We start from the raw sequence: 144,179 nt of genomic DNA, 5'->3' as shown, positions 1-144,179 counted from the left end.
TCATGGGTGTAGTTAACCTCCTTGGTTTGGAGTTTTCCTTCTAGCTCCTTCTGTAGGGCTGGATTTTTAGATAGATATTTAAATTTGACTTTATCATGTAATATCTTATTTTCTCTTTCTATGGTGATTGAAAGTTTTGCTGGGTATAGTAGTCTGGGCTGACATCTGTGGTTACTTAGAGTCTGAAGTGACTTCTGTCCAGCCCTTCTGGATTCCATTGAGAAGTCATGTGTAGTTCTAATAGGTCTGCCTTTCTATGTTACTTGGTATTTCCTCCTTGAAGCTTTTAATATTCTTTTTCAGTTCTGTATGCTTAGTGTTTTGGTTATTATGTGGCTAGGGGACTTTCTTTTCTGGTCAATCTATTTGATGTTCTGTATTTTTCGTGCCATCTCCTTCTTTAGGTTAGAAAAATTTTCCTTTTTGATTTTGTTGAAAATATTTTCTGAGCATTTGAATTGGGATTCATCTCTTTCCTTTATTCCTATTATTCTTAGGTTTGGTCTTTGCATAGCGTCTCAGATTTCCTGGATGTTTTGTGTCAGGAATATTTTAGATTTAACATTTTATTTGTCTGATACATCCATTTCTTCTATCATATCTTCAATGCATGAGATTCTTCCTTCCATCTCTTTTATTCTGTTGGTGAAGTTTGCCTCTGTAGTTCCTGTTAGAATTCCTAAATTTTTCATAATCCCTCAGCTTATGTTTTCTTTATTCTTTTCCCATTTTCAGGTCTTAATCAGTTTTGTTTCCTGAAACTGTTTATTTTTTCTTTGCTTTCTTTAAGGGAATTATTCATTTCCTGCAATGGTTTGTTTCTGTTTTCCTAGCTTTGTTTGAGAGATTTATTAATTTCCTCCAATTATTTGTTTGTGTTTTCTTGGATTTCTTTAAGGACTTTATTCATTTCCTCTTTAAAGACCTCTATCATATTCATATAGTTGGTTTTAGGGTCTTTTTCTTATGCTTCAGCTATATTGGAATATTCAGGGCCTGTTGTGGTAAGGTAGCTTGACTCTGGTAGAGTCTTGTTGTTCTGGCTGTTATTGATTGTGGTCTTATACTAGCATCTAGGCATCTGGGTTTGGGGTGATTATAGGTCTAGGTATTGATTTCTGGGTTTGCCTTTGTTGGGTTGTATTTTGTTTCTTGGTTTCTGTTTCCCCTCTGAATTTTCAGGGAATGTGTTGGCTGTATGTTGCTTCTTTTACTGACCAGCTTGGCTGGTTTCTGGTGTTGAAGGCTCAGGGAATGGGAGGCTAGGGGGAGATGGCTCCCCTGCTGATTAGGTCTAGGGGAACAAAAAGAGTGGACAAGGTCTACATGCAGCCTGCCTGGTCATCTGGCAGGTGAGGCCTTTGGCTGAACAGGGGCTGTCTGCCTGAGTTAGTGAATGGGATACAGCAATGCGGGAACAGGGAGGGAGGCCAGGGAGGAATGGTCTGTGGGATCCACGGAAGGTGTGGATGGGGGGAAGGGAGGCTGCATCTGGTGTTTCACCATAGCACCAGGTGTGATCCTGAGGATTGCTGGTCTAATTTTTTTTTTTTGAGACAGGATCTCATTTTGTCACCCAGGCTAGTCCTCTACTCACCATGTAGTCCAGGTTGGCCTTGAACTCATAGCCTCCTGCCTCAGCCTCTCAAGTGCTGGGATTGAAGAAGTAAGCCATCACACCCTGCTGTGTATTAATTTTTAAAAATTTACTTTTTACCATTTATTTACTTATTTTGTATGTACGTGCTCCCATCATGGTGCATGTGTGCATTGTATAGGTCAGAGAGATGGAAGTAAGATCACGAGTCTTGTTAGCAAGCACTTTTACCCATTGACCTCCCTTGCTAGCTTCATTCTAATTTTTAAATATAATTCTAACATCTAAGAATTTCTTTTAAGGTGGCTTTAATCCCTTCTTTGGCCTTTCAGGACTGACTACCTATTATAGTTGATCCCAAGCAGGATTCCCTTGATGAGGAGGAAGTTGAGGTGTAGAAGTGCCAAGGATTGTGAATGACACACGGTAAACTGCCGGGAAGCAGGACCACAGGTAAGCCTAATGTCATGTTCTCAATGAATTCTCTTTATTCCAGAATGAGGGACCTTGAGGCTTTGGTCATTCCCTTGCCTGTCTACACGATCTAATTCTAGCTTAGCCTTCATGTCTTTTCTATATCTTAGTGATTCTATTGCTGTACCTCAGACCTACCCCTCTTCTCATTTACTGACTCTCTTCTCCCCTCTTCATCCCTGTTTCTTTTTCTTCTCCTCTTTATATTTTTCAACCTCTCTCCTATCTATCTATCTATCTATCTATCTATCTATCTATCTATCTATCTAATCTATATCTCCTGTTAATATCTCCCTCTATTTTCTAGAGATTAGTCTCCTGGGGTACCATGTCAGGGGCCTTGAAAGTCAAAAGAACCCAGACTCAGGGATCTTATCAGAGAGTACCACCCACCAGACTGATAAGAATTCAGGATCATGTGGTTTTGGGTTTTATTAATGTAGATGAATTTCTAAGCAGTCTTATTAAATAAAAAAACATGGAGCCAAATATAGGGGTGAAAGCCTTAAAGATCAGGGAAATAGGAATATCCCTCAGCCACCTTACCTCACCAGCTCTACAGCTTCCAAAATGCCATGACTTCCTGTCTACCCAGGCTTTTATTGCCTTGCTGTTCTGCCCTCTCATTGGCTCTTAGCCCAGCTAACCCACTTCCTTGTTACTTCCTGTCTGTATAGACCTCCAGGTCTCCATGGTTGGTACTGGGATTAAAGGAATGTGTCACCACTATTGGCTCTGTTCCCTAGTGTGACCTTGAAAATACAGAGACCCTGCTTGCCAAGTGATCAGATTAAGGGCATGTGCTACCACTGCCTGACTTTTGTGTTAACTTAAAATGGCTTGCTATTTCCTCTGATCTCCAGGCAAATTTTATTTATTAAAATACAAATAAAATACCACCACATTTAAGAACAAATAAAATATCATCACATATTAGCCCACTTGACTGAATGGAAAAGTAGTCTGATCAACTTCTGATGTTCCAGAGCTGTTTGAGTACTCTGGTAAAGAAACAGAGCACAGCTCTTGAGTAACTTCTGACTATTAGGCTGGCATGGGATTCCTGAGAATGTTTGTTTTGGAGCAATGGATGAGCAATGCTCCAAGCTAGTGAAAACCAATCCAGAAGTCCTAGTCTTTTCCATCTTCCTCTTGTGTGCGAATGCCATCTGGTGGGATGAAATGGGAAGATACCACAGAAAACTTACTCCCAGGATTGCATAGTAAAGAATTTAAGAAAGGAGTATGCAGACTATCATGTTAAACTGTTTCCTGTTCTGTGGAATGACTGGCCTTCATTTAGGATGGCCTTCTGAGGATTGCTGGACAAGGGAGTAGTTACGTCACAGGGAACCAGGGCACTGGATCACTTTCACTTCATTGGTTGCTGGCAAGATGTGGTTGTCACTTGCCCAAAATGGCTAGAGGCTTATCTCAAGTAAAACTACAAGACTATGACGATAATTTAATTTTCTTTTTTTAAAGAATAGATCAGAGCCTAACAAGCCCATTTTGTTCTGAAGAATTGGAGAAAATTCCCTCTTCATCTGTCCTGTTCCCCCATCTCTTCCTGCATCCTCTGAGGAATTAGAGAAAATTCCCCCTTCACCTGCCCCTTTCCCCCATCTCTACCTGCATCCTCCGAGGAATTGGAGAAAATTCCTCCTTCACCTGTCCCGTTCCCCCATCTCTACCTGCATCCTCTGAGGAATTAGAGAAAATTCCCCCTTCACCTGCCCCTTTCCCCCATCTCTACCTGCATCCTCTGAGGAATTGGAGAAATTCCCCCCTCATCTGCCCCTTTCCCCCATCTCTACCTGCATCCTCTGCGCTTTCAGCACCACCTGTGTTCCTTTTGGCCAGAACTCTGGCCTGCCGGTGCTAATATTAAACCTTCCTCAGCAGATGCTGAACCAGGACCCGGGTCTGACTGAAAGGTGCCTCAGGAGACTTTTATACTCCCTTCCGAGAAGTCATCTCTTCCACAGAATTATTTGTGACTTGAGAGACTCTCCTGGCTGGATCCTGAGTTGCCTGCAGGCATACACAAAACACTCTTTGCCCATCCCATGAGGAATCACAGAAGAACTTGTTTGGCAGCCTTCCCTGCCCCTTTCCACTCTTCCAGGCCCTGCAGGGTGCCTTAGGACTGTTGAGGAAAACCCAGGGACCCCTCTATTAGGACCAGGACAGGTGAATACAAGGAGACTAGCACATTTCTATCAGGCTTTCTCCACCACTGTTAGAATCACACACCATCATTTACAGAAAAACTACAAGCCCTGGTCATAGCTAATGTATTTTCACCTGAAAATGTGTTTTGACCTTTTTTTGACAGGATGTATAGCCCCATTGCTGAAGACAACACCCACACAACTCATTGAACATGGAGAGTTGAGCTGGTGCCTATGTATAACCTTTACCTCCATCTTCAAGTGTCTTTGGTATGGGAAGGTACTCTGTAGGCTACCAAAGGGAAATGTAAATACCAAGCCAGCCACAAAGTCTTTGATCTACAATTTTTCATGCCTTCCGAATATTCTAGAACAATGGAGGCATAAAATATGTGGCAGTAATCAACCGATGTCTGCTTTGGCTTAAGGCCTACATGATTGAACCAATACTCAAAACTGCTTGGGTAACCAAGGACCAGAGACCATATCACCCAGAAACCTATGCTAAAGCCAAGTACTACTGGTCTGAACAATGAAAAGTAGCAATAAAATACTCATATTCCTTATTCAGACATCATCAGAGAAGCTTCCTTCTGTAGCAGATGGGAACAGTTACAGAGACCCACAGCCAGACATCACACATGCATGGGAGAGAGAGAGGGTGAGGGGTGTCTTCATTAAATCTCCTCTCTAAGAGCGCAGGAAACCCTATGGAAAAGGAGGTGGATGGAGTGGAAGAGCCAGAGGGGATGGAGCACACCAGGATAATAAGACCCTCTAAATTGATGTGAGCAAAGCTCATATGAACTCACAGAGACTGAAGCAGCATGCACAAGGCTGACATGAGTCTGCACCAGCTCCTGTGCATATATAGTATGGCTTTCAGCTTCTTATGGGACTCCTGAATGTATGGACAAGTGTGTCTCTGTGTTCTAGTGCCTTCTCCCAGGGCCCTTTTCCTTCTGTTGGTTTGCATTGTCCAGTTTTGAGGTAATGATTTATGTTTTATCTTATTATATTTTATTTTGTTACCTGTTAAAAACTGGTTGTTTTCTAATGAGTTACAGAGAGGGAGTAGATCTAGAAGTGGGGAGAAACTGGGAGATGTAGAAGGAGGGGAAACTGTAATCAAGATATATGGTATGAGAAAATAAGCTCTTTTTAATAAAACAGGGGGAAAAAGAAACAAAATTTCCTAAAATACAAGTCCAATGAGATCACTTTCTTCTTTTAAATTTTTTATGTAAATAAAAAATTTTATGTGCATTGGTGTTTTGCCTGCATGTATATATGTGTGATGTTGTCATATCCCCTGGAACTAGAGTTATACAGAGGTGTGAGCTGCCATGTGGGTCCTTGGAATTGAACCCAGGTCCTCTGGAGGAGCAGCCAGTGCTATCTTTCCAGCCCCTGAGACCACCTTCAAAGGTAAAAAACAAAGATGTGACTTGTTACTTTAAAACATAAAAGCGTGACGGGTGGTGGTGGCACACGCCTTTAATCTCAGCATTTGGGAGGAAGAGCCAGGTGAGTTTGAGGCCAGCCTGGTCTACAGAGCGAGATCCAGGACAGGCACCAAAACTACACAGAGAAACCCTGTCTCAAAAAAAAAAAAAAAAAACCACCCCCCCCACCAAGCATAAAAGCATTGCATTAAAAAAACTTTCAGTACTTTGCTGATAAAAAAAATAGTACATTTTGGCAGTGATAGATTTCTTGATTAACTTGATGTTGCCATCTACACTTTACAAATATGCAACAACTTCAAATTGTATCTCATTGATGGATGCAATAATCATTTTTTCAATAAAAATGGTTGCTAAGGCTGAGCTTGGTGGCACATGCCTGTAATCCCAGCACTCTGGAGCAGGAAGACCAGGAGTTAAAGGTCTGTTTAAGATACACTGAGAGTTTGAAGTCATCCTGGGTTGTGTGAGACCCTGTCTCAAAAAACTCAAGCAACCAAGTAACCAAACTTTTTACCAAGAAAACTGTCAAAGGATAGACTGTCAGACTCCAGCCATGACTTTCTGGAACTTATGTTTTGGCAGAGTTCTTTATCTCTCATTAGAAACTGAACTCATAGGAGCTAGGAGTTCAGAGCAGAGTCCCCTGGGCGTCTTTACAGCATCACGATCTCACAGGCACAGGGGACTGCCACCCTCCTGGATAGAAGGGCAACAATGCTCCCTACAAGACAACCCAGACTCTACGCATTGCTCCTTTCAGTGTCAGGATTCTGCCTACAGACTCCCCCTTCACTGGCAGGTGGATGGCACTGCCTGGGTCATGATGTTCCCAGTGCCCCAAGTGGTGACTTCAGATGGCACAGGACAGAGGATCTGTGGAGTTTCCCAGAGGATGAAGTAAAGTAGCCTCACTGAAAAGTGCTCCTGGTTCCTTTGGAGGTAAACACATTTCAGTAAATACTTTGTGCTGTATGAAAGCAATGCTATTTAGGGAGCTAACCAGCCCCTCATCTACCAATCTATTAATTCTCTAAAGGGTCCTATGAATCAAGAAGAGCCCCTGGGTCTCTATAATGTATTCCTCAACTCTGGCTTATGAAGCTGGATTAAGGTATCTTTAGACCCATGACTCTCCATGTGATCTGGGTGATTATTTTCATGGGAACATCTTGAATTTCCCCAACATCATTTTTATTTGTTTATGCTTAGTGCCACTAATGTAAAGTGTTTCCTTTTATGTACTAATTCAATTGCAAGGCTAGAGGCTTAGTTTCGTAGTGTGGAGAGAGGGAGGCAACATGGAGGAAGAAAAGTAGCAGGGGGGAGATGGAGAAACAGTGAGCAGCAGAGGGAGGCAAAGGAGGAGAATGAAGAGGAGAGGGAGGGGAAGTGGAGGAGGGGGAGGAGAGCAGAGGCAATCAAAGGGATTAAGGGGAGAAGGTGATAGAAGACAAGATTATCTGAAGCTAGAGATGGAATTAGTTGGGAACGAAAGGAGATGTGGGAATGGATGAGAAGAAGGTGGAGAGAAATAAGAGATGGAGAAAGGAGAGAGAGGAGGGGAGGGAGGAGATGAGAAGCCAGACTGGCATTTACAGTAGAGAAGGATAAGGAAAAGTAGCAGACTGAGTCTAGTTGTTCAGAGAAGGAAGAGTGGGAAGAGGAGGGAGGAGGGGAGAGATGACAGAATAAGGAGGAGACAGAGGCTGTGACTGGATCCCAGGTCTTCAAGATCTTTAGAGTAAGCTAGGTTTATCAACCATTTTCTGACAGGAGGAACATGGTTCAGCCCGTGGGTATCCTATTGGTTTCCATCTGCCTGTTTTACAGACTGTTCAGTCTTCCAGACAAAGGTGAGGCATGGGAATGAGTGTGGCTGGGGGTGAGTTTTTGATGAGGTAGCCGAACATCAACACCACTTGTAACAAATTCTGAGATGTCCTGTAGGGGAGAGGCCACCCTGATTTTGTGTGTCGTAATAAAAGGGCAAGTTCTCTATCATCTAGTTTTTTTTTTAAGTGTAGAAAACATGATCTTCCAAAAAGGCTCAAAACTAGCAAGATTAAACTAACAAGGGGGAAAGTCAGAAGTCATGTGACAGAACAATTTTTTTCTTCATTTTGATATGTTTTAAGTGCCTATAGAATGAGAAAAATATAACTTACTTTTGTAAAGACTATTGTATTTCTTTATCAAAGTTGTAATGTGTTGAGTGATTCTGAAATGGCTATTTATGAAGGGACTTCATTCTGGTTCATGTCTTAGTATTGTGAGGATTATGTAGAGCTGGACATACTGCTTTTTATGGAGTTGCTGAGAGTACATACTCATTTAAGTACTCCTCAACATGTTTTAAAATAGTTAAAAAGCAGAATGGATAAGTGTTTAAAAATGAAAGAGGCCGGGCGGTGGTGGCGCACGCCTTTAATCCCAGCACTCGGGAGGCAGAGCCAGGCGGATCTCTGTGAGTTCGAGACCAGCCTGGGCTACCAAGTGAGTTCCAAGAAAGGCGCAAAGCTACACAGAGAAACCCTGTCTCAAAAAAACCAAAAAAAAAAAAAAAAAAAAAAAAAAAAAAAAAAAATGAAAGAGAAAAAAAGAGGAACAAGAGGTTCTTACTGTATGATCACTTTAGTGTCAACTGGGATTCCTATTTTACAATTATTGAAAGGTAACATTTTTCCCTAAGCTGTGTGTCTTTTTTAAAATTATAAATAATATTTATTTATTTGTGTATGTGCATGCACACTTGCATGTCATGGTATGCATGTGTAAGTCAAAGTACAACTTGCAGGAGTCTGTTTCCTCCCTCCACCATATGGATTCCAGGGATCAAACTCAGGTCATCAGGCTTTGGGCGCAAGCACTTTTTTCTCTGAGCCATCTCGTTAGCCCAGGTCTCTCTTTTACCATGTACACTTTACACAGTACATCTACTAGGACGTTGATAAGATGCTCCTAAGACCTCTCCACTTTCAATGTCTGGCCTCTGAAGGTACTGTTGTCTTATCACTCCATATATTACTATTACAATTTCTGGTATCTAGAGTGAGATCCCATGGATCCTGGGCATGTTAGCCTGTACTTAGAATGATGCAGTGCTGCTTTGGTTTCAGTCATCCAACTGCTGCTTTATTCATGATCCTCCTTTAGACAGCTCATGAACATTAGTTTACTAGAGTTATAAGGGGCCCCATCAATGCCTTTTTTAAAAAATGAGCATTTTGCCTCTGTGCATATAAATGTACCATGTGCATGCCTGGTGACTATAAAAGGTGGAAGAGATTCCCTGAAACTGGAATTACAGATGGTTATGAGTTGGCATGTGGCTCCTGAGAACCGAACCCAAGTTTTCTCTCTGCAAGATCCATAAATGCTCTTCACCACTGAGACATCTCTCCAGTTGTCACCTCAATTTTGTTTTATGCTTTTTTTTGGGTGTTTGGGGGTTATCATAGTTACTATGTGGTGGTCAGAGGACAGCTTGTGACAGCTGAGTCTCTCCTTCCACTCTGTGGGTGCCAGGGATCTAACTCAGGTCCTCAGACCTGTCTTGGTAGTAGGTTCCTTTACCTGCCAAGCGCCTATGGGGCTTTTGTCTGAAAGCTTGTGATACTGACTACAGTCAGTGTGGGCTGTAGTGATCATGTTGCCACCATAGTCAGTCTGAGGATGACAGAATGTGATCAAAAAGTTAGAGGCATTCTGTTTTCAGAGAAATCAGACAATGAAAATGACCAAATCTTAGCATTTTTGCAGTGATAGCATGGTAGGCTTTGGGGTGAAAAAACTAAGTGTCACAGATATCTTCAGTCAATGATTGAACAGGCACGTGGGAAGACAGAAGACACAGGCTTTGAGCGGTACTTGCTGAAACCATTTATGATCATGGCCTGGAGGAAGAGAAGTGATTGAGTTGGAAACGCTTCACAGAGGACTGGTTTGAGTGATCTTGTTCCAGGGTTGAAATTATTATTTTGGGAATAAAATATATAACCAAAAGCTGGCAAATGGTAACCTCTCTTGCTTTCTATTTCTTCTATTTTTGTTTAAAATTTTTCTTTATTCTTAAGAATTTTATATATACATACATACAATAAAATATAACTATATATACTTTTCTTTCCCCCTTCAATTTTCCTCAATATGTCCCATTCTCAACCTTTAAAAAAGTAACCCATTAAGTCTTGCACCCATGTGTGCATGGGTGTGAGCCATCTACTGAAGCATAGGAATCCTATCAGTAGCCACACCCTCAAAAAAGAATGATGCTCTCCTCCAGAAGTTTTTGAATGCTGATAGCTCCCCAGTAAGGCATGGGCCTGGAGAGATCATCTCTCCCCTCTATGCTGGAGCTTTGGCTCTATTGACCTTGTGCAAGATACTCACAGATGCTGTGAGTTTATGAGTATGACAGCCATGCCATGTCCAAAGGACAGAATTTTATCCCCCTTCTCCCCACACTTGGTCTCTTACACTTCTTCTGCTTCCTTTTCTGAAACATTCCCTAAGCCCAGTGAGAGGGGATTGATATGAATGTCCCATTTAGGGCTGAACACTCAGTATCCTATGTTATCTTGTTTCAGTCCTCTTACTGCTTATATTTGAATGTTGGTCATAGGGAAGAACCCCAAAATTACTCGTCCTGAAAGGCATTTCTCTTTTCAATTTCTGTAACTTTGGATTGCCTTATACTGGAGTTGGTTGGTAGGTAATGGGTCACAAGCAGAGGTTATGTTAATTTTTTTTTCTGTGTTGCTTTGTCATGTTTTACATGCTTGTTGAAGTGGGTTGGTTTTCACTTTCTCTTCTCCCAAGCCTGTTGGGATGTTCTGTTTTCTGTGACTCTTATTAGAGGACTATCCACAGTTCATCTAGGGGGCTGGTGAAACACAGTGTTGATTATCAAATGGATTACTATTTTTGGCTATGTGCCAATGGGACAAAAGGTGAGGCTGGGCACTCAGCACTAAGGTGACTAGGTGGAGTCAAAACTTCAGTTACACCTTGGGTTCTATGAATCTGCTGGAGTCAGAATACCATCTTCAGATCCAGTAAAGTCTGTCTACAACTGGTGGCTATAAAGTCACCAGCTCAGAAAAAACTCTGGGGCCTCAGCTGTATAGAGTCCAGATCCTGCAGCAATGATTGGAAGTTCAGGAGTGAGAAGACAACTCACACAATGACCTGAGAGACCAAAACTCCATTCTTTTTTAAAACATAATATTTTTATTTATTATTTGAAGATTTCACATAATGCACCCTGATCACATTTACTTCCTAGTCCTCCCAGGTCCACCCTCCTACCCTTGTGATCTCCCTCAAAATTAAAGAAGAAAAAGAAAAAAAGAAGAAAAAAATACCAAGTCCAACTTGTGTTGCCAATAAACTCATTGAAGCATGGTCAAAACAAACACCTAGTAGCCATCCGCTTAAAGAAAATTGAGTCCTTCCCCACCCCAACACCCACCAGAAGCCATCATTTGTGAAGAGTTACACTTCAGCATCCCTATCACATTTTTTTTTTTTTTTTTTTTTGGTTTTTCGAGACAGGGTTTCTCTGTGTAGCTTTGTGCCTTTCCTGGAACTCGCTTGGTAGCCCAGGCTGGCCTCGAACTCACAGAGATCCACCTGGCTCTGCCTCCCAAGTGCTGGGATTAAAGGCATGCACCACCACCGCCCGGCTTCTATCACAATTTTTCAGAGTTCTCTTTCTTGGCTTCCTGTCTAGATTGTTTCTTTTTGGGGTGGGTGGTGGGAGAGAGGGATTGTCACAATTGCCTTTGGTCTTTCATTTTCAACTGTGAGTCTCCAGTCATCAACACCACAGCAACAAAAAGCTTTCTTGCCCTTTATAGTCAGCTGCAGCCTGAATCATGGACTTTCACATGGTTTCTGGCTACAGCACAGACCATGGACATAACATAGATTTAGGGAACAACAAACACCATGGACATCGCCATGGCCTTCAATGGTCACATGGGCTGCAAACATCAACGTGGCCCCCGGCTACTGCAGGGTTATGGACTCCAACATGATCCCTGGTGGCAGAATGGACCATAGACAGCACCATGGTTTCAGGTCGCAGCCCAGGCCAGGGACATCAGCATAGTCTCCAGTAGCAGCACAGCCCGTGGACATTAACATGGCTTCAGGCAGCAGCATGAACCACAGACATCAACATGGCCTCAGGTGGCAGCACAGGCCAGACACCAACATGGATGGCTTCCAGCAGCAACATGGGCCATGGGCATCAGCACCCCTCAGTAACAGCACAGACCACTGACACCATCATGGCACTCAGAGGCAGCACAACTATGGATATCAGCAGAGTCTCTGGCACCAAAGCCCCATTCCCTTACGAGGCCCTGGGTACCGGAGCCAAAGCTCAGCTCTGCACCACTGAGACCACTGGACTAGAGTCCGAGGGTACTCTTTTGTCCTGTATAAACAATGATCTTCAAACTACATTTTTTCCCACAACAATTGAATTTGGTGAGATATTTTTGTTTCTTTTATTTTTTTTTGTTTGGTTTTTGGTTTTTCGAGACAGGGTTTCTCTGTGTAGCTTTGCGCCTTTCCTGGAACTCACTTGGTAGTCCAGGCTAGCCTCGAACTCACAGAGATCCGCCTGGTTCTGCCTCCCGAGTGCTGAGATTAAAGGTGTGCGCCACCACCGCCTGGATGTTTCTTTCATTTTAAGTGTTAAATTTAGTGAAATAAATACTTGTTCCCCATTGTGTCTTTCAGATTATTATCCACCAACCATGGGTAAGTTTGTTTTAGAAATGTTTATTAGAACTTGTAAAAAAACAGTTGTGACAAGTGGTGTCACTGGATCATCTATATTTTTAGAAGATGAAATACTACTTTAAGTATATATACAAGGCAGTGTCAGTTTCTTTAAAAATAGTTTAAGATTTTGTATGGCTTGAGCTGGCATGAGTCCTGTGCATGCTGTCACAGTTGCCATGAATTCAACCGGATCTAACAGTATTTCTGCTTCCTCATTCACAATGATCCCTGATTCTGAGGAGGACGGAGTGTGGTATAGACGTCCCATTTAAGGTTGAACATCCCACAGTGTCTTGTTCTCTGCATGTTGATCAGTTGTGGGTGTCTGTTAAGTACCACCTACTACAGAAAGAAGCTTCTCTGATGACGGCTGAGTGCTGCACTAATCTTTGGGTATAATGACAAGTTATTAGGAGTGGTGGGCAGGAAGTCCCACCCCTCACTGAGGAGCTATTTTCTAATTGATAGCTTCTGGGAGAAGAGTTAGTTCTCTTTAAAGGTGTGGACTCAGGTAAGGTTGACCACGTTCCAATGGATGGCCACACACCCAATAGCATATAGGGAAAAAACATTGGGTAGGTATGGAATGAGGTGTGAATCTGGAAGAACCTTTTATAGTGAGGGTAGATGATCAAAATGCAATGTATGAAATTAATAAAAATATTTAAAAAATTAAAAAGAATGATTTTCCATCAGTACTTTTAAGTGATTAAATGTGTCATTTATGAACATGTCTAACTGATATTTTCTTTTCTCAAAGGCTGAATACTTAAGAAAATAATGAAAGAGAACTTTTCTGTGTCTGTTCAAATGATCATTTTTGATAACAGCTGAATGTACTATAAAGCATATTTTTCTTTCGAATTCCCTTACTGATTGATATTTTAATTTACTATTTTTAAAAGGAGTTACTTTACTCTTAATTGTATATGTGTGTGTGTCTGCTGGTATACACAGAGGTCTTGGTCTGGTCTTACATGTTCTTTGGCTGTTACAATCTTTCTACCTCTCTTCAATGACGTCTCCTGAGCCTCAGGGGCAGGGTGTATGATACAGTGTTCCATTTGTGGCTGATCACTCCATAGTTGATTATTATCTGCACTTTGACCACATGTGATTTCCTGAAGTAACTGCTGTGAATGGCATTCTTAATTGGAGTGTTATTCCAACTAACCCAGGAAACACGGGACTATCTATTGTCAACAATACTAGTTAACTTGATTGGAGAGGGGACTTCTAATCTATTTGATATCATGAAAGAGAATTTGTGAAGCAAGAGCTACCTACCATTGGATAATTAATATTAAAGGCCGATCAATCATTGATAAGAGAGGAAGTACTCTCTTTTACACTGATGATGAAATGTACTTTGGAATTAAGTCATTAAGAAACACATAGAATTAGAAGAGAGTCTGCCTAGAATCCCCCAGTGAGGGGCTTCAGGTGTGGCTCAGTGGTAGAGCCCCTGCCTGCATGGGCAAGGCCCTGGGTTCAGTTCCTAGCAATGAAAAAATATGTAGGATTTCAATAAAGTAAATAATTTCAGGTGGATAAAACTAGATCTGAAAACAGATTGTGTGCGCTATCCTTGACATAAGCTCATGCCAATGTTGCTTTTCCTCAGACTAACATAGTTATTAATGTCATTTGCTAGAAGAGTCTGTTTTAAAGCCTAAGATTAAAATGAACTTTACTTAAATTTTCATTTCTCAGAGTCTATCATGATAATGCCAGAGATAGAAGGTAAGTTGATCAGAAAATTTTCATTATTAATGTATGTTTTTTATCTTAAAATTTTTAATCTTTATTTTTATTTTATGTGTATGGGTGTTTTGCCTGTCTGTATGTCTGTTCACCATATGCATGCCTAGTGCATGGGGAGGCCAGAAGGGGGTATCAAATCCCCTGGAACTGAAGTTACAAAAGATTGTGAGCAGCCATGTTTGTACTGGTAACTGAACCCAGGTCCTCTGGAAGAGCATCTAGTGCTCTTAACCACCGAGCCATCTCTCCAGGGCCTTTGTGTTCTCTTCTGATTCCATCAAAATGGGAACATTTGTGATTTTGCTTTTAGTAAATTTTTTCTTGCCCCCCTTTTTTTCATAAAACATTGCATATGACACAAAACACGAAATACACCACCATGAATTCATTTTTATTCATTTTTTGCATTTATTTTACATACTAGCCACAGTTTCCCCTCCCTCTTCTTCCGTTTCCTCCCGCACCTCCGTTCTATCCCACGCATGCGCTCCTCAGAAAGGGTAAGGCCTCCCATGGGAGTCAACAACGCATGGCATATCAAGCTGAGGCAGGACTAAGCTCCTCTCTGCATCAAGGCTGTGCTGACATCCCACCATAGGGGATAGACAGGTCCCAAATAGCCAACTTGTGCACCAGGGAAAGATCCTGGTTTCACTGCTAGGGGCCCCACAAACAGAACAAGCTACAGAGCTGTCACCCACATGTAGAGGGCCTCGCTTGGTCCCGTGCAGGCCCCCTACCTGTAGGTCCAGAGTCCGTGAGCTCCCACAACCTTGGGCCATCTGTCTCTGTGGTTTTCCCCGTCATGATTTTGACCTCCCCCCTCTTGCTTATATAATCCCTCCTCCTTCTCTTCAACTGGACGTCTGAGCTGGGCCCAGTGCTTGGCTGTGGATCTCTGCATCTGCTTACATCATTTACTGCCACCATGAATTCTTACCATCACTAAAAATTTAAATTTCTGCCTTTCTAATAGAGAATCCCAGATTTTAAAATTCACATAGGAAATCAACCAATAATAATTTGGGATATTGTGAACAAAACAGTACTGAGGTAGAAAAACACTTCATTTTATAACCAGCTGCCTAACCATAGTATAGATGTTTCAATATAAAAACATGGCATTGACCTAGGCAGAGTCAAATAAGTAATATTTTTTAAGCTTATGGAATCCAGGAATTGCCCATTTTTTCACAGTGGCATCCACAGTTCTAATAGTGGCTTTGATCTCAGAGGTCAGGGATGCTGAGGAAAAACTCATCTTTTTTTAAGAGTTACTTTTAGTTTTTGAGTATGTATGTGCCTGTGTCTGTATTTGGGCATGTTCATGTGAATTCAGGTGCCTGTGGAGGCCAGAGGTGTAGGGTCTCCCCTAGAGCCTGAGTTATAGGAATTATGAGTTGCCACACTGGGGTTCTGGGGACTGAACTGGATCCTCTTGTGTATGTGCTCTTAACCACTGAGCCATCTCTTCAGTCCTGGAAAAACTCACTTAAAAATTTAAAATAGAACAGTTTTTAAAAATATATAAATCTAATACATTTAAAGGAAGGGGGAATGTGATATAATTCTATTTTAATTAAAATGTGTTACATAGAATAGTTTATATTTTTTCTTCAACAATTTCACATATGTAAACAATGCAAGCCAGGTAGTGGTGACATACACCTTTAATCCCAGCACTTGGGAGGCAAAGGCAGGTGAATCTTTGTGAATTTGAGGCCAGCCTGGTTTACAGAGGGAGTTCCAGGACAGCCAGGGTTATGCAGAGAAACTCTGTCTCGAAAAAGAAAAAACAAAACAAAACAACAAAACAAAACAAAAAAACCCCAATGTATTTTGATCATATCCTTCTCTAACACCCTGTTCCGGTCCCCTAATGTTCTCTCACCCCCCTTCCTCCTTTTATGTCCTCTCCATTTTTTTTTTTTTTGGTCACTCACTGAGTCCACTTAGTGATGCATACTGGAATATTTAGTCATTTTGTTGATTTGATCTTGGGCAGGTCACCACAGCTGCAGTGGGGTCATGAGAGCAATGGCCATGCTATGTCTAGAAGACCGTATGCCACAACTCTCCCTCCCATCCTCCTGACCTTACATTCTTCCCATCCCCCTTCTGAGATGTTCCCTGAGCCTTGTGTGTATGTGTGTGTGTAGTATGTTGATACAGATGTCTCATTTAGGGCAGGAATTAATAAAAAAAAAACCACTACTAACAAACTCAGGGACAGATAAAGGATTTTTGTTTTCTTTTAGATGGTGACTGTGTCTTTCCATTCTGGTATAGAAATGAAATATTCTATGACTGTGTCAATTTCAATGCAAAACACAAGTGGTGTTCTTTGAACAAGACCTTTCAAGGTTACTGGAGGTACTGTTCTGTCTCAGGTAAGAGTCCTGACTCTAAATTCCACAGATGGGAGGGTATGCCTTGTCTTGGGGACCATTTGGTGTGACAGGCAAGAACTCAGAATCTAGAGCAAATTCTGAAGTGAAACCAAGAGATACACAATTTCTTTGTTGTTGTTGTGTGTGAGTGCATATGCTGTATGTGTGAGTATGTGTGGGTGTGTACCTGTGAGTGTGTGGAGGCCAGAGGTCAGTGTCGTGTGTCTCCTTCTATTACTCTCTACTTTATTATTATCATTTATTTATTTTTGAAACAGGGTCTCTCATTAAACCGGGAGCTTGTTAATTTGGTGAGACTGCCTGGTCAGAAAGCCCGAGGGAATCTGCCTTTCTCTACCTTCACAGTGTTGAGGTTAGACGCGTGTAATACTATGCCTGGCTTTTTACTTGGGTCCTAGGGATCTGAACTTGGATCATCATGCTTGCATAGTGAGGACTTTACATACTGAGCTGTCTTCCCAGTCTCTGAGATGCATAATTTCTGATAGCATCAAAATCACATATAATCAAAGATGTGTTAGAGGTGTTTCAACTCCATTGTCTTTATAAGAAAACTACTAGTAGAACATGAAAGGGGAAGTGGATTACAGGGTAGTACCAATCTAATTTTCATAAGCTATTGGTGAATTAAGGAAGACTGTGGAGAAGTGTGTGTGTGTGTGTGTGTGTGTGTGTGTGCGTGTGCTGCAAAAAAGAAAGTGTTCCTCTTCCTGATGACTCTTTCTTTTTACAGACTATGCTAAATGTGCCTTTCCCTTCTGGTTCAGACACATGATCTACTGGGAATGCACAGAGGATGGGGAAATGTTTGGAAAAAAGTGGTGTTCACTCACCCCAAATTTCAACAAAGACCGTATTTGGAAATATTGTACATAATGGTGAGATTTACTAGATGAACATGAGGAGGAAAATCAGGGGGAGGAGGATAGGAGGGAAAATATGGATTTTTCTTGGGGAGGACTTTTCATCCTTTCTTTTGGTCAGGAGAAGAAAAGGTGGACCCTTTATTAAAAGCTTTTGTTTAATTTTAACTTTTCTTTTTCTAGGATGCAAGTTGAAGATACTCTATCACTTGGGGTTTAGATGATGGATTATGGCATTTTATGGAGAGTTATTGTTTAGCTTCCACATTTTATTTGCTATGTGTGTAAAATGAAGCCCTTAAAAATACCATGTCAAGTGAAAGCATCTTGGCAATGTAGTTTCTATGGTGGTCACAGTCACACTACTCAAATGGGGGTGTTGATAAGAGAGGAGGTGATACATGTGCGAGAACAAAGGGAATATGAGAAATCTCCATCACTTCTGCTTGATTTTGCTTTGAAGATGAAAACGGTCTAATTACGTCAATTAGAAGTTCATTGCTGAAGAAAGACCAAATTCTGAGAACACCTGCTCCATGTCCACCTGCCCTGCTCCATGTCCACTTTGCTTTATACCTGAGCCAACTCATCTCATAGTCCACTCTTTCCTCTCCTAGCACCATTTGTATCTGAAAGCGAAGAATACTCAGCAAATGCCTCGTTTTTTTTCACTCAAAAGAGGGACAGCAGGCCGTACAACCTACCTTAACAGATGAGAAGAATTTTGCCAAAGAAACACCACAGCAACATGAAGCAGCTTTGGAATACTCTACTGAGAGGCAAAAGCTTCATAAACTGTCTAAAAAGGGAAGTCAACAGAACAGAATTCAAAGGATTTCAAATAGAAGATACCGAGGAATTATCAACATTAGACCAGTAGGAGCTGTATCTGGCACTGTGTAAATTGGTGGGTGTTGCACCTATCTCCTACTTCATCCAGAATACAAAAGAGCCAATGCAGACCTTAACCACCTAAAGCTTGGTGCTATAGCTACCAAGATGATGGGAATAGCTTCAGTGAGCTTGTCAGCAGGGTCACATGATCTCAACACATATCAGCACCCATTTAGTTCCTGAAAGGAGAAAAGCCAAGAATCTGAGCTTTAGAGAACTGTGTCTGTGTCCTTTCTTATACAGGTAGCAAAGTCAACAGTTTTTGGGCATTGGAAAGGTGTCTGGGTTAGAGCTGGATGTGGTGATATATTGTGTATCCTAATAAACTTGCCTGAGGATCAGAGGACAGAGCCAGCCACTAGATTAGACATAGAGGTCAAACAGTGGTGGCACACACTTTTAATCCTAGCACTTGAGATCTCATGCCTTTGCTTGAGAAACATACACATCTTTAATCCCAGGAAGTAATGTGGCAGGGCAGAGAAAGGTATATAAGGCGTGAGGACACAGGAACTCACTCTCTTTAGGCTGAGGATTTCCTAGAGGTAAGAAGTAGTGGCTGGCTGTTCTGCTTCTCTGATCTTTCAGCTTTCACCCTGATATCTGGCTCTGAGGTTTTTTTATTTTATTTTTTATTTTTTTTATTAAAAGACCATCTAAGATTCAAACAGCAGCTGTACATAAGAGTTAATGCAAGAACACAGTACAAAATTGAAGTCTGGATTACCATTACCAAGGTTTTTAGGCCTTAAGTAGGTTTACATGGAGCCACCCCACTATAAGTCTGCCTTTTGCAATGTTCATAACTTTTCAAAAAAAAAAAAAAGATGATGTCTTGGTATATAAGCAAGGTTTGCATTAGACTAGTGAGTTTCCTCCCATAGCCTTCCAGGTTCTGGGATTACAAGCCCTCACTATCATGCCTGCTGCAATCTTAGGGCATTTGAAGATCACACTCTTGGAAGGGGCTGATGAGATGGCTCAGTGGGTAAAAGCACTTGCTACCAAGCCTAGCCTGATGACCCAGGTTTGATCCCTAGAATCCACATGGTGGAAGGAGAGAACAGTCTCTTGTAAGTTGTCTCTTGATCCCTGCTTCCTCCTACACAATTAATAATCGTAAGTAATTAATAAATGTAATTAAATATTGCATATTCATAATGTAATTAAAAGTTAAAGATTACACTGTAATGGGAATCGTGCTTTCTAATAGTGATAATGAGTTTCTCGTGGCATGGCATGACCAAAGGAGAACTAGATCTTCAATTCATCATGACTTTATTTAAGTGTAATTGATTATGTACACATGTCAATCCATAACAAAAGACCCCAGAAAATCTGACTTTTAAAAAAATCAATACCATGCTATTCATCTGCTTTGTAAGGTGAAGAAAACTTTGATTTTTATAAAGGCTTGGCAAAGTGGAGATGTAGAACTTGCTGTAGAGGTAGGATTGACATATCAGTAGTAGTAGGTCTGTGCATGGAGCTCATTTGGTGGAGTGTTTGCCTAGCATGCACAAGCTGTTGGATTCCATCCCCAGCACCTCATAAACCAGGCGTGGCCTCACAATCCTATAATCCCAGAAGTTGGGAGGTGGAGTCAAGGGGATCAGAAGTTCAAGGTAATTCTTGAGGGTTTGAGGGCAGTTTGGGCTACAAGAGTCTCTGTCTCAAACAGATAATCACACAAACAAGAACCTCCCCCGCCTGCCCTAACCAAATGATTAGTAATACTCAAATTGCTCATGGAAGGAACAAACAAAAGGAAGGAGAACTGAAAGACCTTTTAAAACATGCTATTCCATGAGAAATTTAAGAGAAGGAAAAGAGTGAATTATGTGCAGAAGCAATGATCACTAGGAAGGAGATGCTATGTGAAGACATAAGAGACAAATGCCAGGGAGATAAAGTAGCCAGCTGTTGTGATGCAGAAGGCTAAGAGGATGATGCATGAGAGAGGCAATTCTACACTCTAATATTTACTTAATTATGAATCAAATGAGAATCTTAAAAAAGCCTTGTTCCTAGTCAGTAGAAGAGACAGAAAACTGTCAATGGGAGCCAGTGATGGGGCCCAGTGAAGGGATCTGACACATATATGTGGGTTCAGAGCCCATTGTGGATAATGTTACCAGACCAGGGAGCCTTGGACTTTTCTTCGCGTGGAAGTTCAAAATATCTTTATGAGAATCCCCTTGTTTCCTGGAGAAATGAAGTGAGCCAGTTAGGAGTGGTCTGCACAGTTTGGCTGCTTGAGGCTCTTCAGAGAGAAGCCTGATCATGAGCCCTCCACTAGGAAGCGTCTGCCTTTCAGAAGGTTTACCTGCATGCTTCTGGCTCCGTTCAGCACTCTCAGTCTTAGCTAATGTTCATATTCCATTTCAGACTTCTTCATGTATGAGTCTATGCTTCTGCTACTGGCATTCAATATGGGACCTCTTGGAAGCTGGATAAAGGCTCTACCACTGGGTTATCTCCTCAATGCAGCATTCCAGTCTCTTAGAATGGGAATAATCCTTCCTCTGGCTTGTAGGAGCCAGAGAAATCAAGAACATCACAAGAAAACACACTGAAACAACTAGCTTGTCTCACAGGTGCTCACAGAGTCTGAACCAACAACCAGGGGGCCTGCCTGGGACTGATCTATGGCCTCTACATATATGTGACAGTTGTGTAGCTGGGTCTACTTGTGGAACTCCTAACTATTGGAGCAGGGGCTGTCCCTAATACTTTGGCTGGCTCTTGAGATCCTATTCCTAATACTGGGTTGCCTTGACCAGCCTTAATACAAGGGGATGTGCTTACTGGAACTTGATATGCCATGCTTTGTTGATACCCGTGGGAAGCTTGTCCCTTTCTGAACAGACAGAGGGGTAGTGGATTGGGCGGGGGTGGGGATGGCAGAAGGAGGTGGAGGGAGGGGAAACTGCAGTTGGGATGCAAAATAAATAATTAAATGAAAAAGAAAGGGAATGCTTATTCCATGAGCAGGTCTGGCTTTGCCAGTCCTACTCAGTGGTAGAAACTAAGGGATGACATCTCATATCAAAGACAAGGGAAATTCCCAGCTCCTATTGCCTCCTGAAGTCTCTTGACATGTGACCAGGCCTTCCCCTGCCATCCCCAGTGAGTCTCATGTGCCACTTCATCTCTTGCACAGGTGTTCATCTTCAAAAGGGGAGATTGGGAGTTTCTGAACAGGGGTGGTTCTCTTATTTAACATTCCTGTCACGACAAGTGACATAATGGATTGAACTACACTCACTTGGAATGTTGTCCCTTGTGTTTGTGAAGTCGTCCCAGACACCTGCAACCAGTTCCTGGCCGTAGGACACAGCATACCTCTGATGTACTTGACATCTGAACCTCAAACAGTTGGTACATGTTTTCAGGGTGTGCCTACCAAGTGAGAGGACTGCCTGAACTTTTTATATGAATTATTTTGTCATCATTGTCATTCTGGACTCCAAGACAGTTATTAGAGGATCATTTTTTTTCTGAGACAGGGTTTCTCTATGTAGCTTTGCACCTTTCCTGGAACTCACTTGATAGCCCAGGCTGGCCTCAAACTCACAGAGATCCGCCTGCCTCTGCCTCCCAAGTGCTGGGATTAAAGGCCTGCGCCACCACCGCCCGGCTCATAGAGGATCATTTTAATACTTTGTGTTTTCCCTTGTTCTTGAGAAATAAAGTTCAGAGAGAAAGAGAGACAGACAGACAGACACACACAGAGACTGACACACAGAGAGATGGAGACAGAGATAGAGAGACAAAGACAGATAGAAAGAGAGGGAGACAAAGAGAAATAGAGAGATAGTCAGAGACAGAGAGACAGAGATATGATAGAGAGATGATAGATATAGACAGACAGACGGATAGATAGATAGATAGATAGATAGATAGATAGATAGATAGATAGATAGATAGATAGTCTAAGCATACAAGGAAGTAAGGGACTGATCATGAGGGTACTGAGTCACCAAAGGAGATAGAAAGAGACAGTCAGGAGAAGAAATATGTAAACTGTTGGTAGACACATAGAAACAGCAGCTGAATGTCCTGGGCATCAAAGTCACAGATTTTCACAGGTGTCTGAAGGCTGGAACAACCTGGGAGAGGTAGGTAATAGCTGCCCTCATCCTGACATTTCAACAGCACTGTTGCTTATTAACCTATTTTTTGAGTAGTGTTCATTCATGGAAGAATGATGGCAGTAACTGCTGGGGAGCCATGAAGTCCAGCACAACTGTGCCATCTGGGTCAGGCTCAAAACACGGGGAGGAGCTGCATACAGATAAATGGGTCTGATACACAGTGTTCAGCAAGCCTCATTAACCTGAAGAGATAGATACACAGGTGGATAATGGATAACTATGAGGATTCATGCCAAGAAAGGCTCTCTACTTCTTAATGACTCACCTATGCATAGGGAGCATGTTGGATGGAGCTCTTGTCAGTATGTGATAGGGAGGTTGATGCCAGTTTCTCCTAGGATGGACACTGTCCAAGCAGTTGTAAAAAAGCATGGGAGGTCCTCAATAAGATTTTGTACGAAAAAGAGGGATTCCCTGAGGCGTCTAAGAGTATATCTGCTTTCTCTCTACTTACCTGCTTCTTGCCTCCTTAAATTCCAGTCTTCTTCCCCAAGATTTCTATTAAAGTAATTTTGATAGTACAACTTGTATCTGTTATAACATTGGGAAAGTCTGTTTTCTTAGACAAGAAGCTGCAAGTACTACCCTATGATCCCAGGGAGTCAAGCAGCTCCGACCACACCACCAAGTTATGAGGTAAGGAATGAGAACCATTGGGATTGCTTCTACAATTAGTGCATAGAATGAGCTGAGTTGATACAATGGTGGCTGTATATACACCTTGGCTACCTCTTTTGTGATTAATCAATGAATCAAAGCCATTCTGTTTCTCCTGCTTGGCCACAAGATTCTGGCTATTGCAAGATCATTTAATCCTTGTTTGGGTCATATTCAGGAAATATTAAGGAAATAAATTTTGTGTCTCCTCAACTAGATTCTATTGAACATATATGACAGATAGTGTGATATGTGCTTTATGTACAGCATCTTTTAATCTTTATAACAATTTTGTGAAGCAAATATAAAAGCAAAGATTTATCATCTAACCTGCAAGTTCCACTCCTCATCTTACCGACAAATAAATTGAAAGCAGGGACAGGAAGTGGTATATTCATTGCAATTAATCATAAAATGTGAAATAAACTCAGATACTACTCATCAGAATTTGATTATCTATTCAATGGAATACTATCCATCACAAAGCTGTTAGGATGAAACATGTTACTACATAGATGAACTCTGAAACCAATTGAGTAAGATAAACCAGATATAAAAGGATAAATATTATGTATGTGGCTGTAGGTGCTAGTTACCTTTATTGTTGGTGTGGCAAGTAACTAGCCAAAACAACTTAGAGAGAGAATGATACCCTTCTCTCAAGGATCAGAGAATCTTGCAGAAGAACAGGCAGGAAGAACATAAGAGCTGGAGACTGGAGAGATATGCAGTGAAATCCTGTCTTCTGGACATGACTTGAATATGGCACACATGAACTCACAGCAGCTGTAGTTTTCTGAACAGAATCTGTCCAGGATCAAGCCAGTTAAAAATCTGAGCACAGTTGGGGAGGGATTAGGTCTCACTCCTAGCTGAGAAGCTATGGGCAGTTAATGGTTGCTGGAAGGAGAGTCATTTTTCTTTCAAGGGTATTGGTACCCAGTGGATGACCCACATCTCATTCACACAAATGTGGGCCATAGTAATAAAACCCAATGGACTAAAATATAAATAAATATAAGACAAAAAAGAGTCCAAGAAATAGGGAGGAAGATGTGTTGAGTTGTCCTGTGGGGAGTTGAATAGGGGCTAGTGGTGGATATGATCAAGATATGTTGCATACATATATAAAATTTCAAGGAGTAAATCAAAACATTATTTTAAAAGGCGGAGGGGTTTATTTGGGCCTATGGGGAAGTTGCTAACATAGCATCCAATGTCAGGAAACAGAGGAGAATACTGGTGGTCAGCTCACTTCCTCCACGTTCCCCTTTTTGTTGCCTAGGATCCAGGAGTCTATAAGACAATGTCATCTGCGTTTAGCACGGGGTCTTCCTTTCTCAGTTGAAGCTCTCTGGATATGCTCTCACAAACACGGCTAGAGGTTCATCTCCCAGGTTACTGTAGTGACTAGTTTGTGTGTCAACTTGACACAAGCTGGAGTCATCAGAAATGAAGGAGCTGTAAGGCCTTTTCTCAATTAGTGATCAATGGCCCAGCTCATGGTTGGTGGTGTCATTCCTGGGCTGGTTGTCCTGGGTTCTATAAAAAAGCAAGCTGAGCAAGCCATGGGAAGCAAGCCAGTAAGCAGCACCCCTCTGTGGATTCTGCATTAACTCCTGCGCCCAAAACCCCGAGTTTCTGTCCTGACTTTGTTCAGTAATGAACAACAATATAGAAATGTAAGCTAAATAAACCCTTTCCTCCTCAACTTGATTTTTAGTCATGGTGTTTTGTCACAGCAATAGCAACTCTAAGACAGTGATCCTTAATCCAATCAAGATGACCATGAGGATTAGCTATTACATTGCATTTATGTGAAGTGTCTCTACCAGGCAAAATTATAGTGACAGGAAATAAATCAGGAGTGGCCTATAGCTAAAAGAGAGAAAGGATAAAGGGTTACTGGTTGATAAGTATAAAATACACTGTTTGGGGTGATTTTTACAAGATTTGAAATAGTAGTTACAGTCATTAAAATATGAAATAATGATAGTGACTGTCTTAGTTTGAGTTTCTATTGCTGTGAAGAGATACCATGACCACAACTTTTTTTTTCAAGACAGGGTATCTATATGTTGTCCTGGAACTCACTCTGTAGCCCAGGCTGGCCTCGAACTCACAGAGATTCTCCTGCCTCTGCCTCCCAAGTGCTGGGATTAAAGACATGCACCACCACCTACTGGATCAACCATAGAAAGTCTTATAAAAGAAAGCAGTTAATTGGAGCTAGCTTACAGTTTTAGAGGTTTAGTCTATTATCACCATGGCAGGAAGAATGGAACTTGGTAGGCTGGTTGACATGATTCTGGGGAAAGAGCTGAGAGTTCTACATCTGGATCTGAAGGCAGCAGGAAGAGACTGAGTATTTGAGACCACAAAGCCAGCCCCCTAGTGACACACCTCCCCCAACAAAGCAACACTTACTCCAACAAGGTCACATCTCCTAATAGTTCCACTTCCTAGGGCCTATGGGGGCCTTTTTTATTCAAACCACCACACTGACATATGTACTAAATTTTCAAAATGGCAGACTACATGTTTTACATATGCATATACATAATTTTTGAATATTTTAAAAAGTCCATAAGAGGTAGGAAGATTGAATATCAACTGGAAGAAAATGCATTCATTGGGAAATTACCTCTAGCAGGCATCAATAGACATATTTATTAATCATCCTCCACCAGAATAAAACTATCATTAGATTTTTAAAACTGTAATACCCTCACCATATAGATGTGAAGGAAAAATTAATTTATATACAAAAGTTGTTCAATTCATGCTCCACATTAAAATCTAGATTTCACTCTCTTTTGTGCTAGTTTCTATTTCAGATGACCAAGAGAGGGGGTGTTGAAAAATGAATCAAAGTATGATCTTGGATCTCTACTCTAACACTTCCTACCTTAAAGAAATGGTATATAGTAGACCCAGTGAGATGGCTTTGTGGCAGACACCTGTTGCTAAATGTGATGACTTGAGTTCTATCCCCATAACCCACTGGGTGGAAGGAGAGAACTGATTCCTGCAATTTCATGGAGAGAGAGAGAGAGAGAGAGAGAGAGAGAGAGAGAGAGAGAGAGAGAGAGAGAGTAGATAGACAGAGGCAGGCAGAGAAAGACAGAGAGACAGAGACAGGAGAGAGACAGAAACAGAGAGACAGAGAGAACAGACAGAGACAGCAGATAGACAGAGGCAGGCAGAGAAGGACAGAGAGAGAGAGAGAGAGAGAGAGAGAGAGAGAGAGAGAGAGAGAGAGAGAGAGAGAGAGAGAGAGATCAGGATTGTTTCTAGGAAGTGGCACTATTAGGAGATGTGACCTTGTTCTATGGGTTGTGGTCTGATTGTTCTTTATTTTATTTCTAGAATCCACTTATGAGTGAGTACATACCATGGCTGTCTTTCTGGGTTTGGGTTACCTCACTCAGGATGATTTTTTCTAGTTCCAAACATTTGCCTGCAAATTTCATGCTTTCATTGCTTTTCTCTGCTGAGTAGTACTCCACTGTGTATATGTACCACTTTTTTTCATCCATTCTTCCATTGACAGGCATCTAGGTTGTTTCCAGGTTCTGGCTATTACAAATAGTGGTGCTATGAACATAGTTGAGCATGTATCTTTATGGTATGAATCAGCATTCCTTGGGTATATGCCCAAGAGTGGGATGGCTGGGTCTTGATGTAGTTCGATTCCTAATTTTCTGAGAAACCGACATACTGATTTCCACAGTGGTTGTACAAGTTTACATTCCCACCAACAGTGGAGGAGTGTTCCCTTTGCTCTACATCCTCTCCAACATTGACTGTCATTGGTGTTTTTGATCGTAGCCATTCTGACAGGGAGTACATCTCTTAACAGAAGTCTTTTTACATTGTTACATTGTTACAGGGGAGGTTGAGTAATGATTGAGTCAGGTGGCCCTTGGAAGTATTTTTTTTTTTTAGTTTCTTATTTCCTAGGGCTTGGGGGTGTAAGCCTGAAGGGTTAGGGTCTTTCAGAAAATACTTTTGCAAACCTTTGTTCTGAGATAATGTATCTCTTTATGTTGTGGTGTGTTTCTTGTATGCAGCAGAAGGATGGGTCTTGTTTTTACATTCAATCTGTTAGTCTGTGTCTTCTTATTGGGAATTGAGCCCATTGACATTGAGAGACATCAATTAACAATGATTTTAACTTCTTTTATTTGGTTGTAGTTGTTGATGGCTAGTGTGTGTGTGTGTGTGTGTGTGTTTCTTTCTTGGGTTGTGGTATTTCAAGCTAATTTATTCCTTGTGTTTCAATAGATATAAATATCCTCAGGTTGGAGCTTTTTGTTTCATACCTGCTGTAGGGCTGGATTTGTGGATAGATGCTGATTAAATTTGACATTATCATGGGATATTTTGTTTTCTGCATCGGTGGTGATTGAAAACTTTGTTGGGCATTGCAGTCTAGGCTGGCATTTCTGGTCTACAGCACATCTGTCCAGGCCCCTCTGGCTTTGAGATTCTCCATTGAGAAGCCATGTGTAATTCTAGTAGATCTGCCTCTATATGTTATTTGGCCTTTTTCTTTACAGCTTTTGATATTCTTTCTTTGTTCTGCATGTTTAGTGTTTTGATGATTATGTGGAGAGGAGTTTTACTTTTTCTGATCCAATCTATTTTGTGTTCTCTAAGCTTCTTGTGCATTTATAAGCATGTCCTTCTTTAGGTTAGGAAAATGTTCTTCTATGATTTTGTAAAAAAATATTTCTGGCCTTTTAGCTTGGAATATTCTTCTTCTCTTCCTATGATTCTTAAGTTTTATCTTTTCATATTTTTTTTATTTAATGGATGTTTTGTGTCAAGAAGTTTTTAGATTTAACATTTTGTTTGATGTATATATTTCTTCTGTCATGTCTCCAATGCCTGAGATTCTGTCTTCTATATTTTTTATTCTGTTGGTGATGCTTGCATCTATAATTCCTGTTCACTTATCTGTTCACTTTCCCATTTCAAGAATTCTGTCAGTTTGTGTTTTCTTTATTGCTTCTATTTCCATTTTAAGGTCTTGAAAAGTTTAATTCATTTCCATCAACTGTTTTTTTTGACATTCTTTATAAGAGATTTATTATTTTTCTCCAATTTTTTGGTTGTTTTTTTCTAGATTTCTTTAAGGTATCTATTCATCTCTTTTTAAGGACCTCTATCACCATCACAAGTTGGGTATAAGGTCATTTTTTCCTATGCTTCAGCTGTGTTAGAGTATTTAGGGCTTGCTGTGGTGGGATGGCTAGGCTGTGGTGGTGGCATATTGCTCTGGTTATTGTTTTTCAGGTTATTGAACTTGTGTTCAGGCATCTGGATTTGGAGTTATTTTAGGTCTAAGTGCCAATTGCAGAATTTGTCACTGTTTGATGGGTATGTTCTTCCTTGGTTTCTGTTTCCTCTCTGATTTTCTCACTACAGTGGCATGTGGTTGGGTAAAGGGTCTCCACCTGCATTGGAGGCTGAATTTCTGATGGCCTAGTTGGCCTGTTGTCTATCAGGGGCTGCTGCTCCACTTTGGAGCTAGAGTTCTGCCTATGAGATTGGGATGTGATCTGGCAGGAGTTCCTCTGGTGTTCAGGATCCTAGTCTGGCTTCTGGTGGAGTAGAAAGCCTCTCCTTGGTTTTCAGAGTGTTGGTCTTGTCTTGTAGGTTCTGGATGCTGTTCTGGCCTCTGATGGGGTAAAAAGCTTCTGCTAGAGATCTACGCTGGAATTTAGTGATGAGGAGTGGAAGAGCAGTTGTAGATATGGTGGGGTGGAGTCAGTCTTACTTATAGGAGGTTCCAGGGTGTGGTGAACAACAAATAGGAAGATGAAGTCAACAATCCTAAGTGTGAAGTTATCTAAATCTGGAAGTTATGGCACACACAGAATCTGCACATATTACAACAGAATGAATATTATGCCATCTTGAAATTTTCTCCAATGTGGGAAGCAGTCCATTAGCTTTTAATTCAGCCTCAGATGAATTGCTAGGAAAAGAACAGAAAGCAGCCATATTCTTTACCAAAATATCGTAAGATTGGTCTCCAGCCAAGTTGCTAAGATCATTCCCCTGAATATCTGGAGCCTGAACTCAGCACTCCACACTGCCTCAGCACTACTGCTCTAACATTCTCGTTAGGAGAGTCAGTTAAACCCAGTTTACAGTGCTTATCCATCTTCCTGCTCTAAAGTCTTTCACGTTCCTCAAAAGCCAGCCTGGTCAGGACAGTGCAAGCAATAGCTCACTTTCTGAGGCTAGCTTCTCTCATTGCTACTTTTTATTGCTGTTTTAAAGCATGACAAGAGCAACTGACAATGAGAAGCATTTCATTGGGTTTGTGGTTTCATAAGGTTAGTGTCCATGATAGCATAGGTCAGGGAAACTTGAGAAGTCACATCTTGATTCACAACTACAAGATGGAGAAAAAGGATACTGGCAATGAGTGGAAAAAAAAAACAATCACAGTGATATGCCTCCTCCAACAAGGCCTTACATCATAATTCTTCTCAAACAGTTCAACTAAGTGGGGACTAAGTATTGAAATATTTCATTTGGGAGTTATTATCATTTAAACGACTATAATTACCATGAATATTGCTGCAACACATATGGCAGTGTTGGTGTTTCATGGAGTGCTGAATTAGAGGCTTCTGTCAACTCCCAGGTGTGGTGTGGCTGGGTTACAGACAGCTCTCTTTTCAGTATTTGGAGGAACATCCGTACTTTTCTACAGTGTTTTCCCCGACTTGCCTTCTAACCCACAAAGTGCATGTGTCTGATGGTGTGTACTCACTCATAAGTGGATACTAGATGTAAAGCAAAGGGTAAGCAGATTACAGCCCACAGATCCAGAGAAGTTAGGTAACAAGGAGGACCCTAAGAGAGACACATGGATTGCCCTGAGAAGGGAAGATAGATGAGATCTCCTAGATAACCTGGTAGAAGGAAGGGGATGAGGGATGAGACCATGAGGGAATTGGATGATCAAGCTGGGGGAAAGCAATGAAAGAGATATCTTGATAGAGGGAGCCATTATGGGCTTAGGGAGAACCCTGGTGCTAGGGAAATTCCTAGGCATCCACAAGGATGACCCCAGGTTAGACTACTAGGAATAGTGGAAGTGGTACCTAAACTGGCCTTCCCCTATCATCAGATTGGTGAATACCCTAACTGTCATCATAGAGCCTTCATCTAGTAACCAATGGAAGCAGATGCAAAGATCTGCAGTTGAAGAGAGGGAGGAGGTATTATATGAGCAAGGGGGGAGGTCAGAATCATGATGGGGAAATCTACAGAGGCAACTGAACCAAGCTTGTGAGAACTCAGGAACTCTAGACAGACAGCTGTGGAGCCCATATGAAACAAAATAAGGCCCTCTGTATGTGGGAAACAAGTGTGTAGCTTTGTCTGAGGGTCCCTGGCAATGTGATCAGGATCTATTCCTGGTGCATGAGCTGGCTTTTTGGAGCCCACTCCCTATGATGTGATGCCTTGCTCAGCCTTGGTGCAGGGTGTGGGGCTTGGTACTGCCTCAACTGAATGTACCAGGCTTTGTTGATCCCCCATGGGAGGCCTTAACCTTTTGGAGGAGTGGATTGGGGGTGGGTAAGGGGCAGTTGTGGAAGGAGCAGGAGGAGGGATGGGAGAGCAACTGTGGTTGGTATGTAAAATGAATTTTTAAAAATAAATAAGAGAGAAAAAAACAAATGTAAGCACAAAAATAGTGCATGATGCTTGTTTTCTCTGACAACTTCTCCAGTATCTGTTATTTCCTTTCTTGAGCATGGTCCTATGACAAGCTTAAGACATAATCTCAGTGTAGTTGTAAATTGTGTTTTCCTCATGGCTGAAGAAAAGACCTCATGGTCTTGACCATTTCTTTCATGTATGTATCATCAAAAGTATTTGTTTTGGGAACTAATTAAATTAGATATTTGTTGAATTGGTTATTTGATCTCTCAGCATTGACCTTTTTTGAGTTTTGTCTTAGTTGGGGTTTTTACTATTGTCATGAAGCACCATGACCATAAGCAACTTGGTCAGGACAAGAGCTCATTCAGAGGCAATGGCAGAGTGCTATTAATGGTTTATTCTACAGGACTTGCTAAGCCTGTTTTCTTTTCTTTTCCATTTCCTTAGAATATGTAGTATGCCTTTATTTGTTTTAAAGTAAGTATGATGTATAAACATGTATCCTCTATTCATGGGCCAGATAATAAGTGTTTTGCCTTTATGTTTAAGGAATATCTTGGCAGAAAAAGTAGGGAATCATTTTTGTAGAAAATAGATTTGTCTTTTAAAATTTTTCTTCTTCAATTCTTTTATTATGTACTTGTTTACTTTTCAAAACAACATATTATAAGGTTAAAAAATGAATTTTAAATGGAACAGAACCTGAAAGTGTTTGCTTTTGGATGAATGATCAGATTGTGGCTTGAATGCAATAAACTGAATCTATCTAGAAATGAAAGGAAGATTACAGGAGTTCTCACTTCCCTGAAGGATTTATTATGGTTAATGGTAAGCAAGGACAAGACTTGTCAGGGTAGGTGTACCTTAGCCTTCATATGGGGAGAGCTGACAACATTATGGACCTCATAAATTACATTTACAACACATTGATTTGTTACATGATATCTGCTTGAACCCTAGCCTCACTTCTTGTGACATCTTGGTGTTGGGTGTCTCTCAGTCCTTATGTTACATTCTTCAGCTAATGGGGTCTAAGCCTGCACTCTTATAGCACCCAGGAGAAGCAGACCATGGAAAATATCACAGGGAGCTGGGCCCTCTCACATCAATTGTATGAAGCCAAATGAGAAAAGTGAAATGATACAAATAGGACTGAGAAAATAAAAAATTAACCAGAATTAATCTCTACATAGTTTTAATAGTAAATTTGAATGTCCTAAATTTCCAGTTTAAAACTATGGTTTTGAAAAATGGACTGAATTATCAAATTGCATCTCTTTTTGTAAAGACATGCCTTGGTGCCAAAAAGTGATCTGATCTTGGTAAATAATGGGACTTGTCACCAAATCTTGTCACTGGGGCACTCTATCCCTAGGACCTATATACACCCACATTGTAAAAGGATAAAACAGTTTCTTGTGAGTTTTCCTCTGACCTCCACAATGACTAGTATTAACAGCAAAATAGGCTCTTACTATCACAAAATATCTCAAAAAGAAAGAGACATACATATCTTTATTATCTATGCAAAGAAAGGCTGAGAATATCTTATAAGAAATACACTGTGGAAAAAAATCATTCACAGCTCTTCTTCTCTTTAAGTAAGTTGAACAAGACTAAAAGAAGGTATCTCTAAGTAAACTTATTTCAGTGGACTTGTTTACTTACTCTAAAATATTAATGCCACAATGCTGGACACTGGAAAATAATAATATAGGTTTAAATAGTTGATAGTGAGAGTGTGGAAGTAAGCAAGAATATTAAATTCAAAGGCAGACAATGTGGTGATGGGGAGAAGTATGAAGGGAAGAGGTAGACCGGAAGGAGAATTTAATAGAGATAAGAAAGGCAATATTATTCTTGGCTCGTTTGGTCCACTTGTCCCCTCTCTCTTGCCTCTTCTCCCTTGCCCCACTCTCCATCCCCTCCTTCTCTCATGATCCAGTCTCTTCTGCTGGCCATATTCAGTCTACTATTTATTTTCTGTCTCTGTTCGTCAGGATAGAATCAACCATGTGACTGGTAGCCATCTTTACTAAGGTTAAAAAGAGTATATGGCATGTAACTTTGCCATCATCTTTATTAAAGTGACCCCGTGGTATAAAACAACTAAAGCAATAGCTACAAAATATTTTATTCACACTGAGCCCTCTGCTAATTATTGTATATCGTTTTTAGATTAAGAAAGCAACAGCAGGTCTTCAAAATATTTTGGATTAGGATAAATTTTTTTAAGATGATAAATTCCCAAGGTTGTAAAGTTATGTTCAGGTTAACAGAAACTGATTTAGAGATTTTTGTCTAACTACTTAGGCCTTTGCTGACTTTTCAACACTGAGCTTCTAGAAAATTTTAGATAAGAAACAAAATGTTTGATAACAGGGCAGTATTTGTTAAACCTAAATTTATGAAGTTCTACTCAGATTAACAAAACTCTATTTAGAGATTTATGTCTAACCAGTAACATCTTTGTTCTGTTGAATGCTAGGCTTTAAGAATATGTTAAATGGTAAAACATCTCTAGTGAACTTCTGCCCTCCAGTGTTTTCCCATTGTGCTCTAAGCCTGTATTCAAGACCTCCTCCCTCCTTCAATAAACAGCATTCGGTATTAAAAAATAAAGAATATGTTAAATGATGAGAAGCATGTTTTTGTTTGGTAAATAAAAGATGTTTGATGTGTAAGGTTAATAAATTCTTAACATCTACTCAGGCTAGTGGAAATGATCTTTAAATTACTTATCTAGCCTGTTTTCCTTTGCAGCTTGATGTGGGTGCTGGGAACTGAGTTCAGGTCCTCTGCAAGAGCAGTATGTGCTCTTAATCTCTTACCTACTACTCCAACCCATATGTATTTATTTCCTTATTTGTGGAGGTACAGTTGAGCACATGTGGCGATCAGAGGACAACTTGTTGGAGTTGCTTGTGGGTGCTGTGTGCCCCCATTCATTGAGCCATGTTGGCAGCCCAACACTCAACATTTCATAATGTGTGAATATAGTAATTCTTTTTTTCAAAATACAATAATAATTTAATGGCATTCAAAAGTCTGTACGGATATCAATTTTCCTTTTTGAAAAGATTTTTTTTTTTGGCACCACACGCATGCAGTTCCTGTGGTGGCCAGAAGAGGGCAGGGATCCCTGGAGATGAACTTAACAGCCAGTTGTCAGTGGCTGTATAGGTGCTGGGAACTGTACCCAGGTCCTCTGCAAGAGCAGCGAGTGCTCTTAACTTAGTGAACATTTCTAATGTACCACTCACTGATACATGCATGTCCCACTCTCAGAGAAGACCCTTGCCCTCAGAAAGCCTGGTGCCAGAAATCACAGAAAAATATCAATCTGTGGTATTGATCACATGCCAGCTGCCTGCTAACTATCCCCATGAATGACCAGAGAAACACTTTCTACTAATTGCATTTGGCTTAGGACATTGATCCATATACATTAATGTATCTAAAACAATGAGATATGTATGATTTAACCCTGGACAGCTTGACACCCTGATTTGTTATCCATAGATTTGAACTTATATAACTCCAAAATTCATTTTACTCTGTCTTGTTGCCTGAATCAAATCTTGCTTTGACTAAGCATAGAATTATAAACATGTATATCAAACTGAAATTTTTTAAATAGAATGACTTATAAATGACTTACTGGAGCTATGAAAGTTTTAGACTGAACAGCAACATTCTGAGCTCTAACTCATGAAATTGTGTACAAATGAAGTACTTCTGGATTTTGTCCCGGGGAGGTACCATGCCCTTTGCAAATTTGGAAAGCAATACCCAGAATTCATGCTTTATAGTAGCTGTTACTCAGAGGTGAGTTTCCAGTTTGGTCATAATGCTTTTACAGTTGACATATCAAATATAGTATAACCCTGGATACAGCAAAATAATCAACTGAGTGTCTAGGGTTTGAGCCCCATACTGGGCACCAAGATGAGACTGGCTAGCTGGTGAGTTATTTTTCTGTGTGATTAAAGAATGTAAGGGAGAAAAGAGTTTCAGGGAAAGTGAAAACAAGGTTTATTGGCATTGTAAAATATTTTTTGGTAGAGAAGGGATCCAATATATGGAGACAGTTGACTCTAGAGGGATCCCAGGTTTAGCACAGATATTTGAGTTGGCCATGAGTCAGTCAACTCTCCCATACATGCTCACAAGCACGGAAAGAGCTGCATACAGTGGAGGTCTCTATCTAGAGGTGTGGGTGTAGAAAGAACTGGTTGATTGGTTGGTTGGGCTAGGGTGGGGCCTAACCATTCTTCATTTGTAGTGTAACAGGAAGAAAAACCTATATCAGATGAAGGGAAAAGGAAACTTACTGCAGGGGAAGGGGTGGGTGGCTCTCCTCCTTTTTTTCTTTCCTCAGGACCAGACGTGTATTTAAGAAAAAAAAAAAAAAAAAAAAAAAAAAAAAAAAAAAAAAAAAAAAAAAACAACTGTGATTTATTCTCAGGAGGATCCTATTCCTAACTGCCTTGTATTCTGATTTCATCCAACTCAGATAAATGAAGTCCATACAAAGAGATTATGAAGACTACATTTCAATACATATGATCCAATGAGACCTTCATTCAAATGGATGATGAAAACTACCAAAAAAGTGTAGAAGAGCAGTACAAGACATTGCAAGAAGTATTTGTCAGGTGGATCCAGTCACTGCAGTTGTACTAGGTTGTAAAGGAAAAGGAAAAACTACTTTCTTAAGAAAAGCAATGTTGGACTGGGCATCAGGAAACTTATGGCAGAATAGATTTCTTCATCTCTCTCATCGCACTTAACAATATCAGAGAGTTGAGCTTAGCTGAGCTGATGTTAACTAAGTTGTCTGAGTCTTCAGAGACACTGGAAGATATCTTATCTGATCCAAAGAGAATCTTGTTTATCCTGGAGGGACTTGAATTCCTGAAATTTGACTTGGAACTCAGGACAAACTTGTGCAATGACTGAGGGAAGATGCTGCCGACACAAGTTGTCTTCAGCAGTTTGCTACAGGAAGTAATGCTCCCAGAATCCTCTCTGCTTCTTGAATTGGGAAACCCAAGTGTACCAAAAAATCTATCCCTTGCTGCGGTATCCAAGGGAGAAAACTATTCATGGATTCACTGACGAGACCACAAAGTTCTATTGTATGTGCTTCTTTGCCAGTAACTAGAAAGTCTTACAAGTCTTTGATTATTTAAAAACAAGTCAACAATTACTTACTTTATGCAGAAATCCTTATATATGCTGGGTGTCCTGTAGTATTTTAAAGTGGCAATGAGACAGGGGAGAGGAAATAAGCTTAGTTGATGTAATAGATTTGATTATCTACACAAGCTTTATAGTGAGCTCATTCAGATCAGTGTATGCCAACTGTCCACCTAATCAGAACAGAGCACCATTAAAGACCCTGTATACCTTGGCTGTAGAGGCATGTGGAAAAGGGTATTTGTGTTCAAGTGTGAGAATCTCAGGAAAAATGAAATATTGGAATCTGAGGAGGCAGTGTGGCTGGGAATGAATTTTCTCTGTACTCAAGGTGACAACTTCATGCTTTCCCATCCTATACTACAGTCGTATTTTGCTGCCCTGTTCTATTTCCTCAGACAAGAGAGAGGCACAGCTCACTCTGTCATTGGAGCCTACCCCAACTTCTAAGAGAAGTTTATGCTCATGGCCAAACCATATGGCTCCTGACTGGGCTATTTGTGTTTGGAATTGCCACTGAAAAAGTCACTGACGTACTGAAACCACACTTTGGTTTTATACCATCCAAAGAGATAAAACAGGAAATCCTCAAATGCTTTAGTAGTTTGAGTCAAGCAGAGTGTAGTGAGAAACTGATGAATGCCCAGAGTTTGTTTGAGAGCCTACTTGACAACCAGGAAGAAAGCTTTGAAACAGATGTGATGGATCTATTTGAAAAAATGACTGTTGATATTAGTAATGTTGATGCATTGGCAGAGGCTACATATGGTCTGCTGAAATCTCAAAAATTAAAGAAACTTCATCTGCATATACAACACCGTATTTTCAGAAATCTATAACCCAGAAGATGATAACTTAGAAGACTTTGAATACAACAAAAGGTAAGCACAACTCTGAAGCTTGTCTTCAGTTCTTCCAGTTTTACCTTAGTGTCCATGCATAATTTTATACATGTGTTTGTGTGCATGCTGTATCCATATGAATTTGTGAACAAGTCAGAGGAAGATGTGGGGTGACTTTCTTTGTTGTCCTCTACCTTCACCCTTTGAGAGAGTCTCTCACCACCCTTGAAGCTCACCATCTTGACTAGGCTGACTGGTCAGCAGAATACCAGGGTCTACCTGTTTCCCTCTTCTAATGTTGGGGCAACAGCCTCAAGCCACCATGCTCAGCTTTTTAGGTCAGTGCTGTGGATCTGAACTCAGGTCCTCACACTTGCACAGCCTACACTCCCACCCACTGATCCCTCTCTCCAGCATGGCATTTCCTAAGTTCTTACACATCTATGCTTGAGTGTTTAGATGGCATAGTCAGGAAGCCTATCTGTTGAGTCTTGGCACTGCCGTTTGGAGCTATGTGGCCCTGGATAGTTGTGTCTTGAGTTCCTCCATTTATACAAAGAACAAACTTGTGACAAGGCCAGTTGTGAGGTGGAAATGTGAGCAGCTTTGTTGCAGTGTCTGGCTCTTTTCCTTCATCCATAGAGTGTTTAGTGTCCTGGTGACTACACTGGAGAAGATTCTGGGAACTCGTGTCTGGTTTGAGGCTGTGCTCATTCTACATTGCTCTAGTTGCCTTGCTTTGCATTGGCTTTAGGCTGCTAGCTCATACTTGATCTTTCAAATGTGTAGCATCTTTGATGATATCATTGGGCGTAGTTTGCTATTCATTCAGGAGTCCCAAATATCTACCCGAATTCTCATAGAAATCATGTTTTCTCACTGCAAGAGGAGACCCTAGATAACAGAGAAGGCTGGGTGTCTTCAACAGTGATATGTACCTATTAACAATGAGTCTCCCAAAGACTCAATCTATTTCACCTCATCTCAAGCCATGCTTCTTTATTATAATTTTTCTTCAATGTATTCATTCACAATTTCATACCTATAGGTAATGCATTCTGGTTACTCTCACCTTCTACTCCGTTCTGTTCCCCTTCCACCCCATCACACTAACTTGTTCTTTATGAGCTCCTTTCTCACATTCACGTCTTTTTGTTGTGTCAGCTGTTGAGTTTAACGAGGGCTATCAGTGTGTGTATGGGTTTGGAACTGTGCATTAGACCCTGGTGGACTGACTTGTGGGTACAAAACTGGAGATGGCTGCTCCTCCCTGAGAATCCACCAGTAGTCATGATGTTAGCAGGGAGGGGTAGAGCTGTGTGAGGCTCTCCCCAGCTTCTGATTGACTGGTCACAGGCCCGGTCTCGTGAAGGCAGTGGAGGTATCCATAGCTCTTATGGGATTAAGACCACAATGGATAAACCATGCCCAGAAGATGGCATTTTGTAACCCACAGGGCCCTCTCTCTCCTCTCTATCTCTGTCTCTTGGTGCTCCTTTTCCTTTTTTTTTAAAAAAAGATTTATTTATTTCTATTTAATGCATATAAGTGTTTTGCCTGCATGTATGTCTATGTACCACGTGTGCCTCGTTGATGGGGTTGGGAGTGATCTGCCTATCTTAGGAATGTTTTGAATTGAATTTAGGCACCAGAGAATAATGATGTGTTATCTCATTGCAGAAAGGCAATAATATATTAGAGTATGTTATGCAAAATTTTCCAGGACTTGCAGGTGTTGGATCTGGACAGCTGTAATTTCAATGAAACTGCCATTAAGCATCTCTGTGACTTGATGTATCCATTTTCTAAGAATCCTCTGACTGTGTTTAAGCTTTAAAGCTTGTCATAAGTTTCATAGGCATCCATCCTTTAAGTAGATAGAAGATATTCTATCTCTTCCTTGAGGAGAGTAATGCATAAATAAACGCAGAACTAAATCCAAAGTAGCAAAAGTAATAGCTAAGAGCCACATCTGAAGTTCTTCTTTTTTCTTTCTTTTCTTTTTCTTTCTTTCTTTCTTTCTTTCTTTCTTTCTTTCTTTCTTTCTTTCTTTCTTTCTTTCTTTCTTTCTTTCTTCCTTCCTTCCTTCCTTCCTTCCTTTCTTTCTTTCTTTCTTTCTTTCTTTCTTTCTTTCTTTCTTTTTTTTTTTAACAAAACTGAAGTTTATTGAGACTAATGTCCATGCATGTATAAATTCACTGCTTTCAAGGCTGGTACAATGTTTGCTTGTTTCCTGCAGCACTTAATATTTCTCTACCAAACTTGGAAAATGAGCCACAGACATGGTCTAATAAGGTGGATGAAACAACTGGAGAAGGTCTTAGTTGTAAGGGAGAGACACTAAATGCTAAGCAGCACACTGTCTTCAAAAGCGGCATACCATTTTTACTTTGTAGTAATTTGGCTTTCTTTGTAGGTAAGCATTGACACAGGCATGGAGAAAGGCTTGACTGATACAGAAAAAAATCCTGATAAGGTTATTTCAATAAGAATTCCCTCCCTGCACATCATTAAGTTCCTTGCAATATTGAACATTATCAAAAGTACAATAGGGGTACAGCTCTGTGGTAGAACATGTACTTATTAGCACACAATCCCTGGCTTGATCCCCAGCACCAAAACAAAACACACACACACACACACACACACACACACACACACACACACTCACAAAACCTCCAAAACTAACAGCAAAAATTACAGTAGCAACTTAGGTGAAATGTAGCAAGAGAGATTCAATTGGTCTTTCAGACTAGGAAATGGAGCTGTCAGTGCTTTGGATGTGAAATCTACCATGTGTCTGGAAAGTCATTTCTGTAATTTAGGAGCAAGTACATAGGATATAAAGACTTTGTCACTCCAAGTTCTGGCTGAACTCATGGGCTGTACCACCTTTGTTCCATTTACTGACAAATTTCCATTTTGTGAAGCAAAGAAACCTTATAGCACATTTTGGATATAAAGACAGGGCAGTGTAACTTAAAAACAACTCTGGAGACTGTCGCATTTATATTTGGGTTTAACAGCTATTTTATATCTGAGCAGTTGCACTGGTTACTGATTTTGTAAAATGTTGAGTGGTCATGTGCTCAATGTGAACTATTAGTGTATTTAAAGTGATGAGTTCTGTAACAACTGCAATGTGCAGTAAACAAATCTCTAAAGGGATGGTTTAACATTTTTCTCATGAGGTAAAGAAGTCCATGAAAAAAATTCCTGACTGGCAATTCTTAAATCGGAAAACTCAATTTGTATAAGATAAAAAATGAGTGAGACAATTCCCAAAGAGCTGTAAATCCAGATTCACTAAACTTGCTTACCTAAGGCTGTCTTTCTAAACAGTGTTCCAATGAATAGACAGATTTATTTCCTGAAGGTGTTCTGTTAAAAATGTCACAAAGTTGGGCATGGACCATATGAAATGAGAAATCTGCCATGTGTCTTTAGGAACAGTACTGGTCCCACTTCTGCACCACTTGTGAGGCCCAGGTGCCCCCTCTAGTGGTGCCATCAAGGATGGCACAATTTGTGGCCTACTTCTTAGGACCTTAGTCCACAAGCATGGTAAGAGGCCAGATAGCAAATATTTTAACTTTGCAGGCAATACATTCCAGTCTGTCACAACTACTTGATTTCCTTTCATAGCATGAGGCAGCCACAGGTAGGTCATAATGAAGATGTGGCTGTATTCTGATAAAACTTGGACTTCATAAGATTTGCATGCCACAACTGTCATTCTTTGGGCCATTTCCCCCAACCATTCAAAACATTAACGACCACTGTCAGCTTGTGAGCTGTACAGAACAGCTAACAGGTGAGACTCGACCTAAAAGTAACATTTGGTGAGTCCTTTCTAGCTGGGAAGTGTTCTGGAGTGGAGCAGAGGCACCGGAGTAAAGACAGGAAGAAGTATCTACTTAGTGGCATCTGACTCAAAGGCCAGTCTATACAATGACCTTATTTAGTATTTTATTTTTCCCTTGGATAGTGGCAGCATGCACATATATATATATACACTGTGAAGCTTGTTTTTCAAATTCTAGGTAAAAACAACATCAGTAACAAAATTATGACTACGTATTTACAAGTAACATTTTCCATTAGCATGACAATTTTCATGATAAATTAAAGTCAGCATAAAGGGACATGTGCAATTGTGCATAATAAAAACATTCAGACCATCTGTGTGCTGACAGCACTTCTACACTCCTCCGGGCATTAAATCTGACTTTAGAGCTTTTACTTCCTTTCCCTCACACATCCTTGTCATTGTTGAGAAATGAGACTGCAGGCAGCCGCAAGGTCTGGTCAGTCAGGTGTGTACTCTTTAGTGAGCATGCTGAACATTTGCCCCAACTTTGCTTTTGAAACAATCCACTAACCTGCTGGAGATCAAAGGACAAACCTGCATATTTACTGACTTGGCTGCTCTGCTTATGGGATAGACCTGTGTGTTTGCTGATAATAAATGTGTAAGCCACTGGTACATTTTCATATTCCTCCATACATAATTATCTACCACATGTCAATTCTATAAACATTCCCAGTAGCATGTAAGGTGATACACATAGGGATCCTTGTTCTGTTATACGAGTATATCACCACTTAACAAACAGGAAAGCAGCAGTGACTCTCCTAACAGCAAAGGTTTTCTTAACATGATGACACCGCTTCTGTTTGGTTCATAGAGAAGCAGTCCCACTTCTAGAGTGGAAGGACAACATCCTCTCTTTACCATGAGAGCTCTGTGGACACCTTCATCCCTCCCACACATCAGTCAACAGCAGAGTTTGGCTTCAACATCCTAACTAGAAATGTGTACTATTGGCCATCTGTTCTGATTGTTAGCAACGACTTCAATCTCACTCAACTTGTGCTTTTATTCTTCTTTGGAATGACAGTTCCAGGACTCACTAAATAGAGTATTAACAAATGAGAATGTCAGCCTTCTAGAAGTAACATATCCATCTACTGTAGAACAAGTCCAGTTGTACAAATAATACTGTAAGTTCCTGTCTCCTATACCAAACTTGAGTTTTTCCAAGAAGGTTTTATTTCCCATCAAGTCTAGTGCATTGAGTATATCAAATCCTTTCAACTTGGCTATAATGAGCGTATCATTCGTGAGGTCCAGCAGGGGTGTCTCTGTGTGAATGTTGTAGAAGGAATAGGCAGCCTTGAGGCTTTTGTGAGCTGGCTGGTGCATAACCGTGGAGGGGAGTGTGTAGAAGCTCAGGAAATCAGTCAGCTTCCCACTGGGACCAGGAGGCTAAGAAGAAAATAGGAGGCAGCCCTGCAACTGCAGGGCAATGTGGAAACGGCGTGAGAATGAGTTGAAGTCGACAGGGTACTGATGCTCTTAAGCTACATGATTGATAGCTCAGAGTAAGTTTATCACCATTGGTGCTGTGGTATGGTGGCTCATGCTGAGAAACTTGCATTGCAGTCTTTTCCTCTGGCTGTGTACAGGAATTATAAACCTTTGTCATTTCGTGAGAGCTTGGTGATGGTGGCAGAATCACTTCTTCTGATATTTGGACTGTTGCGTTGATTCCTGACACATAGATTCCCACCTCTTGGCGTTCTCCAGGTGATAGGATCAACTTGTATTCTAGTGAATGGTCTTTGGTGGGCAACTGCATAGTGACCAGTCCCCAGAAGAACCAAGCTGGAACCATGTTCTGTAACTGTCATTCTCGTCCCCCATCCTCAGTGAGAATGTTAGTTTGGAGTTAACTTATCATGTTTACATGATAAAGACTCCATTAAAAAAATCCCAAAAAGTATGGAATATTTTCATCCTGCTTTGTATTAACTGTCACCTTGACTCAAAGAACAATATCTTGATTCAGTGATTGTCTTTATCAGATTGGGCATGTCTATGAGGGGTTATCCTGATGGTTAATTAATATAAGAGGGTACAGTCTGCTATGAAGAGGCATGGTTCCCTGGGTGGGTGGTTCTGGTCTTTATAGGAAGTCTAGCTAACTAAGCAAGAAGCAGCTCCTTCATGATTCTTGCATCCGGGTTCCTGCTCTGACTTCCCCAATGATGGACTGTGAGCTGGAAGTGTAAGCCAAACCATTTCCTAATTGCTAATTCTAAATTGCTTTGGTCAGGGTGTTTTATCAGTGATGGGATGAAAGGAGAACCAGGGCTCTTCTAGTTTGGCAAATATATCCATATGGAGCACTCTACATCCATAAGGTAATTTTCACGTACTTGGGATCCTTCCAGATCTTATTTCATGCTTGTGATCTGTTTCTATTATCCTCCATCAGATCTTTTGAATATACTAAACTGACAAGGGAGATAGCAAAACCCATAAGCTTTATGATCTCCTCTGTAAGTTAAGCACAAGGAGCAGGTTTTAGTAATGTCAGAAGCACAGGTCTAACACAATGGGCTTTCTAACTATTAACTGAAATCTGAAGGGGAGAATCACTGTGATGGACTCAAGAAGTGTGTGTGTGTGTGTGTGTGTGTGTGTGTGTGTGTGTGTGTGTGTGTGTGTTACAGTGATATTGGTAATCAGACAAACTGGGTTACAGACCATATTTTAGTGATAGGGTCTATCTCTGCAATAAAGGGCAGGACTTCTACCCACTACATTCCAGTAACACCCTATCTCTCTGTTAGTTCTTGTGGCAACCCATAACCTCACCAGCATTTCCAAATTGATCCCAGAGAGTAAAAGTCACCCATATCTGAAAACCACTGGCTTGGGCTTATTCCCAATCAGTAGAACTCTGTAATTCACAATGATAGTCACAGAATTATACTTACGAATTAAATAAGCCTATGATGTAGGTGTGAACTGGTATGTACAGTATTAGAATCTGGGTCATTTGTTTGAACAATAGGTAGTCTTTCATAGATCACCTGAAGATGTTATTCCTAACCTGTGATGTGTACCTCACATATAGGTTGGGGAAATGTGACATCTCAAGTGAGGCTTGTGGCATGATGGCTACTTCTCTAATCTACTGCAGGGTGAAACATCTCTCGTTGGTTGAAAACCCCTTGAAGAACAAATGAGTGATGTTACTGTGTGAATCCTGAAGCATCCAAGCTGTGTCCTGGAGACACTGATGTGAGTTGGTCTGGGAGAGCACGCCCTGGAGATATTGCAGAACCCTGCACATGGATGCAGCCATCATAAAAGTGGTCAAATACCCACTAAGGAATGCATGAGGACAAGGGAGATGTCACAAGACTCAGTCACTTGTCCATGCCTCAGTTGCCAAATCAGTAAGTGGAGCAAATGCAAACAGATACACCATGAGACCAACTTTAGACAAGGCAATACTAGTTCTGAAACTCCTTATATATAATTTTTAGCTTAATAAATATGAATATTATGGGGGTAAATGATTCCCCTGGAAAGAGATTGGATATCAGGCAAGAGGAGAATATAAATAAGAAAAAAATTCCTTTTCAAGGCAGAGCTTCCTCCATCTTACCTAAGTCACTGTAAACTATCTCCTGCCCTGAGGTTGAGGTTGGTTGGTTGTTCATGGTAGCAGAATACCAGACTAATGTTGGGATCTAATTGCTAGCAATCCACAGTTTATTTAATGATCAAGGAATTTATTTGGGGGTTAACTCACAACCATAGGGGATTTATCGTAGGGTCTAGGAGAGCTGAGCTATGTCCCGTGCTGAATGGCTTGGTCCAAGATCTCAACATCCAAACCACGAGGCAACCAAGAGACAGATGCATATATGCATCCTAGGTCTTATGAGTCCCGGTGGCGATGCCCCAGGGTCATGTTCCTCAAGGTCATAGGCAGGTATAACAGCTACAGCTGCCTTACTAGTGTCAATGCTTCAGGGCATGGCTCAAACAGCTACCCACCACAGACTATTGTCCCAGGGAAGCCATAGTAAATAACTTTATTGTTCCATCAATCAAAGGCCTTGGGATGGGGAATTACTCAAAGATACCTGGGTTCGAGGGAGAGAAAGATTATACAAACACAAAATTAGTTGTGTCCTCTCTGAACATGTATTCATGCAGTAGTATGTACCCATGCAGCTTACAGACATGAACATGAATATAAAATGTAAGAACAGTGAATATTGACCATTATGGAGACATCTATTTATGGAAGAAAACTAGTGCAGATTAAGTAGCTCTTTCATGAACTGCTTATAACTAGATCAGAAATGTTCCATGTCCGTTTAAATTTCCTTTGGAATATTTGCATACCATGAGTCTTGGTAATGGTCCCTAATTCCAAACATGAAATTTATTTGCATGATATATAAAATATGTGCACATGCCTTGGAGATAATTTTATATAATACTTTCAGTGCCATTGTGTTTCGATCTGGGCTGGATACATGAGAGCACTTGTGGAATTTTCAAACTGTGTACCATGTGAATGCATGAGTAGCAGAAGCCAGAAGAGGTCAATAACCCCCTAGAACTATGGTTACAGGAGTCTTGTGAGTACCATGTAGGTGTTATGTGGGTGCTTAGAACTGAACCCCGTGTCCTCTGCAAGATCAGCAAGTGATCTTAAATGCTGCACCATATCTCCAGTCCTGATGTAAAACTTGTAAAAGAAAAGGAGAAAGATGCACTACAAAAAGTTGAAAGATATTTCAGGAGAGGTATGAAAAAAATAACATTTGAAGACAAAAATATTTAGTTATTTAATTAATAGTTATTATAGAGTAGCTTGAATTAAATTACACATGGTGACTAGTAATTATAAAGAACTGCATTAAGCATGAGTTATTTCAAATACTATCTAGTCTTTAAAACACTAGCCTTTAACCCACACAAATAACAGGATGAGGAAAAATATTTAAAAGAAAATTGCAGGACTAGGCTGGGTAGTAGCTAAGTTGGTAAAACCCTTGCCACTCTAGCCTGATGCCCTGAGTTTGATCCCCAGAGCCTATGTGAAAAATCCAGGCATGGTGACACACTGCAGAAGTGGAGACAGCAGGACCCTGAGGGCTCACTGGCCAACCAGCCATGTCTAATAAATAAGTTCCAGAAAGTGAGAGACCCTGTCTCAAAGGAGGTGGGTTGTGTTCCAGAGTGTGACACCTGAGCTTGCCCTCTGATCTCTACATCCACATACACCTGCACAGAGACATATACACACTCATGGACAACAAAAAGAAATTAAAAATGTAATGGAAGATATTTTACGAGGGCAGGACTCTGCAACATGGTGAATTTCTGATATTGGTGGAAGAATTAGTTGATTGTTTTGCAAGTAAATTGACAAATCAGTCAATTGTGGAAACATTTATGGTGATCTACAATCTCAGGTTTTCAAAACTTTTGTTTGAAAATGTTTCCATCATGTGTGTATACCCACACACATATGGAGGACAGAAGACAACTTGTGGGGGTTGGTTATTTCCTAATCCAATAAAAAAAATGATTGGCTAGTCCTATAACTGCCAGGCCTGTGTTATACCACTGGGCACAACTTGGTTGGGCATTTTCAAGTCTTCTGGAGACGCAATAACCCAGCTGAGGTGATTACAAACACTGCCTCACACATACATTACCCATAAATGTTCACTCCCAGTCTAGAGTCAAAAATATTTCTGAAATTGCTGTATGGAATTATAAATCCAGGTTATGTTTCTTAACATTTCATTTTCATTTGAGAACTTATTCCATATGTGCAGGTTGATTATGTGAGGGCCTGTGAAGATGTTTTGAACATTCGGTGAGAAAAATGGTTCATGCCTCTGCCATGTTGACTTAGGTCCTTTACTGGGGTTATAAAGAGTAATGTGCAGGCAAGGATGAGATGTTGAGAAGGGTTGGGTGTGGACACAGGGGTAAATCGTGGTGAGAAGGCTGTGGTTGGGGCAGTATTGACTGAAGGGGAGGTTGGACAGGCAGGGGCCGAAATGGGCAGCAGATCTAAAAGAGCCTGGCAGAGCTCTGTATTAACTCTTTTTTTATTTTAAATATTTTGTTTTATAATTATTTTAATTTTACATGTCAGCCACAGATACCCCTGTCCTCCCTTCTCCCATCCCACAGCCTTCTCCCCAATCCACCCCCCCCCCAATTCCCACCTCCTCCAAGGCAAGGTCTACCAGCCCAGCCTGGTAGGATCAGTTGAGGCAGGTCAAGTCTACTCCTCCCTAAACCAAGACTGAGCAAAGTGTCTCAGCATAGGCCCTAGGTTCCAAAAAGCCAGCTCATGCACCTAGGACAGGTCCCAGTTCCATGCCTGGGAGCCTCCTAAACAGTTTAAGCTAATCAACTGTTTCACTAATCCAGAGGGCCTGGTCCAGTTCCATGGGGCCTCCTCAGCTATTGGTTCACAGGTCATGTGTTTCTGCTAGTTTGGCTATTTGTCCCTGTGCTTTTTCCAGTCATGGTCTTCTTATCTCTTGCTCATATAATCCCTGCTCTCTCATGCTGAGGGGACTCCTGGAGCTCTACCTGGAGCTTGGCTGTGAATCTCTGCATTTACTGGATGAGAGTTCTATCATGACAGTTAGGGTGTTCGGCCATCTGATCACCAGAGTAGGTCAGCTCAGGCACTCTCTTGACCATTGCCAGTAGTCTATAGTGGAAGTATCTTTGTGGATTTCTGGGGGCCTCTCTAGCACTATGCTTCTTCCTATTCCCCTGGGGTCTTCATTTATCATGGTATCTCTTTCCCTGTTCTCCCACTCTGTTCCTGATCCAGCTGGGACCTCCCGCTCCCCTAAGCTCTCTTTCCCCCAACCCTTGCCCTCCATTACCTCCCCACCCCCTGTTTGCCAGAAGCTGTAAACAACCTAGATGCCCTTCAATTGAAGAATGGTTAAATGAAATGTGGTACTATACACAATGGAGTACTACTCAGCAGAGAAAAACAATGACAACATGAGGTTTGCAGGCAAATGGATGGAACTAGAAAATACCATCCTGAGTGAGGTAACCCAGACTCAGAAAGACAAACATGGTATGTGCTCACTCATAAGTGGATACTAGATGTAAAGCAAAGGATAACCAGATTGTATTAACTCTTTATAGTTAAATGTGACATGACTTATGATTATGGACATCAGGCAAGAAAAAAGCAGGCAGAGAAGGTGGAGAAAATTGAGGCAGCCAGATGTACCCTATCAGAGACCTGTGTTCTTATCTCAATTTGTGAAATTCAAGGGGAACTAATGCCCAAAAATCTAAGGGAAATTTTTCAAGAAGAAAATTAACCACGTAGTGTGTTGACTGCTTAAGACATTATTTTTTAAAGGGAGGCGTGGTCCCTTACCTCCAAGGTCCAGGGAACACTGAGGAAGAAGGGGTAGAAACATGGTAAGAGTTTGGCAGAACTGCTGCACACCAGCCTCTTCTAGACTTGAGAAGGCAGGTACACTCATGAACCGACAGGAGCAGTGGCTGTCTGCACAAGACCTGCACAAGCTCAAGCTGGTCAACCCTCCAGCACAGACAGGAGGGGCTCATGACCCCACCCCAGCTGAGGAGCTAGGGACATTTGTGGCTTCTAGGGGAAGGAGGGTCAGTTTTCTTCAGGGATGTGGGCCCTGTAGGTTGCATAGTCTCCAGAGCATGCACCTACATCCACACACTTGTGGGCATCACGACTTAGACTCAGTGAGCTATTGGAGAAGAAAAGGACTTGAAGTTTGGAAAGGAATGTGGAGGAGAATGGGGAAAGGATATGATCAAAATACATTGTATATATATGAAATTATCAAAGAATAAACAAATAGATTTTTAAATATAAGTGTAAAGATAATGAGTGTTTGGTAATTTTTATTTTTTAGGTAATCTTAGTGATAATGGCATGGGTGGAACAGGCAGTGAGAACAGATGAGCATCAGATATGTTCATGGGTAAGCTAAGATGTAGGACAAGCTTTAAGTATCTCATAGAAAGTGAGTAGAGACACAAAAGGGAGAGGCTTAAGATTATGAGATTGGTGACAATGACATTATACTAGTATTCACAAGTTTGAGAAAAGCCAACACTGTATTAAGTTATAATGTATGAATAAGGAATAATAAACATCATGGTTAGGCATTTAAACAATGAATGGCTGAAAACAGTCATTTTTACTTCAATGTTTTTTAAGTTTAATCTTAACATCTTGATAGATTCTTTATATAGACATCTACATTATACATCTATATATATGAGAGGGTCCCTACTCTCTGGGAGAGAATCACCCCTTCTCTTGACACTTGGTACAATTATTCATTCCTAGAGAAGGGTGACAGAGAAGTCAGCATAGAGGTAAAGAGAGGCAAGTGATTGTCAACAAAACTTGGGATGCTGATATGGCTCAGTGGGTCAAGGCACTTGCTGTCCAGCCTGACAAACCGGGACCACATAATAGAAGGGGGAGGATGGACTCCCATGAATTGACCTCTGATCTTCCATGTGCACTGTAGCATGTGCCCGTATAAACACACAAATTAGTAAATGTAATAAAAATAAACAGCACTGTCTTTTTCACTCCAGACTGGACAAATCTGCAATGACTGAGGAGTCACAGATGCTACTGCAAGCTGTGGAAATGAAGGGAAAACTGGATATCTTACATTGTCCCTGGGTCAAAGAGGAAAGCGAGAGGAGAGGTGTCCGTCTGGTATGGAACAGCACGAACTGATCTTGAAACAATGGCTTTTCCTTCGTCATATTTCTCCTGCGTACCCTGTCCCAAGTTGCACACCTGGTACTGGTAGCTGATTCCAGGGTTGTTCTTTCACAGTGTCCTGCCCCCATCCGTCTTTATACTTCCCCTCACCACTTTGCAATATTTAGATAACAAATACATTCAATAAACTCTGAGCATGTTTGAAAACATGAATGAGTCCTTAATGGCTGTCTTAGAGTGTTGGGGTTTGAACATGAAGAGACCCTGATTCTCTTATAGTTCTGGTTGGGAGTCATGTTTGTAACATGTCTACTGGTGTCCTTCTCAGTGCAGTGAACATCCACCTGAACTGTAGTTCATGCCGGGATCCTAAAAGACACCAGCGTCACAAATGCAGAAATGGGAAGCACAAAGATCATATCTAGAATCCCCAAAGTTAAAATCAGGAATCCATACTTTTGGAAAAGTGATCTCAAAAATTCTTTTTCCAAGTTCCAGGGATCGGGCCTAAGGTTCACCCTTTATTCCTTCAAAGAGGGGCTGGAAAGATAACACAGTGGTTTAAAGTGCTCCCCGCTCCTCAGAGGGCCAGAGTTCAAACCCCAGCACATACATTGTGTGGCTCAAAACTGCCTGTAACTCCAGCTCTAGGGTATCTGATGTGCTTTCCAGGCTTCCACAGACACCTACATGCAAGCACACAGATTCACATATATACACACAAATAATAAACCTCTAAAACTTAAGATTTTACATGTTAACTGTTAGTCACTATTACGTTGGCTGTAAATTACCATAAAGAACTCAGTCCTATTTAAACAATATTTTAAATTTTAATCATATAAATCAGTATTTCTCAACTTGTGGGTCGCAACTTCAAAGGGGATTGCTTAGCATGTATCCTGCTTATCAGATATTTACATTATGATTCATAACAGTAATGAAATTACGGTTATGAAGTAGCAATGAAATAATTTTATTGTTGGGGGGGTCACCACAACATGAACTGTATTAAAGAGTTGAGGCATTAGAAAAGTTGAGAACCTCTGAATAGTTAGATTATTTTTCTTTTAAGAAAATATTTATTATATGGATGTGTGTGTACCAGGTGTGTGTGTGTACCATGTGTGCACTGAAGCCTTTGGAGGTCAAGAGGCCATCAGATCCCCTGTAAGTGTAGTTATATGTGATTATGAGCTGACATGTGGGCGGTAGGAATGGACTGTGTCCTCTGAAAGAGCAATGAACACTCTTCATCTCTGAGCCATCTCTCAAGTTTGTAAATTATTCTTTCAAAAACTAGAAAAAGTATTCTTACTAATTCAGTTGAGCTTTCCTAATAGAAATAACTGGGTTTTTCTACACTAATAATTCAGCTTCAGTTTGACTCTGGTACGCTTAATGCAATGTAGATTTCTTTCCTTAACCTAGTGGGATTCCTAGTCTTTAATTTTAAATTATTTGTGTGTGCACATGAGGGAAGTTGCCTGTGGGGCCACCAGAGGGCACTAGATCCCCTGGATCTGGATTTAAAGGCAGCTGTGAGGGTCTGGTGTGGATGTGGGCAAACTCCCTTCTTCTGCGAGAGCCATGGTGCTCTCAACTGCTGAGCTGCCACTCTAGCCTGACCTGTTTTGAGTTCTGACTAGCAAAGTGTTGACCCTTTGTTCCTTATAACTGGAGATTTAAAGCTCAGGCAGGCATACACTCTCTCTGCTGACCCCCTTCAATACCAATAAATTCGTCACCACAGTTGTTTGAAAGCAACAATAAATTGACATTTTATTATGAATACCTTACTTGCAATTCAGTTTTGGAAACCAGGTGCAGATATGTCTGCTCTAGACTCAAGTTTTTTAAAAATTATTTTGCTCTGAGTTTTGTGATATGAACCACCTGGCAACTCAAAAGGATAGTATTCCAATCTTCATTCCATTCCTGTGATAAAGCACTGACCAAAAGCAACATGGGGAGGGAAGGGCTTATTTGGCTTACAGGTCCATCATAATGGGAAACTGAGGCAAGAACTAAGTAGAGATGGTGGGGGAATGATGCTTATTGGCTTGTTCCCTGTGACTTGCTCAGATTGTTTTTTCTCTTTCATACAACCCAGAGCCACTTCCCCAAGGATGGCACCACCTTGAGTGGGCCGGGCTCTCATACAGACCAATCTGATGGAGGCATTTTCTCCATCAGATTTCCTGGTCCCAGATGACTAACTTGCATCCAGATGACAAAAAAAAAAAAAAAAAAAAAGGCACAGATAGATTTTTTTTTAAGTTTAGTAAGTAACACTCAGAGTCCTTAAAATGTTTAGAGTCTTTTAACCAGACAGCCAGACATTGGTGGTGCATACCTTTAATCCCAGCACTCAGGAGGCAGAGGCAGGCAGATCTCTGAGTTCGAGGTCAGCCTGTCTACAGAGCTAGGTCCAGCACAGCAGGACTACACTAAGAAACCCTATCCGGGATGAGGGTGTGCAGAGTGGCGAGGGGTTAGGTGGATGGGGGCATTGATCAACATCGTGTCGACCAGGGGAAGAGACCAGGATCCAGCATCGACATCTTCTCCTGATAGACTCTGTCAAAGGCTTCACTTTGAGCCACAGTGAAGAGATTCTTCCAGTCACCACAGATGCCTGTCAATCAAAAACAGAAGGAAAAGCACCAGGAAAATGAGTCCAAATCCCACTTGCACAGCCAAGCCTGTCACACTCCCACCTCAACTATCCAGTTAGTATTTTCTCTCAAGACCAAAATGAGTCATCCTACAATTTTCTGCTTTGGACCAACTGCCAACTGTCAAAACTATATTAGCACAAAAGGGACAGGGCTTGTGATGATTTGAGGTTGGTGCCTGTGAGCGTCCAGAATGTCAGGTGGAAAAATCCTAGTCTTGAAACTTTGAAGGAAAAACTGAGTTTTCATCCTGCACCTCAGTCCTGCCCTCCATGTGGAAAAAAATAACAACTATGTGACAGAGATACAGGTTACAAAATGGACACTGAAAGTTTGTGTCCTTCAACATTTTTTACAACAACATTTGTATTATAGACAAGGGAATATGGTTAAGTTACACAATGCTGTGATCAGAAAAATCTCATCTAGGGAAATGAATGTGGTCTACATCACTTTTCTCCTTGTGGAATTATTTTGTAATCCATTTCCACTGAAATACATAAATAGTCCAGTGTCACAAACATCTCCCAATACTACTACTTTTTTAGTCATACATGAATCATCAAGTCCCACCACCCTGGTTCCCTGAACATCAGCAACATATTCTCTGCCTCTACAATTATTTTCTATTTTATGAATGTTACATAAATATATTGTGTGTAGATTTGTTGTTACTCTTGTTGCTCAGCATAAGGCCACTGGAATCCATCCAAGTTGCTGCATGTGTCAGTAAACTCTGCTACTGACGAATGGCATTGTATCTGTCATGTAGACACATGGATGTTTGCATGTGTTATCTGTTGTAAACCCTCTGAATTGGAAAGTCCTGTTCCTGTGACTACACCTCTGATTCCTTACAGACATCACTGAGACTGACTGGTCTAAGTGTATAGACAGGACTTGTCCATCGCACAGGCAGAGCCAGGAGGACATAGGCACCTCTCACTCCTTCTCTGCTTACCGTGGTTCTAAGGATTCTCAGTAACGGATCTGTGGGCAGCGACTCTTCTGAAAGGATGTGATGGAATATGACACTAGCTTCCAAGCACGTCTGTTTTCATGACTCATGCTTCATGCAAACATCAAAAACCTACCCATGTCTACAACACAACCTTGACACTCTATCTTTTCTTACCCTTTCTCAGCAATGGTATATTGGAGACAGTGCCATCTTTGGGATTTCTTAGCATTAGGCTGTTGGACATGCTATTCTCTTTCATGACTGAAAAGGACAAGTTTCGGGCAGCAGAATCAAGCTGTTCTGGAGTCAGATGTTTGCCCAGAAATTGACACAATTTTTGCGTGCTGCCTCTGAGGTCCTGTGGGTGGAAAAGGCGTTATCAGGAGAGAGTGGATACAAGCACTGATGGTGACATAGCCCTTGAGTTCTCAAGAAGGTGAATACTTCCTTATTATGTGACCTAAACTTTTGTTTCCAACATCCTACATAATATACATATTCATATATAATATATACTGATATACATAACTATGTTATATATATTTATAAGTTCATAATATATTTTATATTGTGTTTATGAGTTGTATATGATGTATACACTATATAATGTTATACAGTATAATATGAAAATATAAGTTTATAATAATATATGATATGCATAAATATATAATGTATGATATAAATATATATGAAGCATGTGTATACAGTGAGCACTGAGGCTGGAAAATGACAATGGATCCCTCTGAGTTGGAATTAGAGGAGACTGGGAGCCACCATGTGGGTACTGAGGATCGAACCCAGGTCGTCTGTAAAGGCAGCATGTACTCTTAGCCACTCAGCCATCGCTCCAGCCCTAATTTCACCAGTTTTCATACTCTGTCTTACATTGTGAAGGGATAAAGGAGTCATGAAAAGAAAACCCATTCCTTCGTCAAGTCTGCCTGCCAGCCACCAGCTCAGAAAAAAAGTGTGTGTGTGTGTGTGTGTGTGTGTGTCTGTGCATGTGTGTATGTGCGTGTATGTGTATGTCTGTGTGTGTGTCTGTGCATGTGCGTGTGCGTGTGCGTGTGTGTGTGTGTGTGTGTGTGTGTGTGTGTGTGTGTGTGTGTGTGTTTGTAGATGTTCATGGAGGCCAGAAGAGAGTATCAGATTCTTCTGGAGCTATTGTTACAGGCAGTTATGAGCTAACTGGCATGTGTTTGGTCCCTAAACTCAGGTCCTCTGGAAGAGCAGCAAATGCTCTGAACAGCTAAGCCAACCTCAAGCCCCTGACTTTTCCTTATGAAAAACAAATCACTTTTAAGTGTATAAAATGTAGGATTTCATTATGTCACTTTTTATAAATGTGTATCATTGTACTGAACTCATGTTCACCTCATCACCCATCATGCTTTGCTGTCTACCTTACCCCTCCTACTTAACCTTTCCCTCGCCTGAACAGTCCATCTCCTGCTTCTCCCTGTGTGGCCCCTCACACGGCTAATCTAGATATCATATAAAATACATGAAATATTTTTTCTTCTTCTCCCTATTACACTCATCATTACCCTTGGTTACCAACTTTTCATTGTCAAATTTTGTTGGAAAAAAAACAAGACTCATGAATCCAACTGGATGCAAATTGGATTGGAAAGTGGAGGCAGAAAATGAACAGGCACTTTCTACAAAAATACTGTATACCACAGAAAGAAACGGGAATTTCAATGGTCACTGGATTAAATCAGCCAATAGAAGGGTATTTGAAAGAGAGAAAGAGTTGTATGAAAAACCACTACTCTTTGGAGTATTGGAATTGCTGTATATAATACATAGTTTACTATGGTGAGATTCCTGTTGACCAGTTCTTAGTTCTGACTTAGGACTCGAGCCTGGACCATTCCCTGAAAGTCTATATGAAAGGTCCTTGCCTAAGTTTTAAGTTTGATACTCCGTCTGATCGTCCCTGGGCCCCAATATGAAGCTATTGAGGTGCCTGCATCAAATGTGTTGATGTGGTCAGGTTGCCGGGGTGGGAGCCACTGTGACAACTTCCGTGTACTAATGTTGTTGAGCTTGAACGCAGAGCATTGCCAGGCTAGCGTTCTGAACAAAAGCCATCAGATTCTTACTCTGAAACTGAAGGAACGTTTAGACGAAGCACGTGTCTTTAATAAGACATGGCTAAGACTTATCAACCACACATGTAGCATGACATTCACTATTCTAGATAGTTGTCACTTTTATTGTGTTAGTTGAATACTACTGTTTTTGCAGTTTCAGGAGAACAGTGAGTCACAGGATGAGTTAGAACGTGCTGAGGTTATGCAGGCAATGAAAGGCTGGGTTTTACACACCTTCCCTCTTTGGGTTTGATTTTTCTGTTACCATGATAAAATACTGACCAATAACAACCTGGGGGAGGAGGGGCTTATCCAGCTTCTGGGTTTTGAGCATCATGGATGGAAGCCAGGCAGGAACTTGAGGCAGGAACTGAAGCAGAGCCCACAGAGGAATGCTGTTCACTGACTTGCTCCCTCTGGCTTACTCAGCTACCTTTCTTATACATCCCAAGCCCATCCGCCTATGGATATAGCACCAAGAGTGACAAGGCTCCCCTACATTAATCATTAATTGAGAAAATCCCCCCACAGACATCTAGTAGAGGCATTTTCTCACAGGTGTGTCAAGTTGACAACGATGCTAACTATGACAGTCTCCCACTCACTTACTTGATTGTTTACCCCTAGAGAAATACAAAGGAAAGGAACAAAGGCAGATATGGGCAATGTAGGAAACACAGTAAAAGAGAATTACCCTCTGTAGCTCCTCATAGGACATTAGTAGAAAGTTCTCTGTGTCTCTCCTGGTTAACCATCCAAGTGTGTGATCAAACCAGGATCCAAAAATCACTACAGAGATAGGGGAGGAAAAGGAAATTATTACTGAACGTTGCACCTCTTGAATATTTGTTCTTATTCCTGATTGGAGGATGGCATTTACTTTGAGGAAGGTAAGGGATGTCAAATTTCTACCTCTAGAGGTCTGTAACACAATTATGACATTGAGAAAGCTCACTTTTTTTTTTTTTTTTTTTTTTTTTTTTTTTTTTTTTGGTTTTTCGAGACAGGGTTTCTCTGTGTAGCTTTGCGCCTTTCCTGCTGGAACTCACTTGGTAGCCCAGGCTGGCCTCGAACTCACAGAGATCCGCCTGCCTCTGCCTCCCGAGTGCTGGGATTAAAGGCGTGCGCCACCACCGCCCGGCGAGGAAGCTCACTTTTTTTAGAGGAAAAAATTATGCATGCTTACTACCTACATATTTAAAAGGAGTTTTAAACCTTATTTAATGTGTATGAATGTTTGCTGATATGTATGTATGTATGTGCATCACATGCGTGCATTGTTCGCAGAGACCAGAAGAGGGCATAATATCTCTTGGAAGCAGAATTACAGATGGTTTTAAGTCATCATATGGGTGCAGAACTGAATCTGGGTCCTCTGAAAAAGCAGAAAGAGTACATAACCACTGAACCACATCTCCAGCCCTGCCTCTTTGAACCTCTAACTAGAAAAGTGTATAAAAAGAGCAGGATAAAATTCAAATACTTGCAAGAACTATTTTATGAAGCAATCATAGATTTAATAAATAATACTTCATTGTGAGTAAAATAGCAAGAACTAATGAAATGACTTAGTGGATAAAGGCACTTGACCCAAAGCCTGATGATATGAGCCTTATCCCTGAAATCCACATGGCTGAAGGAAAGAACTGACTCCCACAAGTTGTCCTCAGTCATCCACACATGCACAATGGCATTTGTGAAACCGTACACACACACACACACACACACACACACACACACACACACACACACACTAAATTAATGAATATAATATCTGAAAACATGCAATTGAAAAATATAAAAATAAAGGATAGATGTTCATTCATAGCTATATAATATATCATACAAGAATTGATTTTTCTAAGTGAAAAAATACATTAAATGAAAATCAGATTGCATCTGGTTGTCCATAAAATTCTTGACATCACACTGAGTAAAATTTTAAATCATTGGTTTTTAATATTTTAAGTTTCATTCATATGTATATCTGTGTGTGGGTATTGCATACATGAATGCAGTGTCTAGGGATGCCAGAAGAGAGCACTAGACTCCTGGATGTGGAGTTATAAGACCTTGAGGGAAACCTGGCATGATTGTTGGGAACCAAACCTGGACATCTGCAAGAGCAGTACACAACTAAACCATCCTTCTTGTCCCACACTGAGTAAATTTTAAACAACTGTGACCCACAGATTTAGCTTTTAAACATGCAACACAGATCTCTGGTCTTGCCTTGATTTCAAAATATGAAATTGGTGGTCCAGATTCTACTCACCATCACCTTGGATAAATGCACGAAGATATTCATCAAAAGTCTGTTGATTCTTCAAAAGGTGAAAATGTTTTCTTAAATGATAGCGAGATGTAGCAACATCTCTTGGATTCCTGATGACATAGATAACCTAAAAGAGAAAGTTTATTAGAAATGTGTGTCTTCACCTCAGCACTGCATATTTCCACACATCCTGAACCAAACTCTTAAGTCTTTACACAAAGCCACAACACACATGTGGAGGTCAAAGGATGAGCTGCACCTTTTCCTTACATCCGTGACTCTCTCAATGTAAGGTTGCCTTCTCTTCCATCATTTCCTTAACTCTGAGATAAAGGATGCCAAGTTGATCTTCCATCTGAGAAAGTTTACATAGCTGTCACTGACATGCATGGTTCACTGTTGGAAGAACAGTTGAGGGGCTGCAAAAATGCCTCCGTGGTTAAAGCAGGGTTTCTCAACCTGGGGTCCCCCAAGACCATCAGAGAACACAGATATTTATAGTGTGATTCACAACAGTAGCAAAATTATAGTTATGACGTAACAGTGAAGCTAATCTAGTGGGTGGGGATCACCACAACATAGGAACTGTATTAAAAGGCCTGAGCATTGGGAAAATTGAGAACCACTGCTTCAAATGTTTGCTGCATAAAAAAAAAATGAAGATTGGAGTTTGGATCCTCAGAAAACCACATGTGATGGTTGTCCTTGTTTGTCAACTTGACTATACCTGGAATGAAATACAATCCAGAAACAGAGGTCACACCTGTGATCTGGATCTTGAGGCAGGAAGACAACCTGCCTTTGATCCAGATTTTGAGGTGGGAAGGCACATACTGCTGCCATGAGGACCAGCCTCCAGCAGCTAGAGCTTGAAGGGAATCCATGGAGTCTTCATACTAAGGCTTTTTTTAACTGAGGGAGTAAGGAAAAGACAACACACTCTCTTGATAGTTTTCTTCTGACTCTTTCTTTATTCTTCTGTATTCTTCCTCTACATCTTTCCTGGTGTTTTCCTTCTCTCATTCTTGATGTTTTTCTTCTAACTTACTTTGTTTTGTTTTTTTTTTTTTAAATCTTACAGCTTATATACTCCACCAAAATCTTTCAAGCAATATGAAAATCACAATGTGGCTACATTGTATTTTTTAAGTGGATGATTATAATGAATATAGGCTTTTAAAAAATGTTTTCATTTCCCCTACATGGTTAAACAGTTTACTTATTACAGGTGAAAATCAAGTTGTTCCAAGAACCCACATATAATATCCAAGCAACTTGTTATAGATTAAGAGAGTGCAAGCAAAAGTATTTTTCAAGCCAGTTCTTCTACTAGCAGACTGCTTACTGTAGTTACAAAGAAAGGGCAAACCATTTTACTATGTATCTCAAAAGATAATGTTAGAAGAATCACGAATCTAAACTTTTATATATAAAAAAGAACCAGTCAGCTCTATTTTAAATCCTCAGGGTGCACACATATTCATCCACAGTTCTTTATATCAGGAAACAGAGGGCAGAAATGGGGACAAGGATTTAAACACTGCCTTTGGTCACCAAACCGTCCAAGCAAGAAAGGCACACCAGCTAACAATAATCGGGCTGCTTTGTTCTTGTTCCCTGACCTTAAAGAGTTCCTCACTCAACTATGTGCCTTTCTAAAACTTCAGATTTGTCTTTTTGGGTTTTTCATCTTAAAGCTATTAACAAAAACATCTCAGTCTAACTTTAAATTATTTTCAAAGCTTTGTTTCAGCTATGATGCACTGGAAAACCTGTGAACACATCTCCCAATTTAAGATTAAAGGAATTTAAACTAGCTGGGCTACTGGGACTCAGTTGTTTTTCTTAATCATTAACCTAAGCCACAGTCTATATGGCTCCTGAATAGAAACTCATGTGTTCTAGCTGTGTGACACTTTCTTGTTTTATTGTTTTATCCTCTGCATCCTACAGAGGCAATATTTTATTCTACCATTACCTATGTTAATTTTTCCACTAAAATAACCTCTGTCATAATGCCTTACTATATTTATTACAAATCCTCAATCATCAAAATCCTGTTTAAACTAACTTTATTATTGTATAAAATCATTGCTTCAGTTAAAAAGTACAGCTTAGGAGGAAGGCATCTTCATAATAATCCACAGGTAAAAATGCCCAATAAAACAGGACATTTCCAAGAGATGATCCTACTACATCAAGGGCAGTGGGGATCTCTCCACACCCATTCACACCATACCAGATACCAGAGAAAAATGGCAGTGACAGACATGCAAAGACACAGCAGTAGCAAGAAATATTCTAGGGCTGAAGCTCTTGGGGCCTTGCCTATCTAAGATTCATCCATCAGTGCCTTGCATGCTGGTGGGCCGATCCCCTGAAGTCAATTGCCATCTGCTACTCCTCTGACATGGCCACCTATAGATACACCTTTAATCTGGGCCACACCTTCTGCCATAAGCCTATATAAGGACAATGGAAGAAGGAAAGCTTGCCTGCCTGCCCTCGCCTTGCCAGCAAATCCATTCCTTCACTGACATTGGAGTCTACTTCTCCAGGATTCCAGCATATACAGAAGACCAGCTGTGACACACAGCCTCAGGGGACTGAGCAGCTACTAGATTCTTGGACTTTCCATTCACCACTAGCCATTGTTAGATTAGCAAGACTACAGCCTGGAAGTCATTCCAATAAATTCCCTTTATATATATGGAGAGAGATTCATTCCAAAAGTTCTATGACTATAGAGAACCCTGACTAATATACCACAGAAATGCCAGGCAAGTGAGAAGCCTGCCTGTAATTACACCCTCAGAAGGTGGAGACTGGAGATCTCCAGAGCATACTGGTTCCCAAGATAAGCCGTGCCAGTGAACTGTGTTTGATTGAGAGACCCTGCCTCAAGAAGAATAGGTGGGAACTGGTGAGGTTGTTCACTGGGCAGGGCCACTTGCCACCAAGCCTGATGAGCTAGGCTAACTTTCTGGGACCCACACAGTGGAAAGAGAGCCATGCAAACTCACCCACTCCACCCCCCACACCCACGCCCACAGAGAGATAGAGAACAAATATTTCAAAAGAATAAGGCAAGCCAGCGATGCTGGCACATGCCTTTAATCCCAGCACTCGGAAGACAGAGGCGGGTGGATCCCTGTGAGTTCGAGGCCAGCCTGGGTGACAGAGTGAGTTCCAGGAAAGGCACAAAGCTGCAAAGCTACACAGAGAAACCCTGTCTTGAAAAACAAAACAAAACAAACAAAAAAAGAATAAGGCAGAGGAGTGATTGAAAATGGTTCTAGACATCAACCTTGGACCTCCATACACACCCATCCACAAGTGCCTGTACACCCTACACTCCCATGCCCAAACACATGGACACCACTTATACACACATGGAAAAGGAAAAGGAAAAATGCAAAGTTGAAAGCTGACTTCTGAGTTAACAAGTATTCATAACATTAATCATTCATTAACCAGTTAATAAGCACTGTGAGTTCAGCTGTTTCCATACATGTGAGTATTAGGGAGACTGGCAAGGCCATAAATTTGGACACACCCTTGAGTGTGCCAGTTTAAGAAAGAGAGTCCTCCTAAGATATCATCACAGATAGAAGCAGATGCAGAGATCCATAGCCAAACAACAGGCCAAACTTAAGGAATCCAGTCGAAGAGAGAGAAGAGGGATTCGATGAGCAAGGTCATCAAGATCATGATGGGGAAACACGCAGAGACAACCAAACCAAACTAGTGGAAACTCATGAAATTTAGATCAACAGCTGTGGAGCCTGCATGGGACTGAGCTAGGCCCTCTGCATAGTGAGACTGTTGTGTAGCTTGACCCGCTTAGGGGGCCCCCTGGCAGTAGGATCAGAATCCATCCCTGGTGCATGAGCAGGCTTTGTGAAACCCACTACCTATGATGGGACACCTCGCACAGCCTTGAGGCAGGGGGAGGGGATTAGACCTGCCTCAGCTGAATGTATCCTCCCATGGGAGGCCTTTCCTTCTTGTAGGAGGGAATGGGGGGTGGGTTGGAAGGGGGAGGCTAGAGGGGCAGGAGGAGGGAAGAGGGGGAATCTTTGATTGGTATGTAAAATGAATTAAAATTTTTCTTAATAAAAAATAATAAAAAAAATATAAAAAAATTTCATCACAGAGACCAGCATCCACTCACCTTAGCACTGGATGTGAAGTAAGACTTGGGAAACAGTTGTATGGGAAGATGTGTACTCATGAGACGTGGTCCAGCCTGGTCTAGCAATAGTTTCTGCTCATCTTTAGACTCAAGCCCTGGAGACCTGGCAAAATTTTTGACAGTTTGGACCCAAGTAGGGTCCCCTTTGGAGATAATCAGACTGACCATTTCAATCATCCAGTGTGTTCCTGGTTGTGGGAAAATGAGAACAATCAAATTACATTACATTATCATAGTAAAGAAAATGTTTCATATGTTGAATGATGAAGGTATTTTTATTTGGTTTTATTCTTAGGTTTCACTTTTGTGTTTTCTGCTTGGATACAAGCCAGCTGACTTCCATATGGTTTCATCGTACTTTTTAATCCTGGTTAATCCTTCCTTCGTTCCTGAGCTCCCATCTCCCCTTATATCTCTAATTCTCATATCATCCCTGTTTAAAACTTTTCACCCACAGTAATACCCCTCTCTACTTTCCTTTTGCCTGTGTTCTATTATGCCCTCCACCTTTAACCGACCACCACCACTGCTGGTTATTTATATGTTTGTTTGTTTCTTTGTTTGTTTGTGTCAATGTGACATAAGCTCGAGTCATCTGGGAAAAGGAAAACTCAATTGAGAAAACGCCACCATCAAATTGGCCTGTAGGGAGCCTGTGGAGCACAGTCTTGATTAATGATTGATTTGGAGGAACCAGACCACTGTGGGCAGTAGTACCACCCTGGGCCAATGGTCCTAGAATATAAGAAAGGAAAGCAGGCTGAGTAGACCAGGAGGAGAAAGCCAGTGAGCAGCACCCCTTGATGGTCTCTGCTTCAGTTCCTGCCTCCTGGTTCCTACCCTGTTTGAGTTCCTGCCTTGGCTCCCAAAGTCAAGGACTTGCATTGGCGTTACAGATGGTTGTGAGCCACCATATGTAGATGCTGAGCCCAGGTCTCTGCAAGAGCCGAAAGTGCTCTTAACAGTGTAGCCATCTCTCCAGTCCTGCCCCTCATTAGCTCATATTTTCTCCACTCACATTAAATTTAACAGAAATATTAAAGGATGTATAAATACTGTGACAGAATGTAATATCAATATTGCATAATTTTATATCATTTTAAACAAATCTACCTCTTCAACTGGATATCATATCTACAATGTTGACTCTTGTGAACATCACTTTTTCTAGTTTCTTTGAAACAATAATCTATAGTTACACTACTGTGAGTGGTGTACCACATCATCTCATTTATCAAATTATAGCTTTATATAGATTTGTTAAACTTTCTTCTACTTACCTATTCTCCCCAGGTCTATGTATCTGTCTAATCAGATCTGAACAGCATAACAAAAATTCATGAGATATGCTTGGTTTATTGGTAATGAAGGCACAAGAAGTCTGATTGCTCTCCTACCATCCCACCTCATACAGGGTTATATGGAGTACCATAGACTTACCAGGGCTTCATGAAGACATTAGCAGAATAAAAAATGATGAGAAACCTTGTATCTAAGGTGACTGCATGAAAAAAGGTTTAGTCATCCCTCCTGACCCACCCTCTGTTTCTGCCTTGTGATAGCATAAACCACATTAATTTCGTTTTAACTTCTGTATTAATTTATGTATCTATTTGCAACAGCTTGATTGAATACTGTGATCCTTACAACTTTCAACTTGACAGAAACTAGAAGTACTTGGGAAAGTCTTTGTTTTTTGTTTGTTTTTGTTTTTTAGTTGGAAAAACACTAGTTCCTTTTGAGACATTCACCTCTACCAATTCTCACATCTGAATATAAGTACACCAGGAAAGAAAGAAAGTATATCACTTGAAAATGGTCCTTTGTGTTAGTAGTAAGGCATGCACTTCTGGCAAATGAAAAGATGCTCATAATACTGAATGTCAGAAATAAGCTATTGATGTTACTTCTTGCTTTATGGGGAAAAAAGAGCAAGCTGTCTAGAATGTCTAGTTAAAGTATTTTACTCAATGGTTTTGAAACCAAAAATACCTGGTTTTACTCCAAGCCCTTTCATTTGTTATCTTCAAGAGGCCAAGCAAGATACTTATCTTCTCCAAAGCCCATTTTCTTCAAAATGAATCATAATGCTTGCTAAAATTTTCATCCCTGTTTCTCTTACCCATCTCGCAAACTTTTCTTTTTCTTTTTCTTCTTTTTTTAAGTCTGGAATCCTTTCATGTAGATGAAATTGAGATGAAAGAGGTGAAAATATCATTTTACAGGACAGGATTGACAAGGTCATGAGCTTTGCTTTAAACCTACTGACTATAAGATGCTCTGAGAGTTATCCCAGTTGGGAGAGGGGTCTAGAGCTTTGCTTAAAGCCCCAGCATTTACCCCAACACCCTGTCCTGTCAGCCTGTCTTCTTGAAACTGTTCTTGATGCTTTCTAGTTTCATGAACTCACTTCAAGTTTTCTCATCCCTCCAGGGAGAAAGTCTAAATGAGAAATCATCTAGATCAGGTTGGTCTGAGGGGCATTGTCTTGGTTGTTAATTAACATAGGAAGACCCAGCCCACTGTGGGCAGCACCGTTTCCTAGACAGGAGTTCCTGAGCTATATGAGATCAGAGAAGGCAGGCAGAAAGTCGCAGTCATTTCTACATGGACCATGGATATAGTGTGACTAGCTTGCTTGCTTTTCAACCTTGAATTCCTCTCAATGATGGATTGAAACCTGCAACTGTAAACGTTAATAAACTGTTTTCTCCCCAAAGTTGTGTCTTATCAGGGTATTTCTAATGAAGACACTAACTCTTGAAGTACAAATAATTATTGTCTGAAAATAAGGTGACATGAATGAGAAAGTGTGCTCACATTCACACACCTGGAAATGGCAGAGCCAACTGGAAATCAAGCAGTGTTCAAGTCTTGTCCACCTCAGTGTCTGACAATTAGTGAGAGTGAGCCCTGAGTCAACCTCATCTCCATCCCATTCTCAACATTTCCCATCCCCAGGATGAGAGAGAAGCTCTGTGTTTCTTGAGAGCACCCTGAGATTTAGAAGCTGACAAGAGCAAATGGAAACCTGCAAGAGGTACCTTTCCCTGGGAGACACAGTCATAAAATATGATGAGCTGAGCTAATTATTAATGACAGACTAGTGATGTGCGGGTGCCTTTTCAGTTACACAGTTACTTGATGTAGGGATCTGTGCCTCAGGACCATTCTAAGACCATGTTAGATAGGTAAGTAAGCATATAGGGTGGTAGATGACAGATATACAGATAGATAGATAAATAGATAGATGATAGATAGTACATAGATTATATATATATATATATGATAGAGTCTATCTCCAAGTTTCCTAGCATACAACTTCTAATATCATGTAATCTCTGAATTAGTAGAGGTTTTCTGTGCGTAAAAAAAGTGGCCATGCCCCATAAATAGGCCAAGGATATAAGCTGGTCACCTGAATCCATGCAACAGAATTAGAGGGTTAGAATTTTTCAGCCCCACTCCCTAACCTGTACACAGGGGAGGCAGGTCAAGGGTTAATTTGATCATAAATAGTCAGTATTTGTTTTAAGCTATATGTTTTTCTTTTTTTCTTTTATAATTTCAAACAAATAATTTACTTTGACCAATATTTTAATCAGTCATCCCTATTTGTGGCTTCTAAGATCCCCAAAGGACAGGATTTTAGGGAACTGATGTATTAAAAATTTCATAAGCATTTTTGGTGGAAATATAAAATGGTGTAACTGACATGGGAAAAAGCATACAGATTTTGGTGATTTGGATGGGAATGGTCCCCATGGGCTCATGTGTTTGAATGCTTGATCTCTAGTTAGTGGAGCTTGTGGTGGTATTGTGTTCCCCAAAATATTGTGTACCTTATTAAATTTATCTGGGGTCAGAGAACAGAAAAGCCACTAGTTAGGCAGTGATAGCACACACCTTTAATCCTAGCATTCTAGAGGCAGAAATCCATCTGGGATCTCTGCGAGTTCAAGGCCACATTGGAAACAGCCAGGCATGGTGACTCACGCCTTTAATCCCAGGAAGCAAGCCTTTAATCCTAGGGAGTGATGGTAGAAAGCAGAAAGGTATATAAGGCTTGAGGACCAGAAACTAGAAGCATTTGGCCTGGTTAAGCATTTGGCTGGTTAAGCATTCAAGCTTTTAAGCAGCAGTTCAGCTGAGAGCCATTGGGATGAGGACACAGTAGCTTCCAGTCTGAGGAAACAGGGCCAGCTGAGAAATTGGCAAGGTGAGATAGCTGTGGCTTGTTCTGTCTCTCTGACCTTCCAGTATTCACCCCAATAACTGGCCTCAGGTTTGATTTTATTAATAAGAACTTTTAAGATTCCTGCTACATCTGGCGCCCAATGTTCGTGTTATGAATTCATGAGAAAGCTTGTGGCCTTGTGAGCCCCAGCTCAGGCCCAAGCTACACTCAGCCAGTTGTGGTGGCACATGCTGGTAGGATTTGCTGAAGGAGACAGAGGCAGGAGGATCCTGAGTTTGAGCCTGGCCTAGGAGGCTCGGGAGAAGCTTTGGCCTGGACTGAGCCACAAACAGCAGTGGGACCATGGAAGCAGTGGCTACTGCTCCACGTTGCCAGCTCCTTCTCATCGTGTTGGTGACTGTGGTGATGCTGCTACTTGGGACAAAGAGTTTACTGCTACTGGTTCAGAGAAGAATTGCCAGGACCATTGTGTTACAAGAAAGCATCAGCAAAGGTCAGTTTGGAAAAGTTTGGCAAGACAAATGGTGGGGAGAAATTGTTGTGAAGATTTTCTGTTCTAGGGAAGAATGTTCATGGTTCCGAGAGACAGACATTTATCAGACTGTGATTGCTCCAAACCACAGAGGAGGCACAAAATAAAAAAAAGAAAAGTCTGCTTGGAACCATGACCACACCTAACAGCAACTTTGAAATCTTCAAAAGGACTATGGTAAAGCCATTAAGCTGATTAACATCACGGAAAGATCTGCTTTAGACTACAAACTGCTTAGGACAATTTTGAGATGGCTAGCTGAGATGATCCAGCCTGACAGACTACTTGAACAAGGACTTGAAATAAGCCCTGAACTTTCCTTTTATGCAGAGACTGGACAAATGATACAGGACTTGACAATTAACCCAAAAATTTTCTTTTCAAGATTCCCTAAAGATATCTTCACCCCTAGAAAGCAAAAAGAAAAAGAGAATAAGATATGAGATATATCATTGAATCTACTCTGAGAAAAAAGATAAAGAAATAATAGGATAAACAGGTAGATCATTGAATCTACACTGAAGAAAAAGGGGAAGATATAAAAATGACAAAAGATAGACTACTGAATATATTATGAAAAGAAAAAAGAGAGAATATGGATATAATAAGATAAAAAGGGAGATTATGGAATCTACTTTTAAAAAGGAACTATTTGTTTTAAATAAGATAAGTAATGAAAATTTTTTTGGTCTGAGTTTATCATATTACTGGACTGGACATTGTTAATATATATAATGGAGTTTTTCTCTGACTCTGTCAAATGTTAATGGACTAGACATCATTAATGTAATTTTTGGCTGTATATATTGTATATACTTATTGGATAGTTTTTCTTGTATTAGTTATAAGCTTTCTTTAATTTTAGACAAAAAGAAAGGAAATGTGGGTGGTATTGTGTTCCCCAAAATATTGTGTACTTTAATAAACTTATCTGAGGTCAGAGAACAGAAAAACCACTAGTTAGGCAGTGATAGCACACACCTTTAATCCTAGCATTCCAGGGGCAGAAATCCATCTGGGATCTCTGCGAGTTCAAGGCCACATTGGAAACAGCCAGGCATGGTGACTCACGCCTTTAATCCCAGGAAGCAAGCCTTTAATCCTAGGGAGTGATGGTAGAAAGCAGAAAGGTATATAAGGCATGAGGACCAGAAACTAGAAGCATTTGGCCTGGTTAAGCATTTGGCTGGTTAAGCATTCAAGCTTTTAAGCAGCAGTTCAGCTGAGAGCCAATGGGATGAGGACACAGTAGCTTCCAGTCTGAGGAAACAGGGTCAGCTGAGGAATTGGCAAGGTGAGATAGCTGTGGCTTGTTCTGTCTCTCTGACCTTCCAGTATTCACCCCAATAACTGGCCTCAGGTTTGATTTTATTAATAAGAACTACAGGAGCTGTTAGGGAAGAATTAGGAAGCGTGCTCTTGTTGGAGGAGATGTGAGCCTTGTTGGAGGAAGTGTCACTGAGACTGGGCTTTGAGATTTCAAAAGCCCACCCAAGGCCAGTCTCTCTCTCTCTCTCTCTCTCTCTCTCTCTCTCTCTCTCTCTCTCTCTCTCTCTCTCTCTCTCTCTCTCAAATTTGTAAATCAGATGTGAGCTGTCAGCTACTGCTACAGTGCCATGTCTTCTGGTCTGCCACCATGCCCCCTACCATGATGATTATGTACTAACCCTCTGAAACTGTAAGTAAGCCCCCAAATAAGTATCTTCCTTTATAGTTGCCTTAGCCATGGTGTTTATTCACAGCAATAGAACAGTAACTGAGACATAAGTTAACCCCCCCAAGTTACACACACACACACACACACACACACACATTTTCTTACCTGATCTAGGGTAGCTCACTATGATGACATCATCATCTTTCACCAAAAAGTTCTGAGCAAAAGACAGAGACTCCACACTAAGGAAGTCAGACACCATCCGGATCCCCTCAAACAAGAAGATATTGTCAGTCATCTTGACACAGTTGTGGGCTTCAGTGAGGCTGCCCAAGTGGCCTGGCTCGCTCAATTGTTGAATGGAAGTGGCTCGTAAATGCTCCCGAGGAGGTTGCTAAGAGCCCACCTGTCAAAGCAGATCAATGCACAGTCCTCTAGAGTTACCAGAAGAACAGAACTTATACAGGTGTGAGAACTAAGATGGGTGGGATTTGCAGAGTGACATAATTAAATGTGACAAACCTTTCAGAGTTTTCAAGCAGTGTTGCAGTGATCTTTCTGGAATAAGCAAGCACCCCAACAGCAATGAGAGTGGAACAGAAGAGTGTCACTGCTGGACTGAAGCTGAGATAATTCCTGAAAGGTTTTGGTCCCAAGTCCAGTTTGCATTTCCACTTTATACTCTAAAATGACAAGTTTGGGCAGTCAAGCAAGCAAGATTTTACAGAAGCTATGTAAAATACAGAAGAAGTCAGCAGGTCATTAAGGGCAATGACCTTTTTTTTTTTTTTCAGTTACGTTTTGGGATCATTTTGTTCCACTTGAAGTTATCCTTTGGCAAATAGGCCATACAAGTAGAGCTTTAAGTAACTGAGAAAATAACCCACTAGATCAACATTTAATAATGGTCTTTACTACCTCATTCTACTTCATTCCCTCCTCCTTACCTTCATAACACCCTATGAATCTTTCTGAAGAAGTCGGCTGATACCACCTGCTTTGTCACCTGCAGCTTGACTGTTTTTACTCTAGTTCTGATGATCCTGGACAGGGTGTCTAAGATGCACAGTACTAACAGAAGTCCTGCTATGGTCATCCTAAGAGGCCCCATTAGCAGAGCCAGCCAGGGTCTGCACGAAGTCCCTATTGCTCTTCATGGCCTCTCAACTCTACCTCTAGCTTTCTCTTCTCTATAACTGTTTTGTATTTTCTCATACTATTTCTGATTGAGCAGCAAAAAGATCGTATTCTTCATTTAAAACCATGGGTATGCCTCCCTTTTCAGCAGTAATCAAGTCCTCTGTGGTTTGGGAGGAACATTGCTGCCAATGAATCAATCTGATTCTGAAGAGTGACTATGCTTTCTTGAACAATATGTTCCCCCCAAATTGTTCTCTTGTCCTCTGGTCACTTGTCCATAGTCTGTCACTGGCTGGGACCATTTCCAAAAGGAATTATAGTCTGTTTTATTGGTGCAGGCAGTTCCATCACAGAATGATGAGGTCTGAGGGATGATATGTGACTGGCATATTCCCAAGTAGCACTACCAGAAGGAGATACAACAGAGCCCCTCTCTAGGGGGCGCTAAGTTATACCGATGGCTGTCCAGGAATTGGAGCTGCCTTGGGACAAGTCTTTTCTCCAGACTAATTTACGTGACAGGGTCAGAGACGCTGGGTGGGAACTGTATAGGTGCACATCCACAGAATCAGAAGGACATCGGGAGGCAGAGTGGGAGCTGAGCCGTTGCCCCCATTCTGAGGTCGTTTTGAGATGGCCAGTTTCACAGAGGCTTGGTTGGGTGGACTCTCATGGTCCACTCCTAGTTGGGGTCTACAGCAACCTTGACTTGCTCGTGCGGTGTAGCCACAGCTTGATACCTGCAGCTTTAAGAGCTAAGAGAGTGCTGAGGATTTGGCAATTTTTGTGTCCAGTGTCAGCCAAGTTTTTCAAGAACTGCTAAAGGTGGGTGTGTCCGTACCCGCAGAGGTCCCCTGAGGCTTTTGGGAGCAGCAGAGGTGGATGGCCAGACAGGATCTCAAAAGGAGACTAACTACATTTACAGGGCATGCGTTACGCCCTGAACAGTAAAAGTGGCTGAATTTCTGCCCAAGGGAGGTCTCATTCTTGGTAATGTTTGATCAGTGTCACTTCAAAGTTCCTCTTACTCTCTCAACCCATCCTAATGATTGGGGGCGGTAGCATGAGCACAAGTTCCAGGTTAATCCTCTGCGCAGGTAGGAAAGGCTTCTTTTGTACTCAGCCTGCAAAAGTGCATGCCACAACCAGCAAGTATCCGTCCCCTCTGCTGGGTGGAATGTCATTGAGGACCAGTTATGGATGTTTAAATGGGTAGGAAGGACCCGCGTTTTTGTATCAGCTTGTAGGTCTGCTTGGGATTGTTCCAAGCACACTGCAGACAGGCTTTGCCAACTTGTTTGGTCAGTGTTGGTAATCTCCAGGTCACCAAATATCTTTGCAACAATTCTCAAAGGGCAGATATTCCAGATGGGTTGTTCCATGAGTTTGCCTGACTGGGCTAGGAGAGGTCATCTCAGGAATTACTATTTTCCTCTCTGAGGTAACCAGCCAGCCCTCCAGGTATTCAGCAGCCCTTTTTTCGGTTATTCTTTTTATTCCTTCTGGCTTCCATGAGGGGAGCTCTGGGAGCTCCAAGGGTGTAAACATACTCTCTGGGTTTAATGGAAGGGACCATGGTGCTGTGTCTCCACGGACTCCACCTTAGCTCTTTGTGCGAGCCTAACAGTGCACCAGTGCCAGACCAGGGGCTGGGGGGTGGGGGCCGGCAGACAGCCTCAAGGAGCTGTAGGATTTTGTGTCTGTTTTAAATGTCTTTGTCCTCTGAGGAAAGAAGTCATTTTTCCCAATATATTGCAGCTTTGATTCTTTTGTAGGCATTGGGTCCCATTAATAAAAACTGCCATTCTGAAATGGGGGGCAGTGTGTCCCTCATGTCCAACCACGACCAGAAAATCTTTTCTGCACAGCCGTGTACATCTACATAGTCATGAAGGAGCTCTCATCCTCTCAGGCAAGCATATAGCTGGATAACATTACTGTCATCTGATATGCAGACACTAAGAGACCATGAATGCCAACCCAGACTATTATACCCAGCAAAATTCTTAATAAACATACAGGGAGTAAACAAAATATTCCATGATAAAACCAGATTTAAACAATATCTTTCCACAAATCCAGCCCTACAGAAAGCCCTAGAAGGAAAAATCCAACCTAAGGAAGTTAGATACACCCATGAAAACACAGGCAATAAATAGTTACACACCAATAAATACCAAAGAAGGGAAACACACAACACAACTTTTAGACCCCAAAAATCTAGGGTCTCAAGTGGGCACCCCAAGAACCCAGACTCCAGTTCAGTTGATGCAACAGCAAGAGGTGTTTATTAATGCACTGGCTGTACAGTCAGGCAAACTCTGCTCCAAAGAGCAAGAGTCGCCTTGTACTGTAGTCACATGGGGGCTTTTAAAGGAAAAACCCAGAGAAGCCATAACATTACAATTCCCATACAATTTCGTTTCTAAGATCATGGTCTGATCACAGAGTGGTTACAGTCACATCCACATGTACATTCTTCCTGAAACCTCAAGGGCGCTATCAGGGCGGGAGTGGAGTTTATACAAAGGTCACAGTGGTCCTTCCTGGAATACTTACAACTATCCCAGTCACAGTTGAGCACATCTCTTAACAGAAATCTTTTTACTTTGTTACATTGTTACAGGGATGGTTGAATAATGATTGAGTCAGCTTGCCCTTGGAACTAGATTTTTAGTTTCTCATTTCCTGGGCCTTGGGTGTATAAGCCTGAAGGGTTAGGGTCTTTCAACAACCACCACAAAATAACAGGAATTAACAATGACTGGTCAATAATATCCATTAATATCAGTGGTCTCGATTCACCTATAAAAAAACCACAGGCTAACAGAATGGATTCTAACACAAAATCCATCATTCTGCTGCATACAAGAAACACACCTCAACTTCAAAGACAGACACCACCTCAAAATAAAAAGCTGGGAAAAGACTTTCCAATCAAATGGATTTAAGAAGCAAGTTGGTGTAGCTATCCTAAATTCCAATAAAATAGACTTCAAACTAAAATCAATCAAAAGAGATCAGAAAGGACATGACATATTTATCACAGGAAAAATTCATCAAGATGAAGTCTCAATTCTGAATATTTATGCCCCAAATACAAGGGCACACACATTTGTAAAAGAAACATTACTAAAGCTTAAATCATACAAACCCCACACACTAGTAGTAGGAGACTTCAACACCCGACTCTCACCAATGGAAAGGTCTGCCAGACAGAAACAACAGAGAAATAAGGGAACTTACAGAAGTTATGACTCAAATGGCTTAATAGATACCCACAGAATATTCTACGCTAACACAAAAGGCTATACCTTCTTCTCAGCACTCCACGGAACCTTCTGTAAAATCGACCACATGCTTGGTCACAAAGCAAATCTCAACAGATACAAAAAAATTGGAATGACCTCCTGTATTTTATCAGACCACCATGGATTAAAGTTAGATTTCAACAACAATAAAAATTACAGAAAGCCTACAATCTCATGGAAACTGTATAATGCCCAATTGAATCACCAATGGGTCCAGGAAGGAATAAAGAAAGAAATTAAAGATTTCTAGAACTCAATGAAAATGAATGTACAACATACACAGATTTATGGGACACTATGAAAGCAGTGTTAAGAGAAAAATTCATAGCACTCAATGCCCACATAAAGAAGATAGAGAAATCTCACACTAGTAACTTAACAGCACACCTGGAACCTCTAGAACAAGAAGAAGCAAACTCATCTAGGAGAAACAGACACCAGGAAATAATCAAATTGAGGGCTGAAATCAATAAAATAAAACAAAGAGAACAATACAAAGAATCAATGAAACAAAGAGTTGGCTCTTTGAGAAAACAAACAAGATAGACAAACCCATATCCAAACTAACCAAAAAGCAGAGAAATAGCATCCAAATTAACAAAATCAGAAATGAAAAGGGAGATATAACAACAGACAAAGAGGAAATCCAGAGAATCATCAGGTCATACTTCCAAAATCTATACTCTACAAAATTTTAAAATCTAAAAGAAATGGATGATTTTCTGGATAGGTACCATACACCAAAGTTAAATCAAGACCAAATAAACTATCTAAATAGACCAATAACCACTAAGGAATATAAACAATCATTAAAATTCTCCCCTCTCCCCAAAAAAAGCCAAGGACCAGATGGTTTCAACACAGATATCTACCAGATTTTCAGAGAAAATCAGAAAATTAGAAGAGCTAATACCAATGCTCTACAAATTGTTCTACACAATAGAAACAGAAGAACATTACCAAACTCCTTCTACGGTGCTACAATTACCCTGACACCCAAACCACACAAAGATGCAACAAAGAAAGAGAACTACAGACCAATCTTGCCCATGAACATTGATGCAAAAATACTCAAGAAAATATTGGCTAACCAAATCCAGGGATACATCGAAAAAATTATCCACTATTACCAAGTAGGCTTCATCCCAGGGATGGAAAAATGGTTTAACATATGAAAATCTGTCATTGTAATACACCATATAAACAAACTGAAAGAAAAAAACACATGATCATTTCATTAGATGCTGAAAAGACCTTTGACAAAATCCAACAAGATCCAACCCCTTCATGATAAAGATTCTGGAGAGATCAGAAATATAAGTAACATACCTAAACACAATAAAGGCAATTTACAGCAAGCCAACAGCCAACAACAAATTAAATGGAGAGAAACTCAAAGCGATTCCAATAAAATCAGGAACAAGACAAAGCTGTCCACTCTCCCCATACTTATTCAATACAGTACTTGAAGTTCTAGCCAGAGCAACAAAACAAAAGGAGATCAAGGGGATACAAATTGGAAAGGAAGAAAAATTGCCCTATTTGCTGATGATATGATAGCATACATAAGTGACCCAAAAACTTCGATCAGGGAACCAGCTGATAAACTCCTTCATTAAGGTTGCAAGATTCTGTTGTAATTATTGTTACATCTCCCCTATGTATACAAAACCTTCATTTACAATGTCTTTTATTCATATTTTTAGCTTTAGTCTTTGATCATTTATTGAAGTTTGCCAAAATATTTGCTTTATGGTTTCTCCTGAAAGTTTATTTATTTATCCTCTAAGGCTGTTCTGTCATCCAGAACAGTATGATTTTTTACAATAGGTATTAGGTCCTTTAATTGTTCTGGGGAGGAATTTCCCCCATGATTACACGGAGTGACTGAACCACATTTGACATGGGGGCCTGAAAGAGGTCCCCCAAGACAAATCCCAATGGCAAAGTGTTACCTTGTCTGTCTCTTGTTATTCTGCATTCATTGGTCCAATGCCAGCCTTTGTTGCACCTTCTGCATACTCCAGAAGTCAGTGGCCTTCTGTTGAGATTATTCAAAGAAACGACATTGTATCCAGGAATGTCCTGTCTACATTCCCTTTTTAGGTGACCTTGTTTGTTACAATTGAAACATTAGACATTTTGATTTTTCTTCAAGCCTCTGAAAATCACCTCTCCTATCCAAGCATCACCATGGTTATACAATTTAATATTGACTGTATCTCAGATACATTCTTCTGTGGTGCTGATACTGCCTTTAAAGGCCTAATATTCCTTTTGAATTGTGAATTAGCATTTTCAAAAGCCAAATTTCATTTATTATTTATCTAGCTTCTGAATTTGGGATAATTCTATTTACAGTTGTATTCAATCTTTGTAAAAAATCAGTGAAGGTTTCTTTTGGGCCCTGTATAACTTTAGTAAATGACTCAATTCTCTTTCTGACTTCTTCAGTTCTGTTCCAAGCATCCAAAGCTGCTTCACAGCATAGAGCCAGGGTGTGGCCATCATATAGAGATGGTCTTTGTCCATCAGCATAATCTCTGTCTTCAAGAAGTTGGTCTTGAGGAATTTCAATAACTCTAGCCCTACTTCATTGTTCAATGGTCCTAGCCTCATCTTTCCTCTGTAATGGAGGACCAGCTTCCAATACTGCTGTAACCAAGTCTTACTAGTTTGGTGGGACAATTCTTTTACTAGTTGACCATGAATTTAACTTCTGCCTCACAAAAGGTGAATCTATATCATATGAGACTATTGCTTCCTTAAATCTCCTCAAATTTAACATTGCCACTGGAATCCATTCAGCTCTTACATAGCATTGGGATACCTGTCATCTCACAGTTGTTCCCATAAGGAGATTGGATGAATGAAGGTTGGTTGTTTGATAACTTTGGGCTGTTCCTCTAATTTTATACTGTAATGGTGAGGTTGGTTCTCCTTTAAATTCCTCTGTCAGTGTCTGAATATCTCTATTATCTTTTTTAATAAGTTTTTCTAAGACTTATAACTTATCAGTCAAAACTGTGGTGATACTTGATTTGTGCTGAAATGTGATGACATTTTATTTGTGCTTTAATAAATATAGCTTGTCTGGAAATCAGGGAAGAAGTCAGCTATTATAAGTAAACACAAAAGTCATGCAATGTTTAGCACATGCCTTTAATCCTACTACTTGGCAGGGAGAGATCTTTCCTGTGATGAGTGTCCTTCTTGATATCTTTTGAGATGGATCCAACTCTGGATCTCCATGAGTTGAAGGCCACATTGGAAACAGAGCCAGGTGTGTTGGAACATGCCTTAAAATCAACACTAGTTAACCATGGAGGTCTGGAGGTCTGTATAGACAGACAGGAAGTGACAGAGCTGGGCGAAAAGAGGAAGTGATATAGTTGGACACAGAGAACAAATCAGATGGCAGAACAGCAAGGCATATAGTCATGGGTAGACAGGTTGTATCTTGAACTTGGAAGCTGCGAGTTGGTGAGGTAAGATTAGATATGGCTGTTCCTATTCCTCTGATCTCTCTCATGCTTTAATCCAGTTTTAGGAACCATATTTTTTATTTAATAGGATCATTTAGAATTTCATCTACAAAAAACTGAATTATTTTCTTTAGTAATTAGTTGTAGGGCTTGCATATTATCAATAGTAACTTTTCAAGTCCTGCATCATGGCACTCATATCAACAAAGTTTTTTAAGGAATAAAACAAGTATTATCAAACCAATAATGTTTATAGTTGACATTACATATATCCCATTTAAGTTAATTTTCTTCTTATTTAATTGTTCCATTTTTAAACTATCCATTTTGTAATCATACAGTGACCTAACTCCCTCCATCGTAATAGTGTTTTCAATTTTTTAACTTAGGAAAAACTCTCTCTCTCTCTCTTTTTAATTCCCCCCTCTAAGAATTCCCAATTGTCTCACCAAATCTGATGATGATGATTGTGAAGTGTGAGGCTGACTTCTGCTGTGCAGCACATCTGAGCAGAGAACACAGGCAATGTACAGCCTGCCTGAGGACAGCTGCCTCTGATTGCATGTCAGCAGCCTGAGGTGGGGGCCTAGGGAAAGCCACAATCGATGGGGTGGGGAAAGGAGCCAAATTGCCAGCCATCTTCATGTGCAAAAGCAGCATTTGTGATTGGTGGGAAGTGAAAGCACAGAGCTGCCTGAAGGCAGAGGTACCCAGTGGGAGGTTTTGGAATTCAAGCACCTGTGTAATTTTCTGTAGAGACTACAACAAAATGATCCAATACTTGCTCAGAAGGCTTGGGGAAGTAAAGGGAAAGCCAGTCAGTGGTGAGGTGATTCCACTGTGTGCTTTTCTGACATGCAGGGAAAAGTCTTTCCAATCAAATGGTCTTAAGAAGCAAGTAGGTGTAGCCATCCTAATATCCAAAAAAAAAAAAAAGACTTCAAATTAAAATCAATCAAAAGAGATCAAGAAGGGCATTACACACTCATCACAGGAAAGATCCACCAAGATGAAGTTTCAATTCTGAACATTTATGCCCTAAACACAAGGGCACGCACATATGTAAAAGAAATATTACTAAAGCTTAAATCACACATAAAGCCCCACACATTAATATTGGGAGACTTCAAAACCCCACTATCACCACTGGACAGATCTGCAAAATCCAAACTTAACACAGAAATAAGGGAATTAACTGATGTTATGACTCAAATGGACTTAATTAATATCTATGGAACATTCCATCCTATATAAAAGAATATACCTTCTTCTCAGCATCCCATGGAACCTTCTGTAAAATCAACCACATGCTTGGTCACAAAGCAAATCTCAACAGATACAAAAAAATTGGAATAACCACCTGTGTTCCATCAGACCACGAGGGTTTAAAACTAGATTTCAACAACAAAAATTACAGAAAGCCTACAATCTCATGGAAACTGAATAATGCTCAACTGAATCACCAATGGGTCAAGGAAAGAAAGAAAGAAAGAAATTAAAGACTTCCTAGAGATCAATAAAAATGAATATACCACATACCCAAACTTATGAGACACTATGTAAACAGTGCTGAGAGGGAAATTCATAGCACTAAATGCCCACATAAAGAAGTTGGAGAAATCTCACACTAGTGACTTAACAGCACATCTGAAAGCCCTAGAACAAGAAGAAGCAAAGTCACCCAGGAGGAATAGACACCAGGAAATAATCAAATTGAGAGCTGAAATCAATAAAAAAAAATAAAGAAACAAAGAGAACAATACAAAGAATCAATGAAACAAAGAGTTGGTTCTTTGAGAAAATCAACAAGATAGACAAACCCATATCCAAACTAGCCAAAAGGCAGAGAGAGAGCTACCAAACTAGCAAAATCAGAAATGAAAAGGGAAACATAACAACTAACATTGAGGAAATCCAGAGAACCATCAGGTCATACTTTAAAAACCTGTACTCCACAAAATTGGAAAATCTAAAAGAAATGGATACTTTTCTGTATAGGTACTACATACCTAAGTTAAATCAAGACCAGATAAACTATTTAAATAGACCAATAACCCCTAAGGAAATAGAAACAGTCATTAAAAGTTTCCCAACCAAAAACAAAACAAAACAAAACAAAACAAAACAAAACAAAACAAAACAAAACAAAAAAACAACCCAGGCCCAGATGGTCTAGGTGCAGAATTTTACCAGATCTTCAAAGAAGAAATAATACCAATACTCTTTCAATTGTTCCACACAATAGAAACAGAAGGAACATTACCAAACTTCTTCTATGAGGTTACAATTACCCTGATTCCCAAGCCAAACAAAGATGCAACAAAGAATGAGAATTACAGACCAATCTCCCTCATGAACTTTGATAGAAAAATACTCAAGAAAATATTGGCAAACAGACTCCAAGAACATATCAAAACAATTATCCACCATGATCAAGTAGGCTTCATCCCAGAGATGCAAGGGTGGTTCAACATGTCTGTCAATGTAATACACCATGTAAACAAACTGAAAGGAAAAAACACATGATCATCTAACTAGATGCTGAAAGGCATTTGACAAAATCCAACACCCCTTCATGATAAAGGCCTTGGAGCGATCAGGAATACAGGGAATATACTTAAACATAATAAAAGCAATTTACAGGAAGCCAACAGCCATCGTCAAAGTAAATGGAGAGAAACTCAAAGCGATTCCACTAAAATCAAGAACAAGACAAGGCTGTCCGCTCTGCCCATACTTATTCAATATAGTACTTGAAGTTCTAGTCAGAGAAATAAGACAACAAAAGGAGATCAAGGTGATACAAATCGGAAAGGAAGAAGTCAAACTTTTACTATTTGCAGATGACATGATAGTATACATAAGTGACCCCAAAAATTCGACCAAGGAATTCATACAGCTTATAAACACCTTCAGTAATGTAGCAGGATACAAGATTAACTCAAAAAAAAAAATAGTAGCCCTCATATATATAAATGACAAATGGGCTTAGAAAGAAATCAGAGAAACATTACTGCTGTGGGATGGTTTGTATGTCAAATTGCTCTGACTGGTCAATAAATAAAACACTGATTGGCCAGTGTCCAGGCAGGAAGTAGGTGGGACAAGGAGAGAGGAGAATTCTGGGAAGTGGAAGGCTGAGGTAGACAGACACTGCCAGCTGCTGCCATGACCAGCAGCATGTGAAGATGCTGGTAAGCCACCAGCCATGTGGCAAGGTATAGATTTATGGAAATGGATTAATTTTAGCTATAAGAACAGTTAGCAAGAAGCCTGACACGGCCATACAGTTTGTAAGCAATATAAGTCTCTGTGTTTACTTGGTTGGGTCTGAGTGGCTTGGGACTGGCAGGTGACAGAGATTTGTCCTGACTGTGGGCAAGGCAAAATAACTCTAGCTACACATTACCCTTTACAATAGCCACAAATGATATAAAATACCTTGGGGTAACTAAACAAGTGAAGGACATGTGTGACAAGAACTTTAAGTCCCTGAAGAAAGAAATTGAAGAAGATGTCAGAAAATGGAAAGATCTTCCATGCTCATGGATAGATAGGATTAACATAGTAAAAATGGCAATCTTACCAAAAGTAATCTACAGATTCAAGCATTTCCCATCAAAATAACAACACAATTCTTCACAGGTCTGGAAAAAAATTATACTTAACTTCATATGGAATCACAAAAAACTCAGGATAGCCAAAAGAATCCTGTACAATAAAACAACCTCTGGAGGCATCACAATCACTGACTTCAAGCTCTACTATAGAGCTACAGTAATAAAAAACAGCTTGGTACTGGAATTAAAACCTACATGTGGACCAATGGAACTGAACTGAAGACCCTGACAGTAATCTGCACACCTCTGAACATATGATTTTTGACAAAGAAGCCAAAAATATACAATGAAAAAAAGAAAGCATCTTCAACAAATGGTGCTGGCATAACTGGATATCAACATGTAGAAGGCTGCAAATAGATCTATATCTGTCACCGTTCACAAAACTTAAGTCCTAGTGGATTAAAGACCTCAACATAAATCCAGTTACTCTGAAATTGACAGAAGAGAAACTAGGAAGTAGTCTTGAACATATTGGCACTGGGGATCACTTCCTAAATATAACACCAGTTGCACAGACACTGAGAGCAACAATTAATAAATGGGACCTCTTGAAATTGAGAAATTTTGGTAGGGCAAAGAACACAGTAAATAAGACAAAACAACAGCCTACAGAATGGGAAAAGATCTTCACCAACTCCACATCTGACAGAGGGCTGATATTCAGAACATATAAAGAACTCAAGAAATTAGACATCAAAATAACCAACAGTCCAATTTAAAAAATGGGCTATAGAGCTAAAGAGATTTCTCAACAGAAGAATCTCAAATGGCTGAAAGGCATTTAAGGAATTGCTCAACATCCTTAGTCATCAGGGAAATGCAAATCAAAGCAACTCTGAGATACCATTTTATACTTGTCAGAATGGCTAAGATCAAAATACTGAAGACAGCTTATGTTGGAGAGGATGTGGAGCAAGGGGAACACTCCTCCACTGTTGGTGGGAATGCAAACTTGTACAGCCACTCTGGAAATCAGTATGGAGGTTTCTCAAAAAATTGGGAATCAGTCTTCCTCAAGACCCAGCTATACCACCCTTGCACATATACCCAAGGAATGCTCAATCATACCACAAGGGCACATTCTCAACTATGTCATAGCAGCATTATTTGTAATAGCCAGAATGTGGAAACGACCTAGATGCCCTTCAACTGAAGAATGGATAAATAAAATATGGTACATATATACAATGGATTACCACACAGCAGAAAAAAACAATGCATCATGAGGTTTGCAGGCAAATGAATGGAACTAGAAAAAAAAATCATCCTGAGTGAGGTAACCCAGACTCAGAAAGACAAACATGGTATGTACTCACTCATAAGTGGATACTAGATGTAAAGCAAAGATAACCAGACTGCAACTCACAACTCCAGGGAGGCTACCTAATAAAGAGGACCCTAAGAAAGACACAGGGATCACCCAATGACAGAGAAATAGATGAGATCTACATGAGCAAACTGGGAGTTGCAGGAGTTAATGGAGGAGAAGGGTCAGGGGAAAGAGAGGTTAGGGGAGATGGAGGTCCCAGCTGGATCATCAGCATTGGGGAAGAATGGAGAGGGAGATACCATGATGAATTAAGACCCTAGGGGAATAGGAAGAAGCAGAGTGCTAGAGAGGTTCCCAGAAATCTACAAAGATATCTCCACTATAGACTACTGGCAATGGTCAAGAGAGTCCCTGAGCTGATCTGCTCTGGTGATCAGATGGCTGAACACCCTGGCTGTCATGATAGAACTCTCATCCAGTGTCTGATGGAAGCAGATGCAGAGATCCATGGCTGAGCCCCAGGTGGAGCTCCAGGACTCCAATAGGCGAGAGAGCAGAAGGATTGTCTGAGCAAGAGATATTGAGACCACAATTGGAAAAAGCACAGGGACAAATAGCCAAACCAGTGGAAATGTATGAACTGTGAACCAATGGCTGAGGAGCCCCCATGGAACTGGACCAGGCCCTCTGAATAAGTGAAACAGTTGAATAGCTTGATCTGTTTGGGAGGTCCCCAGGCAGTGGAGCCAGGACCTGTCCTTGGTGCACGAGGTGGCTTTTTAGAGCCTGGGGCCTATGCTGGGACACTTTGTTCAGCCTTGGTGTAGGGAGGAGGGGACTGGACCTGCCTTGACTGAGTCTACCAGGCTGGGCTGACTCCCCAGGGGAGACCTTGCCTTGAAGGAGGTGGGAATGGGGGGTGGAATTGGGAGGAAGGCTGGGGGGTGGGAGGAGGTATGATGGGGGAATCCGTGGTTGATATGTGAAATTAAGTAAATTATAAAATAAAAATATTTTTTTAAAAAAACACTCAAATTATGCTTCTAGTAAGGTAACTCATTCCTTCCCTCCCAATCCATCAATAGAAGTACCACACACAACCATTGGGGCCCCTTAGTATCTTTACTCCTGAGGTTTGCTCTTCCCTTGTAATATATTTTCATCTTTTTTTATTGCCTTCTTTTAATAAAGCTTCCATGTTCCTTTTTACTTCTGGGAAAAAAAACAGATTTAAACAATACCTATGCACAAATCCAGCCCTACAGAAAGCACTAGAAGGAAAAATCCAACCTAAGGAAGTTAGATATACCCATGAAAACATAGGCACTAGATAATCCCACACCAACCAATACCAAACAAAGAAGGGAAACACACAACACTATCAACAAAAAAATAATAGTAATTAACAATCACTGGTCATTAATATCCATTAATATCAATTGTCTCAATTCACCTATAAAAGACACAGGCTGACAGAATGATATGAAAACAGGTTCCATCCTTCTGCTGCATACAAGAAACACACCTCAAATTTAAAGACAGACACTACCTCTGCGTAAAAGGCTGGGAAAAGACTTCCAATCAAAGTGACTTAAGAAGGAAGCTGGTGTAGCTATCCTAAATTCTAATAAAATGGACTTCAAACTAAAGTCAATCAAAAGAGATCAGGAAGGACATTATATACTCATCACAGGGAAAATCCACTAAGATGAAGTCTCAATTCTGAACATTTATGCCCCAAATACAAGGGCATCCACATTTGTAAAAGTAACATTACTAAAGCTTAAATCTCACATCAAACCCTACACACTAGTAGTGGGAGACTTCAATACCCAACTCTTACCACTGGATAGATCTGCCAGGATGTAACTTAACAGAGAAATAATGAAACTAACAGAAGTTATGACTCAAATGGACTTAATAGATACCTACAGAACTTTCTACCCTAACACAAAAGAATATACCTTCTTCTTAGCACCCCATGGAACCTTCTCCAAAATTGACCACATGTTTGGTCACAAAGCAAATCTCAACACATTCACACACACACACACACACACACACACACACACACACACACACAAACACTGGAATAACCTCCTGTATTTTATCAGACCACCATGGATTAAAGTTAGATTTCAACAAAAACAAAAATTACAGAAAGCCTATAATCTCATGGAAACTGAATAATGACCTACTAAATCACCAATGGGTCAAGGAAGAAATAAAGAAAGTAATTTCTTTCCTAGAATTCAATGAAAATGGAAGTACAACATATCCAAACTTATGGGACACTATGAAAGCAGGTTTTTTTTTTTTTTTTTTTTTTTTTTTTGGTTATTCGAGACAGGGTTTCTCTGTGTAGCTTTGCGCCTTTCCTGGAACTCTCTTTGGAGACCAGGCTGGCCTCGAACTCACAGAGATCCGTCTGCCTCTGCCTCCTGAGTGCTGGGATTAAAGGCGTGAGCCACCACCGCCCGGCTAAAGCAGTTTTAAGATGAAAATTCATAGCACTAAATGCCCACATCTAGAAGTTGGAGAAATCACCCTCTAGTGACTTAACAGCACATCTGAAATCTCTAGAACAAAAAGAAACAAAGTCACCGAGGAGGAATAGATGCCAGGAAATAATCAAATTGAGAGCTGAAATCAATAAAAATAGAAACAAAGAGAATACAAAGAATCAAAGAAACAAAGAGTCGGTTCTTTGAGAAAATCAACAAATAGACAAACCCATATTCAAACTAACCAAAAAGCAGAGAAAGAACATCCAAATTAACAAAATCAGAAATGAAAAGGGAGAGCAATAAGACAACAAATGGAGATCAAAGGGATACAAATTGGAAAGGAAGAAGTCAAACTTTCACTATTTGCAAATGATATGATAGTGTACATACATGATCCCAAAAATTCTTCCAGGAAACTCCTACACCTGATAAACTCCTTCAGTAAGGTGGTAGGATACAAGATTAACTCAAAAAAATCGGTAGTCCTCCTCTATATAAATGATAAAAAGGGCTGAGAAAGAAATGAGAGAAACATCATATCACCCTTTACTATAGCCACAAATAATATAAAATGTCTTGGGGAAACTCTAACTAAGCAAGTGAATGACCTGTATGATAAGAACTTTAAGTCTCTGAAGGAAAAAAATTGAAGAAAATATCAGAAAATGAAAGGATCTCCCATGCTCATGGATAAGTAGGATTAACATAGTAAAAATGGCAGTCTTACCAAAAGCAATCTACAGATTCAGAATCCATCCCTGGTGCATGAGCAGGCTTTTTGGAGACCACTACCTAAGATGCAGCCTTGAGGCAGGGGAAAGGCTTTAGACTTGCTCTACTGGCTGTGCCTCCCCATAAGAGGCCTTGCTTTCTTGTGAGGGAGGTAGTGGGGGTGGTTTGTGAGTGAAAGGCTGAGGGGATGGGAGGAGTGAAGAGGAGGATCTTCGATTGGTGTGCAAATGAATGGAAAAAATTTAATAAAAAAATTTTTAAATTCATGAATATCTTTTAAATTATCCAATTTTTTGGAATCTGTTTGTAAGGTAAACTCTAATAATTTTCTTAATTTCACTGTTGCCTCTCATTATAACTCCTTTTTCATGTCTTGCTGTATTAGTTTTTATATTTCCTCTTTCTTTTGGTTAGGTTAACTAAATTTTGTCAATATTGTTTATATTTTGAAGGAACCAACTCTGTGTCATTGACTCTCTACATTGATTTTATTGTTGCTGTTGTTTTCATTTCACTGATTTCTACATTGATGTCAATCATTTTACTGGTTTTGTTGTTTGACATGTTCTTTTTCCAAAGTCCAAAGTTGAATCATTAACTAATTTAAAAGAAATCTCTTCTGATATAGGTACTTTGAACCTTAAATGCCCCTCTTATGACTGTTTTTATTATATCCCAAAGGCTAAAGGATGTTGTGTTTTCCTGTTGGTTTGATGGTAGGAGTTGCTCCACTTGCTAAAAGTGTAAATTTGGAAATTTGGAGCCCTTGGTTAAGGGAAAGTATCTCAGTCCTGCAAGAGGTTGATTCTCCCTGCAGCTGGAAAGGGTAAAGCCATCCTTAAAGTGTGCTGTATCTTCTTCCTACATACCTGAGTGAACCCACACCTGTTCAACAATACTTGTGAGACTTGAAAAAGAACAGAGGATCCAGATACTTTGAAGGACTAGAGGAAATTTTGCTCTCAGGGTAACAGGATTGGCAGGGTCATGGGCAACATTCCATCTCGTGAGCAATGGTATATGCAGTTATTAAAATGCCTGTTAATGGAAATGGAGTGAAAGTAAAGGGAAAAACAACTTACAAAGATTTTGATATTAATTGAATGGCATTACCTTTGGTTTCAGGCAATTCCTCATGTTCAATTAAAATTGACAGCATGGAGGCAAATGTTGAGAGCTTTGAGGAAAGCTCATCAGAAAAGAAAGCCCATACTGTTAAAAACAGTCTTTGCGTAATTTAATTTCAAATACTCTGGAGCCATTGAAGAGTGAGTAGTCACTTAAAGCTATATCTGAAGTAGAACAGCAAATGAACAGGGGAGACATTCAGGCTAGAATATGTCAATCAGCAGAAGAGAATATTCCTTTACAGGATGATAGGAATGCTGTTTCAGAGGACAGTGAAAGTGAGGGAAATCAGGACACTGGAGATGACTCTTCTCCTTCTTCATCAGATGAAACAGATTAAGAAGTAGGAAGGGCTGAAAGTTAACTGCACACAAGAGCTCCCAAGACAGAAAAAAGGAAACTTCCCAGAAGGAAAAAGGCAAAGAAAGGAGAAAAAAAGGAAATCATCCCAGTAGTAAGAAGAGAAGGAGAAAGATTTAAAAGGAAAATTTTCCCTATAGAAAATGGGGGAAGAAAATGAATTTTCCCAGTAGAAAAATGGAAAATACTTAATTATGGCCCAACAGCACCACCTATAATGGAATTGAGGAATGGTTGCCTAAGATCATAAGAACACCTCAGCAGGTGTTCCCAGCTACTATGCAACAGATGCCTACAAATAATCAATATCCCCAAGGTTATGTTCAATTTAATTGGAGACCTATGGACATGGAAGATCTGAAAAGAGTAAAAGAAGCAGTGATGTCTTATGGGATACATTCACCTCATGTAAAATGGGTTTTAAATAATTGGGCTATTCAGAATAGTTATTCCAAAAGAGCCTCATGGCAGCCATACTAGAAGCTAATCCTCAATTACAATGGTTTACTTGGTGTAGAGAGGAAGCAGCAGCCATGGAACAGCATAATCAGACTAGAGGAGTAGATATAATAATGGACCAATTGTGAGGAGAGGTTCAGTATATTGATTTACAAAGACAAATACAATTTGATGATACTACGACAGTGCAATGTCTCCTAGTGGCTTTAAGGGTCTGGGATAAGGTCACAGAGCCAGAGAAAAGATTTGTCTCCTTCACAAAATCACACAAAGTGCAGGAGAAGTCTACACTGAATTTTGCAGTTAAACTTCAGCAGTGCATAGAGCAGTGGCTGATCCAGATGTCAGAAAAGTTTTAATTGAGTCTTTAGTTTTTAAAAATGCTAATACTGATTGCCAAAAAGCCATAAGGCCTTTGAAGGCTCAGGGAGCCCCTTTAGAGGAGTGGATTAAAGCTATTGCTGATATTGGATCCACAAAATATAATGCTAATATAACTGGACAAGCTTTAGCTAAAGGCCTTAAATCTCAGAATACCAGATGCTTTAACTGTGGGAAATTGGGACATTTAAGGAAAGATTGTTATTGTTCTGTGACTAAAAAAGGTAACTCTTTGGAGGATAATCAGAATGGAAAGCCTCAAACCTCAGGAATTTGTAAGACATTTGGTAAAGGTAAACATTGGGCTAACAAATACAGATCAAAGAGAGAGATGCATGATAACCCTTGCCTGTCAAGAAATTAGATGCAAGGCCTAGCTTGGGGCCCAAGAACGAACAATAGGAGCTACTAATTACCTGTCAGCAAGGATCATCAGCAGAGCCACCAGGGAAACATAAACTCATCATTAGAGATTTAATGTGTGCTCCTTCAGGGATCACTGCTTTAGAACTAGCAGTGTGCAAACATCTTACATTATCTCACAAATTCCTTGTTATAAGATAGCCACTTGAGAGTATTGTCCTATTCCCCCAGGGATAGTAGGAATAATTATGGGAAGAAATAGCTTAGCATCTCAAGGATTTATACTATACCCAGGAATTATAGATGAAGATCACCAGGGAGAAATTAAAATGATGGCATTTGTAGAAAGGACTATGGAAATAAAACCTGGGAATAGAATGGCTCAATTATTATTGCTTCTATATCTTAAAGACAAAGCAGCATGCATATGTAGAACTGGAAGCTTTGGGAGTACAGAGGAAAATTATTTTGGCCAACAGTTTTCAGTGACGACTGGCCTAAATTAAAAGTCAAACTAAGTGGGATTGAGATTGAAGGGTTATTGGATTCTGGTGCTGATATATCTATAATTTCACAAGAATTCTGGGATCCTAATTGGCCTTTACAAGAAGTCTCCATTCAATTTATAGGCATTAGCACCTTATCTCAATTAAAACAGAGTGTAGAGTGGGTTAGATATATAGGGACTGAAGGACAGAAAGTGATAGTAAAGCCTATGTGGTTGAGAGAGTCGTGAATTTATGGGAAAGAGATTTTTTACAACAATGGGGAGCTTAAGTTAACATTCCTATGATTTCAGAGATAGCTCATAAATTGAGGTTAAAAGTGGGGCCATGTGCCTGGGAAAGGTATTGGAAATAATTATAGAGAAAGTTACAGGCTACACAGATTGTACAAAAGCTAGATCAGATAGGAATTGGCTATCCAAAAAATACAAAGAGATTTTCTTAGTTGTTTAGGTTAAAAATTAAGTAAACAGAGAAGTCAGTGGCAAAATCTAAAGATTAGGAGAGATCAGTTGTTCTTAATGAGTTTCAAAAATTATTGGGTGATATTAGTTGGTTGCATCATAGCATTGGACTGTCTACTCAAGAATTAAGTAATTTGTTTCACATTTTCAAGGTGACTCAGATTTAAGCAGTCCAAGACAATTAACAGCTGAGGCTGAAAGGTAATTAGCTCAAGTAGAACAAAAACTACAAAATGCTTATGTAGATTGACTAGATCTCACAAATAAGTGTATTGTGGTAATTTTGCCTTCTACCCATTCCCCTACTAGACTTATTGTGCAAATGGAAGACAATATTTTAGAATAGATATTTTTAGCTCACAAACAGAATAAAAAGATAAAGACCTATATAGAAAAGGTTTCTGAATTAGTCATAAAGGGAAGAATAAGACTTCGTCAATTGTCGGGAATGAATCCAGCTGAGACTGTAGCACCCTATACTGATACTGAAATTGTGCAGTTGTAGGTGATTAATGATGACTGGCAGGGAGCTTGTAGTAATTTCTTAGGAGAAATTAACAACAATTACTCAAAAAAAATAAGTGGCTACAAGTTATAAAAAGAACTGAGTGGATTCTTCCCCACATAGTGAAGAGAGCACCTATTCCTGGGGCTCTTGCATTCTATACTGATGCAAATAAATTAGGAATGGCTGGTTACAAACCAGAGAACATCAATAAGGTTGTTCAAAGCCTATATGATTCGATTAAAAAATCAGAGTTGTATGCCCTTTCTGATGGTTTTATTAGACTTTAATGGGTCTCTTAATATAATTACTGATTCTCAATAAGAGAAAGGATTGCATTGCATATAGAAACTACTAACGTATTCCTGATAATTCAGAATTAACTTTATTATTTACATAACTACAACAGGCAATACAAGAAAGCAATTGCCCACTTTATATTACCCACATCCTATCTCATACTGGGTTGTCTGAACTTTTAGCAAAAGGAAATGAGGAGATTGATCAGTTATTGACCGGAAATGTGTGGGAAGCTTCAGAATTTCATAAGAAACATCATGTTAAAGTAAAAGTTTCAAGAAAAAAATTACCATATCTTGGCAACTGACTAAGGAAATTATAAAAAATCAAGTTCCTTTACCTGTAGGAACTAATCGTAAAAGTACACAAAGGAATGAAATTTGGCAAATGGATGTGTTTCATTTAGCAGAATTTGGAAAATTAAAATATGTTCATGATAACATTGATACATATTCAAGGTTTCAATGGGTATCTGCCTTGAGGTCTGAAAATGCTGATTCTGTAATTACACATTTATTAGAAACAATGGCTGTAATGCACCTACTGATACAAATTAAAACTGATAATGCCCAGCTTGTGTTTCCAGTAAAATGAAAAAAAATTTTTTACATTGCAACATAAAACATGTTACAGGAATACTATACTACAAGGCAAGCAACTATTGAAAGATCTAATCATACTCTAAAGGAGATGCTTGCTAAACAGAAGGGAGATATGAGGAAGCCAGTGATAGACTGCATAACGCCTTACTAACCTTACATTTTCTAAATGTTAATGAAACAGAGACAACAACTACTGAAAGGCGTTGGACCATAGGAAAAAATGATGATTTTAATCAGCCTGTGCACTACAAGGGTGCCATGACATCTGTATGGGAAAAAAGGGAGATGTTATTATGGGGTCATAACATATATGCTTATGTTTCCACAGGAGATACTAAATTGTGGATCCCATCAAAATTGATAAAAATCTGAGCAAGAGAAATCTCTCAGATGCTGCAGCTGCAGAGATGCCTCTGTGACAGACAAGACACAGGAGGCCTCTGGAGCAAACAACTAATTCTCCCACCTGGGGACAGCTTAAGAATTTGTGTGACAAAGGGGAGGCCATACTTCACATGACTCACAAACCTCTTAATGCCACAAACTTATTTCCTGCCCTGCTTTCAGTGGTGATGGTGCAGGTAAAAGGGATGGATCATAATTATTGAGCCTTTATTCCTAATCCCCCAATTAATTTAGCAGTAAGTTGGGGAGATACAAATATTCCTGTAATTGTCAATGAATCTTCTTGGATACCTGATCCTTATGACAACCGAAGTCCTGCTCAGCCAATAGAGGAAGGTAGAGTGATTAATAATTACATCGTGGAAGTACAAGGAATTTCTATTTGTATGGGAAATGAAATTCAATGTTGAAATATAACCTTTCGAGTATAGCTATCCATAGTCAACACTACCCAAGATTATCACAATAAATTTTATATGCTCCATGTGTATGGTTTCAAAAGACAGTAGATTAATGCTACTATTTCCATAAATCTACCATTCTGTGAGATGAGGGTTACCAACAAGGAATCTGACTGGGTGCATTGTCGACAATGTAATAGTGAGAAACCTCAAGTGCTAATTAATATCTCCCAAGAAAACATCATAGAGTGGAGCCCCTATGGCTTCCCTCAAGGAAAATAGTGTCACTCAGAGTTAAGGTGGAAGTAGTATAGTTTGAATGGAACTGTAGAAATCAGTGCTTCTCTTAATGAACCTATCCAACTGCATGGAGTTGGAATGTCAAGTCCTTTCCTGCAATCTGGCAATTCAATTCAGACTAACTTGTGGAAATTGGCAAGTTCCTTCCACCCTCTAAAGCATGGGAAGGAAAACCAAACATTTAGGATGATAAGTATACTTTGTCATTTAAACTAAGTCAAAGCCATCCTTTTATGGCATGCATACCATTACCTTACTTGTTACTAAATGGGCCTGTACAATGGCACCCAAATAATTACAGCATCACTTGTGAATGTTGTACCCTTCATACCTGTGTTAATTCTAATATACCTTTAAACTTAACCTCTGAAAGTTTGTACATTCAGAGAGCAAGGCTAGCAATCTGGATACCAGTGAGGTTACCAAAGCTATGGCAAGACTCTCCTGAGATGATCCTGGTATAGAAACTCACTGAACAAATATTAAAAAGGACACATCAAATGGTTGCACTGACTATTGCAGTTATTATCAGAATTATTGCATTAATGGCTGCTGCTGAATAGATGGAGTGACGTATCATAAAGAAATTCAAACTGCTGAGTTTGTCAGAAACTGGCACAAACACTCTTATGAACTTTGTACTGAACAAAGTAGGGTAAATAGTGAGATAGTGAGTTAGTTGATTTAAGACAAACTGTTATTGTTCATTAGTAACAAACTTATTTCATTACTGAGAGATCAGTTAGAAATATTAAAGGAGCAGATAAAATTAAAATGAGATTAGAACATTACATCTTATTATATTACACCTTTAAAGCTTAATGAAAGTAAGTATGATTGGGAAAAGGTTAATATGCATTTGATGGGTCACCCTAATTCTTCTCAAATGATTTCTGATTTATAGCAAGAAATTAAGGAAACTTTTATAAAAAGTTACCTGATATGACAAGAATGGATATTATAGAAGGCCTTACAAATACTATATCCTCATTTCCCCCTATGGATCACTTTCATACTTTAATAGATTTATTGTTTTAGCATGTCTTACTTTTGTGCTAGCAATAGTAACCCTAGTGCTTTTACAATATGTTTTGGCTTACTTACATAATACTGTAAAACAGAAAGATAGGGGGAAAGCTATGTTGTGAGGCTGCATAACCCCCAAAATAATTAATTATTGTATGAAAGAAAGGGGGATCTGATGGGAGAATTCCCACTGAATTATACCTGGTCTGGAGCCAGCCTTAATCTGGACTAGCCTTAATCCACCTTTTGTTTCTCAGTTACCTTTTGTTTCCCTTGTTGTTCTCCATGTGAATCTTGCCTGAGAGTTTCCCAAAGGTACAAAACATATGCAAAACTTGGTTGGGAAAAATCTAACACACCGTGATATTCCTTAATTGAGAATTTGTATTTGGTACAGTCTCTTTGGAGCTTCATAAAGGGATGCTTTGAGGAGATGGAAATCAACTTACTAAAAGTGTAAGTTTGTAAAACAATAAAGATGCCCTTGGCTAAGGGAAGTGTCTTAGTAGTGAGAGGCTGATTCCCTAGCAGCTGGAAAGACTAAAGACATCCTTAAAGCGTGTTGTGTCTTCTTCCCATGGACCTGTGTGAACCCACACCCATTCAGCAACAACCCTCATCTAACTATTTCCTCTCTTATACATTTATGGACTCTCCTCTCCCCCCAAGATGGGAATGGTGCTGCCCACAATATGCTTTGTCCTTCTACATTATCAATTAACCATCAGGAGACTTTCAGTGGTATGCTTATGGGTCAATGTTATCTAGATGATTCCTCATTAAGACTCTCTTCCAAGGTAGTTACAGGTTTTAGTTAGTTAACAGTAAAAAAAAAAAAAAAAAGCAACCAAAACATCTTTTTTCCTAACTATGATTAATGACTTTTAAAATGTTTCCTATGCCTGTGAACCTTGTATTTATTCTTTTTATAGAGTCATGGATAGCTTGGAATTACCATTCTTCTCTTTACATTATGTATCTTTGTTCTTGATGGATTCTACTAAGTCTGCTACCTTGCCATCATGCTGTATTCTTTCTTTTTCCCTTTAAAAAATATTTATGGTATATGTGTGTGCATAAGTGTCAGTGCTGGTAAACATATGTCACAGAACATCTGTGAGAACCTTAGAGCAACTCAATTGTCTTCAAGTTTATGTGGATGACTGAGACTGAGATCTGATCATAAGGCTTATATAATAAACACTTCTACACATTGAGCCATAACATAACCCCACCATTCCTTTTATATCTCTATTTATTTTTTCCAATTTTTTGTAGATTATTTTTGCTAATTTCTACTTTCAATTGTGCAATAAAGATGCTTTTATAACATTCTCTTTAAAATGATGTCATTAGGGGCTGGAGAGATGGCCCAGTGGTCAATAACACTTGTTGATTTTTCAAAGATGAAATTTGTTTCCCAGCACCCACACTGAGTGGTTTACAGTGTTCTATTATTCCAGCTTCAGGGGAACTGACCCTCTGCTCTCTCCTGTGTAAGTACACACCCAGGCACATATGTGTTCTCACATAAAAACACACAAACATATAAAAAACAAAATATATCTTTGTAAATAATTTTATTAGCTACAACTTTCCAGGGCCTTGCATTTCATCTGGATCTCCAGATATACAATGGCAAAACAAGGCATTCTCTTAATTGATCTTCAGTGCATCTTTCCTTTGTTTGAAGGGCTAATGTTCTTTAGTGTTCACAATATCTCTATGATCTGTTTCTGCATGAAGTGTCTTTATATCTTTAACTTCAATAATTTCATAAATTGTTTTTATCATAATTCATTCCCCTCTTCCATTTCCCCCATATCCTCCTCTCATTCTAGAAGCACCCAGTTTTGTTTATTCATTTTTAAAGATTTATTTTTACTTTATACATAGATGCCTTTTACCTGCATTTATGTATATGAACCACAATACATGCATTATCCAGACTATGGCATCAGATACTCTTGAGCTGAGATAATGAGCCATCATGTGGATACTGGGAATATAACCCAAATCATTTGCAAGAGCACCAAATGTCTTAACTGATCAGCCATCTTTCAATTTGTAAAGTCATCCAATCCAATTGATGATGCCTACATACTCTTGAGTGTGTGAATATCCAGTAGAGTTTGGTCAATCATTAGAGACCACATCCTTGAAGAAAACTGACTCTTTTCAGGAAGCTGTCAATACTTTACCAGAGGTCGGAGATCATGGCTAAACTCCACCTCCATGCAGGAATTTTGTCTAGTCTAAGTTTATACAGATCTTGTACATGAGTCACAACTGTTGTACATTCGCGTGTGCAATTGCCATGAGGTATACAGAAAACACTGTTTTGGTGTAGTCATCTACCACCTCTGCCTCTATAATACATTCCTTCTGCATCAAAAAGTGACTACTGAGCCTTGGGAGGAAAACCTGTTCTATAGAAGTCCCATTTAGTGCTCATCACTCCAAAGTCTTTTAATGTGTGCATCTTTTACAGTTGTTAGTCTCTGTGTTCATCACCATTCATTCCATGGATAAACATTTCTGATGATGGTAGGCAGATGCACTAAACTATAGGTATAATGAAAAGACATTACAAGTTGGTTTCTGAAGAATTTTTTAAAAACTCATTCTTGGAGTAAATAGGTCTTGGATATGAGAACTGGTATCCTTCAGGTGTAATGGTAATTACTCAAATATAATATCCTGAAATATTGGTTCATTATTCCTGAAATATCTGCTTTTAGAGCTTCAACTAGACAATCATTGGCTCTTCCAGTGTCATTTTCTGTCCTTGATCTAGTTTTCAAGCTTTTGCTTGTTTTACATGATATTTTTATTCCTTGGAGATTTCAAAAATATAATGTATCTTGATCTACTACACTTGCCAATACCTCCTCCAACACACCATAGGTGCCCTAACACAGCTACATCACAACTTCAAGCCTTTTTAAAAAACAAAACCTACTCAGGATAATTTGTGGTACTCATTTCGGCATGAGTGTTGTTCCATCCACAAAGGCATGGGAAACCTAACCATGGACATAAACCAAATTAATAAAAACCCTGACTCATCCAGATGTCATCCATTGCCAATAGCTCCTCAGCCTAGATGGGATCTCAGGACATGCCCTATCCATGCTGAAATATTAATGGGCTTGAACTCATGTAGTTTTTCTATAGGCAATCACTGATGATATGAGTTCATTTGCACAACAACCAAGTCAAACGCAGAGGGCAAGATTCACAGAGGACAATTTCACAGCACTCCTCCAGATCCTCTAGCTTTGACATTCTTTCTATTCCCTGTTCTGTTCTGTTTCCTGAACTTTGGGTAGTGGGGTGATATGGAAATTGCATCAATTATTGAGCGCTCACAGTCAATTATTTTCCATTTTGATCAGTTAAGAGTCTCAACATTAGTCTTTTGTGGGGGTATTTTGTGGATTTCTGTGGGCCTCTTTAGCACTTTGTTTCTTCCTTTTCTCGTGTGGTCTTCATTTACCATCGTCTCCTATTTCTTGTTCTCCCTCTCTGTTCTTGATCCAGCTGGGATCTCCCGCTCTCTTTCCCTTGACCCTCACCCTTCATTGCTCCCACTCATGTCCAGGTTGCTATGTAGATCTCAGCCATTTCTCCATCATTGGGCAATCCTCGTGTCTTTCTTGGGGTCCTGTTTTCCAGGTAGCCTCACTGGTGATGTGAGTAGCCATCCAGTCATCCTTGTTCCATATCTAGTATCCTCCTATGAGTGAGTCATACCATATTTGTCTTTCTGAGTCTGGGTTACCTCACTGAGAATGATTTTTTCTAGATCCATCCATTTGCATGCAAACCTCATGATGTCATTGTTTTTCTCTGCTGAGTAGTATTCCATTGTGTATATGTGCCACAATTTATTTATCCATTCTTCAGTTGAAGGGCATCTAGGTTGTTTCCAAGTTTTTTGACTGAGAGACAGCCGGGAATGACCTACTCTGGTGATGGGATGGCCAAACACCCTAATAGTTGTGCCAGAAACCCCATCCAAGGATTGAGGAATCTGGATGCAGACATCCACGGCTAGGCCCCGGGTGGAGGGCCGGGAGTCTAATTAGCGAGAAAGAGGAGGGTTTATATGAGCGAGAATTGTTGAAACCATGGTTGGATAAAGCACAGGGACAAATAACCAAACGAATGGAAACACATGAACTATGAACCAAAGGCTGAGGGGCCCCCAACTGGATCAGGCCCTCTGAATAGGTGAGACAGCTGATTGGCTTGATCTGTTTGGGAGGCATCTAGGCAGTGGTACCAGGTCCTGTGCTCATTGCATGAGTTAGTTGTTTGAAACCTGGGACTTATGCAGGGACGCTTGGCTCAATCAAGGAGGGGACTGGACCTGCCTGGACTGAGTCTATCAGGTTGATCTCAGTCCTCAGGGGAGGCCTTGCTCTGGAGGGGGTGGGAATGGGGGTTTGGCTGGGGGGAAGGGGAGGGGGCAGGAAGGGGGAGAACAAGGGAATCTGTGGCTGTTGTGTAGAACTGAATAGTATTGTAAAATAAAATAATAATAATAATAATAATAATAATAATAATAATAATAATAAAGAGTCTCAACATTAACTAATGCCCAATGAAAAAAGATGAAGGTGAAGAATAGCACAAAATCATGGGTAGAAGTATGAACATTTAGAAAGCAATTTGACAACATGACCACTTAGTAAAACATTAGTAGGAGCCCCACTTAGGACCTATGACCACTCCAGCCATGGGGTTATGATTTGGTTTATGGTACCATGTAGCTAGAGTTTTCCGGCCTTGCTCACAGTCAGGACAAATCTTTGTCACCCGCCAGTCCCACAGCCACTCAGACCCAACCAAGTAAACACAGAGATTTATATTGCTTACAAACTGTATGGCCGTGGCAGGCTTCTTGCTAACTGTTCTTATAGCTTAAATTAATCCATTTTCATAAATCTATACCTTGCCATGTGGCTGGTGGCTTACCGGCGTCTTCCCATGCTGCTGGTCATGGTGGCAGCTGGCAGTGTCTCTCCTCAGCCTTCTGCTTCCCAGAATTCTCCTCTCTCTTTGTCCCACCTACTTCCTGCCTGGCCACTGGCCAACCAGTGTTTTATTTATTGACCAATCAGAGCAATTTGACATATAGACCGTCCCACAGCAGTACCAGGCATGTGTTCCCTCTTGAGGATCACCTTCACATTGAAGCAGACATCACTTAGTTACCCCGTAACAGGTGCATCATTATTGCACTGCTGGCCACATCTGGCTTGGCAGGTCTGTATTGTAGCATATAGAAACAATGCAGGAAAAGAGTGTCATGTGCAAAATCAGACACTGAAAAATGAAAAGTATAGCTGTAAGAAATTGCAGACATAGGTGAACTGAGAAGAGAGGTAAAGTTCAGATTCTTCTGGGCGTTGTCTGCCCTACCCCACTTGACAGGGCCCTTTCTACTTTTCCTAAAGAGCAGATCTTCCTCAACACAAATACTCAGCTGATTCTAAAAGATCACAAGCATTCCCTCTCCCTCTCTTACTGTCTCTCTGCCTCTCTGCATCTCTTTGTCTCTCTATCTCTCTATTTTTATCACTCTGTCTCTGTGTCTCTGACTCTGTATCTCTGTCTCTCACACACACACACACACATACACACACACACAAAAAAACAGGTACCTATGTCACGTACTTCATTGGTGTGATTATTAATGATGTCATACAACCTTGATTCATACCTTCAGTTGATTTCAGCCAATAAATTGTTGTATTGATGGGAATCTTTCTTTCCAACACCAAATAATATACCATTACTTCCATGTGTCTTTATCATCATATCTTTCTGTTTTCTTAGTACACATCACCATGAGGAAGGTACTGACTTGTATGCTTGTTGAAAATGACTCCCCATTAACACACAGATTTTGTGGTTATTTGTTGTTGGAGCCAGGCATTAGATCTTGTCACTGGAGTGTAACAATTAGACTGTAACAAATAACAAATATCCAGGCTCAGTAGGAAGGTTCAAGCCTTTAGTTCCAGAACTCTTGCAGTGGAGAGAAGTGGATCAATAATTCAAGGCCATCCTTGTCTATGTAGCAAGAGTGAGGCCAGGCTTGTTGACACACCTTTTGTAATCATTGCCCAAAATAAATATCTTTTTACTTGTTTCATGACAAAACCACTGTTAATTATCATCTAGACATGTCATAAGCTTATTACTTATCTTCACTGACATGCTTTTGCATCTGTTGTTTGTTTTGAGACAGAGTCTAGGTGAGTTTAGGCTGGGTACACATTCACTGATTGTCTGAAAAAGACATTGGACTCCAGAACTTGTCTTGTCTTTACCTCCTGAGTGTTGGTATTACAGATCTGTGCCACCACATGTGGCTTGCATTTGGCTTTTCTTATGATGTACATATGTATATGAGTTTATGATGACATGAATGCCTATGTGTCAATGTGGGCATTCTTGTGCTAAGGTTTGAGGTTTGAGTGTTGAAGTCAGAAGACAACATCAGATGTTGCTATCTACCTTGTTTGAAACAAGGTCTCTTATTTCTTGTTCATCTTGTGTGTGCCAGATTAGATGTTTCCAACCTTCAGGGAAATCTTCTGTCTCCACTCCTATCTCAGGGTAGGAACATCAGTGTGACAAACAGAAGCTGTACCACCATCTTTACATGGTTTCTGAGGATTCAAACTCAGGTCCTCACACATGCTTGATAAATGCTTTCCACTGAGCCATCTCCTGAGTCCAACTTTCAGCCTCCTTAAGTGACCTAACTGTCATGCATTGCCTAATTCACATTCTCTGTACAAATTCTCTGTAGATCATTTACCCTCACCCTCCAGTCCAGTCTTAGACTCTTTGAATTCATGTTTCCTACTAGCCTGACCCTATCTGAACTCTTGCCTTCTCTCCTGACTTGATTCAGTTAGCCCCTCAGGTAACAGGGAGCAGTGCAAGTGTGCAATGGAAACTGATACGTAAAGAGTGATCACACCCAGAACAGGAACAGTAAAGACACTGGGACTTTGGAAAACACATCAGACTAGCACTGTGAATGGACATAAAACTTTGGCATAAAGTCAGAAGGCTATTCTTAGAATGTCTCCAATGATCCACATTTTGGAGGCTTGGGTATCTTAAAAAATATAGTAACCTCAGATATTGATGCCTTTGGGTGGGGGCTTTCCCTCAGAAGGGGTTAAGATAGATCTCTAGACAGGATAGTAACCAAAAAGTCCAAGCCTGGCCATGCCCTAGACCCTCTGTCTTTGTGTATGAGTGTGACTGATTTTCCCAGCACATGTTCCTGTCCTTGCAACCTGCCAGTAGGATGTCTCCAGTGGTAAATGTATAAGGTGATGAGTTTGTTAATGAACTTGATTTTATCAGTTCACTATTTGTGTGTGTGTATGTGTACATCAAACATCATGTTGAATGCTGTAAATGCAGACTGGTTTAATTTTTCTTAGTCAAGCAGAAAAGTGAAGAAAATCAAGCTGTCCCATTCTCATGTTTTCTGATTGACACTTTCTTCCTCTCTACACAAGCATAAATGGATCATGGTTTGAGCACACCCATGGCTGGCTGTCCGCAAAAGAATGGGACAACTTCCTGGTACTGAGTCATGAAGACCTGAAGAAGGTCAGCCTCGTTCTTAAAGGCACCACACAACTGAAGACGAGAGAAAGCGGTCCTTCAGCCACTGTTTACTTTATAGAAGTGAAGTCTGGTGATGAGGACGTTACTGATAGTTGTGATTTCTTGTTTGTTTGTTTTTGGTTGGGAGATTTTCTTTTTATTATATTTTTATTATTAAAATGATTTTTTATCATTTTATTATTTTTTACTTTTAAAAATGATTTTTAATTATGAATATATTTTGAACATATCATCCCCTCCCCAAGGCCTTCCAAATCCTCCATAGTCCTTACCCATCCAACTTTAATTTTTTTCAAAAAGGAAAAACACAGTACAACAACAAACCTCCACAAATCAAGAAAAGAAAATATAACAAAATACAATATAAAATGATGTGCCTGAAGGATTTCTGTCAACTTGTCATGGACTAGAGTCATGTAAGTGGAGGGGACCTCAATTAAGAAAATGCCCCCATAAGATTGGGCTCTAGGCAACCTTGTAAGGCACTTTTTTCTTTTCTTTTTTTCTTTATTATTATTATTATTATTATTAAGAAATTTTCTATTCACTTTACATACCAACCACAGATTCCCCTGTCCTCCCTCCACCTGCCCCTCAGCCTTCCCCCAACTCACTCCCTATTCCCACCTCCTCCAAGGCAAGAACTCCCATGGGGAGTCAGAAGAGCCTGGTACAATCAGTTGAGGCAGGTCCAAGAGCCCCCTCCCTGCACCAAGGCTACACAAAGTGTCTTGCCATAGGCACTAGATACCAAATACTTGCTTATGCACTAGGGACGGGTTCCTATCCCACTGCCTCGGGGGCTCCCTAAACAGGTTAAGCTAAACAACTGTTTTGCCTGTCCAGAGGGCCTAGTCCAGTACAATGGGGGCTCCTCAGCTATTGGTCCACAGTACATGTGTTTCTACTAGTTTGGCTAGTTGTCTCTGTACTTTTTCCCTTTATAGTCTTGACCCTTGCTCATAGAATCCTCCTCTCTCTCATTGATTGGATTCCTGGAACTCAGCCTGGCACCTGGCTGTGGATATCTGCATCTGCTTCTCTGAGTCACTGGATGAGTGCTCGCTCTATGATGACAGTTAGGGTATTTAACAATCTGACCACCAGAGGGGACAGTTCAGGCACCCTCTCCACTATTGCCAGTAGTCTGTGGTGGAGTCATCCTTGTGGATTCATTTTTCCATAGTGTGTGTGTTTCTGTGTGTGAATATATGATGAAAATATGTCTTCTAACTAGAAATATAGACTTTGAGTTGTGTTGCTGATTCTTACCCAAGTAAAATGACACAATTCAAAACACTCAGATTCCTTCAGGCATCCCAACAAAAGACAACTGCTCAAAAAAACCTCCCTTCTAACTTATTTGAGTGACACATTATTCATTATTTTAAATTATAGCCACCCAGTGTGCCATGGAACACCAGAATTTATTTCTTCTATCTAATTATAACATTATATTCACCATCCAAACTTTCTATGACCCCTCCATTGGCCTTCCCTGGTCTATGCCGAGTATTAGTCAAGATCAATGTTTTTAGATTCCACATGGGTTAAATGATGTGATATTTGTACTTCTATTACTGTCTTATATCACTTAACATAGTGTCATTCAGGTCTCTCTATGTTACTGTCCATGGCAGGACTTTATGACTTTTTTTTTAGTGAATTACTGGTATTTCATTGTGTAAATATATCACAAATTCTTTATTCATTCATTACTTATTGGTCATTTAGCTGCAATATAGCTATCATTTTGGCTTTCCATGGCTCAAGAACAAATAATAGAGAAAACACAACATTTTTAGTCACATATTTAAAATATGGGCACTAACAATTTTATATCCAGCCAAGCTGTTCATCCAGCATGATGGTTTCAGACAGTGTTCATGTATGAACCCTGAAGAAATAGTGATTGTTTCCACATGTTCATAAGGAACCCACTAGGGGGAAGCCTTAAGTCAATCTTGATTCACTCTTCCATACAAAACAACCCAGAAAGCAATGTACAATGAAGTAGTGTATTTTGATGATTCAAAATACAGTGGAGTCAGGTAACAAGGAGTGTGAAACTCTAGCCCAGATTTTAACAGTCATAAGACTGGGACTTAACTTTTTAGCACCTTAACCTCTCCATCTGTCAATTCATTCACACCACTGTTTTTCTTACAGAGTGTGGTGGTTTGAATGAGAATGGCCCCATAGGCTCATATATTTGAATGCTTAGTCACCAAGGAGTGGAACGGTTTGAGAAAGAGTAGGGGTGTGGCATTGTTAGAGTAGGTATGGCCGTGTTGGAGGAAGTGTGTAAATGGGGGTGTGCTTTAAGGTTTCAAAAGCCCATGCCAGGCCTAGCTTCTCTCTCTCTCTCTCTCTCTCTCTCTCTCTCTCTCTCTCTGACAGACGTCTGGGGATCAGGATGTAAAGCTCTCTGCTACTGCTCCAGTACCATGTTTGTCTGCTTCTAGCCATGATGATGAAGAACTAACCTGTTAAAACTGTAAGCAAGTTCCCAATTAAATGCTTTGTTTTATAAGAGTTACCATGGTCTTCACAGCAATACAATAGTACCTAAGACACAGAGTTTGGTAGCATCACTGTTTTAAAATAATAGTTACTGTTAGCTGCACTGATAATAGCAGGAGCAATAGGTGAATGCTTCTATAGCGTGTTTTATGCCAGGGATTGTATTCCGTGATAACACACACACACACACACACACACACACACACACACACACACGAGAGAGAGAGAGAGAGAGAGAGAGAGAGAGAGAGAGAGAGAGAGAGAGAGAGAGAGACTCATAAAAATCCCTGCAATTTGATGACCATGGTTTTATTGTCACCTCTATTTTACCACATCAGGAAAGTTAAGCACAAAGAACCAGACATACTAACTGAAAATAACAGCTTGTGAAAACACAGAGTTACTAAGGTCAGCATCAGAAAATATTTTGAAAATCATACCTGTCCATGGACACGTGAACTATCTCATGATGCATACAAGCTCGTCAAGGTCTTTGGACCAACAGCCATCCTTTATTTCTACTTATTTGTTTTAACAATTCTGGTTCCTTTTGAAAATTTTGGACATCTCCATCTCCCCTCCTTCAGTTTTTCCCATTGCCACCCTCTCCACCACCTTCTCACCCAACCTTGGGCAGATACACACACAAACTCACAGTGATTGTGAAAGCATGCAAAAGATCTGTAAAAAGCTCCATGCAGACAATATTCCAGCCCAGAAGTAGGAAGGGGGCCACAAAAACCACACAAAAAAATCCAACAGCTAGTCTGTATAATCACTCAGCACTTGCCATGTGTCCTAGTTGCTTTACTTATCTATGCTATGGCACAAAACCCTTATTCCCAAATCTGTGGGGAAAGCATGGGGTATTCATTCAAAACCACAGGGGCTGAGCATGTCATTCGCTAGTCCATTTGGGGATAAAGTGTTAAAAAAATCTCCGTCTTCATTGAACTTGCAGTGCAATAAAGGGAATTGATAATGAACATGCACATCCGTAAGTGCAAATGTGAATTTACTGATACAAATATAGAGTAGACATCAGGCAAAAGCAATGGAAATTGAGTAAGTGACATGATGCCTTTTTTTTTTTTAAAATTATTTATTTATTTTACATTCTGGCCACAGTTTCCCCTACCTCCTCTCTTCCCTCCCTGTAAAACTCTGTTTCCACTCCCCAATCTGCTCCTCCTCCATTTCTGTTTAGGAAAGGACAGGTCTCCCATGAGTATCAACAGAATATGGCATATCAAGTTGTAGTAAGACTAAACATATACCCCATTTATTAAGGCTGGGCGAGGTGACCCAGTATGAGGAGGAGGGTCCCAAAAGCCTATAAAAGAGTTCCAACTGTTAGGAGTCCCACAAGAGGACCAAGCTAAACAACTGTAACATATATGCAGAGAGCCTAGGTCAGTCCCATGCAGGCTCCCTGGTTGTCAGTTCAGTCTCTGTGAACCCCTGTGAGCCCAGGTTAGTTGATCTTGTGTGTTTTCTTGTGGCATTCTTGACTCCTCTAGCTCCTACAGTTCTTTCTCTTCCTCTTCTGCAGGATCCCCGAACTCCTCCAAATGTTTGGCTGTGGGTCCGAGTCTGTTTCTATCAGTTGCTGGATGACACTTCTCTGATGACAATTGGGGTAGGATCAATCTGCTCACAGGAGATGGCCAGTTCAGGCTACGTATCTGCTATTGCTACATGTCCTCTCATGACCAAATGCTTCACAAGAAGCAACTTAAGAGATTTTTTTTCTGGTTTACAATTTGAGGTGACACAGTCCATCATGCCAGGAAAGGCATGATGGGAGGAACATGAGTTTGTTGGTCACATTTAGCCTGCAGTTGGGAAGCAGAGAGAAGATAGGAAGTAGGGCCAAGACATAAACATTCAAGGCTCACCTTTGGAGACTCACCTTCTCCAAGGAGGTGCCACCTTCCAAAATAGTGCCCCCTGCTGCTGATAAAGTGTTCAAACATGTGAATCTATGGTTGACATTTCAATATCAAATGACAGCACATGGGTTCTCTGGGATCTGAAGAAAAGGAGTGAATGAGTCTGGCCTGATAACTTTGAGGAATAGTGTTTTGGGGCCAACAGTGTTGAAATGCATATGCTTTTAAAGACTACTCTGTTTGGATGTTTGAGGAATGACAGGGAGTTCATTGGTTTGAATGAGTGAAGGCATGATTTGTCTGTCTGTGGTATTTTGTATTGGCAGTTTTAGCAGACTAATATAATAGACTCATACATCTCACATACTCCTTTTGTTATTATTATTATTTTTTTGCAACAGAGTTTCTCTGTGTAGCCCTAGCTGACTTGGAACTCACTTTGTAGATGAGGGTGGCCCTGACCTCACAGAGATCCACTTTCCTCTGCCTCCAATTGCCCTACTCTTAAATTCACAAATACTCACGATGTTTGAGAACTTAATATTCTTATGCTGTATGACTTTGAAGCACAGATATGAAACAACCCCTGCCACAGATAAAAAGTCCTTTATCCATGACCCCGACTAACGAATGGAGATTCATTATTTGAGCTTTAGTCTATCTGATATTAATGGGTGTATATTCTCAAGGTTCTACAGGTCCTATAGAAGACAGTAAAAGTGTGAACTCCTTGCTGTATCTCTTTGTTTTTTGCGTTCCTCATAAAAATGGAGTCCCTATTGATCCATTCTGTATCAGAATCACTGATAATTTTCACTGGCCTGCAAATCAATTGGGTATTCACATAGAAGCTGTAAGATCTAAGTCCACCTCTGCCTTTTTGTAGGTTTTTGATCTTGGGTAAAATTTTCCTTTCAAACTTGCCCCAAGCCACCGAATGTTGTTGGCTAGATACCAGCCTTGATTCTGAGAAAATTGGAAAGCTTTCTCTTTACCACAAGTGACAATAGCCTTAGGACATAATAAGTATTCAGGTGAGATAGAAAGGAATAATGGGTTCTTTCTGATGTCCCTTGCAGTCTTTCCAGAGGGTGAGATGTTCTGGCCTCTGATCACAATGTCCTTTAGCATATAAAACAAAATGAATCTTTTGACCAGTCCTCACTCACTATGTACATATTTATCAGCATTTACATAACTCCATTAGCATTCAGGTACATATCTGCCCATTGTCTTTGGGAAAAGTTAGAACCACAGTAAAGAGGATTAGAAGAATGTTCTTCAACAAAGCAGGGAAAAGGCAGCTAAATCAATTCAAGGGTGTGCTAACTTCCAGCCACTTGCCGTACTCTATGAATAAGGGATATGGACCAGAACTTTTCATTCCTGGAGATGCATGTAAATTGGATTGTGATAGTTCTAATTGGAGACAGGGTTATGAAGGGAAATAATGGACACAAATTAACTAAAACAGTAACCATTTTTCTCTCAAATTAGGCTCCCAAAATAGCTTTTGTCTTTTGGGCTGGGGTCCCTTATTTTCCACACATGTAAACTAAGTTGTAACTGGCATTAAATCAATTATTTCCAATGGAGAGATGGCTTTTCCAATGGCTATGAGAAGATCAGGAGTCCTGTGAAGACACTTAACCTGCAAGACCTCCTAGATTCTGGAGTGGGGATGAGTCAGATAGATCTGCTCAGGATGCTTGAATGAAACCCATGATTTTCCACTACTTCATGAGATACTTAATCTTCTTTTATTAAGGAATTTTTTTTATTCATGTTACATGCCAATCACAGATCCCCCTCTCCTCTCTCTTTCTATGCCGCTCACCTCCCCCCAACTCCCCCCAATTCTCTCCTCTAACAAGGCAAGGTCTACCATGGGGAGTCTAAAGAGCCTGGACCATTCAGGTGAGGCAGGTCCAAGCTCCTCCCCCTGCATCAAGGCTGTGCAAAGTGTCCCACCATAGGTAGTAGGCTCCAAAAAGCCAGCTCATGCACCAGGGATGATCCTGATCCTACTGCCAGGGGGCCCTTTAAACAGATCAAGCTACACAACTGTTTCACTTATGCAGTGGGCCTAGTCCAGTTTTCCATGGAGACTCCACAGATGTTGGTCTAATGTTCATGAGTTCCCACTAGTTTGGTTTTGTGGAGACACTTAATCTTAATGAATGACTTGGACTCTTTGGCCCCCAGTTTTTAAATCTTTGGCCCTACATTTCCTAGTGGAACCAAGTACAGAATCCCATATGGTGCCACTGTGATGAGACTTCTATGGGTATATTCAAGAAGCACTGCTAGCCTGTGTGTTTCTTTCTTGCATCTGATGAAGATATTCATCATCCATGGCAACATTGGAGGGTTTTTATGGCCATTATGCTAGTTTATCAAAAGTTTAAAAGCCTATGTTTTTTCCAGTTATTTTTTTTTAAGATTTATTTATTATATACACAGAAGAGGGTTCCAGATCTCATTGCAGATGGTTGTGAGCCACCATGTGGGTGCTGGGAATTGAACTCAGGACCTGTGGAAGAACAGTCGGTACTCTTAACCTCTGAGCCATCTCTCCAGCCCTGAAGCCTATGTTTTTCATGCTCATCTTCTCCCTGATCTCTTCATAGGCATTTGATGAATGATGACTGTTAACCCTGCTTTTACTAACATGGCCATAATGCCTGGCCTCTAAGACCCTTTGTTCTTTATTTTGGATTATCTTGAAGTACACCAAGCCATTTGCAAGGGAGATATCTACTTCTGGTTTGGTGTTCTATTTTCTAAATATCACTCTCACTGTTAATCTTCCTCTCTCCATTCTCATATTTCCCCTTCCTCCCTCTCTTCCTTTCTCTCCTCCTTCCTCCCTTCCTCATTCCCAAGGACAAATTCTTGGTTAATTATTGCTTTTGAAATCAGACACAGTTGGATGTGATCCCAAATGCACCTGCATGGTGCTATGTTGAATAAATACTAATGTCTTTCCAGGTTTCATCTCTGAAAATCAGGAGAAGATGCAGACTATATCTTACAAAGCTGTAAGATATTCAAAGATTGGCTGTCATGTTGAAAAAGCCAAAAGATCCCTTACAGGGCAAACAACACTTGCAGAAAGACACCATGCAACATTCTAAGATAAATGTTGAATCACTCTAAGTCATTTAGGACAAAGGGAATTCACTGTGGAGGAAGTGTGTGAGCAGACTGAGTAGGAGGAGCAGAAAGAGAGAGCATAAAGTCAGAGGCAAGGTTTTCTCCTGGGTGTGCCATCTGCAGGCAACTGGAGGTGATGAGACATCTTGTGAGCTGGGTGTCGCTAGCTGTCTGTATGTATGGACTGAATGCAGGTGAGGTGGAAAAGAGGGGGAGAGGGTTGGAGGAGGAGAGTCCAAGGCAAATGAGAATTGAGAAAGGCTGGAGATCAACTGTCCATGACATCTTTTCAGTACAGCAAGGAGAGGGTGGAGAGCTGTGGATTGGACTGTTGTTTGTTCTTCCCCTCCTTGGTTGAGTGAGCACAGAACAGGTGACTTTACCTGTAAGGGAGCCCTAGTTTCAGCATCTGTATAGTAATAAATAATATCTTCATGAAAGAGGGGAACTATTTTGAGTTTTTATTTGGAAATTTCTGCAAAACCTCTTGTTAAGGAAGCAAGGTCTAAAATAGTGTATGGACTCAGTTATTCTTTGCATGAGAGTAGTCTATTAATGCCTTCCTATCTGGTTGTTGACTGACAGTGTCCATATGTTTCAAACACACATGACATGGGTTGCCTGTGGGGCAGATGTCAGGGTGACTGAGGTCAGGTTTGGTGGGGAGAAATTTCATGTTGATTCACTTTATAAGTCACTCATATGGAATTTGAATCATATGAATGGCATCCTCAGGAGACAAGTAATTTCAATGCAGAACAAGGGGTCTCATCTTGTGTTGTAGTTGTGAGGGTTAATCAGGAAGGGTAGAGGAGTCCTTTAGCACAGCCATCGTCCTGCAGCTGTGTCCACAGGAATGCAGGGCCCTAGAGAAAGCTGTGCTTTTTGTGCATGACAGCTTGAAATATACAGAGTGTGGGGTACTCTGGGTCTAATGAAGAGAGAGTTAGAACACTTTGTTGTTTCAATAGTATGTTGTGAAAGAGTCTCATGTAGTCTAAATAGATCTCATGTTCACCATGTAGATGAAGATAGCCTTAAGCTCCTGATTTCCCAGTTTTTACCTTTTGAGAGCTGAGATTATGGGCAAGTACCACCATCCCTAGTCAGTTTATATGTTGTTGGGATCAAACTCAGGGCTTTGTGCATGTTATGCAAGCACTCAACCAACTGAGACATATCCTCTTCTCTTAGAAAGGATTTGGGCTCTTGTTGTCACCAGAGATATAAAGAAAGCAAGAATCATGCAAGTTGGAATGCAGTCAGAAAGGAGGCCAATGCTATAACATGATATCTTAGTAAACCTTGTCTATGACAAGGCAGAGTTGCTGTGAGATGTTCTGTATGGCAAATTGTTGCTCTGATTGGTTAGTAAATAAAATACTGATTGGCCAGTAGTCAGGCAGGAGGAAGTATAGGCAGGACAAGGAGGAGAAGAATTCTGGGAAGTGGAAGGCTAAGTCAGAGACACTGCCAGCCACCACAATGACAAGCCACATGTGAAGATGCCGGTAAGCCACGAGCCATGTGGCAAGGTATATATAGATTTATAGAAATGGGTTAATTTAAGATATAAGAACAGTTAGCAAGAAGCTTGCCACGGCCATACAGTTTGCAAGCAATATAAATCTCTGTGTTTACTTGGTTGGGTCTGAGCAGCTGTGGGACTGGCGGGTGAGAGAGATTTGTCCTGACTATGGGCCAGGCAGGAAAACTCTAGCTACACAGAGTAGCTGTCTTTGAGTAAGGAATGAAAGCAGATAGGTAGAAAATAGGGGGCGTGTATTGGAGGGGGACAGTCTAGAGCAAGTAAGGATTGAGGAAAGCGTACTGAGTCATTTGCTTTGGAGAAGGGAATAAGATCACTTGCTGGCAGGGCTTTATTTCCCTCTTGTGTCGATGTAACCAACCATCTTATTAAAATAAGAAGCACACAACCAATGTAAAAGAGAAAGCCGAGAGGTCAGAGCTCAGAGCTAAAATCTTACCTCCTGCAGTGCTCCTAGCTTCCCCAAAAGAGAGCTACTTCCTGTGTGTCTGTCTTTAAATAGTCTTTCTGTTCTGCCTTCTCATTGGTTGTAAACCCAAACACATGACTGCCTCGTCACTGTCTGCATGTACAGCCTTCCAGGTCTTAAAGGCGTATGTCTCCAATGCTGGCTGTATCCCTGAATACACAGAGATCTACCTAGCTCTTCTACCAAGTGCTGGGATTAAAGGCGTGCACCACCACCACCACGCTCTTGCTATGGCTCTAATAGCTCTGACCCCTGGGCAACTTTATTTATTAACATACAATGAAAATCACATTTCAGTATAAATAAAATACCACCATACTCTTGTAGCTGGAGTCTTTCTCTCCAGGTCCTGCCAAGCCCCCGCAGCCCTGCAACCCACTTATAAAATAAACACACAGACGCTTATATTATTTAAACTGTTTGGCCTAATGGCTCAGGCTTCTAGCTAACTGTTCTTATCCTTAAATTAACCCATTTCTATTAATCTATAAGTTGCCACGTGGCTTGTGGTTTACCAGTATCTTAACATGTTGCTTCTCATCACAGTGCCTCGCAAGATCTCTCTGCTTCAGCCTTCCACTTCCCAGAATTCTCCTCCTTGTCTCGCCTACACTATTCTTCCTGCCTGGCTACTGGCCAATCATCATTTTATTTATCAATCAATCATAGCAACATATATTTATGGCATACAGGACATCCCACAGCACCCTCCCATGGTTCCCCCTGAATTCTGAAGCACTCTTATCATGACTTATTTTATCTCATAAAAACACTTCAGAACTTTGTGGAAGCATAGTAGAATATCAAGGAAGTTGCTTAAGTCAATCCTAACAAAACTGAAAATAAAATATGTAAAGCCAGAAAGTTATGAGGGAAGGATCCTTAGGAAGTTGCTCCAGAAAATGAAAAAGCTATTATAAAATGCTCTACAGGAATGGTAGATATACACAAAGGGTGTGTAAATGATCTTACAGGAGATCATGCATGGAGGTAGCTCAGTAGATATAAGAGCTTGACCCTAAGATTCACCAACTGATATGGATTCTCAGATTACATAGTAGAAGGAGGGAAATGACTTTTGCAAGTTGTCCTCTGACCTCCACATATATATCATGCCTTGCAAACAGACACACACACACACACACACACACACACACACACACACACACACACACAAATACACATACACACATTTATGAAGAATAACAAAACAAAAACTCAAACACACAAAAAATCTTGTAAGTACTCTCTCAATCACATTTTCCAGCAGGTGTTGGTTGCATTTTGGGGTGGCACCACTCATATTATGGATGTTTGGAGTCAATTATAATCTCAATTTATCTGACAAACTTTCTCATCCCCCCTTGACCCAGGCTCCTTAAATATGGCTAACATTTACTTTGGCACCATATTCTCGTTGAAGTGTTCTGTTAACAATAAGTTGGAAGAAGAATATTACTTAGACTTTTAGTGAGTGGACAGAACTGGCATGGCATTGGACATGGTGGGATGACTTTAACTGACTCCAAGGAAGACATCAGAGGAGTGAGAGCTCACATCTAAGTGGATGGAATTTCCTGGCTTTCTACAGTTTGATGTGACTTTCCCTGGGTAGATATACAACCCCAACTTGATGAGATGTTGCAGGACACTGATGTATATTTCGTAGTCATTCTGTATATGCAGTGCTTTAGAAAGTGGCTTACACTTTACAAATTATTTTTGTCTTTCAGACTTGATTCCTTATTTACGGCCCCCAATGGAAGGTAAGGGGGCAACCTCTATCTGGCAGCATCTTAAATGTTAGCTTACACCTCTTAAGAGTAGCAGATGCATACTTTCCTGCTGTGGAAATTTTTTGTTTTATTCTTCTGACCTAAGAGGCTTCCTTGGGCTACATCAGCTAAACAATATTGAAGTTAAGTGACCAACTCAAGATTCTTGTCACTCAAGGAAGGCACTCCTTTATCCATTGGGACTCAGATAAGGCACTATGTGGGTTTCTGTACTTAGTTTTTTATTTCCCTTTACAGTGTAATAGTAATTACATATGTATGGAGTCAAATTTGATGCTTGGATATAGGTTTACACTATGAGTGGTTAAATCAAGGTCATTAATGTAATTAATAAAACTATCTTGTTACAAATACCAGTTTAAAATTTATTTATTTTATTAAAATATAATTGCATTATTTCCATCCATTCCCTTTCAATTCTCCAACTCCTCCAATGTTCCCTCCACATCACATTCCCTCAAATTCCTGGCCTCCATATATATATATATATATATATATATATATATATATATATATGCACAACTTGCTGAATCTATTCAGTGATGCATGCATGTATATGATTACAGGGTTGACCACTTGGTATTGGAGGCTCCTCCATGAGAGAAAACTAATTCTCCCACTCCCAGCATCCTTTCATTTCCTGTAATTCTTTGACCAGGGGTGAGAGTTAATGATATTTCCCCCTTCTGTGTTAACATGCCCATTGGTGCTGTCCTTGTTCAGGTCTTGTTTAGGCAGCTATATTGTTGTGCTACATGGGTGAAGCTTTCCTGCCATTTCTAGGAGGCACATCTCACAGTAAATTTCCTGGTCTTCTGACTCTTACAATTTTTCTGTCCCTTCTTCCACAGTGTTCCCTGAGCCTTCTGTGCAGGAGTTGTATTGTAGATGTATCCACTGGGAAAGGGAACCTTATGATCAGTTGTTCTTTGTATTTTGACTAGTTGTGGTTTTCTGTGATGGCCTCTGTTAGTTGCTAGAAGAAGCTTAATTGATGAAGGTTGGGAGCTACACTTATCTGTGGGTATAAGGATATGTATTTAGAATGCAGTTAGGAATTATTCTGACAAGCTTCAGGTTTTTTTTTTAAATAGAAAAAGATAAGCTATGTCAAAGCTTGTCTTATCTTAAGAACAAGAGAATGTCAATAGGTCAGCTGTATGGTTCCATTTATGATTAAGAGTGAGCACGGGCCCTTCAGAATGGTACAATACATTGGGAGAAGGCACAGATATGCTATTGCTGCAGACAGAACAAAGAAAAATGCTAAGTGATGAAAATGCTTGTGGAGGGCAGCAGAGAGATTGGAGAGTTGTTTTGGAGATTACCTTGGTAAGTCAGGGGAACAGATGATGGGAAAGGTTCCCGAGTTATGAGCTCTGGAGATGATGTCTCTCTCTGCTAATGGACCTCCAATTGAGGAAATCTCTAATTTTCTTGGAGATTTGCTGATATTTTCTGTCACAAGCAGAAAGATAGCAAGTGATACCAGCTGCAGGTGTATGTAGGGGTTTTGGGAGAGCAGGCCTCACTGAAATGAACATTCTAAAATCAAGTCCCAGCTGGACATGGTAGCTCAGGTTTTAATCTCAGCACTCAGGAGGCTGAGGCAGGAGGACTGATATGAATCAGAGGCCAGTCTTAGCTACAGAATTCTAAGACAGACTGAGTTACAGAAGTGAAACCTGGTGTAAAAATTAAATGAAATATAAAAATTTAAAAGTCAATTTCTGCTAACCATGATAGCAAATGCCTTTTAATTCCAACACTGAGGAGGCAGAGGCAGGTGGATCTCTGAGTTAAATGCCAGCCTGATCTATATAGCAAATTCTAGGCCAGCCCAGGTCAGCATAGTGAGACCCTGGAATCAAAGAAACAAAACAAAACAAACTCATTTCCCACTGTAAGCATCTTTTACATTCTGAAATTGTTCTTTTCTCCAGAATTTCCTGTGCCAAACTGTACCTTTCCATTCATCTATAATGAGGTAACCTACCACAGCTGCATCTCTGTCCACAGTGACTATGATTGGTGCTCTCTTGATTATTATTTCCAAGGAAGGTGGAGATACTGCAAAGCATTTGGTGAGAGTCCTATAAAGGTATATATTTTATAACCATGCCCCAAGAGAATCTGGAGAAAATGTTTTAGATTTCAGAAAGCAGTCTTTTATATATATACCAATCAGATAGAAAAAAATAGTTGACTATTTTCTCCACAGGGATTAATTTGAGGACAGTGTTCTTAGTGCATCCTTTATCCATCTTTCTCTGCAGATCCTCCAATGTGTACCTTTCCTTTCCAATTTGGAAAAAAGTACGTTTATGAATGCACCAAGGAAGGCTACATTTTGAATCGGAGTTGGTGTTCATTGACTGACAATTACAACAAAGATAAAAAATGGAAGCAATGTTCTCCTTACAAGTAAGATTAGCTGTGAAATGAGCAAAGCATTAGGCTGGTGGGTGAGAAGTCTGAGCTCTAGATCTCCTGACTATGACTTCGTCAGGGGGCAGCAGACATTTCCTGTAAATTTGTCTCCTGTTGAGTACAGTTGGCTTATGTGGTCAAAAATACTCAGCTTGGCTTGGGAGCACAAACACAGTCACAAAATGACAAGTATACTGGGTCTTTGGCAAATCTGACATGCTGGTTTCCATTTCCACCTTTTTCTAGTGATTAAAATCACATGTGTGGCTTTTGTTGTTGCTGTGACAAAACACCCAAGAAAAGAAAACTCAATGAAGGAGGGAAGGGTATCTTTGGGCTACTGTGGTTTGAGGGAACATAGTCCATTATGGTATGGATGGAAGGTGCAGTGGTGAGAACATGAGTCAGCTGATCACATTGTGTCTGCATTCAGGAGAGACTGAGAGGTAGACAGACAGAGAGACAGATAGAGGCTTGTACTCAGTTGGATGACTCCTTTTTTCCTGTTATAGTGACTAAGGCCTCAGTTTAAGAGCTGTTGTTGCCCACATTCAGGTGAGTTTTTGCTCCTCAGTTAAATCTTTTGGGACATGCCCAAATGTGTGTCTCCTGGGTGATTCCAAATCCAGTCACATTAACAATGATTACTAATTAGTCACTTTATTATGGATGCATTGTTTTCCAAGACAGTGTTTCCTGGCTGTCCTGGAACTTGCTTTGTAGACCAGGCTGGCCTCGAACTCACTGAGATCTGCCTGCCTCTGCCTCCCGAGTGCTGGGATTAAAGGTGTGTGCCACTACTGGACTGTTTTTCAGTTTTAAAACTTGCTTTGAGTCACAAAATAAATATGAGACAGATATTGAAACGCTGAAGCAGCACATGACAAGAGAAACATCAGCATTCCTTATGTTCTCCTCCCCTGGAACTCGCTTCCACAGCTGCTTGTGTCTCCCCACACATCTACACAGATACACAATTTTAAAGTCTTTAAAATATAACCAAATCTGCTTTCCCTTCTGTCGTCATGACTAGATCATCATTTAAAACACATTGTGTGTGTGTGTGTGTGTGTGTGTGTGTGTGTGGTCTCCCTGTGAACGCATCAATATCCCCCACTTTCTTGTGTGCATGAGTATCAAATTTTAAGTGGTTGGAGATTATCCATCATCTGCATATGAGATTTCTGATTAAAACAAACTTCCTGAACATTGACAGGGATCAATAAAAATTAAATGTCTTTCAAACAGTGGACAGCACAACTTTATGTCATCATAAAAAGCATGATGCATATTCAGGTTTTATTTATTTAATATTTTAAATTTTTATTTAGATTTTTATGCAATATATTTTAATCATACTTTCCCCTCCTGAACTTTTCCCAGGACCTCCCTACCTCCTTATCAATATTCTCCTACCTCCTTACCTTATTCTCTCTCTCTCTCTCCCTTTCTCAAACACACACGCACACACACACACACACACACACACACACACACACACACACACGCACATGTGTGAACCCACCCCCCCACCCCCCGGAAAAAAAACATTGCAGTGAAGAATGTGTGACTCCTTCTGGAGCCATCGGTATTATGCCGCATGGACTCATGCTATCCTCATCCTCCACCAAAGAGGCGAAAAGACTTTTTAATAGCAGGGGAGGCAAATGAGACATTGACATTGGGAGGGTGGAGAACCAAGACGTGCATTCTAACATGTTACTCTTTCTTCAGTTTTTAGATAAGCTGGGTGGTTCTGAAGAGACAGATGTTACAGATCCATTAACTGCTTCTCCAAACCAATTTTTCTGTCATTAAGGAGTATTATGATAATAAATGTCTATGGTTTTATCTATCTGCATATGTTGTTTTCTGGAAAAGAAAGTCAAAGCACATATTTGCTGTGTGAAAGACTTTTTCTGAGATCACACACACATACACGCACACACAAAATGATAGCACCAAAGCCCAATTTAGTGAGCCCAAGTTAATTTTTATTGTGATTATGAGAGGAGTATGGGTAAGGGGTTACTTCCAAGAGCAGGAATTCACCCCTGCCCCTAAATCAGCTGCATCACAGAAAAGCATACCTTAATAGTGATGACAATTCATGGGAGCTGCAACCCTGGACTCTCCCTGCCCAACTGATAACTAAAGTTATGGATACAAGAATGTCCTCTCAGTAGTTTTCCTGGATGTATTCTTCTCCTTAGCAGTTATTTAATCCTTGATAAAGCTGTTAAAGGACATTAAAAAACCTCGCAAGTTTTCACTTTCCTGGACATGTGACATTTTGTTTACCTTCAGAGTCTTATGAACCTTTCCTTCCTCCTGGAGGGACTGTCTGAGGAAAGCACTGTATAGCAAAATGGGTGATTTATAAAGTCACAGCAGTCAATGGTGCCCCTCAGTAACAGTGGGACATACAAATACAAATTGATACAAGTCATCAAGAAGACTAAAGCAAATGAAACAAATAAGCCAAAGGATGGGGAAAAGGGAAAATAGAAATAGAAAGAAACAGGGTGTTTAGATGGCTCAGTGGGTAAAATGTATGTTGGGCAGGCATGAGAACCTAAGTTTGGATACCAGCACCCACATAAAAAACAGGCTTGCAGGACATGCTTGCAACCTCAGTACTGCTTGGGTGTGGGAATGGGAGCAACAGATACCAGTGGCTTACTGTCCAGTCAGCCTAGCTATAATGGTGAGTTTCAAGTTCAGTGAGAGACCCTGCCTCAAAAAACAAATTGGAGAGCAATAGCAAGAAATATTCAAAGTTGAAATCTGGCATTCACACATGCATGCATACTCAAGTGCACTCCCTCCCCCATAAACATTCATGCATATAGCACACACACACACACACACACACACACACACACACACACACACGCACACACGCACACGCACAGGCACACGCATGGGCACATGCACGGGCACACACACACACACAAAAACAGAGGGGGAGAAATTGAGACACATCTATCTCAATACATGCATAAAACACAACAGATGGGAAGCAATAAGTTGTTATAATACCTCCAAAAGTTCACAGCTCCTTACTCAGTTCTGGAAACCAAAGATAATAAAGACTAAAATACAAGATAAAGATAGCAACTACTCCAGGGCAGGCCTCATGTTCCAGAGTAGTTGACCAACATATAATAGACTCCACAGTTTTTTTTTTTTGTGTGTGTGTATGTGTGTGCATGCTTTTATTTGGTTAAAGTTTATTGTTTGTTTTTCCTTTTCCTTTTTGGGTGTTGTTTTATTTTGTTTTCTTGATTTTAGTCAATATATATATATATATATATATATATATATATATATACATATTATTTTATTTTGAGAAGGAACTTAAAGTTGAGTAGATAGGGAGGGGGAGAGGATCTGGAAGGAGTTGGGGGAGGGGCAGAATATAATCAAATGTATTTAAATTAAAAAATTATTTAAATAATAAGAAACATAATAAGAAAGTTGTAGAAAAAATATTATATGTGTGAGTCATGGGAGAAATTTTAAAGCACAGAAACCCAATTGGCTGAAATAAAGTGGAAGTGAGACTAGGAAGAAGTGGGGACATGGAAAGTGGATCCTAACAATTTGTTAAGAGGAAGATTCTCTGGTGAACTACTGCACAGAGGGGATAGGGGTGTACTGTGTATCCAAAAAAGCAACAAGAAAACCTGTAGAATTGTTCATCATAGAGAAACACCACATATCTGAAGAGATGAATATGTTTGAATTGGTTTAAACGGTACAAGATGTATGCATGTATGGACTCATCAGATGGTATACCACAAGTGTGTACAATCATCATGTTTATGTGTCATTTAAAAATAAATTAACAAAACAAGATCAAAATAAAAAAAAATAAAAGGATCAGTGATCATACAGAGGACTCAAACTGATAGATGAAATAAGAAGTCAATTTTGGGTTTAGATGAGAAAGTTAACAATGTGAATGAAATGGCCAAATCTTTAGAGAAAACATCCAGTAATACGAAGTTATGACTAAACAAAGAAATTGAGCCCAGAATAGAAGCAAATAGAAATACTGCAAATAAAAGAGTCAGTCAGTTCAATAAAAAGCACAGCAGTAAGCATCAGAAGTGGACAAGGGCAAGGAAATGAAGGAATTTGGAGTATAAAAGAGAGGATAAGTTGAGAACATATTGAATTCCTACACCCTGGCATATCTATACTATTCTATATCTGTATCTGTAACCTCTGAACTGGTTGAGGGTGTTAGTAGAAGCAACAGATCCTGGTGGCTTGCTGGGTATCCAGCCTAGCTATAATGATGAGCTTCATGTTCAGTGAGAGACCCTGCCTCCATCCCCACAAATAAAATGGAGAGCAATAGTTGAAAACTTTCAAAGATATTATCTGGCATTCAAGATTGCATGCACAGCCAAGTGCACACCCCACGAACACAAATGCATATAAACACACACACACACACACACACACACACACACACACACACACCTCTCTGTGTGTGCATGTATACATACATACATACATACATACATACATACATACATACAAACAGAGGAGAAGGGAGAGAATAATGAGATAAGCATGACTCAAGTTCAAGAACTTAAATATATTCAAAGACAAAACCCCAGGAACCCACGGTGCAGAAAGATGAGTACAGAAAGTCTAACAGCATCGACAATGTATTCAGTGAGGCTGTAGTAGTTTTCTTAACCCAGTGAAAGAAACAGATTTCTAAATCTAAATACAAGAGACGTTTATGTCATAGAAAACAGGTTAATTATGCATGGATGGTTTGGCTTTTGAAAATTAGACTAGTTCCACACAACAGACATGCACTTTCAAGACATACATGTTAATTGATAAGCAACGTGTAGTTTACCCACACAGTAGAATATTATTTGATCATAGAGAGATGGAAAAATGTGGGTAACTCTCCAAAGCATTAGTATGAATAAAAGAAGCCAGGCACAAACTGTCACATGGTGTATGATTCTGCTGATGGGGAACATCTACAACTGTCAAATTTATAACAAAAGAAAGGTTTGTGGCTGTCAGGATCTGGGGGAAAAAGGAGGTGGGTGATTACTGCTTAGTGGGTACAGAACCTCCTTCTGTGATGCTAAAAAGTTTGGAACTTGGTGTAGGACACTGTTCAGCATTCTGATTGTATCTAAACTCAATGAGCTTAACTGTATTTCATGTGAGTTTCAGCTCCAGAAGTTTTAAGCTGTATATTTATTTCCATCAAAAAAATTAAAACATGTGACAAGAAGCTTTAGTTACCATGAGAGTTTGGATAACTTGCCTCAAACTAGAGGAACTTGATTTGAGCATTTTCAGGATTTCATTGAGGATGGAAAAATTCACAGAGTATGGGCACCATAATCTCAAGAACCGAGGACTCTCAGTGAAGAAAAATGTAAATCAGGTGTAGGTCTGTGAAGCACCAGAATTCACCCCTTTGTGTCCTATTGAGAGCTATAGCAAAAGTCCATGAGAGTATTCAACAGTGACAACTAGAGTTCAGAAGGTTAACCTATCAGAACTAAGGGTTGTGTCAGAAGAAACCATTTCTCAAGGCATCATGCAATTGCTGCCTTTTGAATGAACTGGCTGTCTCTTGTTGTAAACTTCTTGTGCAATAACACCTATGATTCTTCCCATTTAGCATGCATTTCCATGTTATGTGTACATGTAATCTCACGATTGCATCTCAGTCACAACTTTCCCTATACATTTGGGGTAATTGGATAACTGTCCCCAGCTGTGTTTATTTTTCATTACCAAATCTGGCCCAGGTCATTCTCCAGACAAAAATATTTCAGCAAAGATACCTTTTTCCAAGGACAATTGCAGAGAAATAAACATTAGCTCATTTCACCCACAGATAGAGAAAATAACCACTAGCAATTAAATCCTCAACTCTTTGCCTTCACTCTGGGTTATTTACACAGACCCCCTAATTTAAGAGATTTACTGCTCACATTCCTGGGATGATGTTTTAGCCACTTGATAGTTGCTGAGTTAAGGCAGTTACTTCCCACTGACCCAAGGAGACTGCTGTCAAGGCCAGATAGGTGATAAGTGCCAAGCTCCTTTCTTGTGCAAATTAAGTTTTACTTCCTCCTCAACCAGGTGCTATTCCTGGATTCCCTAATTGATTTTAGCCTTTAGTTGACCCTACCAGAGACCTCCCCTTTAGTCACTCCCCTTTTGGGTTGTAATTAGAAGCTGACATTTATTGCTTTATGTGTGGATCCTTTTCACCTCTCTCTGTGACCCTGAAAACTTCAAGCCTCAATTGCTTTGTCAGTTTGTTTATATATACTGGTTCCCTCACAGCCTGGGGAGAATGGATTTAGAATAACAGAGATGAGGATGAAGATGGAAAGAACTAGATAGACATGAGAGAACAGCAGAAGGGACTGAGAGCAGGAGGGACTGAGAGGAGCTAAGTATAAGAACAGAAAAGAAACTGTAGATGGGACTGAACTTAGAAGAATAAAGTGAATGGACTAAAGAACTCAGTGTGCTCAGATTCATTTGCTATCCCTCAGATTAGTATACTTAGCTGCTTGTAGCATCTGTTCTGGACCCTAATGGAAATCTCCTCAAGGCAGGCACTTGGGGGGAATTTGGTAGTGTACTGATGGCAGATACACTGTAACAAGCCACCCCAAGGGATTCCCTTGGGTCACAACCCCACCATGTGAGAATGAGTTGATCATCAATGTATTTTGCTCTTTGCACCCACCCCAGGAAAACAAGACATCACTGTAGACAAGAAAACAGACATTTATTATCAGAATGCTCCATGACAATAAAAGAAGAATTGTATCTAGAGAGACATCTGATGGATCTGTAACTTCTGTCTCTTCAAAAATACACGTTTACCTAAAAACTGAGGTGAAAAAAAACACGTTAGAATGAATGTCTCGGTCTCCCCTACTGTCCCAAGATCAATATCACGTGTGTCTCCTTCCCTCAAAAATAGTACTTTTTTCTTTCTCAGATGAGAGATCAGAATAGAATGAGTCCATGGGGCAGGAGATATGGCTTAAGAAAAGTCCATGCTTCCTGATTGTAAAAACTGAATATACATTTTTTTTATATATATAACAATATAACTTGTATGGTCCACTGTTTGAAAGACATTTAATTCATTGATCAGTCATTCATTGATTCCTGTCAATGATCAGGAAGTTTGTTTTAATCAGAAATCTCATATGCAGATGATGGATGATCTCCAACCACTTAAAATTTGATACTTCATGCACACAAGAAAGTGGGGGATATTGATGCGTTCACAGGGAGACCCCCCCCACACACACACACATGTGTTTTAAATGATGATCTAGCCATGACGACAGAGGGGAAAGCAGATTTGGTTATATTTTAAAGACTTTAAAATTGTGTATCTGTGTAGATGTGTGGGGAGACACAAGCAGCTGTGGAAGTGAGTTCCAGGGAAGGAGAACATAAGGAATGCTGATGTTTCTCTTGTCATGTGCTGCTTCAGCGTTTCAATATCTGTCTCATATTTATTTTGTGACTCAAAGCAAGTTTTAAAACTGAAAAACAATGAAGTGGCTAATTAGTAATCATTGTTAATGTGACTGGATTTGGAATCACCTAGGAGATACACTTTCAGGCATGTGAGAAAAGGTTTAAAATTCACCCAAATGTGGGCAACAATTGCTCTTTCTGAGGCCTAAGACAATGTAACAGGGAAAAAGGAGGAAGCCAGCTGAGTATCAGCATTTTTTTTTTATCTGACTGCAGACACAATGTAATCAGCTGTCTTATGCTTTCACCACCATGACTCCACACCATGATAGACTGTATCCCCACAGCAAAATGTAAACCAAAGTAAACCCTTCCCTCCTTTGTTGAGTTTTCTTTCCTTGGGTGTTTTGTCACAGCAACGACAAAAGCAACACATGTGATTTTAATCATCAGAAAACATGTAAATGGACACCAGCATGTCAGATTATCCAATGACCCAGTACACTTGTTCTTTTGTAACTGTGTTTGTGCTCCCAAGCCAAGCTGAGTATTTTTGACCAGCACCACATAAGTCCACTGTACTCAACAGGAGACAAATTTACAGGAAATGTCTGCTGCCCCCTGACAAAGTCATAGCCAGGAGATCTAGAGCTCAGACTTCTCACCCACCAGCCTAATGCTTTGCTCCTTTCACAGCTAATAGGACATTGACCCACCTCTCCCATCATCTTACTTGTGAGGAGAACATTGCTTCCATTTTTTATCTTTGTTGTAATTGTCAGTCAATGAACACCAACTCCGATTCAAAATGTAGCCTTCCTTGGTGCATTCATAAATAGCCTTTTTTCTGAATTGGAAAGGGAAGACACATATTGGAGGATCTGCAGAGAAAGATGGATAAAGGATGCACTAAGAACACTGTTCTCAAATTAATCAAAAATAGTCAACTATTTTTTCTATCTGATTGGTTTCACATTCTGAAAATTATGCAGAGAAGACAATATCTGAACTAAATTCTTTCTGAAATCCAAAACCTTTCTCCTCTTGGGTTCTGTCATCTGATATATATCCCTGTAGGACTCTCACCCAGTGCTGTGCAGTAGCGCCATCTTCCTTTGAAGCAAAAGTCAAGGGAACACCAATCAAAGTCACTGTGGGTGGAGATACAATTGAAGTGTAATTCATCACCGTAGATGAATGGAAAGACACAGTTAGCAACAGAAATTTCTGGAAAAGAGAACGATTTCAGAATACAAAATAAGCTCACATTGGAAACTGACTTTAAAATTGTTTTGTTCTTGAGGTTGGTCTCACTCTGTAACCCGGCTAGATTTCAAACTCACTCTATGGCCAACGCTGGTTATAGCTCATGTTAGTCTCTGTCTCAGCTTTCCAAGTGTTGGGATTGCAAGCTTGAGCTACCATGCATAACTCAGACCTGACTTTGGAATGTCTATTTTGGAGACAGGATAACAGTGGTTCTCTCATCACCCCCACACACACCTGAAGCTGGTGTCTCTTCCTGCCTTTCATGCCTGTGACACAAAATATCTGCAAAATCTCCAAGGAAGCCTCATTTTGGTCCAGAGCTGGGTTCTGACTGGAGATGATGGCTTTCTCAATAACAGTCCTTTAGCAATGAGGGATCTTATTTGTCAGAGTTCACACCCTGGTTTGAATTCTCACCATCTGTGTTGACCAGTTTTTGTCAGCTTGACAAAACTAGAGTCACCTGGGAAGAAGGAATCTCAATCAAGGATTTTCCTCTGTCAGATTGGCCTGTGTGCATATCTGTAGGGTATTTTCTTTACTAATGATTGATGTAGAAGGGCCTATGCCTTGGTGGACAATATCATCCCTGGGAAAGTGATCCTGTTTTGTATAAGAAAGCAAGATACACAAGTAATGGAGAACAAGTGAGTTGGCAGAATTCCTCGGTGTTACTGTCCTCTGCCCATGCTTGTGTTCTTGCCCCAGTTTTCCTCAATGATGGATTAGGATTGCTAAGTGTTAGCTAAATAATCCCTCTCTCCTCAAGCTGATTTTTGTATTTAATCACAGCAACCAAAAGTAATTAAAATAGAAATTGGTACAGGAGTGCGGTATTGCTTAAAATGGACTTGACTGTGTTATTCTTTTTTCCTGTTTAGTCAACACCTTTTAACATATATTAGAAAATACCTAATTATCACATCAAAAACATGGATTCAATGACATAAATGCTTAGGATGAAACAAAACAGGAATTTAGACCTCAGGTCACCTCAAGAAAGATACTGAGTAAATAGTCCTGGGAGGCAATTTAGAAATCTCTGTTAGAAACAAGTATAGAAATAACTAATGACCTTTCTAGTTCTGTTTCTAGGAATTAACGTAAGGCAAACTTTCTGCAGAGAGTTTAATTCCACACAGGTGTGGGAATGCTCCATGTGGTATTCTTTTTTTAAAAAAAAAACTTATTCTTCTCTCATACATTGTATGCCAACCACAGTTTCCCCACCCTGACTGTGTTGTTTTTTGGGAAGACTGTGAAGGAGCTGTGGAGCTTTGGACTGGAAGCAGCATTCTTCCATCATTACTGCCTCTGTTCCTGTTTGAGTTCCTTCCCTGTGACTTCCTTCAATGATGGACTGTGATGGTTAAGTGTAAGCCAAATAAACCCTTTCTTTTCCAAGCTGGTTTAGGTCAGTGTTTTATCACAGCATCAGACAGTAACTAGGACATATCTGTTTTCTTCTGTTCTGAAAAAAAAAATATTTCCTGTTTTGCCAAAGTGATCTCTAACATCTCTCCAAGATCTCACTGCCATCCACATATTTCTTCTCCTTCTGTTTTCCTTCTCCTTCTTCTCCTTCTCCTCCTCCTTCTTCTTCGTTTTCTTCTTTTTCTTCACCTCCTCCTTCTCTTTCTCTTTCTTCTACTCCCTCTTCCTCCTTCTCTCCCTGAGCATTTTCTTTTCCCTGTCTGTAGCAATAGTATAGCTGTGACATCTCCCAATGTATTGCTCCATGATGAAGGACTCACTTTTAACCACTAACCCAACACCATTGATTAACTACTTGCCTTCTCATGTTCTTAGAATAAGAAATAGTAAGCCGGGCGGTGGTGGCGCACGCCTTTAATCCCAGCACTCGGGAGGCAGAGCCAGGCGGATCTCTGTGAGTTCGAGGCCAGCCTGGGCTACCAAGTGAGTCCCAGGAAAGGCACAAAGCTACACAGAGAAACCCTGTCTCGAAAAACCAAAAAAAAAAAAAAAAAAAAAAAAAAAAAGAAAGAAAGAAATAGCTTCAGGTGGGTTACGTTCTGACCACTAAAAATTCATGTTTGTAATAAGATGATTATGTTAATTACCTCAATTTAACCACCCATGGTGTCAATCTACATCTAAACATTATGTTCAACTTCCTACATATATTATTATTATTTGTCAATGAAAAAGGAAAGAACAAAGTGCAGAACCTTACATTGTCTTATTTTAGTCCCAAGGGAGAAGGAAGTATTTTTCTTGAGTGACTAGGAGTTGGTTATTTAACTGGATCTTCAATATCTAATCTGTCTGCTTTGACCCAGGGGAGCCACTCATATCAGAACAATAATACAAGTAAAAGCTACATGACAGAAAAGTGCAAGAACTTTTAAAATATCTAATGCTTTCTAAGAGGTGGAGGCTGGCATTTGAGATTCTGCCCAATAGAGTTGGTTGCTTTACCTTGTTTTGGAGGGTGTAAATGAGAGATCAACTCTGAAAGACAGAAGGAATGGACAAAGTATAAGCCATTTTCTAAAACACTGCATGCCCAGAATAACTATGAAATGCACATCAACATTCTTCAATGTCATATCAAGTTGGAGCTGCCCAGGAAATGTCACTTCAATCTATGAAAAGCCAGGAACTCCCACTCATCAGATTGAGCTCTTATTCTCCCAAATGTCTTCCTTGGTGTAGGTTAGAGTCATCCACAATATTAAGTGCAATTCAGATTCTAACCACTTTTTGTTGTTCAATAGCTTTCAATTCAGAAAATATTCTCTGAAGGACAATGACATTTATTGGGGATTAGCAAAACATTGCAGTGAGATTATTGGTGTCATAGTAAAGGTTAGCCACATGTAAAGGACCAGGGGCAAGGGGGAAAAGTGAAGGCAAAAGTAAGGAGGAGTTTCAGGTAAATTTGGATTGGAATTGTCCTCAATCATTCATGATTAGGGTGGTGCCAACTCAAAATTCAAAAGACATCTGTGGGAAAATGTGATTGACAGAGCATTTCTGTATAAGTATGTATAAATCCTGTGGGTACAGATCTGGTACTGAAATTATTTCACTTGCAGGAAAATGGATCATGTAATCCCATACTCCAAAAACAAATACAGATTTTTCTTTCATATGTGGATCACACACACACACACACACACACACACACACACACACACACTATATATATATATATATATATATATATACTACTTGCCTTCATATATATATATATATTCACATCTATATAGTATATGGGTCACATTGGATCCACAATTGTGAAACAGAGGAAGATGGATGTTTGTGCTTAACTGTCTTTCTCATTTTATGCAGTCCATAACCCAAGCCAATAAATTGGTGCCATCTACTTTAAGGATGTGTCCTATTTCAAATAATCTCATCAAGAAAATTTCTCACAAGCATGACTAGAGACTAATATAATCTAGATAATCCCTCACAGATACACTCATAGTCTCGTGCTGTGGGATGGTCTGTATGCCAAATTGCTCTGATTGGTCAATAAATAAAACTGATTGGCCAGTGGCCAGGCAGGAAGTAGGTGGGACAAGAAGAGGAGAATTCTGGGAGGTGGAAGGCTGAGTGAGGGAGACACTGCCAGCTGCCACCATGACAAGCAGCATGTGAAGAAGCTGGTAAGCCACGAGCCACCTGGCAAGGTATAGATTTATGAAAATGGATTAATTTAAGCTATAAGAATAGTTAGCACTAAGCCTGCCATGGCCATACAGTTTGTAAGCAATATAAGTCTCTTTGTTTACTTGGTTGGGTCTGAGCGGCTGTGGGACTGGCAGGTGACAGAGATTTGTCCTGACTGTGGGCAAGGCAGGAAAACTCTAGCTACAGTCTTGTCTCTTATGTGACTATAGATCCTGTCAAGTTGATCAGTATAATTAATCATCATTCAGATTATATATGACATGAAATTGGAAAGGAGTCTATTGAGGGGAGGAAGGAGATCTACAGAAGAGGGCAGAGGGACATTGGAGGCTAGTGATGAAAAAGGAATCAATAAAAGCAAAGGATGCATGAAACTCCATAGTGAGAATACAGGGAAAATGAAACTCTATAGAGAGTACATAGACATTTGTCATATTATATAACTAACTTTATACTTCCCAATACTTATACATTAAAAGCATACAATATGTTTAAATGCCTTATAACTCATATCTTATACAAAATCATATTAGAGAAACTTTTTTTTTTTTTTTTGGTTTTTCGAGACAGGGTTTCTCTGTGTAGCTTTGCGCCTTTCCTGGAACTCACTTGGTAGCCCAGGCTAGCCTCGAACTCACAAAGATCCACCTGCCTCTGCCTCCCGAGTGCTGGGATTAAAGGCGTGCGCCACCACCGCCCGGCTTAGAGAAACTTTATAGTGAATTAAAACCATTATTTTGTAAGCTAATTATAAAACTCATAAAAAGAATACAGGTAACCAGCCTATTTCCCCAATGGATGTGAACAGTGTGAATGTGAATAATAACCTCAGAGAACTTACTCAGACTATGATACAGCATGACATTTTAAAGAACACTTGAGAATGTTGGGGAAACAAGCACAGAAAGACACAATAAAATCATGTGACCATTTTCATTAAAATGAGGGAATGTTACTTCTCAACTGAGTGTAATTTATTTTTCACTACTTTCTTTTCCCCTATACAAAATTTACTGATATGTAGTCATATGATTGGCCTCTTTATTGACAGCATTCTAACCTGGATTATTCTTACTTCCTTTAAACCTTTGGTACCAATAAGATTCTAAATCTTATCTACGAGCTGAATGTGTCTCAGTTGAGTGCTTGTATAGCATGCACAAAGTCCTTGGTTTCATTCCAACAACACATAAACTGAGTAGGTATGATGGCAGTTGTCTGTAATCTCATCACTCAGGAGGTAGAAGCTGGAAAATCAGGAGTTCAAGGCTACCTTCATTCATTTATAGTGAATATGAGATCTACTTGGACTGCGTAAGACTTCTTTAAAACACACTACTACTACAACAAAACACTCTAACTCTCTCTTCATTAGGCGCAGAGTACCCTCATGCTCTGTATATTTCAAGCTGTCATGCGTGAGAAGCCCAACTTTCTCTAGGGCTCCGCATTTCTTTGAACAGAGCTTCAGGATGCTGGCCACTCTGAAGAACTCCTCTATCCTTTTTGATTAGCCCTCACAACTTCACTGTAAGACGAGACCCCTTGTTCTACACTGCATTTACTTGTCTCCTGAGGTGATGGCATTGATATGCTTCAAATTTCAAGTGGCTTATAAAATGAATCAACATGAAATTTCTCCCCACCAAACCTGACCGCAGTCACCCTGATATCTGCCCCACAGGCAACCCATGTCACATGTGTTTGAAACTTACAGACACTTTCAGTGAACACCTAGCTAAGAAGGCATTAATACATTACTATAATGCAAAGAATAGCTGAGACCATATACTATTTATTTGAGACTGCTTCTTTAACAACAGACTTTGCAGAAATTTTTAAATCCATCCATTATAATCTTCCTCTCTCATGAAAATTTTTATTGCTGTGTGAGCACTGAGACCAAGGCTCCTTCACAGGTAAAGTCACCTGTTCTGTGCTCACTCAATCAAGGAAGGGAAGAACAACAGTTGAATCCATGGCTCTTTGTTCTCCATTTGCTAGACTGAAAAGCTATCATGGATAGTTGGTCTCCAACCTTTCTCATTTCTCACTTGCTTTGGACTCTTGACCTTCAATTCTCACCCCCTCTTTTCCACCTCACCTGCATTCAGTCCAAACATGCAGACAGCTAGCGACAACCAGCCCACAAGATGTCTCATCACTGCCTGCAGATGGCACACCCAGGAGCAAACCTTGCTCTGACTTTATACTCTCTCTTTCTGCTCCTCCTACTCTGTCTGCTCACACACTTCCTCCACAGTGAATTCCCTTTGTCCTAAATGACTTAGAGTGAGTGATTCAACATCTGTCTTAGAGTGATCCATGGTGTCATTCTAAAAGTGTTGTCTTTCCGGGGGAAATTTGGCTTTGTTAACATGACAGCCAATCTGAAAAGCTTTCAGTTTGTTATCTTTAATCTCTATCCTTTTCTTTTTGAGACATGGATAGTAAAGTTATAGCCATATATTCATTTGAAATGATTGACTCTGTGCAATTACAAAACAATTCATTGCATGTATATAGAAAACCAGGAGCTAGCAACCCAGAAGACAAAATTTATTTTCTTGTTTAATCATTGCCATCCAAGTGATTCTGGAGAGTTATTTTTGCATTTGGAGCCTAATTTGGGAGAGAAAAGGGTACTGTTTGAAGTTAATTATTTTCCATCATAGCACAGTCTTGAATCAGAACTATCACAAACCAATATGTATATATGTATACATTTCTGGGAATGAAAGTTCCTTTCCCATACCTCTTATTCTTAGAGTGATATTTGTGGCTGGGAGTTAGCTCATCCTTGAATTATTTATATGCCTCTTTCCTGCTTTGTTGAAGAACATTCTTATAATCCTCTTTACTGTGGTCATAACTTTTCCAAGTGACAAGGCAGATATGTTCCTGAATATTCATGAAGTTACTGAAGTTATGATAAAAGTGTACATAGCAAGTGAGGAGTGGTCTAAAGATTTGCTTTGTAATACATGCTAAAGGACATTTTGATCAGAGGCCAGAACATCTCACCCTCTGGAAAGACTGTGACAAACATCAGAGAGAACCCATTATTCCTTTCTTGCTCACCTGGATGGCTATTATGCCCCGAGGCTCTTGTCACTTGCACTAAAGGTAATGTGTTCCCATTGTCTCAGAACCAAGGCTAGTACTTTACCAATGGTACTAGGTAGATTGAAGCAAACTTGAAAGAAAAATTTTACTTGAGGTTAAAAAAAACAAAAACCTATAAAATGGCAGAGCTGAGCTTAAATCTCAAAGCTTCTATATAAATACTGCATTTTTAGATCCATGAAAACTACCAGTGATTCTGATACACACAGATTGTATAAAGGTTGAGTTTTGTGTGGAAGGCAAAAATAAAGAGGTACTACAATGCATTTGTATTTTACTCTTCATTTCAAAGATGAGTCTATAACTTGTTAAAAATATATTCACTGGATTTCATATGGATGAATGACAGCATCATGGAATTACCACTCATTAGTGGGAATTGTATCTAAAAACTCCATCTGTGGCAGAAGACACTAAATATCTGTGTTTCATGGTCACACATCATAAGAAGAGTAATAGGTTCTCACCTTCCTTGAGTATTTGTTGCTCACACACAAAAGGAGTCCAGCTGAGAAGGAAGCCCATCAATAGCGGGAGGATCCCTGAAAACATACATACAAGTAGCATTATACAAACTGAGCAGGTTATGTTTAGGGGTACACGTGTGTACACATGCATGTAACAGTAATTAATGAAAAATGAGGTCATGGATTTGAAAAAGGGCAAGGGGCGGTATATGAAAGGTTTAGGAAGGAGAAAAGGGAAGGGAGAAATGATATAATTGTATTCTTAAAAATAAAAGAAAAATATAAAAATTAATAGGAGATGATAGAAAATGGCAGTAACCACAACAAATTGTATCCATGTATAAAACTGTAAAAAAAAATTAAGAAGAAAATAGACTAGACCAGTAGTATGTTGAGGATTTTGCTTTGAATCTGAGACTGTTCCTTATAGGAAATGCTTTTATTTATAAAAAAAAAAGTTTATTGCATAAGTTTCAGTTATCTAGCAAGGAGACAGATAGCTGTTAAAATATCTAGCAAGAATCTACTTAGTGATTTGAAAGTAAATGTATAAAAATAAGTATAGTACACATGTACTCAAGGTAGTCAGGTAACAATGCTTCTTGGAAAAAATGGAATTTTATGACAAGAACACAAAAGATTATACAGAAACACACAAAGGAATATAATAGAAAGTTATTAATTTTCATATGAAATAAAAAGTTTATTTTTTCCTTCTTTGAAGAAAGTGGCCAGAGGTCAAGATCTAGTCAAATGATCTCATAATGTACATTTCTGTTATTGTTTATACTCTTTAAAAAAATTAAAATTAAGTTAATTAATTAATTTATTTTACATCTCAAATGCAGCCTCTTCTCCTTCCTCTCTTCCCAACCCCTCCTCCTACTTCCCCACTGCTCGCCACATAATCCACCCTTCCTCCAAATTCACTCAGAAAGGGGCAGGCCTCCCATGGATATCAGCAAAGCGTGGTATACCAAGCTGCCTTAAGACTAAGCACCTCCCTCTGAGGCTGGGCAAGGCAATCCAGCATGAGAAGTAGGTTCCCAAGATCCAACCAAAGCACCAGGGACAGCCTCTGCTCCCATTGCTAGGGGTCTCCCAATAGACCAAGCTATACAACTGTCACATATATGCAGAGGGCCTAGGTTGGTCCCATGCAGGCTGCTTAGTTGTTGGTTCAAACTCTGTGAGTTCCCATGAGCCAGGTTAGCTTTTTCTGTGGGTTTTCCCCTGATGCCCCTGACCCATTGCTCCTAAATCTTTCCCCCTCTTCTCAGCAGGACTCCCTGAGCTAGCTCGGTCCAGTGTTTGGCTGTGGTCTCTGAATCTGCCTCCATCAGTCACTAGAAGAAGGCTCTCAGATGACAACTGGGGTAGTCACCAATCTAATCACAGGGGATGGTCAGTTCAGGCTATGCATCCACTGCTGCCAGGAGTCTTAGTTGGGGCCATCCTTATAGATTTGTGGAAATTTCCCTTGCATTAGGCTTCTACCTCATGCCATAAAGCCTCCCTTTCCAGTTTTTTCCCCCAGAACTCTTCCCTCTGGCCACCCCTGATTCCGATCCCTCAAGTTCCCATGCCCACCCACCCCTAGTTCAACCAGGAGTTCTCCTTTATTTACCCTGCCCAGGGAGATCCATGTGCCCCCACTTGGGCCTTCCTTGTTACCTAGCCTCTCTGGGTCTGTGGAGTGTAGCACGCTTATCCTTTATTTTAAAGTTATTAACCACTTATGAGTTAAAACCATTCCATGTTTGTCTTTCTGGGTCTGGTTATATCACTCAGGATGATTTTTTTTCTAATTCTATCCATTTGCCTGTGAATTTTCTGATGTCATTGTTTTTAACAGCTTTGTAATACTCCATTGTGTAATTGTACCACATTTTATTTATCTCTTTTTTGGTTGAGGGGCATCTAGGTTATTTCCAGTTTCTGGATATTACAAATATAGCTGTCATGAACATAACTGAGCAAGTGTCCTTGTGGTATGATTTAGCATCCTGTGAGTACATGCCTAAGAGTGGTATCACTGGGTCTTGAGGTAGATTGATTCCTAGTTTTCTGAGAAATTGCCATATTGATTTCCAAAGTGGGTGTACAAGCTTACACTCCCACTGGTCTTCCTGGAAAAGAGGAAATGACAGTTGTCCTCATGGAATTGTGCCTTGAATTCTATTGTATCTGCTCTGGTGTTTCTCTGACAAAACTTTTGCTTGTAGTTTCCATAGCCCTTCTCTAATAAGAAAGGCACTTCATTTCTTTAGGTATCTAACAACAGTCTTTTATGTTTATATACTGTTTTACCTAGCTAAATTCTGATTCATTCCAGGCAAACCACAAATGTACCACTTCTCTAGGTGAGACCTTCAGTTCCATGGCAGACAACTCTGTCTCCATCCAGTCTGGAGTTCAGGAGTCAGACTCCAACACATCTGTCAACATCTGTCCAACATCTGTCAACAGGAGTAGATTCTCCCAGAGGCCTTGATCCTTAGTTTATAAATACCCATATTCTTGTGGTGAATGGTGACATGTCATTATCCTCAAATCTGAGTCCCAACTTTCTCTTGTGAGGAGACCAGGAATATTGGATTACATGTAATCTGGCAACTATGTTAACTTAATTACCTCTGTGTAAACTCCTGACGGCCCCACATTCTTAGTACCTAATCCTCATACTCTGAGGTGGAGAAGGGCTGAAGGTTAAGCCATTTAAATTATCAGAATAAGAAAATTAAACCCAACTCTCTGAGACTGCAACTGTTCCCTAAGACAGAGCCTGCCAGTGGCGATTGGACTAAGAGGTGAGTTTTGGTCTAGGTGGGGCCTAGGGGCACAACCCTGCACCCCCACACCACCACCCATTGCAGTCCCAGTCTCAAGCCAATAGGCAGGCCTCCTGCAGACAGTTTGGACTATCACCATCCCCCACCAGACCCTACAATCCCAAAGCCCCACCTCCCCCAAATCCCACACACCCTCCCAGACTGGAACTGTTCCCTGAGACGGAGCCCACCAACACCTGATTGGACTAAGAGGTGAGTTTTTATCCTCATACCTGAACACCCTAGCCCTTAGGCTTTGGGCCCAGGGACACAACCCTGCACCCCCACACCACCACCCATTGCAATCTCAGTTACAGGCCAGGCAGGAGGCAGACCTCCTGCAGATAGGTCAGACTACCACCATCCCCCACCAGACCCTGTAACCCACCCCTTCCAACATGTGCTGAGCTACTCCCTGAGACAGAGCCCAGGAGCACCAATTGTACTAAGCTAGCACTGCTCCCTGAGACAAAGAGTCCATCAATACCAATTAGACCAAGAGCTCCCACTAGACCAAGAGTATCGATCAGACCAAGAGAGGCTCCCTCAGTCACAGACACCACTTGCACCAAGTGGAGAAAGAGATAAGTAGACACCAGTGCAAAAATACAGTCACCAACATAAAAACGAATATGGTTCCATCAGAACCAACATCAGCAAGATCTGAACATCCCAACACAGAAGAAACAGAAGAAATCAACCTTAAAATGACCTTAAGAAGATGTTACAGATCTTAAAAGAGGAAATGAAAAATTCCTTTAAAGAAATCAAGGAAAAGTCAAGCAAAAAATGGGCAGAATTCAGTAAATCCCTTAAAGAAAGCCAAGAGAAAGCAATTAAACATGTGAGGGAAACTGTTCAAAATTTGAAAACTGAAATCGAGACAGTAAAGAAGACACAAATTGATGGAATGCTGGAAGTAGAAAATCTGAGTAAACGAACAGGGACCACAGATGCAAGAATAACCAACAGAATGTAAGAGATGAAAGAGAGGATCTCTGGTGTTGAAGATACCATAGAGGAAATAGATTCATCAGTCAAAGAAAACAATAAAGCCAACAAAGTCAGGACTCAAAATGTCCAAGAAATTTGGGATACCTTGAAAAGACCAGACCTAAGAATAATGGGGATAGATGAAAGAGAAGAATACCAACTCAAAGGCACAGAAAATATATTCAACAAAATCATAGAGGAAAACTTTCCCAACCTAAAGAAGGAAATGCCTATAAAGATACAAGAAGGTTACAGAACACAAAATAGACTAGATCCAAACAAAAAGTCTCCTTACCACATAATAATCAAACCACTAAACATAGAGAATAAAAAAAAATATTAAGAGCTGCAAAGGGAAAAGGCCAAGTGTCATATAAAGGCAGACCCATAAGAATGAGACCTGACTTCTCAAAAGAGACTCTAAAAGTCAGAAGGTGCTGGATAGACGTTATGCAGACACTAAGAGACCATGACTATTAAGAGACCCAGACTATTATACCCAGAAAAACTCTCAATCAACATAGATGGAGTAAACAAAATATTCCATGATAAAACCAGATTTAAACAATATCTTTCCACAAATCCAGCCCTATAGAAAGCACTAGAAGGAAAAATCCAACCTAAAGAAGTTAGATACACCCAAGAAAACACAGGCAATAGATAGTTACACACCAAAAAATACCAAAGAAGGGAAATATACAACACTACCACCAAAAAATAACAATCACTGGTCATTAATATCCATCTTATGAAGGCATTTTCTTAATTGAGGTCCCCTCCACTTACATGACTCTAGTCCATGACAAGCTGACAGAAAGCCTTCTAGCACATCATTTTATAATGTATTTTGTTATATTTTCTTTTCTTGATTAGTGGAGGTTTGCTGTTGTACTGTGCTTTTCCTTTTTGAAAAAAAATTAAAGTTGGATTGGTAAGGACTGTGGAGGATTTAGAAGGCCTTGGGGGAGGGGATGATATGTTCAAAATATATTCATAATTAAACCTCACACCTATAAACATATGATTTTAGGCAAAGAAGCCAAAACTGTACCATGGAAAAAAGAAACCATCTTCAACAAATGGTGCTGGCATAACTGGATGTCAACATGCAGAAGATTGCAAATAGATCCATATCTATCACCATGTACAAAACTCAAGTCCAAGTGGATCAAAGACCTCAACATAAAATCAGTTACACTGAACCTGATAGAAGAGAAAGTAGGAAGTATTCTTGAATGCATTGCCACTGGACATCACTTCCTAAATATAACACCAGTAGCACAGACACTGAAAGCAACAATTAATAAATGAGACCTTTTGAAACTGGGAAGATTTTGTAGGCAAAGGACATGGTCAATAAGACAAAGCAACAGCCTACAGAATAGGAAAAGATCTTCACCAACCCCACATCTGACAGAGGGTTGATCTCCAGAATATATAAAGAACTCAAGAAACTAGACATCAAAATACCTAAAAGTCCAATTAAAAATGTGCTACAGAGCTTAACAGAGAATTTTTAACAGAAGAATCTCAAATGGTTGATTTAAGGAATTGTTCAACATCCTTAGTCATCAGGGAAATGCAAATCAAAACAACTCTGAGATACTATCTTACTCCTGTCAGAATGGCTAAGATAAAAAAACATTGAAGACAGCCTATGTTGGAGAGGATGTAGAGTAAGGGGAACATTCCTCCACTGTTGGTGGGAATGCAAACTTGTACAGCCACTTTAGAAATCAGTATGGTGGTTTCTCAGAAAATTGGAAATCAATCTTTCTCAAGACCTACTAGCTACACCACTCTTGGGCATATATCCAAGGAATGCTCAATCATACTACAAGGACACATGCTCAACATGCTCATTATTCATAGTAGCCAGAACCTGGAAACAACCTAGATGCTCTTCAACTGAAGAATGGATAAAGAAAATGTGGTACATATACACAATGGTATACTACTCAGCAGAGAAAACCAGTGACATCATGAGGTTTGCAGGCAGATGGATGGAACTAAAAAATACCATCCTGAGTGAGGTAACCCAGACTCAGAGAGAAAAACAAGGTATGTACTCACTCATAAGTGGATACTAGATGTAAAGCAAAGGATAACCAGACTGCAACCCACAGCTCCAGGGAGACTAGCTAGTAAGGAGGACCCTAGTAGGACACATGAATCACCAGCAAAGGAGAAATAGATGAGATCTACATGAGCAAACTGGGGGGTGGAGGGGGCAATGGAGGGCAAGGAATGGTGAATGAGAACATAGGGGAATGGGAGTTTTGAACTGGAACAGGAATAGAGTGGGAGATCAAGGAAAGAGATACCAGGATAAATGAAGACATCATGAGAATAGGAAGAAACAGAGTGCTAGGGAAGTTCCTAGGAATCCACAAGGATGACTCCACCACAGACTACTGGCAATAGTGGAGAGGGTGCCTGAACTGTCCCCTCTGGTGATCAGATTGTTAAATACCCTAACTGTCATCATAGAGCGAGCCCTCATCCAGTGACTCAGAGAAGCAGATGCAGATATCCACAGCCAGGTGCCAGGCTGAGTTCCAGGAATCCAATCAATGAGAGAGAGGAGGATTCTATGAGCAAGGGTCAAGACTATAAAGGGAAAAAGTACAGAGATAACTAGTCAAACTAGTAGAAACACATGTACTGTGGACCAATAGCTGAGGAGCCCCCATTGTACTGGACTAGGCCCTCTGGACAGGCAAAACAGTTGTTTAGTTTAACCTGTTTAGGGGGCCCCTGAGGCAGTGGGATAGGAACCCGTCCCTAGTGCATAAGCAAGTATTTGGTATCTAGTGCCTATGGCAAGACACTTTGTGTAGCCTTGGTGCAGGGAGGGGGCTCTTGGACCTGCCTCAACTGATTGTACCAGGCTCTTCTGACTCCCCATGGGAGTTCTTGCCTTGGAGGAGGTGGGAATAGGGAGTGAGTTGGGGGAAGGCCGGGGGGCAGGTGGAGGGAGGACAGGGGAATCTGTGGTTGGTATGTAAAGTGAATAGAAAATTTCTTAATAATAATAATAATAATAAATAATAATAATAATAATAAAAATAAAATAAAATAAAATAAAAGAAAAGAAAAAAGTGCCTTACAAGGTTGCCTACAGCCCAGTCTTATGGGGGCATTTTCTTAATTGAGGTCCCCTCCACTTACATGACTCTAGTCTATGACAAGTTGACAGAAATCCTTCTAGCACAGCATTTTATATTGTACTTTGTTATATTTTCTTTTCTTGATTTGTGGAGGTTTGTTGTTGTACTGTGTTTTTCCTTTTTGAAAAAAATTAAAGTTGGATTGGTAAGGACTGTGGAGGATTTGCAAGGCCTTGGGAGGGGATGATATGTTCAAAATATATTCATAATTAAAAATAATTTTTAAAAATAAAAAATAATAAAATGATAAAAATCATTTTAATAATAAAAATATAATAAAAAGAAAATCTCCCAACCAAAAACAAACAAACAAGAAATCACAACTATCAGTAACGTCCTCATCACCAGACTTCACTTCTATAAAGTAAACAGTGGCTGAAGGACCGCTTCCTCTCGTCTTCAACTGTATGGTGCCTTTAAGAACGAGGCTGACCTTCTTCAGGTCTTCATGACTCAGTACCAGGAAGTTGTCCCATTCTTTCACGGACAGCCCGCCATGGGTGTGCTCAAACCATGATCCATTTATGCTTGTGTAGAGAGGAAGAAAGTGTCAATCAGAAAACATGAGAATGGGACAGCTTGATTTTCTTCACTTTTCTGCTTGACTAAGAAAAATTAAACCAGTCTGCATTTACAGCATTCAACATGATGTTTGATGTACACATACACACACACAAATAGTGAACTGATAAAATCAAGTTCATTAACAAACTCATCACCTTATACATTTACCACTGGAGACATCCTACTGGCAGGTTGCAAGGACAGGAACATGTGCTGGGAAAATCAGTCACACTCATACACGAAGACAGAGGGTCTAGGGCATGGCCAGGCTTGGACGTTTTAATTACTATCCTGTCTGGAGATCTATCTTAACCCCTTCTGAGGGAGAGCCCCCACCCAAAGGCATCAATATCTGAGGTTACTATATTTTTTAAGAGTGTCTCATTGAGACCCAAGCCTCCAAAATGTGGATCATTGGAGACATTCTAAGAATAGCCTTCTGACTTTATGCCAAAGTTTTATGTCCATTCACAGTGCTAGTCTGATGTGTTTTCCATAGTCCCAGTGTCTTTACTGTTCCTGTTCTCGGTGTGATCACTCTTTACGTATCAGTTTCCATTGCACACTTGCACTGCTCCCTGTTACCTGAGGGGCTAACTGAATCAAGTCAGGACAGAAGGCAAGAGTTCAGACAGGGTCAGGCTAGTAGGAAACATGAATTCAAAGAGTCTAAGACTGGACTGGAGGCTGAGGGTAAATGATCTACAGAGAATTTGTACAGAGAATGTGAATTAGGCAATGCATGACAGTTAGGTCACTTAAGGAGGCTGAAAGTTGGACTCAGGAGATGGCTCAGTGAAAAGCATTTGTCAAGCATGTGTGAGGACCTGAGTTTGAATCCTCAGAAACCATGTAAAGATGGTGGTACAGCTTCTGTTTGTCACACCGATGTTCCTTTTCTGAGATGGGAGTGGAGACATCATAAGAAAAGCCAAATGCAAGCCACATGTGGTGGCACAGATCTGTAATGCCAACACTCAGGAGGTAGATACAAGAGAAGTTCTGGAGTCCAATGTCTTTTTCAATCAGTGAATGTGTACCCAGCCTGAACTCACCTAGACTCTGTCTCAAAACAAACAACAGATGCAAAAGCATGTCAGTGAAGATACAAGTAATAAGCTTATGACATGTCTAGATGATAATTAACAGTGGTTTTGTCATGAAACAAGTAAAAAGATATTTATTTTGGGCAATGATTACAAAAGGTGTGTCAACAAGCCTGGCCTCACTCTTGCTACATAGACAAGGATGGCCTTGAATTATTGATCCACTTCTCTCCACTGCAAGAGTTCTGGAATTAAAGGCTTGAACCTTCCTACTGAGCCTGGATACTTGTTATTTGTTACAGTCTAATTGTTACACTCCAGTGGCAAGGTCTAATGCCTGGCTCCAACAACAAATAACCACAAAATCTGTGTGTTAGTGGGGAGTCATTTTCAACAAGCATACAAGTCAGTATCTTACTCATGGTGATGTGTACTAGGAAAACAGAAAGATATGATGACAGAGACACATGGAAGGAGTGGTATATTATTTGGTGTTGGAAAGAAAGATTCCCATCAATACAACAATTTATTGGCTGAAATCAACTGAAGGTATGAATCAAGGTTGTATGACATCATTAATAATCACACCAATGAAGTACGTGACATAGGTACCTGTTTTTGTGTGTGTGTGTTTGTGTGTGAGAGAGAGACAGAGAGACAGAGCTACAGAGTCAGAGACACAGAGACAGAGTGATAAAAATAGAGAGATAGAGAGACAAAGAGGCAGAGAGGCAGAGAGACAGTAAGAGAGGGAGAGGGAATGCTTGTGACCTTTTAGAATCAGCTGAGTATTTGTGTTGAGGAAGATCTGCTCTTTGGGAAAAATAGAAAGGGCCCTGTCAAGTGGGGTAGGGCAGACAACGCCCAGAGGAATCTGAACTTTACCTCTCTTCTCAGTTCACCTTTGTCTGCAATTTCTTACAGCTATACTTTTCATTTTTCAGTGTCTGATTTTGCATATGACACTTTTTTCCTGCATTGTTTCTATATGCTACAATACAGACCTGCCAAGCCAGATGTGCCCAGCAGTGCAATAATGATGCACCTGTTACGGGGTAATTAAGTGATGTCTGCTTCAACGTGAAGCTTGATCCTCAAGAGGGAACACATGCCTGGTACCATAAACCAAATCATAACCCCATGGCTGGAGTGGTCATAGTTCCTACGTGGGGCTCCTACTAATGTTTTACTAAGTGGTCATGTTGTCAAATTGCTTTCTAAATGTTCATATTTCTACCCATGAGTTTGTGCTGTTCTTCACCTTCATCTTTTTTCATTGGGCATTGGGCATTAGTTAATGTTGAGACTCTTAACTGATCAAAATGGAAAATAATTGACTGTGAGCACTCAATAATTGATGCAATTTCCATATCACCCCACTACCCAAAGTTCAGGAAACAGAACAGAACAGGGAATAGAAAGAATGTAAAAGCTAGAGGATCTGGAGGAGTGCTGTGAAATTGTCCTCTGTGAATTTTACCCTCTGCGTTTGACTTGGTTGTTGTGCAAATGAACTCATATCATCAGTGATTGCCTATAGAAAAACTACATGAGTTCAAGCCCATTAATATTTCAGCATGGATAGGGCATGTCCTGAGATCCCATCTTGGCTGAGGAGCTATTGGCAATGGATGGCATCTGGATGAGTCAGGGTTTTTATTAATTTGGTTTATGTCCATGGTTAGGTTTCCCATGCCTTTGTGGATGGAACAACACTCATGCCGAAATGAGTATCACAAATTATCCTGAGTGGGTTTTGTTTTATAAAAAAGGCTTGAAGTTGTGATGTAGATGTGTTAGGGCACCTATGGTCTGTTGGAGGGCGTACTGGCAAGTGTAGTAGATCAAGATACATTATATTTTTGAAATCTCCAAAGAATAAAAATATTATGTAAAACAAGCAAAAGCATGAAGAGTAAATCAAGGACAGAAAATGACACTGGAAGGGCCAATGACTGTTTAGTTGAAGCTCTAAAACCAGATAATTCAGGAATAATGAACCAATATTTAAGGATATTATATTTGAGTAATTCCCATTGCACCTGAAGGACACCAGTTCTCATATCCAAGACCTATTTACTCTAAGAATGAGTTTTTAAAAAATTCTTCAGAAACCAACTTGTAATGTCTTTTCATTATACCTATAGTTTAGTGCATCTGCCTACCATCATCAGAAATGTTTATCCATGGAATGAATGGTGATGAACACAGAGACTGACAACTGTAAAAGATGTACACATTAAAAGACTTTGGAGTGATGAGCACTAAATGGGACTTCTATAGAACAGGTTTTCCTCCCAAGGCTCAGTAGTCACTTTTTTTACTGTTAACTAGATAAAACCTATAACTACCTTGGAAGAGAGTCTTAATGAGGAATCATCTAGATAACATTGACCCATGAGCATGCCATTGAAAGTCTCCTGATGGTTAATTGATAATGTAGAAGGACAAAGCATATTGTCACAGCACTATTCCCGTCTTGGGAGGAGAGGGGAGTCCATAAATGTATAAGAGAGGAAATAGTTAGATGAGAGTTGTTGCTGAATGGGTGTGGGTTCACACAGGTCCATGGGAAGAAGACACAACACACTTCAAGGATGTCTTTATTCTTTCCACCTGCAAGGGGAATCAGCCTCTCACTACAAGAGACTTTCCCTTAGACAAGGGCATCTTTATTGTTTTACAAATTTACACTTTTAGTAAGTTGATTTCCATCTCCTCAAAGCATCCCTATGAAGCTCCAAAGAGCAGTACCAAATGCAAATTCTCAATTAAGGAATATCACAGTGTGTTAGATTTTTCCCAACTATGTTTTGCATATGTTTTGTACCTTTGGGAAACTCTCAAGCAAGATTCACATGGAGAACAACAAGGGAAGCAAAAGGTAACTGTGAAACAAAAGGTGGATTAAGGCTAGTCCAGATTAAGGCTGGCTCCAGACCAGGTATAACTCAGTGGGAATTCTCCCATCAGATCCCCCTTTCTTTCTTTCTTTTTTTTTTTTTTTTGGTTTTTCGAGACAGGGTTTCTCTGTGTAGCTTTGTGCCTTTTCCTGGAACTCACTTGGTAGCCCAGGCTGGCCTCGAACTCACAGAGATCCGCCTGGCTCTGCCTCCCGAGTGCTGGGATTAAAGGCGTGTGCCACCACCGCCCGGCAGATCCCCCTTTCTTATACAATAATTAATTATTTTGGGGATTATAGCCTCACAACATAGACAGTTTGCCGCCTATTTTTCTGTTTTACAGTCTTATGTAAGTAAGCCAAAACATATTTTAAAGCCAGTAAGTTTACTATTGCTAGCACAAAAGTAAAACATGCTAAAACAATAAATCTATTAAAGTGTTAAAGTGTTCCAAAGGGAGAAATGAGGACATAGTATTTGCAAGGCCTTCTATAATATCTATTCCTGTCATATCAAGTAGCTTTTTATAAAAGTTTCCTTAATTTCTTGCTATAAATCAGAAATCATTTGAGAAGAATTAGGGTGACCCATAAAATGCATGTTAACCTTTTCCCAATCATACTTGCTTTCATTAAACTTTAAAGGTGCAATATAATAAGATGTAATGTTTTAATCACATTTTAATTTTATCTGCTCCTTTAATATTTTTAACTGATCTCCCAACAATGAAATAAGTTTGTTACTAATGAACATTAACAGTTTGTCTCAAATCAATTAACTCACTATCTCACTATTTACCCTACTTTGTTCAGTCCAAAGTTCATTAGAGTGTTTGTGCCAGTTTCTGACAAACTCAGCAGTTTGAATTTATGATTCGTCACTCCACCTATTGCAGCAGCAGCCATTAATGCGATAATTCTGATAATAACTGCAATAGCCAGTGCAACCATTTGATGTGTCCTTTTTAATATTTGTTCAGTGAGTTTCTGTACCAGGATCATCACAGGAGAGTCTTGCCATAGCTTTGGTAACCTCACTGGTATCCAGATTGCTAGGCTTGCTCTCTGAATGTACAAACTTTCAGAGGTTAAGTTTAAAGGTATATTAGAATTAACACAGGTATGAAAGGTCCAGCATTCACAAGTGATGCTGTAATTATTAGGGTGCCAATGTACAGGCCCATTTAGAAACAAGTAAGGTAATGGTATGCATGCCATAAAAGGATGGCTTTGATTTAGTTTAAATGACAAAGTATACTTATCATCCTAAATGTTTAGTTTTCCTTCCCATGCTTTAGAGGGTGGAAGGAACTTGCCAATTTCTACAAGTTAGTCTGAATTGAATTGCCAGATTGCAGGAAAGGACTTGACATCCCAACTCCATGCAGTTGGATACGTTCATTAACAGAAGCACTGATTTCTACAGTTCCATTCAAACTATACTACTTCCACCTTAACTCCAAGTGACACTATTTTCCTTGAGGGAAGCCATAGGGGCTCCACTCTATGGGAGTTTTCATGGGAGATATTAATTAGCACTTGAGGTTTCTCACTATTACATTGTCGACAATGCACCCAGTCAGATTCCTTGTTGGTAACCCTCATCTCACAGAATGGTAGATTTATGGAAATAGTAGCATTAATCTACTGTCTTTTGAAACCATACACATGGAGCATATAAAATTTATTATGATAATCTTGGGTAGTGTTGACTATGGATAGCTATACTTGAAAGGTTATATTTAAACATTGAATTTCATTTCCCATACAAATAGGAATTCCTTGTACTTCCACGGTGTAATTATTAATCACTCTACCTTCCTCTATTGACTGAGCAGGACTTCGGTTGTCATAAGGATCAGGTATCCAAGAAGATTCGTTGACAATTACAGGAATATTTGTATCTCCTCAACTTACTGCTAAATTAATTGGGGGATTAGGAATAAAGGCTCAATAATTATGATCCATCCCTTTTACCTGCACCATCACCACTGAAAGCAGGGCAGGAAGTAAGTTTGTGGCATTAAGAGGTTTGTGAGTCATGTGAATTATGGCCTCCCCTTTGTCACACAAATTCTTAAGCTGTCCCCAGGTGGGAGAATTAGTTGTTTGCTCCAGAGGCCTCCTGTGTCTTGTCTGTCACAGAGGCATCTCTGTAGCTGCAGCATCTGGGAGATGTCTCTGGCTCAGATTTAATCAATTTTGATGGGATCCACAATTTAGTATCTCCTGTGGAAACATAAGCATATATGTTATGACCCCATAATAACATCTCTCTTTTTTTTCCCATACAGATGTCATGGCATCCTTGTAGTGCACAGGCTGATTAAAATCATCATTTTTTCCTATGGTCCAATGCCTTTCAGTAGTTGTTGTCTCTGTTTCATTGACATTTAGAAAATGTAAGGTTAGTAAGGCAGTTAGTTAGTAAGTAAGTTAGTTATGCAGTCTATCACTGGGGTCCTCCTATCCCCCTTCTGTTTCGCAAGCATCTCCTTTAGAGTATGATTAGATCTTTCAATAGTTGCTTGCCCTGTAGAATTAAATAGTATTCCTGTAACATGTTTTATGTTGCAATGTGAAAAAAAAGTTCAATTTTACTGGAAACACAAGCTGGGCATTATCAGTTTTAATTTGTATCAGTAGGTGCATTACAGCCATTGTTTCTAATAAATGTGTAATTACAGAATCAGCATTTCAGACCTCAAGGCAGATACCCATTGAAACCTTGAATATGTATCAATGTTTTGATGAACATATTTTAATTTTCCAAATTCTGCTAAATGAAATACATCCATTTGACAAATTTTATTCCTTTGTGTATCTTTAGGATTAGTTCCTGCAGGTAAAGGACCTTGATTTTTTATAATTTCCTTAGCCAGTTGCCAAGAAATGGAAATTTTTTTCTTGTAACTTTTACTTTAATATGATGTTTCCTATAAAATTCTGAAGCTTCCCACACATTTCCTGTTAATAACTGATCAATCTCATTTCCTTTTGCTAAAGGTCCAGACAATCCAGTATGAGGTAGAATGTGGGTAGTATAAAGTGGGCAATTGCTTTCTTGTATTGCCTGTTGTAGTTGTATAAATAGTAAAGTTAATTCTGAATGATCAGGAATACGTTTAGTAGTTTATATATGCAATGCAATCCTTTCTCTTATTGAGAATCAGTAATTATATTAAGAGACCCATTAAAGTCTAATAAAACCATCAGAAAGGGCATACAACTCTGATTTTTTAATCGAATCATATAGGCTTTGAACAACCTTATTGATGTTCTCTGGTTTGTATCCAGCCATTCCTAATTTATTTGCATCAGTATAGAATGCAAGAGCCCCAGGAATAGGTGCTCTCTTCACTATGTGGGGAAGAATCCACTCAGTTCTTTTTATAACTTGTAGCCACTTATTTTTTGGGTAATTGTTGTTAATTTCTCCTAAGAAATTACTACAAGCTCTCTGCCAATCATCATTAATCACCTACAACTGCACAATTTCAGTATCAGTATAGGGTGCTACAGTCTCAGCTGGATTCATTCCCGACAATTGACAAAGTCTTATTCTTCCCTTTATGACTAATTCAGAAACCTTTTCTATATAGGTCTTTAACTTTTTATTCTGTTTGTAAGCTAAAAATATCCATTCTAAAATATTATCTTCCATTTGCACAATAAGTCTCGTAGGGGAATGGGTAGAAGG

At 40.1% G+C, this 144,179-nt stretch overlaps 4 protein-coding genes and 1 pseudogene across 6 annotated transcripts; 3 read left to right on the top strand and 2 right to left on the bottom strand.

The window, feature by feature from the left end:
- The first annotated feature begins 7,426 nt into the window (after positions 1–7,426).
- Positions 7,427–18,791, top strand: Bsph1 (binder of sperm protein homolog 1). Its single transcript, XM_028884923.2, has 6 exons — positions 7,427–7,567; positions 12,465–12,485; positions 14,223–14,252; positions 16,532–16,663; positions 17,418–17,562; positions 17,731–18,791. The coding sequence occupies exons 1-5, from the start codon at positions 7,495–7,497 to the stop codon at positions 17,558–17,560; spliced, it is 399 nt and encodes a 132-aa protein (XP_028740756.1). The 5' UTR covers positions 7,427–7,494; the 3' UTR covers positions 17,561–17,562; positions 17,731–18,791.
- Positions 18,792–34,710: 15,919 nt separating this feature from the next.
- Positions 34,711–38,828, top strand: LOC114703943 (annotated as a pseudogene).
- Positions 38,829–51,893: 13,065 nt separating this feature from the next.
- Positions 51,894–96,480, bottom strand: LOC114703959 (3-beta-hydroxysteroid sulfotransferase-like). 3 transcript variants are annotated; one of them, XM_028885009.2, is made up of 8 exons: positions 96,440–96,480; positions 68,711–68,871; positions 68,354–68,594; positions 61,781–61,989; positions 57,607–57,733; positions 56,026–56,120; positions 53,407–53,590; positions 51,894–52,231 (listed from the first exon to the last, which is right to left on the bottom strand). In XM_028885009.2, the coding sequence occupies exons 3-8, from the start codon at positions 68,484–68,486 to the stop codon at positions 52,110–52,112; spliced, it is 870 nt and encodes a 289-aa protein (XP_028740842.1). In that variant the 5' UTR covers positions 68,487–68,594; positions 68,711–68,871; positions 96,440–96,480; the 3' UTR covers positions 51,894–52,109. The 3 variants fall into 3 exon arrangements, with proteins under 3 accessions (XP_028740842.1, XP_037057974.1, XP_037057975.1); XM_037202079.1 differs by lacking the exon at positions 96,440–96,480 and adding an exon at positions 96,416–96,434; XM_037202080.1 differs by lacking the exon at positions 96,440–96,480 and adding an exon at positions 84,252–84,271.
- Positions 96,481–101,125: 4,645 nt separating this feature from the next.
- On the top strand, positions 101,126–112,937 carry LOC114703944 (binder of sperm protein homolog 2-like). The gene is made up of 5 exons (XM_028884991.1): positions 101,126–101,175; positions 106,819–106,889; positions 110,447–110,479; positions 112,453–112,593; positions 112,786–112,937. Exons 1-5 carry the CDS (start codon positions 101,126–101,128, stop codon positions 112,935–112,937), a joined length of 447 nt encoding a protein of 148 aa, XP_028740824.1.
- A 6,785-nt stretch (positions 112,938–119,722) lies between these two features.
- Positions 119,723–127,549, bottom strand: LOC114703945 (binder of sperm protein homolog 2-like). Its single transcript, XM_028884992.2, has 5 exons — positions 127,485–127,549; positions 124,160–124,192; positions 121,538–121,678; positions 121,185–121,332; positions 119,723–119,846 (listed from the first exon to the last, which is right to left on the bottom strand). The coding sequence occupies exons 1-5, from the start codon at positions 127,540–127,542 to the stop codon at positions 119,840–119,842; spliced, it is 387 nt and encodes a 128-aa protein (XP_028740825.2). The 5' UTR covers positions 127,543–127,549; the 3' UTR covers positions 119,723–119,839.
- Positions 127,550–144,179: the final 16,630 nt, after the last annotated feature.

Source organism: Peromyscus leucopus, chromosome 1 (genome assembly GCF_004664715.2).
Source record: "Peromyscus leucopus breed LL Stock chromosome 1, UCI_PerLeu_2.1, whole genome shotgun sequence".
Classification (NCBI taxonomy): Eukaryota; Metazoa; Chordata; class Mammalia; order Rodentia; family Cricetidae; genus Peromyscus; species Peromyscus leucopus.
The sequence above is the reverse complement of the archived record's forward strand: the minus strand, read 5'-3'. Positions and strand labels throughout refer to the sequence as shown.

Bases quoted from the DNA above. Each gene is read 5' to 3' on its own strand.
- Bsph1 (XM_028884923.2), top strand. From the start codon at position 7,495: ATGGTTCAGCCCGTGGGTATCCTATTGGTTTCCATCTGCCTGTTTTAC. The intron at 14,253-16,531 runs GTAAGTTGATCA...GTTTTCTTTTAG, and splicing joins GATAATGCCAGAGATAGAAG to ATGGTGACTGTGTCTTTCCA. The intron at 16,664-17,417 runs GTAAGAGTCCTG...TTCTTTTTACAG, and splicing joins GAGGTACTGTTCTGTCTCAG to ACTATGCTAAATGTGCCTTT.
- LOC114703945 (XM_028884992.2), bottom strand. From the start codon at position 127,542: ATGAGACATCTTGTGGGCTGGTTGTCGCTAGCTGTCTGCATGTTTGGA. The intron at 124,193-127,484 runs GTGAGGTGGAAA...TCTGTCTTTCAG, and splicing joins CATGTTTGGACTGAATGCAG to AGTTGATCTCTCATTTACAC. The intron at 121,333-121,537 runs GTGAGAGTCCTA...CTTTCTCTGCAG, and splicing joins GCGCTACTGCACAGCACTGG to ATCCTCCAATATGTGTCTTC.
- LOC114703959 (XM_028885009.2), bottom strand. From the start codon at position 68,486: ATGACTGACAATATCTTCTTGTTTGAGGGGATCCGGATGGTGTCTGAC. The intron at 57,734-61,780 runs GTGAGTGGATGC...TTTCTCTTTTAG, and splicing joins ACTTCACATCCAGTGCTAAG to GTTATCTATGTCATCAGGAA. The intron at 56,121-57,606 runs GTGAGTAGAATC...CTATCTCTGTAG, and splicing joins TGCATTTATCCAAGGTGATG to TGATTTTTGGATCCTGGTTT.
- LOC114703944 (XM_028884991.1), top strand. From the start codon at position 101,126: ATGTACAATGAAGTAGTGTATTTTGATGATTCAAAATACAGTGGAGTC. The intron at 106,890-110,446 runs GTGAGGTGGAAA...TTTGTCTTTCAG, and splicing joins TATGTATGGACTGAATGCAG to ACTTGATTCCTTATTTACGG. The intron at 112,594-112,785 runs GTGAGAGTCCTA...CTTTCTCTGCAG, and splicing joins GAGATACTGCAAAGCATTTG to ATCCTCCAATGTGTACCTTT.